Genomic DNA, 144179 nt, shown 5'->3' on the forward strand with positions numbered 1-144179 from the left:
GATGAAACAACTGAAGAACGTTGTTTCCAGCTTTGTGAAAATGTTGGCTGACCCCCTGATTGTCTGACAAAAAAAGATACATGCATCGGATGAACTTAAGCAATGGACGTACGGCTATTATACCTAGGTTATATCTCTCTATGGTTCTTATTCACACAAAAGTATTTCAAAATAAACTCGCATAAAAACATGACCATAACATAGGATTTCACATGAAAAGTGCCTTTAGTACCCATGGTGTAGTTTCGTTTAGTTTAGTTTCATGCCGTATCACATATTCGCTTATCACAAACTTTAAAATGATGCTTAGTTGTAACAAGGTGAAAACTATAAAAAAATGGAACACAAGCATACGAAGAAAAAAACATGTTTCATTACATAGTACATAATATTATTATATCATAGTTAATTCTAGTTCAAAGGCTATACTTATTATTTTGAATACTCGTTTTAGGTAGCTGCTCTTGAATTAATGTTTTAGTATTAAACGAGTAGTAAACGAGGGGATTTTGGCTCACCCCCCTGGAGTTCCGAAATACAGGGTCACCTAGTTTAGGCCCCAGTTCACACAAAGATTTGCTTAATAAGTATAATATTTCATGTACCTAATGTCTTGTATGTTCCTGTTGTGTGAAGAATAAAAACATTTTTTTTATTATTAGAAAAGATTACAACCCCAAAATATATTATTGTCATCGTTTTCCGCCACATTTTTTCATAGCTATTTTGTATTTACTGACGTTGTTTGTTTATAGAAAAAATCTTTATAGTATCCTATTCTATTTGTAATAAAAGTATTCTATTATTTTCTATTCTATAGCTGTAAGCAATTAAAATTTCACTGTCAAGTTTAACTCCGATTGGTTAGAGTTAAAACACGCTGTTAGCTGTTACATAAGCGCGACGGCTAGGTCGTCTCATCGCCGAGGTCACTGGTTCAAATTCCTGAGGCATTTATGGAATTTGTGTTGACCTACGATTGTTGACATCAATATCTTGTTTCACTGTTTTACAAATCCATTTATAAGGATATCGTGTTCGGTTTTTGAATATAAATTTGTAACAATGCAGATTAAATTATGATTGACATTGTAACATGTGACCCCCATATAACTAACGATTGAATCCCAGCTTACGTTACAGTATGTGACTATTGTTTCTAAAGTGGGTTTTCTAACGTATCAGGCAAGACCGTAACATGCAACTCCGCAAGTATGGAGTGGATATTTTTATTAACCATTTTTTGCCTGCAACTGATTTTAAAAGTGCGATTCAGATTTTGATATTTGGCAAATATTATGCAAAAAAGTTCTTTGAAAGGTATTTTTTTAATAAAATAAGGGGGAAAATGAGCAAGCGGGTCACCTGATGGAAAGCAACTTCCGTCGCCCATGGACACAGGAGCGTCGCCGGCCTTTAAAGAGGGAATAGGGTAATAGGGGAGGGTAGGGAAGGGAATAGGGGAGGGTTGGGAAGGAAATAGGGGCGGGTAGGGAAGGGGATTGCGCCTCCGGTAAACTTACTCACTCGGCGAAACACAGCGCAAGTGCTGTTTCACGCCGGTATTCTGTGAGTAGGTAAATAGTAAAGGTACAGACTTTTAGGACCGGAAAATGTCCTCGTGGAAAGCATGTCCCGCGTAGAGTTGGAATTCAGAGAAAAGTACAATCTAAGAGATTTACTGTCAGATGTCAGACCTACATAATTTGGTAGGATTATATCAAGCCCCAGACGTCCAATCGCGTCACTGATTTGACGTATCACGTATCCCCATTAAATAACATATTACGTTCTCTATCTGCGTTTGATAGCACGTTGAAATTAGTCTTTTCCGCTACGGGCAATAGAAAAACACATTTCTTTCATAATCTTATAATATATAAAATTCTCGTGTCACTCACACTTAGGCCGCGTACTCCTCCGAAATGGCTTTACTGATTTTAACCAATTTTATATGCATATTCAGTGGGTCTGAGAATCGGCCACTGGGTACTTTATATATTGATAAGTGCATTTGTTCAATAAATAATAGTAAATTATTACAGACTGACGGCGACCATTGCTTGTGCCACAGGATAGCGATGAACGTTGCCATGGTGACATACTTATTTAGTCTCTTCAATAAAATAATACGGGTGAAATACTTTATATGGCAAAGATACGTTTGCCGGGTCAGCTAGAATAATTTTATAATATAAATATTATTGTTAAAGCCTGGCCTTAACATAACCACGAGAACCAGCAGCGAGTGATTGCTATTTTCTTCTGTAAGGCGCTTCAATTAAATGGTCGGCGGGCCCCACCTCTTCACGTCATCAGCTACGTCATCGAAGACTGAGGATGGGGCTCGACCTGTCTAGAAGTCCTCTATTCGCCCTACAATCGCCCGAAGCCGCATATCGTATCATTTTTTATCCACTAAAATCTTAGCAATCTGTAATCGACCCCTGTTTGTAATAGTACAGAATAAATTGTATTTTATACGAAGTTGTTTTGAATAAGCAATTTCCAAGTCTTTTCTTGTATTTAACAAGAAAATCTAGCGACCGTGACAGGACACTTAATTGGTTTGCCTTTGTTCTCGGGACATCATCGCCGCCGGTGAGAGATCTTCGCCGCAGCAGGGCAGCCCGAGGAATCTCCAGCAGCATTATCAGCCGTCGTGAGGTCTGCAGCAATCGCAGACGACTCATCTATTCCCAGCGGCAGGTGGCACAGCTTCTGGAACCACGCCGGTCAGCTCTTTGCACCGCAACGTCAGCCAACCAGCTAAGTGTCCCTATTCCTTTTCTCATTTATTCATAAAATCCCGTTCTTCTAGTAGTTTCATACCTGTGTGGATAGCGGTAGTGCAAAGAACGTGGATCTTATCGATCAATATAGATCTATCTCTTTCTCTCCTCACGACTTCCAATCTCTCTCTCCAGGGCATTTTCTGGTTGGTCGGCCGCTGACATCGTTGCCGGATCCAGCCCACGACGACGGCAGCTCCAGATACTAGCGCTACGCCCGGCTCGAGCAAGCTCGAAGACATCTTTGGAGTCGATCGCAGCGGGAGTACGTTAATGAGCTTCAACAACGTCTCAAGTGGCGAGACAACAAAGGCAACCTCAGCGTAGGAGACCTCGTCCTTCTCCACGAAGACAACAGCCCTCCACTACACTGGCGCCTGGGTCGTGTTCGCGAGCTTCACCCCGGTGTCGACGGAGTCATCAGAGTGGCTGATGTCGCCACTCAGAGAGGAGTCGTGCGGAGAACCCTAACACAATTGTGCCCCCTGCTAGCAGCTGATCAAGGGACTGAAATGACCGCAGGGATTTCAGGGTGGGAGCTATGTTAAAGCCTGGCCTTAACATAACCATGAGAACCAGCAGCGAGCGATTGTTATTTTCTTCTGTAAGGCGCTTCAATTAAATGGTCGGCGGGCCCCACCTCTTCACATCATCAGCTACGTCATCGAGGACTGAGGATGGGGCTCGACCTGTCTAGAAGTCCTCTATTCGCCCTACAATCGCCCGTAGCCGCATATCGTATCATTTGTTATCCACTAAAATCTTAGCAATCTATAATCGATCCCTGTTTGTAATAGTACAGAATAAATTGTATTTTGTACGAAGTTGTTTTGAATAAGCAATTTTATGTGAATGGTGAAGTATTTAACAATATAAATGCGAAAGTGTGTCTGTCTGTTACCCCTTCACGCCAAAATTGCTGAACCGATTTTGCTGAAATTTGTTATGGAGGATGGAGTCCCGAGAAAGGACATAGGATTTTAGCGCAGCGGAGTTGCTGGCGTCATCTAATGGTACATTAAGTATGGTCACGTATTTTACCCAAAAGAATGTCAATATTGTGAAAGGTCAGCGTCAGACTTCATTAGAATAATGACAAATACTAAATACAGAGTAGGCTTTATTTCGCCACATTTGCAAATGAGTTTATTCAAATTCCGCTCTTATTAATTAGCGATAGCCTTCACCTATGGCGACAATGCTATGGCAGCGACCTAGAACATAAGAATAGGATTCGTGACATCCTAAATCGCTGAAATTATTGTTACAATACTTTTGATCTAGTTTAGAAATTGCTATCTTAAAAGATTATTTTAAAAGTATTGTGGCTTACAACTTAACAGTATTACCAACCTAACATAGCTGTAGCCTGTAGGTTAAACAACATAAATAATAATAAACAACATACGTGCGGAAAAACATTTCATCTAAAATTTTTGATTCAAAGACTTCTATGCGATACATAAACTAAGGGTCAATCACATTGCATCGTTTTTTTTTTATGAAATAAAGGGGCAAACGAGCAAACGGATCACCTGATGGAAAGCAACTACCATCGCCCATGGACACTCGCAACATTAGAAGAGCTGCAGGTGCGTTGCTGGCCTTTTAAGAGGGAATACGCTCTCTTCTTGAAGGTTTGCAGGTCGTATAGGTTCGGAAATACTGCTGGTGACAGTTCGTTCCACAGTTTTACAGTGCGTGGCAGAAAATTATGCGAAAAATACAGTGGAAGACTACTTCTCATCAAGGTGATGAGGATGGTATATTTTTCGCGTGGGGCGATGGCGAAAAGTTGCAGGAGGTATGATTCCGAACAATTCCTCAGAGCACTCCCCGTGATACAACCGATAGAGGATGCAGAGTGAAGCTACACCTTGGCGTAATTCCAAGGGTCCAATCTGTTTGAAACACTATGGCAGTCAACAATTCGAACAGCCCTTCGTTGGATACGATCCAGAGGGAGCATTTGATATTTTGGCGCTCCTGCCCAGAGACGAGAACAATATTCCATATTATATATATTATATATTCGATATATGATCGTAACGTGGCAATGCCATGCCATGCAATGCATTATTAAATGCAAAGTCGTGTCAGTCACCATGCAATGTAAACTGACCATTAAATGTATGTGTCACGTGTTGAAGTCTTTTTCACTGAAATTTTGAAAAAAATATTTTTTAATATTTTTTATTTGTACTACATCAGCTGTCGCAAATATGATAGAGCAAGATGCAAAAATGCTATATATATAATATTTTGCGTGGTGTAGTGGTATAGAGCGCGGCTCTTGACTCGGAGATCGTGGGTTCGATTCCCGCGTTGGAAACATGTTATTTCCAAGTTTGGTTAGGACAATGCAGGCTGATCACCTGATTGTCTGACAAGTAAGATGATCCATGCGTCGGATGGGCATGTAAAAAGTCGGTCCTGCGCCTGATCTCGCGCCAGTTGTGTCGGTCTTCCGACCCACTGGGTTATGAGTAAAGGAATAGAGAGTGCTCTTGTGTACTGCGCACACGCTTGGGCACTATAAAATTACTCCTGCGTCGCTGGCCTGGTTTCAATGAAACCGGCCACCGTCACTGAAACCGGTGTGGGAGTCATTATAATAATATTATATCCCTTATAGTTTGTACCTTCTATCTTAAAACAATATAATTATTGTTAATTAATATGTATTGTAAATTAATTATTATTAAGCAGCACGCGGCCGCCAGAAGCTATATATGATGGTGAGTCGCGCGCGCTCCGCAGACGTACCTGCGCGCGCGCAAGACAGTGTCGTATGTGATTATGCAGTGAACTTACAGCCTCCGGAGGAAACATGGTGAGCTTTAGATTAAGCTTAAAGCTCTCTATAAAGTTTTAAAGAAGATGTGCTCCAAAGTGATGAGTTGTGATTAAAAGTTTTGGTATTATGGGAGAAATTGTTAAGGTATATTTAAAAAAGGGGTGAAATTATTATTGGTAATATTAACGAAATATTTTAATAACTAATAAACATAAATTATGTGATAGATAATTACAGGATTTTTAAAAAACGCAACAAAAAAATATTGTGCATTTTGAAACCTTCATATTCCATTACTTTTAATTATGACACATTTATATAATTAATAGGTTTTTATTCCTTGACCCTAGCTTGTAGGAGCATAATAGTATTTCAGCAATTCTGCATTCATAGTGAGCGATCAAGGACTCGTTCTTACATAAGTGACCTATGACCTCTCGCGGTTTTCTTTTGATGTTCATTTCGCAGTTCTGACCTATTGTAAGAAAATTACTTAATGTGAATGAATATACAAAAATTGTGAAATATATATTATTTTGTGTCTGAAAAAAACTAATTTGTAGTTAGATTGAAAGTAGCTTAAAAATTAAAATATAGATAATTTTGGTGTAGGGTCAGTAGTTTTGTTAAGTGAAATTAAAAGAAATATAATATGTATCGATTCTAGCTTTGACATTGTTAATCATGATCATCATCACGCCTCCAGTATTAAGGAGATTCTCAATAACTAGTTGATACAAGATCGACACAATGTTACTAAAATAAGTACCCTATACTACTAGTCTTACAATTGAGCTAGTACGTGATAATCTATGCAAATGTCTCTTAGATAACTTGATACTTATTTGTAACTTATAACTTGAAGATTACCTTATAGTTAATAAACAAACACAAGTTAACCAGCATTAGGATGAGTGTTTATATAAGCTACTGGACTTTACCGATGTTAGTGAAGGTCGTGTCTAGTAAACACAAGCATAGGTCACTGGTTCGTATGTATGTTAGCACTTTTGTTTATTTTGATGATTCTTTTTTTTTATAAATATCTATGTACGCTTCACCCACGTCAGTCTGGCCCCGTAGAAAGTACCTGAAGGACTCGTGTTACGGGTAACAGACAACGGAAATATATTTAATACTCTTATACTACCTATAAATGTATTTAAGATTTTTATTATATGATACACATATTTAATACACATCCATGACCCAGGAACTTTTGAAAACTTTTTGTTTCGTCGGCGGGATTCGAACCCACGATCCCCGGCTTGAGCTACCACCAGCCCACCAACTGAGCCGCAGAGGTCGTCAATTCTGGGTAGTATTTCTGGTTTCATAGAAATATATTAAGAGGATTCCACACCGCCATTTTTTCCATACAAACGTTGTCCCCTGTTTCCTCCCTGGATAATGCTAGTAGAGTTATAATTTTTTTCCTGAATATCTACGGTCACTAATACAATGTCCCTATGTTTTCTTTTTTTTCATAATTTAATTATTAAATAAGATATGAACGTTCAAAAACCCAAAAAAATGGCCAGATTTTCCACTGTGTTCAAACGTCCAGAAAACAGATTTGGATAGATTATACAAAAAAAGCAAAACATAGGAACACAGCTCAAGCCTTTTTTTAATCTTTAATGAAAAAAGTACTTAAATCGGTTAAGTTTTGGAGAAGGAATCAGGGGACAACAAATCGTTGATTTTCTGGATTTTCTGCAGTTGTCTCTATCGCGTTCTGTGGTATAGGCTTGAGGTAAGGGAGACAGCTATAGATATTACACGTACTTTTTTTTAATTTCTCTAGCCGCTGTGGTATCCTCTTAAAAGCTGTATTCACGTGATAATATTATCAAAATTATCCAAAAATTTTCAATAGTAACCAGATTATTTAAAAAACATCATTAAAATTTATTTTGCCAGTCGCTTTCGTTGCAAGATATTTAAATTGTTATCCATTTTTATAAATACTAGAATTATATTATTTCTCTTTATTTCATATACGCTAAAGTAACCATAAATATTTTCTGGCGCTTAACATATTTCTCACGGTCGATATCTGTGCCTATCAAAAATTACCAAAATTAATCGATTGTATCAAAATTAATTTAATTTAAATTAATCATAAAATTATACATTTGTAAAATTCATTTATCAAATAGTAATTCGTTTATTTATTTAAAACCTTGTTTCAAGGTCGTAAAGCTCCGTAATACCTTTACTGTAAAAGCTCGTAAGCTGCGCTGGAAAGTTCGGACGGCGCGTAACCTTTGTCGACCTTGTTGCGTCACTATGTCAATGGGACATCTTTTCCTTTGCGTTGTAGTGACCGAAACATCGGAAAATTTTGTGCGATGAAATACTAAATTTTGTGTTTTTGTTTGACTTAACCATATAAACATCAAGGAGGAGATTACCATAATTTTCGTTCAATCACTTAATTTTCTTTCTAACATGCAGCAAGTCCTCGTTGACTACGGAGCCCTAACCAGTTGATTTTTTGTATAATAATGGGTTAGTAGTTATATAATTTAACACTGTTACTGTAAATGTCCTACAAATAGAACAATCCATATCTGAAAAACAATCAAATCGAAATATTTAATCCTTTCTAAGTCTGTTAGCTACCAGAGAATTTCGAGAATTTTCGCAGAAGAAATGTTGTTCGTCTTATTAAATGAAGCTACTCACGAAAAGTTAGCTTGATAGTAATCAAGTCTAAAGATGTTCTAGGGAACCTATGCTATGTATGATATTCGTTGTTTAGTTTGAAAAAAAAAAACAATTATTATAAAGGTCGCATAACATAAATATAAAAGACTCGATGTCAAACAATAAATAATACTTTATAGCGCGACGATTCAGAAAATTTGAATATATTATGCAATGAATCATCAATATGTTTCCTTAAATGGCTCAAAACCTAGGTCGTACGTCGTAGTTACAGTCGGTTCTTCCAACGATTGTGTTCGTCAAGAACTGATTTCTATTGACACAATAACATTTGCGAACCAAAGACGGATGCAATAAACAACTCTGCTAGCAACCATAAAGTAGTATTTTAAACAGTAAATAACAATAATAAGCTTAACGATTTTATTTGTACTAGCTTTCCCAGTGAACTTCGTGTTACTTTAAAATCTTCCCTGGACTTCTACGAATATTTTAAGACTAAAATCAGCCCAATCCGTTCAGCCGTTTTCAAGTTTTAGCGCGACTAACACATTTGAAAATCTATTTTTATATATAAGAAGAAGATAGATTTAATATATTTATCAAAGAAGGCTCTAACAAGAATAATAATAAAGTAGAGACAAACGTGTAAAAAGATTGGCTGCCAGAAACTTGTCCAAGATACAGCCACAACAGAGGTGTCGTACATGCGTTTTAAAAGATGAATAATATTATGCTATTTATTCTACACTCACTTATGAATCCGTAATTTTAATAAAAAAAACAACTTCCAAAGTTCAGATAATTTTATTTTATAACGCTACAAGTAATTCAATTCTAGTCTTTTAGTTGTTGTTGTTGAATGGTTATTGTAGGTGATTATGCGCTAAAATTCAATATACTTTAATACTTGATGATGAAAATTACAAAAACCACTTAGAAGAGACTGATCGCTGACAAAACATTAATTAAAATTTAACTGAGTTATTAATATTTTTGTGGTAAACTACGAAAAGGTTAATATAGTTTTCATGAGGTCGATCACTGCAAGGCCCCGCATTACCATACATTATTGATCATTAGCATCGATCATTGATCATGTTACATCCAAAATGAGCGGCCTCGCTATGACAGATTACAAAATCGCAGACCAAACTGATGGGGAATCCGTGGAATTTTAAACACTGTAGAAAGTGAACAAACTGTCTATCAGTTGGTCTCTCTTCGATATAGACAAGAGTAAATTATCTTCCTAAATATCATTAACATTATTATAAATATTTTTTTGAAATTTTTCTCAAATATGCAGACAACAGGAAAATACTGTATTGAATTGCGAACAAGTTTTTAAAGAAATATCAAGATTTTTGTCACAAAGTCGTGAGCAATATTGTTATGTACTACATTAAAAGTACAAAATTACTCTACTATTAATTCAACGAATGCTTTTAAGTTATACTTATAAAGTTATACCATGCAATGTTACCATGTATAATTAAGTATTCTCCAAAACAAAAATTCGCGACCAGGTGATTATAAGAAAGTAGCGAATTATTTAATGTTGTAATCATGTTGTCATGAAAATCAAATTATATGTAATTATTTTAGGCGTTCATCATGAGCCGGTCATACTTTAATTGACAAGTAAAATGAGGAGTAATTTATGACTTATCACTTATGTATACAATTTATGGAAAATACGGGAACACTTGCGAAGTTTTATAATTTTACATGTAAGGTTAATTTGAATGTTGCTCGTGAATTTTGCTACGCTACAGTGAAACCGTACTTTTTTTTGCAATAAATCAGTTTATACAGGGTACAACGAAACATATGTGTGTTCCTTATATTATAGAGTTCACTGTGGAAGTAGCAGCTCTGAAAGAGCATTTTTTACTTTTGTAAGTAACTCATGACACTGTCACGCTTGCCCATAAAAATCACAAAAAAATACTTTTTCAGCGCTGCTACTTTCACAGAGAACTCAATATAAGGAACACATACACACCCTTAAAGTATTATCACTTTGTTTTGTTACACCCTGTATGATACTGCTCGCCCGTACTCGATTCAATGTGTGTATGAAATTTCATTAAAATAAATTAGATTCAGACCCTGTTTAATGCAAGCAATAGAAATATTATAGAAGAACCTTATGAAAAATATGAAATAAGAACATTTTTTTAAGTAACAACTTTTGTACGCTGTTCTCAAAGGTTGTGTTTCGCACTGGAAACAATGATGATGAATATGGAGATCTCAGTACCCGGCATTGAGAACGCCACAGTAAGTCGACCCCATCTGTCGCCGTCGCGCGTCGCCAGCACGGCCGGCCGTCAATACATTGTTCTGTCGTCGATCACTGATAATATTGTTCGCCAGAACAAAACTATTAGCGGCGACATTGTAAACGTTTAGTTTTGCGCCTAGCTCGACTAAATTTAACATATTACCTGTTAATTTTAGTTGGTTCAAGTCTTGCACAAGAGACGAGAATTTTAAATTGTGTCATATAATATATTGATATAACAACGCCTCCGTAGTCCAATGGTTCAGAGCTCGGCTCTTGACTTGGAGGTCGTGGGTTCGATTCCCGCGTTGGAAACATGTTATTTCCAAGTTTGGTTAGGATAATGCAGGCTGATCACCTGATTGTCTGACAAGTAAGATAATCCATGCGTCGGATGGGCATGTAAAAAGTCGGTCCTGCGCCTGATCTCCCGCCAGTCGTGTCTGCCGTCCCAGTGGGTTATGAGAGCAAAGGAATAGAGAGTGCTCTTGTGTACTGCGCACACACTTGGGCACTGTAAATTACTCCTGCGTAGCTGGCCTGGTTTCAATGAAACTGGCCACTAGCTAGCTAGGGAGCTATTACTGATATAACAAAGTTCAATATTACGAATCAGTAACCCTTAGATTGATCATTACTCAGTAGTCTTCGCGCGCGGCGCTACCACGCGTCGTAGCGCCGCTAATAAGACACTATTATAATATTATAAATCTAAACGAACAAATAAATCTATATATATATATATATATATATATATATATATATATATATATATATATATATATATATATATATATATATATATATATATATATATATATATATAAAACTCAAAGGTGACTGACTGATTGACATAGTGATCTATCAACGCACAGCCCAAACCACTGGACGGATCGGGCTGAAATTTGGCATGCAGGTAGATGTTATGACGTAGGCATCCGCTAAGAAAGGATTTTGATAAATTCCAACCCCAAGGGGTTCAAACAGGGGATGAAAGTTTGTATATAATAATACTTTTTAACGCGAGCGAAGCCGCGGGCAAAAGCTCGTAAAATTATAATAGTATTATAACAATCACCATTAATAAAATATTATGATAATAAATATTAATATTATAAACATAGCGTAAACGGTCTGTGCGTTGATGTCTTTTGTATGGCCAAAAGAAACTCGTTAGGGAATCGTTTTTGTGGCCAACTCGTTACTGTATTATTTACTGTAAGTCTGTATATCATTAAGCAAGCATAGTTTATATTAATTAATACTGCAATTATTACCCATCTGTTGACCCAGTGGCTTAAGAATATTTAACATAGTCCAGTATTAACATACTGTAAAACAAAAAAAAGTACCAAAAATAAAATTTAAATAATTTACAACATTAATAATGTAAACATACACGTTACATAATATATTATGAAAAGCCTTTTCAATTCATTAAATAAGTTATGGAAAAATTTCATAATGTTGTATTTTGACCTGAATGGGGGACAACTTTTTTTTATGAGATAAGGGGGAAAACGGGCAAACGGGTCACCTGATGGAAAGCAACTTCCGTCGCCCATGGACACTCGCAGCATCAGAAGAGCTGCAGGTGCGTTGTCGGCCTTTTAAGAGGGAATAGGGAAGGGTAGGGATGGGAAGGGAAGGGAAGGGAATAAGGGAATAGGGGAGGGTAGGGAATAGGGTAGGGGATTGGGCCTTCGGTAAACTCACTCACTCGGCGAAACACAGCGCAAGCGCCGTTTCACGCCGGTTTTCTGTGAGAACGTGGTATTTCTCCGGTCGAGCCGGCCCATCCGTGCCGAAGCATGGCTCTCCGACGTATAAAAATATATTCAATTCTCCGTCCTCATTGAAGGACAAGCGGTCATCATTGATCACGTAGACAGCATCACGTAGTAGTTACGGCTAATTAACGTAAAACATCGCTGACGAAAACGTTCGAGAGATGACCAATGAGTTGTTTCGAAACATTCTTGTTAAAATGTGAGTCACACTTAAAAAAAAAACTTAAAAATTTATATTTAGATTCAAGACAAACATTGTCATGTGGACAGGAAGCATAACTATATTAATTATTTTTTTCTCCCTCATAATTCTTTTTGTACACGTACTAAGTTTCCTTAATCGGAACCAAAAACAGTAAAATTAAATAAAGATAAATGAATTCATACTATTGAATGCAAAAATATGATATTTTTTCATGTTTAGGACATCGAGCCACACCGCGCCGTGCCAATTTGGTTAGCTATGAAGATGCTCAGAGACCTAGGATATAGGCTAGTTCTTATCCGGTTTTTTTAATTCTCGCGCGATAACTAACGTATTGTTGCACAACATTGACGTGGGAGAGCCATGATTCGGCACGAATGGGTCGGCTCGACCGGAAAAATACCACGGGCTCACAGAAAACCGGCGTGAAACAGCGCTTCCGCTGTGTTTGCGCTCTTCTGATGCTGCGACTGTCCATGGGCGACGGAAGTTGTTTTCCATCAGATGACTCGTTTGCTCGTTTGCCCCCTTATTTCATAAAAAAAACAACAACAAAAGTTGCGGGCTACATACAACATTGTATAAAATTCAAAGATTAAATAGATTAAACATCCATTTATAAATTCCTAACATAATATGAGGAAGTGACATAAATAACGTGTTATATTGTTAAAGTATTCCGTTAATTAAATTATAAATTCAGTTAACGTCTTCCACATGTTAATTTAACAATCGAAACTTTATCTTTTAACATTTACATAATCTAAACAAACAGAATTGAGTCAATGTCACTCAAATCCATTGCTGAATAATTTTAAACGATTAAACACCTTACAGCCTTCTTAATAGAGTTCATCATCGAATCGATATTGTACGAGCTTTTGAGGAAGTCGAAAAGTTGGTTCCGTATGTGTTAAACAATGTACGAAGATGGGAGATAGGCTGCTTTTTGTAGAGCTTCCTTCTTAAGAGGCTGTCAAGTTGATTATCATAACTTAACTTTTAATCAACTACCTACCGACATAGTACTCGTATTATACTTAGTATCTTTTTAATTGATTTCCGATATGATATTTAAATCTTTTATAGGAGGAAAATATTGTTTACTTAGAGTTTGTCGAAATATGATTATGAAATAAAGTTAAGTATTTTAGTAGGAATATGAGCTACTTTTTATCTCGTATATTTTTATATATTTTATTATTACTTAATTACAAAAAAAACATCAACAAACATAGAACATCTTTCAGATTAGTTAATATCCAATCGGCAGCTGTAAAAAACAATGCTTTCAAGTAACAGTGGTTAATTAAAATGAATTTAGTAATATAATTTAAATTGTAACAAAGTAACTTGTGAAATATTATAATTTGTCTATGGAGCTTTTATGTTTTGTTGACGGCTGTTTTGTAATATTAATAATTAATATGTTTCCCGTGAGAATTTAATTAATTTATTTAATATTTCGTGTAAAGATAAAAAAATATTTTGTTAAAATTCATAATTAATGATTTTTGTAACTTATTCGTATTCAGATATTAATCTTTAGGCTTATGATGTTTTGTGTTGATAAACTTTATTCTAGTTGATATGAGTAATTAATCCAACAAAATATTTGTTTTGATATAATATTATGTATTATTAACCTTACTCTTGAATCACTCCATCTATTAAAATATGTATATTCAAAGTTGATTCTTCCTAGCAGATGGCGGACCTACACAATTTGGTCGGCTGCATCAAACCTATCCGTCAGATCACTACTAGTATTAAATTGACATAACCCAACCAAATGACGTAGGTCCGTCAACTGTCTAGGAATCAATTTCCTCGATAGTACAAAGGTGCAACAGCTACTGACAAAAATTGTGTAATTTTCAATATCTTACAAACAATTAACTGTAATTTTTTGTCACTCAAGAATTTATAAGGTTAAATTATGATAGACCGCTCTATTATTATAACACATCATGTTGACAAGTTTATTGTACACAATGCACACACGTCATATTTAGGCCTTGCAACATCCTTGCTGTAAGATTCATTAGGCTTTTATACTTGTAACACTACAATAAATACTACTATTATAAATGCGAAAATGTGTCTATCAGTCTGTTATCTCTTCACGCCCAAACCGCCGAACCGGATTTATGTTCTTTGAGTATGGATACTTTGAGTTCTGGGACAGGACATAGGATACTTTTTATCCCGGAAAAAAATAACGTTCCATAAATTATGCTCTTTACGCGCTGCTACTTTTACAGCAAGCTCTATACAAATAATACAGCGGACCCATACACGTACGTAATTTTGTTACACCCCGTAGTGGAGTTTTTATTATTTAAGAGAACTTATGTTCTGAAATAGAGTTCGGCGGTCTTTTGTAATATGATAAGTTTCATCAGGTGGTCAGCACAACGCAACATCGCATAAAATTTCAATACCAATCGAAATTATACGATAAATATTAATCACTTGACCTCCGGCTTTCATAATGATTGGCCTTTTCATCATCAGGTAGGCAGGATCTATATTTGGAGGTTACTTTAGGTTCAGTGACCTTTTGTGAGAAAATTGAGAATAGTACTCTAAGGCCCACCTGGACAGGTCTGGGATTAAGTTAATCCTGGGTTACATATATCTTTTCTAGCTAAGGTAGCAAGATATTTAACCCCGGGTTAAATTTCCCGCAGATCTGGGCATATTGGTCGAAATACTTGAAACAGTATTATTTCGCAACATCATAATATTAATATTGTATACATTTTTCGCTATGAGCAGAAAATAGTTTGGAAATATAAATAAAGACTTTGAATATTGTATATTATGAGTTTAAGCTGTATTTTAAATTCAGTCTCAAACCGACTTAAAAAGAAGGAGTTTCCTATGATAGGCTTAATTTATTAGCTATATAATATAAGATTTAGTAGCTATATAATATAATTTGGCTTAAATATGAGATAAACATTCACTAGAATCTAATGCCCTTATAATAGCGATGAAGCTGATTGCGAAACCTAAAGGGCGCCTGTCGCTGGTCACCGAATATGACATATTGTTGACCAGTTCCTTCCTACGGAATTTTAACTATCATAAAATGCCAGGCTAGATTATTAATACACAATTACAGTTTAAAATCGTAAGCTTCTAAACAGTCAAATGTAAAAAATATCAGTATTCGTTGACAGTTGTAAGCAGTGCGTTATAAGTATCAATATCTTAGATATTAATACTTTTAACCTACAGCGAAATTCGTGTGAACGGACTTAACAAAGCCAAAAGCGAATCACTATACGACTACGATAGAGGAAAGGTGTTTTTTCAAGCGTACGTGCGTATGTTCCATCATATTAGGAAACTGATTCGTAGGCAAATCGTGGACCTATGCTATTTATGAATCTATTTCTCTGATAGTTTATCGTTATCATTTATACGTGGGAGAGCCAAGCTTCGGCACGAATGGGCTGGCTCAACCGGAAAAATACCACGTTCTCACAGAAAACCGGCGTGAAACAGCGCTTGCGCTGTGTTTCGCCGAGTGAGTGAGTTTACCGGAGGCCCAATCACCTACCCTAATTCCACCCCTACCCTTCACTACCCTCCCCTATTACCCTATTTCCTCTTAAAAGGCCGGCAACGCACTTGCAGCTCTTCTGATGCTGCGAGTGTCCATGGGCGACGGATGTTACTTTCCATCAGGTGACCCGTTTGCTCGTTTGCCCCCTTATTTCATAAAAAAAAAATCTGACAATTCGTTTCCTTGACAAATGAGAATTTTGCTTCAGCAATTCTACTGTGCTGATGATGTTAATTATAACTAAGTTGCGATGGCTGTTGACACACTAAAGCATTAGCAATATCGCTCTGGCACAACTCATACATAGAATGGGGATTGTCCATTTTTTTTTAATTTTGCTCATTACAAAAACATTTCGAGGAATAAGGTCAGTGATCGTTTTTCTGTATATAAACGAAAAAATACCCATTAGTTACTTATATTTTTGAACAGATATGTTTAACCTTTGTTTGACCTTCAATGGCGTTAAATTAGCAATAAATTCGACCAACATTCGTTTCGAACTTTTAGTAAGCTTCTCGTATCAGCTTTCACATAATGAGAACTTGCATTTGACGAACCAGCCATTATAAATAAGAAAGGAAATTTAAAACATATTGCAGAGGTCAATAATTGGCCGCCGATGATGACGTCAGAGCGAAACTTTAAAAATTTATTGAGAAAAAACTAGCCAATGAATTTAATAATTAGGTATTTAATTTATAGTCTTAAAATACCCTATTTTAACGAAAAGAATATAAAAAATACATGTGATTTATTTTGGACAATGCCCATTGCAAGGCAATAATACGATTTTTTTGCCGTAAAACACACTGAAGGAAAAGAGGAGTAAAATTTTCGAAGGCCGTGAATTTCTCAAATTTGACAGTAAAAACATAACCCCCCCTCTGTAGTCGGGTCAATACAATTAGTCAGCTAAAGCAAGGCTGTATGGTCAATATAGCACGAAATCCTCACGAGTCAGATGACACACAAACTGAAGGACCCGCATTACTTTGTGACGCGACTGTACCTGTGATTTATATAGGTGAGATATATTGGGTGACGTCATAATTGGTACAGTCGATATTAAAAGTGATATTAGAATTGTTTTTTTTTCTTGGTTGAGAGAAAATATGAAAGCAAAATGTTTTGTTAACCCTGTAATATCTTCTTTTGCATCTCACATACATCCATACTGATCCATACTTCCTTATTAATATTATAAATTCGAAAGTGTCTTTCCGTATGCCTGTCTGTCTGTTACCTCTTCACGCTCAAACCGCTGAACCGATTTTGCTGTTTGACATGGATATACTTTGAGTCCCGGAAAAGGACCTATTATGATACTTTTTGTCCCGGAAAATGTACGGTTCCCGCGTGATAAACGAATTTTTGCGCAACGGAATTGCGGGTATTATCTAGTACTTCATAAACGCTAGTAACTAGTAAATTGGGAGATACTATAGAAAACGACGGTTGCTACTTGCTGAGCACCATTAGGAAAATAGCTTTACAACACAAATAAACACCATTCTATGTTGCATTCGCATGGTTCGTTGCCTGTTTTTAAAGAGCGATCACGTCTCTTGTTACTGTCATTATATGCATATAAGGTAACTATATTTAAAGAGAATGATTGATTCAAAACGCCGTCGGGAGCGACTTGCGTAAGTAATTCGCTTACAAATTGATGCTCTATGACATTATAATATGATGTTCAAGTCAAGTATAACCCAAAATATGTGGCAATCCAAAGAATCTAAGACATGGGAGGACGGAGGAGTAATGCGTGCAATAAAGTTTATACGTGAGAGAGCCATGCTTCGGTACGAATGGGCCGGCTCGACCGGAGAAATACCGCGTTCTCACAGAAAACCGGCGTGAAACAGCGCTTGCGCTGTGTTTCGCCGAGTGAGACAGTTTAACGGAGGCCCAATCCCCTACCCTATTCCCTTCCCTACCCTCCCCTATTATACTATTCCCTCTTAAAAGGCCGGCAACGCACCTGCAGCTCTTCTGATGCTACGAGTGTCCATGGGCGACGGAAGTTCCTTCCATCAGGTGACCCGTTTGCTCGTTTGCCTCGTTAATTTTAATAAAAAAAATGCGTCGCTACACTAAGATAATAAACTTTTTACTGCCGTATTCAGAGACGCAGATTAAACGAATTTCCATCTTTTTAGTAAAAGATGGCCCCGTGCGAGTTTCTTACGCCGATTCTTCTCGCCGAGTTAGTTCCCGAGCCGGTGGTAGGCACCTTAGTAAAGACGTTCGGAAATATTTAAAAAAAAAATACTCTGCTTAAAAAATATTTTGATTTGATTTGATAACGTATTTCCTTTATATAGTTCTGAAAGTTAGTCACTGTCCTAAACGTTTCGTCCCAGTAATCTGACCCTAAAACTCACTTTAAACGTTTAATTTATTTAATGTTACAATTCCTTAACTTAAGTTCAGTTAAGGTTAAGTGTGGGAGGTTGCTCCCGAAACTAATAAACTTATAAATTCCTTTACCATATAAGTTAGACCTTCAGACTGGTCGCTTGACTGTTAAGTGATTGAAGTGAATCTTTTTTGTCAATAATTCAATTCTGCTATAAATCAACCCGTCGATCGTGGAAAAATGAGACACAATAGAATTTCTATTGTGTCTCGGTCACCGGTGACCGTATGGGGCTTGATGAATTAATTCAACATTAATACAGCTTCGATGCACTCTAGATCTTTGGGCTAACATGATAAGTAAACGGGACTAATAGTCTCTTATTTTCAAGGAGAATTTGCATCGAAAGATTATACAGTATAGAACGACAACTACATATATCACTCATTTGATCGCTTAAATAACATGACTTCAGTTACTCACATAAATTACACAATATGTAACTAAGGAGACGAAAATTGTATAACCGACTCAAGTTAGACGGCCAACTGAAAATACAAAAGTTATATAGAATAGTATTCTATCGTGTGCTTACCGTGGACACATTTTTAGTCAGTTACTTTTCCTATGTTTTATTATTCGTAGAGAATAAGTGTCTATAATCTTAACCTTATACGTCTGATATGTATAATTAATGCACTTCTTTGTATCAAACATAATATCTGTTAATTAAATTATTACGACGTCTCAAAAATTTATAACCCACCGTAAAAATTTACGACTGCTGTCACATTAAACCTGCCCCGACTGACCTGATACGGGTCATAAATTCTGACCCGCGTCGTAAGTGTCACCTTCTGACATGTGTCATAATGTGTCCCGCACAATTAAGTGCTTGTGAAGGCGACTGTACTGTAAGTACAATGTAGGATCGATAACTTTGGTCGTAAAACACTGTTGAACATATCGTTTTGCACTTTTATTCGCGTCTGTACACAGTGATGTATTTTCTTAATCTTCATTTTAAAGCAATTGTCAACTTGATGAATTTATTCCTCTGCTACGAAAGGTAAAGTCAGTTTTTAAGACGGAGGTTTTGTGCCTTCGTTAAAGACGAACACCCAAAAAAGCCCAAGCTCCGGCACAAAAGTAAGGTATCTCAGTTTTTTGTATATTTTATTAGTAAAATAAAGGTATATGTGTAATTGCCGCAAAAAGTGGCTTAAGTAAAAAAAAAATGCTATTTTATTATTTTCAGGCGTACCTACCTAACAATTTTAGTGTTAATTTTATGAAATGTTTTAATCACTAAACATACAAAAACACTTACTTTTTCCTTTCAAGAATAAAGATATGTACTGCAAATTCTGTCTGCTAAAAGTAATTTACAATTAAATTAGAAATAATACTTACCTAGTTGTAACATTAGCATTTTCAGGAATCAATATCAGAGTCATTTAAAGCGTCATTCAAAAAAAATATCAAATCAAAAAAACTTTATTTTACATTTTACAATTTAAACTTAATTAAAAGTCATTGTACACACCCTAAAATATTATCTCTTATTTTTGCTACACCCTGTGGCCTGTATACTTATTTTCACTAAATCTTGTCATTCTGTTTATTTTCCCTATGTACTTATATAAAAGAGATCGGTTAGTAATAAAACACAAGTAATCTTTTGCTTAATGGGGATGCCTCATATTGTATTTGATTTTATTGAAAAATAATGATTTATTATTATTTTAGAAACATAATTCATTACTATTTTATAACATTTTGGAGTCGATAATATGTTCAACGTAATGTAATTTTCAATTAGCGCCTGAAAAAATATAAAAGCATTTTTTTTCTATCTTAGCCACATCCTGCGGCAAACACGCCTATCAAAAAATGTTACACATAAAATATACAAATAACTGAGATACATCTTTTCTGCGCCGGGCCTTGGGTCATTTTATGAGGAGTTTGGGTGTTCTCCTTTGCATTGCTCCTGATCTTTTCGACAATCCTTTTTTGTTTCACACAATAATATATTGGAACGGAGTGTATACTAGGTAGCTAGAATTCAGAAATCTGTCATTCTGTCCTTTAAATCTGACAATGTTTTTATCGCTTTTACTGAGGCCCTAATCCTGATTATGAAATATTTCTATGGAAGCCGGTGGGGTTTGCTGTTGAGGTCACAACAAGTCGCCAATTATTCGGCAGATTTGATTGAATAATCACATCAATTATAGCAATTCTGTTTCCGTTTCTTGCTCACGATTCGACAATTCAAATGATTTGGATAAAATAAGATAAATTTTAAGTTATTTCTTGAAATATTATGACAGGTTTTTATTATATTATTATTCGAAATATTTAATGTTGCTTTTTAAATCGTATGGAAATGGATTTAAAATTTTGTTAGTCTCGCCAAAAGTTCAAAATGACTGAACAGATTCAGGTAATTTTGTGAAAGTCCAGGGAAGGCTTATATCAGGATGGAAGTGAAACGATGTTCATCGGATATCATCTCGTGGTAAATAATTTAAAAAATGTCAATCTCCAGTACTTCGAAACCCTTCAAAATGTTTAATTCTTCATTCTGAAATGTTTGTACCTTGTCTTGTGGTTTGGACCACAAACTTGCGTATGTTAATCCATATTACTAAATGTTTACCCCGGCCGTTAGGTTTAACTATTGCGAGTATTTGTAGTTTGTGACCTTGGGCGTTGACCGATGACAGCTTTCCTTTAAAAAAATATAGATTTTCCTTGTAGAGTAATGTTTGAATATGAGACTTTCGTCAGAGGCTTTGCAATATGATAAGAAGTAAACTAAAATCATTTTTTTTTATTTTCGTACAGAAAATACTTAACGCAGAAGACTGCCAGTGACTTTTTTAATGCAAAATTAATATTATTTAACTTGTATGTATAATAATAGCTAACCTACAAACATTCTTTCAGAAAAAACATACGGTCCGTCTTCTGTCAGTACTTACTTTACTTTTGTAATGGAAATTAATAGCTAACCTACAAAATTATTATGATTTTCGCACATTCCTATGGAAAATGAAAGGAACTCTCCTATATAAGGTAATAATGATTTATACCTAAAGTGATCAACTCAGGTCAAAGATCGACTGGTTACCTTTCATTTATCAACGACAAAATAAGATTCAGATTAAAGACAAGAGTCGAAGTGGGTAACTATCAATTTGAAAACTAACGTTTTGTTGTACAAATGGATGATTTAGGACCGGCAGAATGATTTGAAATAGAAAAAGGAATATGTTATTATGTAAAGCTAGACATATTTGCAAGTAGGTAAGTTACAATTCTTGTTCAAATTTTAAGGGGGAAAATGAGTTATTGGTCTTATGTTGTAAAATGTTATTTACGCGCTTCATCCACTGACGTCTTTGATTGTAATGAGATAAGATCGGACATGCGACATTATATATTATCTTATTATCGCTATGATTGCCTATCAGCAACATCTTGCGACAGAAATGCCCTTTGATCGTAAATCTTAGTCATTTTCATGATATTGTTGAATTTCCATAATCTGAGCAAATAAATAAATTATGAATTATATGAAAACTTGAAGGTTTGAGAAATATAATGTAAATAAAAGGTCCTTGCTATGATGTCGTAAACTGTAAAATTACATGATTTTTTTACTTATTATTTGTTTACAAAATTATAAGGATTAAGAAAAAGTGTACTCTAAGAAAAAAAACTATATTATTCTAAGACATAATAAAGTTTTTTATAAGTTGTTGGAAAGACTCTAGCGTACTCTTTCGTAAAAAAAGTTTATTTTATTAAAATTATAATATTATGCTATTACCTGGGTGTTGGTATTAATGAGAGAGAAAACATGATAATTTACAAGACTAATGATAGTGACTCAGACGTATCGCATAATCCAGTCACTAAAGAAAAAATCTTTCTCTCAACTTTTTTCAAATTCAACATCTACTAATCGCAATATCAATAGTCATAAACATCGCCACAAAACATCTCTCCCCTATTTAAGGGTAAATTATACCTCCGCGGAATGTAATGGAAGCGCCAATTTCGCCTCACGACGCGGGAATCGGCACAGGCGAATTCACGAGAAATCCGCGGAAGACGCGCGTCCAAGTTTTGGTTTGTATTTAATTTATGTGTTTATACTGTAGATGTAATGTTCATTAGGATGTGTACTATCAGAGAAGTTGATACCTAGGCAGATGGCGGGCCTAAGTAATTTGGACGCGTTAAGTTAAACCCATCAGACCGATCACAGCTAATATTGAATTGACATAAGCCGACCAACTAACGTAGGTCCGGTCAATTTCCCCGTTGGCACATTGTACAGTTTCGTTGCAAAAAGTCGCTTCCATTCCGGTGGTGTAAATTGAGCCATAGAGCTTTCTTGCCAAACATTGTCAAGTGGAAACGTCTGTTGCCAAGTGTCTATGAAGGCAGACACACTTTCCCATTTAAATATTAGTATGAATACACACTACAGAATAGCTGATAGCGATGTTGAATCGAACAACGTACACTACACAATGACACAGAACATTGTTATGCAAATATTACTTCAACGCATCTTTTATTGATGCTCTCTGGCATTTGTGACGTCACACCAGTCATCTGCAGCCCAGTTTTGTAAACAGCCAATCACGAGTTTATACTATAATCAAAATGACGAGGCACTGAATTTCATACGAATTATGATATTTAGTATGAAGTTTTTTGCCTCGATTCGCCGTTTGGACTTAGGCGAGATTTCGTCTTTTACTACCTTTATATTGGAAGCTCTCAGAAATCTGTTATATGAGTATAGTATGTCATAAGCCATAACTCATAACATTAGGTTATATATAATGGATCATAATATTATGTTATGTCGGCACACAGGGAGATTTGATTATAATTTAACTTCATAAAGTATTAAGACTTTTGACGTAAACTATATTCATTTTCTGACAAAATATTCATAAAATTAAAGTTAATGTATCATTAACTGTTGTATTTAACTGTGAAACATCAAAATTCAAATATCTGACCTCTATAATATTTGCGGTTTATAGGTTGCTTGTAGATTGTATACATAAGTTTATTTTAAGTAAAACTTTTATTTTCATTCATAAACAGAATGGAACTGCTTCCTGATTCATATTAATGGTATTACGCTAGTAAGAGTCGAGTTCATTGGTCGTTAATTCTTATTGTCATTGTCATCGCTATCACACATAGAGTACACAATATACATCATTAATTTAGCATAGCTCAAGAATCGTTAATACTCTTTGTCTCAAAACCCGCGACTAGGACGCTTATGAAAATTAAACATACGTTTGTTAACAATAGAACGTGAACAACGAAATTTACGTAAGTAGCAATTATTGACAGTCCCATCGCTACTCGTCAATAGTACCTACCAGGTCCGTGTGGGCACACCTCACACCGTTATTGTCAGCCCTAACATGGTGACTTAATTACCAAACCCGCCCCGCTCGCCTTGAGCTTCTTCGGTGTCACAACGCCCAGCGTATACTCCATTTGGACAGTTATATGTTTCGCTTCCGAAATATTCCGTATAAATAGTATTTGGGTCAAGGTGAGAGTGATATAACGCGGGTTTTCCGTGGGCTTTTATTGGTTTTGTATCGGATTCCAACAATGGTAGATTGTAATAATATGCTGGACGCTCAAATAAAGTATCTGAAATCGTATGCTGAATTTATTTATTTATTTTATTTAAGGACCAAATACAGTTTTGTATCACTAAATGCATAAATTCATGATTAATAAAAAATTACAGCAAGATACAATAACTAGTTACAAATTCTGTCATATCAATTGATTCAATAAACAGATGGTGAATTAACGTAATTTGGTCGAGTTATAAGCCCAACTGGATTTATATGATCCGACCAAAAAGCGTAGGTCAAATCAAATGATGTAGATCCATAATTTGCCCATAAAACATTTATTCTGATTGTATATATTTATGATATAATTCATTACTCTGACTCAATAGTTACCTATTTGAGATCCTTAACAAATTGTATAATAATAATAATATAATAATATCTATAGAAGCTTCACACCACGTCAGTCTGGCCCCGTGCTAAGTAGGTACTTGTAGTGTAGTCGTGTAGGACTTGTGTTACGGGTACCAGACAACGGAAATATTATATTTAATACTTTTAAACTATACATATATATTAAAGATTTTTATTAAATTATACACATCCATGACCCAGGAACTTTGAAAAACTTTTTGTTCCGTCGGCGGGATTCGAACCCATGACCCCCGCTTGAGCTACCTATAGCCCACCAACTGAGCCACAGAGGTGTATTCAAACAAAATGACAATAAAGGTACGATGGTAAAACAATAATGTTGTATTACAATAAAATCGATAAAAAATTGCAAAATGATTTTTATTACGCTAGTCTTAACTTAATACTTTACTCAACAATATAGCTGTAGGCTAACCTTTATCTAAGTCGAGAGACTCTGAAAGAGCTGTCAACTTGAGGATGATTGTCAGTCAGTCAGATCTGCCATCAGTCAATATAGTTGAGGTCAAGTGAGGTCTCAAGTGTTACAAAATATAATGCTTGAGTTGAGGTAAAATATTCAAAAACCACTAAACACACAACAAAGAATCATAATTTATTTTGCCTGTCCACTTGTATAATAGATCTGGGTTAAATGTCAGATTGTTAATTTTCATAAATATATAAACTAGGTTTAGCATAAAATATAAATAAAATCTGTACGAGTGGGCCTTAGTCTCTTTCAATAAAAAAAATATTATATATTCACAAACTATTATTCTTTTATGAGCTCTAAAGTATTTATGAAATTAACTGGATAGTAATTATATTATTTAAAGGTAAACAAATAGGTCAATACTACCTACTCCATAAAATAATAATTTGCTAATAAATAATTATTATAATTGCTGATGAGCGGTAAATAACTTTAAATGATGTCCAAACTTAATTACCGAAAGTCGAGTCATGACCGTTTGATGAATCCATCTCGTATTACGAGCACTTTAAACGCTTCAAGTAAGCCTACTTCAACATTATATTTTCTATGAAAGATTATATTACATGAAGAATGTATATTATATTGCAATTACATAATATTTGATATTACGTAAAATTACAAGTATTCATAGTTGAATTAGTTTGGAAACAATTAATAAAATCACGTTGCAATATAAACCGTCCCTAGATTAATAAAATTATATCAATAAAAAATTAAATAAAATAATTTTTATTTTTTTAATTCCAGAGGCTCACACTGCTAGCGGTGGCGCTGCTGGCAGCATGCGCGTGCGCCGAGCGGCCCGCGCGTGCCATCGCCACCAACCCGGGACAAAACTACGCGGTGCTCGGCGACCCAATATCCGCCGTGTTGAACGAAGATGGGTACTACTACCCGAAACCAAAGATACCCTTCCCGCCGCCGACCTACTTGCCGCCGACTACACGGCCGCCACCGCCCCCAACTACTAGGCCGACGACGACAACAACCACAACCACAACAACAACACCGGCGCCAACAACAACAACCACAACGACGACAACACCGGCGCCAACGACGACAACACAATCGACAACGACCACAGAAGCTTACTCTACCTACTCAACTATACTGCCGGTCACTCGGACTACTACTGACCTAACAACAGGTTACGAATACACGACACCGAGGATCCCGTTCACTTACCCGACGAGACCACCGACCACCACAACCACACCTCGACCGACCCCTCCTCCTACGCCGCGTACCAGACCTCCGTCGACCTATTTGCCACCGTTGACAACACGGCGACCGCCCCCACCACTCCCACCTACAAGGCCACCGCCGCCACCTCCACCGCCCCCGACTAGGCCGCCACCGCCTCCTACCCTAAGAACAACGCCACCACCTCCCCCGCTGCCTCCAACCACTAGGCCACCCCCACCACCCCCTACTCGTCCCCCGCCGCCACCACCGCCACCTCCGACGAGGCCACCACCATCAACATATTTACCACCACCGCCACCAACCACAAGAAGACCTCCACCTCCACCACCGCCCCCTACGCGACCCCCACCACCACCACCCCCACCACCTACGCGACCTCCACCTCCTCCACCACCGCCCCCTACTCGGCCTCCACCACCACCGACCACGCGAAGACCCTTCACGTTCCCTACACAGCGCACCACATACGATTACCCAACTCCCAAAGTAGTCTTCACATTACCAACAAGGCCAACATATCTTCCTCCAACACCAAGACCGACACCGCCACCAACTATTAGAACTAGGCCTCCTCCTCCTCCGACAACTCGGCCACCTCCTCCTCCTCCGCCTCCAACGACTAGGCCACCACCCCCACCTCCACCTCCAACCACTAGACCACCACCACCACCACCACCTCCAACAACGAGACTTCCGCCCACTACAAGGAATCCACCAACGTACTCAACTTTACTACCAGTTACTCTAACTACGGGTTATGAATATAATACACCTAGGATCCCCTTCACTTATCCTACGCTTAGGCCAACTCCACCACCAACCACAAGACCGCCACCTCCCCCACCACCTCCGCCTACTAGACCACCCCCACCGCCTCCTCCACCGCCAACTAGACCTCCCCCACCGCCCCCTCCACCACCAACTAGACCGCCACCACCACCAACTTTTAGAACAACTCGACCACCGCCACCTCCTACGACAAGACCGCCACCACCTCCCCCACCGCCAACGACCAGACCGCCGCCCCCGCCCCCACCACCACCGACCAGGCCACCACCAACAAGACCACCACCAACTTACTCCACAACATTATACGCAACAAGAACAACTGGGTATGAATATACGACTCCTAGAATTCCCTTCACCTATCCTACGCCTAGACCAACTTCACCACCTACGAGACTACCACCGCCTCCTCCTCCACCAACGAGGCCACCTCCACCACCCCCTCCACCACCAACCAGACCACCCCCACCACCCCCTCCACCACCAACTAGACCTCCACCACCACCAACTCTAAGAACTACGCCACCACCGCCACCTACTACTAGGCCACCTCCTCCTCCACCACCACCGCCAACTAGACCGCCACCGCCTCCAACTACAAGGCGACCGCCACCATCTACTTCAACCACACAGCTCCCAACCTTTATGACAACTGGCTACGACTACCCTACACCAAGGCAACCATTTACATTGCCAACTAGACCACCATCCCCGCCTTATACAAACCCTTCCACTTATTTTCCACCGAGTACAACCGAGAGAGAAACTCGACCCCCTCCACCTCCACCCACCAGGCCATCGCCACCACCACCACCACCGCCACCGATTAGGCCGGCTCCACCTCCTTTACCACCGAGCAGACCATTCCAACCTAGGCCATTCCCACCCCTACCGCCTCCGAGTAGGCCATTCCAACCCTTCCCACCTCCGAGTAGGCCATTCCAACCCCAACAACCTCCAAGTAGGCCTTTCCAACCTCCGTCGCAGCCGTTCTTCCCGCCACCCACAGGAAGATTCCCCTACCCACCACCGCAACAACCGAGCCGGCCGTTCCCTCCTAGACCTAGCTTACCTACCCTACCCCCAACTAGCCCATCTCCTCCCCCAACTCCGCCCCCGACGCGGCCTCCGCCTCCACCAACGCCCCCACCTACGAGACCTCCTCCCCCAACACAACCACCAACACAACCCCCCACAACTGGCTACGATTATCCCAAGCCAACAACAACGACTCCAAGACCTACACCTCCTCCCACAACCAGGCCTCCTCCTCCCCAGACCACCAGAGTAGTCTATGTTCCTCCCCCCACCACCCGAGCCCCCCCGCCGGTGTACGTTCCTCCTTCAACAACCCCCGCCCCGACGACGAGACCCCCCTTCATCCCCGACCAGGGTTACTTCTACGACAGACCGAGGGTAGCCTTCGTGTACTAGATGCCATAACTTAAAAACGTGATACCAAAATAAGTGCTTAGTTACCATAAGTAGATTATTTTTTGTGATGTCCCCGGTTTTTTGAGTTTGGACTTGAAAGCGTTGACTAGATTGGCTTCATCAGGTCTCTACTAATTTTAGAATTATATATTCAGTTCGCGACAGTTTGTGATCTGTACCAAAACGTCAATGGAGTCCTATTTTGAGCTACGGATACTGCCACAGAGGTTTAATTAAACATTATATTAATTGTTATTATTCACGCTAAGTCATTTCATAGTTAACACGGTAGATGTGATAACGAATAATACTCAGAAACAACTTGAATGAAATTGACACTGCCTAATTTAGTTTATAAGTTGTAAAATATATTTTTAAATAAAAAATGTCAATAATAAACGCTTGTTTTATTACCCGACTGTACTCGGAGAGATTTATTTTGAATGTCCTTTAATTTAAACCTGTTTTACATCAAAATTATTATTCCGTTAGTTTGTATATTAAAACAGAAGTACCAGAACTAGTGATACGCTACGTTTTGCATAGTCAAGGTTATGTACAAAACATGGCCTTAAATCTAAAGATTTTCACACCTCACAATAGCCACTTAACACCGTGAAAATTACTCTAGGTCCTACAATAGGTACTTAATAAAAATAGATTTGGCAAACAGGTAAGTAAACTACATGAAGTATGCCTAATGATACTTAAAAAGTATGAGCTTAGAAAATTATTATGGGATTGTTTAAGACTCACTTGCACTATCTGCCCTAAAGTTATCCTGGGATAAATATCATATGACCTTTCTCATTCTTCTTATTTATGAAATAATGTTATTTCACACAAGGTTAACTTTAACCCAGGATCATGTAAGATATTTTGATTTCGTTCGTGAAAAAAAGTTACCATGGGCTATGCAGGAACCGTTCAATTGTTTACTGATATGAAAACTCAAAAGTTTTAAGGGCCTGTTTCACCACTTTCTGATAAAGTGCCGAATAGGCTATTCACAACTTTTTTGACGGATTCTCCATACTTCATCTGCTAAGTTAAGTGGTGGATAGCCTATTCGGCACTTATCAGGAAGTGGTGAAACAGGCCCTTAGTAATTTAAATGAAGGGTCCATAAAAGGTCCTATCACTTTTAGAAGAATTTTAACAATTAACGTTAATTTAAAATAATAGCATGTCCAATTAACTTGTTCGTAAAAAGTGAATTAAATTATGTAGTTTATAATGAGACGGACGAGTATATTGGTGTAGTTATGTAAAGTGTTTACACTAAACACATTAGTGCGCGACAGTGAACGAAACATTTTCACTCGAGATGGAGGGAGCGTGCGGAGTCGCGGCACGGTCTAGTGCGCTGCGCCGAGCCACAGTCGATAAAAACCATCGATATGTCGATAAAATGGTTATGTACGGAATGTGTACACTATGATCCTTACAAAGTGAATTTAAATAAAGTAGGTAAAACTGAAACTACGAAAAACGAAAACTGTACAAAAACTACATCATGCAATTTTGACAGGAAAACTAAATTTCTATTAGCCAGGAGTCGCACCAACTGCCTTTAAAAGATTAAGAAATTAAACAATATCGTATATATTAATGATTCAACAAATTACATTTTATAGGTCACTAAAAGTTAATTTAAACTTTTATAATATTTCGTGAAGATTTAAAATATTACATATTTTATGGTTAATACTAAATAAAGATGAGTCAATGATTTCGTTTTACTTTTACAGACATCATAATATAAATGTACGTCAAAACCTATATTATTATGGAAACCAAAGAGAGTTCATGCGCAACAAGACAGACTTAAGACTTAAAAGAGTTATAAATTATAATATAATTAATAAACACAAAGGTTTGATAACCTCATAAAGCAGCAAATTTTATCGATATCAATGTGAAAGCAAGCGGCACACCCCTAAATTTAATTCAGCAGCGATCTCAAAGGAAAACACTATTGTGCGAGGAATTCGCCGCAGAGCGCGCACGCCGCTAGTGATGTGACAATGTCGAGCTCGGGGTCCGTGAGCAGCCGGCTGCGGCAGCTAGGGCTGTACCGCAGCATCGACGCCAGGACTGAGGAGTTCCTCAGGTTGTCCAGGAGACGCCAGATCAAGCAGGGCTGCGTCTGCGCAGCCGTGTCCACTGCGGTCACTGTTACAGTTGTAATTGTAAGTATTCGAAATTTTGAATGCTCTGTGGTGTTAATTTTCTAATCAGAAAGTGAGTACGGTAACAAGATATTAGTTAAATAGAATAAATACTTAACCCTCGGTTGGTCGTGCTTTTAAAGTAACGCCGCAAATCACCTTTGTGGTGTTGATTTACTAATAAAAAGTGATTAACGAGATTTAGTTAGATACTTAAAACATTAATTAAAATCTCTAATTTAACTCTATGTTTGTGTTGTTATGATTTAAGGTCAAGTGACACTAGACATAAAAATATAGTAATTTAAATTCTGAAAAAAAAGTATATGTGTTAGTTAAGGATCTAACACAGTTCAATTTATATTCCATTACACATAATTTGGACATAGTATGGCAATTTCGTTAAAAGAAGAGGTAACTTTGGGATTTTTTTTCTATCGAGTGAAGTTCATGATATTATTGTGTAATGGAATATAAATTCCACTGTGTTAGATCCTTAACTAACACATATTATTTTTTCAGAATTTAAATTACTATATTTTTATGTCTTCTGTCACTTTTTTAAATCTTGAAAATCGTCCATTTCTGGGAATACAGGTCCTTAAGTAAAAACTCCAACAACAAAAGTATTAGTATTGTCATTAAATGTCATGTCATAAAATTTTGCTGTTCGAATAGCAGGATTATGCTCATACATTTATTTATTGATACATTATTTCCTTTAAACAAAAATGTTTTTATAAAAATAAAAAAAACCGGCCAAGTGCGAGTCGGACTCGCGCATCGAGGGTTCCGACAGCTTAAAGGTATTATACACCTGAGTATTTGGTATGAATTTCAATTTAATACCTCTACGCGTTTATGAGGAAATGGGTAGTAAGTTTAAAATTATTAAAAAAAAATATATTATGTGATGTAACTAAAAATTTATGGTTTTCGTAATTTTTCCTTTATCTATGCTATAAGACGTTGCTTCGTACCAAATTTCAAGATTCTGAGTTCACGGGAAGCACCCTGTAGGTTTTGATTCCCTTGCAAGTGTCGAAAATTTGCGGCATAAACGGCTGTATCTTTTGATTGCGTTGGCTTAGAAGTTTGATTTTTTCACAGCTTCAAGGGACAGTAGACCTGAGTAATTGATATAAATTTCAGCTTCATACTTCCACGCGTTCCTGAGAAAAAGGGTCTTGACAGACGGACAGACGGACAACAAAGTGATCCTATAAGGGTTCCGTTTTTTCCTTTTGAGGTACGGAACCCTAAAAATAAACAACTACTTAATATCCTGGCGATATTATTCTCTAGGGATGTCCTCACTGTCCATTATCAGTCCCTTGGGACATTCTTCACTGTCTAGTCTTTATTTTTTCCAAGTATTAAGAATTATAACCGTGGTATATTTAAATTGCAGTATAAGGACGTGTAATGAACGAAGTATTTTTTAATTATTGTGACGTAAGTGTATTGGATCTTTTTTTTCACAGCGGTAAAGCATTTTTTTCTGAGTGTTGAAGAATTTGAAAATTAGGACACAGGAATATTAAACATATAATTGTGCCTCACTCAACATAGATAGGTATAGTGTGTCGCGGACTTTTTTGTAGATATTTAAAAGATCTATAATTACTTAGAACATTTTATGCCTCTATCTTTTATAGTTTAGGCAGCGTACGCAAAATAAGTAACTTTTCTGGTTGATTTTTTAAACCTTGCGTCCGAAAATCCCAAATATCTTACGGAACCTTATATTTTTCCAAAATAAAAATTAGCCTATGTTCAGCAGAAATAATGCAGGATTCCAATGGTAAAAGAATTTTTCAAATCGGTCCAGTAGTTTCGGAGCCTATTCGACTCAAACAAACAAACAAACAAACAAACAAAAAATCAAATCTTTCCTCTTTATAATAGTAGTGTAGATTAAACTTTTTTTTCGTTTTTTATCTATACCTAGTCTTTTCTGTCATCTTTTCTGTCAGATTTCTCTCGAATATTAATTTCCTACTCGAACGTTAACGTATTTTGTTTTCTACTTAAGAACAATATTGTAACTTTTATACAAAAAAACATATAAATGGTACGCAAATTTTAAGCGGCGACGAGCTGACGATGATGAGGAATATCTGTAATGCGAGGAGAAACTTGTACAAAAACGTGGTTGTTAGTAAACAGGGAAGTGATGCGACACGTCACATTAGGGCGGGCGCATACTAATGATAGCAATTAGTTGGCAAAAAATATTGTCTATGAATATACTTTACATATCACATTGCACTTTATTAGCTATAAACTGAATTATTGGTATACACTATCATAAAGAGATAAGATTGTTATTTGTTCCTTTTAATAGGTTTTAAATCACTGGACCGATTATAATAAAATTATGGAGTAGACTATTGAAAATATTGTAGGCTTGCGTTAAATAAGTTAGCTTCTTAACGTGTTTATAAACAAAAATCTTTACCTTATGACTTAAGTGCGGATACAAAAAAACCTGTTATGCAAAAACTAAATAACGTGTATATTTGTACAATAAATTAACCAGGTAGCAAGAGTGTCACTAAACGCAGTAATTACATATCACAAAAATGTCGACAATCACATCCATCAGATTTGTGACAGTTTGCGTGCTATAAACACTTTGTTATGTTTGTTGATAATAATTTTCAATAAAACATTTACTCCGCTATTATTTTTTACATCATACCATCACTTTTTACTTTGAAAAGATTTTTTTCTTTGACCAACGCCTGAAATTGTTTAATATAAATTATCTCAATCATGGTTTCTCTTTCTTTTATACGAATAACGAAAAAAGCAGATATTTAATTAAGGATGTACACAAAATTGGTTTGTTTTATTTTTAATACTGTCGAATATTAGTCATATTGTTATCGAACATAATATTAATTGGATGAAAAAAATATGTAAATCAAACACTTATTTAGGAAACACATGAAAATTCGGTTCAAAGCAACGACGTCACAGCCACATAGTTCAAAGTTTTATTATATTTATTACCCCGCAGTTTTTATTTATAGTATGAGCCTGACCTAGCACTTATAATTACACGCGCCGTAATCACTCTCGTATGCATCTCATTTGACATAATTGTACCGTCACGACTCACGACCACTGACCACATGAAAGTTCACAAACCCATTAAACAACAAAAGAAGGAGAGAACAGACGGACAGAATCAATTATTATTGTTCTTATAAAAGGTTTCGTGAAGAAAGAATAGTGCAACAGAGTCAATTTGTAAGTCTGTTGTTACAACATAATATCTGGGTTAGTTTGCTCTGGGTTAAATTTATTTTGTGAGATGTTAAATATTATTTTAACATCTCACATCATAAAATAGGTTAAAAACCAGAGACTCAACCTAATATTAATAATCTAGAGTTAACTCACAATAAATTTAATAATTACTTTATATTTTTATCTAAAACGTGTCGCGCGTTGAAGTCTTTTACTCTGAATTAAATGCTTTAAAATTTTTCGTAATTAAACACTTTTTAAAATCATCAGAAATGGTTGTAAATTGCAAGTAGCATATTTTCTTTCGTTAGAAATAACGATAGGTTAACCCTTTAAACCCTGATTCGTCTTATTAGCATACAAATGAAAACTGCCTAATATTTTAAAATAGCAATCACAAAAAATGTTATTTGCTAACTATTTGAAGTTTACTATACACATAATTATTATTATTTAAGAGCCGATTTATTGAGTATTATCAACGATAAAATCAGGAAGAGGCGTGTAGTAAATCACAAAATCATCGTTTATCCGTTTGTGTCACGCAACAGCGCGTCTAGAAAACGCGTGCAGAAGAAAGCAGTGATGAGCTATTGCTATTAGTGATATATTGTACCGCTCGACCGGTTTCGATTTCGGCCATTTATTATATTCGGTCGTGATCAGGAAAAACAAAAGTTACTTTATTTGTATAGTCACGATTATCAAAGGCCTAATTTAACCGAATTGAAGAAGCTAAATAAAAATAATTGTATTGTTACTTTTCAACGTGACTCTGTTACTGTTTCATTATTTGTGACTAATAAATTTCAGGTGAGTTTGATCTAATCTTACTAAGAGATAATTTTGTTTGTATAACCTACAAGTGATAATTACTGTCATAATCAATAACAGTAATTCTTATTCAATATTCTGATACAAATATTTACAGAATAGTTGAATGCTAAAGAAGTAACTTGTCCCCATAAAATATAGGTGATTAGCATTTGCATTAAAATCAGAATATGAATTATTGAGTTCAACATTTTTTTTTATAAAATAAAATTTACTGATAGTCTAAAGAAAACCAATATGTATTTTATTTTAGCTTTTATTGCAAGAAATTAATTTCTTATAATGATAACGTAAAGAAAAGCCAAGGCATAGAATTATTTTGAAAAAAAAAAACTTTTATGAAGTTGAGATAAAAAGGATATTTGCAATACTAATTTACCTGTTTTCTGTTCCAGTGTGTGATCCTTGTGTACGAGTATATCATCATAAGCGAAAGGTCAAGGCAAGTGCAGAGCTGGCGCAACCTCATGAACTCCAGCGCTGGCACACTGCCATTTCGTGCAGAATTAAATGACATCATAAATATAGACCTGGCTGCACCAAAATTGCTTCCAAGACTTATAAAAACGTTGAGCCAAAATCGATTCATTAACGAAATAATCGGCGATACTCCCAATGATATTGAGTATAGAAAAAAAATATTTCTTGATGTTAGAAACTGGGTAAAGGCTCCTGCGAAACCTGATAGAGCAAAGCTATTTGAAACGTCTCTTTATATGCTGTTTAAAAGTCAAACAAGGAATATCGATGCTTTAGTGAAAACCAAAGAAATAAAGAGCTATGAGAAAATCATTGAATACATGGATGAAATAGGACGCAAAATACCTCATGAGGAGAAAACGATATTCACCAATAATGAAAATGAAAATAATAACAATAATTCAATACAACAAAGTAAAGTGAAATTAAATTTTGAACTATCAATATTAGGAAACAAAGAGTCACAAAGAAGCAGTTCTGAGAAAATACAACCTTGTGAGTGTAAAAACCATATCAGCGTGATTTTTAGAAAAAATGCTTCAAGTTTAGAAAAATCCAGAATTAATTAATTATTGTAATTAATATTATTACACAAAAACCAAAATTAATGACAATTATATCATGTGAATATTAAAATAATCCAGCGATAAATTAATTACTTAATATTTATTCTGTTATGTCCTATGTACTCATGTAATAATAATAAGTATGTATTATAATATTATTTAATATTATGTAAACACTACATAATAATTGGAATTAAAATGGTTTTAAACTTTTGTTTTTGTTTTTTTTTTATGATGATTTTCAATAATTATCCCATGACATTTTATAGTAAACTAGAGGACGCCCGCAACTCCGTTGCGCCGAAATTTGTTTATCGCACCGGAACCATACATTTTTCCGGGATAAAAACTATCATATGTCCTTTCCCGGGACTCAAGGTATCTCCATGCCAAATTTCAGCAAAATCGGTTCAGCGCTTTAAGCGTGAAGAGGTAACAGACAGACAGACAGACGGACAGACAGACAGACATACTTTCGCATTTATAATATTAGTATGGAAGTATGGATAAGCCATATTAATATTATACATTATATTATGACCTTTTTTATATCTATTTAGTAATCTGCGCTAAGCCTATATTAAAGGATTAGCGCAGATTACAAAGTTGTACTGCCTTCCTTAGAATTTGTTTTACCGTTTCTGTTTTAATTTTTACAATTGTTATATTCAAATAATCAAACAAACTTACTTGTTAAATTAATTACCTTTAAATGATAACAAACAGAAACAATGCTTTTGTTCATGAAAGTAAAAATACTTTTTTTTTTTTTATGAAAGAAGGGGGCAAACGAGCAAACGGGTCACCTGATGGAAAGCAACTTTCGTCGCCCATGGACACTCGCAGCATCAGAAGAGCTGCAGGTGCGTTGCCGGCCTTTTAAGAGGGAATAGGGTAATAGGGGAGGGTAGGGATGGGAAGGGAAAGGAATAGGGGAGGATAGGAAAGGGAATTGGGCCTCCGGTAAACTCACTCACTCAGCGAAACACAGCGCAAGCGCTGGTTCACGCCGGTTTTCTGTGAGAACGTGGTATTTCTCCGGTCGAGCCGGCCCATTCGTGCCGAAGCATGGCTCTCCCACGTATAAATACTGTTCTGAAGTCATTAAATTGAAAATATACTTACAACTATTTCATACGTCTCGCTTTAATTAGCACATTTGATGTTTGTATAATGAAATTAATGAAACACGACGAGTCGCTACGTTAATTCATTTTAATACAAACAGCAATTAATGTTTCAGGTTCAAACCTACAACAATAATAACTGTAATAAGAATATAAAAATGCATTGATTAGTTTATCACAAACAACTCTCTACAATAAGAAAATTAGTTTTACTAACTTTTAAACATACTGTTAAATACTGTTAAACATTTACTAAATAACTAATAAACCTTTTAAGGTTTATTAGTTATTTAGTAATAGTTCGCGTTAAAATTGTTTTATATTTTAATATAAAACAATTTTAACGCGAACTATTATTTTTAACTATAAGAATTCTTTTATATTTCGATAAAGCTGTAAATTTAAACTTCGTCCCGTAGATTTTTAAACACCTATCTCTTTCTGTTACAGATAGTTCTACTGATCTGCGAATACATGATTGTAGTAGAAACGAATACAGTACAAAATATGAAGAAAGTAAACGTGGGCAAAAGAACACATGATTCACCAGTTGCTGATAAACTCGACCGAAGTGATTTCGGTTTCGATCAAGATTATTTTGAAAGAATGCCTCTCCTTTTAAATGCATTACAAGATAATAGCTACATTGATCCGACGGCAGAAATGCCAGCGATAACAAGAAAAGGGCCACATTTAAGACATCACAACTATCGAGCCACCGCTTACCCACCTAGAAAGACGATTCGAAAATCAAGCCCACAACCCTTCCTATTTGAATATAGAAGCCCTTATCCTAGACCGTTCCGAAAAGAAGCTACTAGTACTTCGAACAGTTGGTCAGAAAGCTATCATAATGCGCAGAGATTGAAAAACTTAAACGATGTTGTCAAATACCTCGAAAAGACACTAAACGCAAAATTTGGTGAGCTGTACATTCCATCTGAAAGTCAAGTGGCTTTTTCTAATTTATTCGTGGCCCCAACAAACGGTCAAAGACATAATAATCCTAAGCATCAAGAAAAAGGTAATAAATTTGAAGAATATTGGAATCACCACATTGATCCATTGTTTTCATTTAAACCTGAGAATCCCAGTGATGTCAACTTTTTAGTAGATGATACAAAGCTATACTTTATTTCTCGCAAGAAAAGTTTACCGAGACTGAGATACTCAGCAAAAAAATGTTTGCGACGAAATTGTGAGACTTATGAGCCAAATCAAAGAGACAGCCAAGTTTTTAATTTTGAAGGAATCCAAAATCACAGGCATGAGAACACAGATAGTCTTAAAGGGTATGAAAACTTAGATAATCAAAAAAATATCGACCCTAATAAGATAACCATTACAACGAATCGACCTTTATTCCAATTTAGACGAAAAACTTACAAGCCAAAAGGCAGACACACGTTTTCAGATAATAGACAAACTAAAGAGGGACAAGAAAGCCAAATAAACATACAAAAAGAGCGACCTGGTATACCACAGCTTATATTACGTTTAAACCTTTATTCACTTAAAGATACTGATTCCAGTAAATTAACATCAACAACACCCCAACCTGTTTATAGTTCTGAACCAATAACTACACCTCTCATAAAACATTACGTGACAGATAACGTAAATCAATTTGAACTTGACGCTACCAGTGTTGAAGACTTTCACATAGGGAGCTCTGGGGTTATACCGATTACACAACCAACGTCACCATCTACTTATCCTATAACAACTCCTATAGTTCCACATATAATTCCAGACTTGAATATAGGCGAACAAATAACCACAGTTCCGACCACAAGCCCCCCAGAAATATTTAAATTTAACCCTGAAGATGCAAAAGTACCAGATCAATATTTAAATCTTAGAACAACAGAGCAACCCTTTATGTATACAACTGATTTCAGATATTTATACGAAGACAGGAATCAAAAAGATAATATAAATTCATATCAGCATAACAACAACATAAGAAAATCAGACGTAACTATAACCACATACAATTATGATAACGGAAAAGAATCTAAAGAAGATGAAGATAAAAACGAAGATGATAACCTTGAAACTCTTATAGTTAAACTGAAAAATTCTATTTCTTCAACAACTCAGGAATACAAGGATGAAGATGATCCAGAAAATGTTACCGAAACCTATGTTCCTCAATTGAATGGTCATTACAGAAACATAAAATATAAAAATCTAAGTACTTTACTAAAAGAAAGTTCAGAAAGATATAGAAAAAGATTGGCAAACTTGACTATTATGAAAAGGCCGTATGTGCCTATGCTGAGAGATGGCAAAAATAATGCTACTGACCTCTTTAGAATATAGACTATAATAATAAGACTAACACTATAGTTCTAAAATAAATTATTAAAAATATTTTCTTTTATTTTATACCCAAATCTAATTTTTACTTTACTTTTAACTGAATTTACTATAAAATTTGTAACTAACTAGAAATAATTATTAGTTTTAAGCAATGTCTATAATATGGTACATTGCAAATACCGTATTTTAAACGTAAAATAATTAAATATTTTATAGCATTTTGAAAAAGAATAATAATATTATAATACCTAGATTTTGTCCAATTTAAATAGTAACTAACAGCTACATACATATTATATTATATCAACGTTTTATAAAAAACATATAATACGTGGTTAAGTTTAGAGAAATGAGAAATATAAAAATAGTTCTCATTTCTCAGATGACCTTATTAGTAAATATTTTTATGGCCCTTTTCTATGACCTAAGACATTGCGTCTCACTCTAGCACCAGTGACCTCTTATCGTGCCTCTCACCTCACGCATCTCAAGAAAACCCCCGTTACTTTTACCAGTGCAAAAAGGCGCTATCTGCGTCGTGGGAGCGAAGGTACGGTAACATACTTTTCTCTTTCTCTCACATACTATGTTGAAACGTGCGCAAGAGACGGAATCAAACCGCCAGTCTCCCACGGACCGGTAGTGCAAGTTTTTGACAGTACGTTCTAAGCTCGACGGAGGAGTGTTGTGGAAAATTATGTTTTACAATATAAAATAAATATACAGTTTTCTATTGAAATGTGTGAAGTGTCCCATTTGTTTTCAGTGGATCGGATTATTTGAAGAAAGGTGTGGTATTTATATAAGTTTACATACGGAACTTTCTTAGCTTAGTCATCAAGGTCAACGTGATATTTACGAATTTTAAATTACTAATAGCATGGCTAAGGTTGTTGTTATTACTAACATTATAATTATAATTTATTATAATAATAACCAGGCTGTAACAACAGCTGTCATCCGAGTACTGGACACGCGAAACCACGAAGACAAAAATTTAGAAGGGCGCGAAATGGGAGCACATGACTTTTACGATACATAATATTTTATACGCACACAAAGCTTTGTTTCGCAAGTTTCTCAGAAAAAATATATTGACACTAGTCACATATAGAGGGTGAGTGATGTTTCAAAAATATGATATACCTATATTCGTGTTATCTTCGAACTTTAGATTGATGTCACTCAAAAGCTTTTTATGTTACACTTAAATTTAATATTGCCAGGAATTAAGATGTACAATATCTTTCCCAACATTATAAAGGGCAAGGCCAAATCCAAACTAGAGCCTGTGATATAAATTCACCCATAGTTGTATTAATATTATAATTAGATAATATTTATTTGCTTTCCATCTATTTTTTCACCCATCAACTTTATCTTAGTTTCCTTCGTACGAATTTTCGCGTATTAATAATAATAGATATAGTATTTAATAAAACAATAATAGATTCAATTTTGAAATAGAAATATAGGATCTAGATTTAAAGCTGTTATAAATTAGTGAAATAGAAGGTAAACAATTTCTCTGAACAGATAAGGATGTTTGCAGAGCTGTAGAATTTCGCTCTGAGTTTGTTGACTAAATACGGGTCGTTACTCAATAACATGCCGGTAGCACACATAGCTCAATATATTTATGGTCCAAACCAAGAGACGAGTCATAAAATTGTATACCAATGTATAATACTAAGTTTTGTGACCCATGGTTTGTAAAGAAGTGTAACAAAATATAACAATCACATACACATTACTTTTGCCACTATCTACTGCGAGGTCAAAACTTCTTATTAGTTGGGTTGTGACACCAATGATATTATAGTTGAAACATTTCTCAAATTTGTTGATTGAAAGGGCCATAGTTTTGATCTACGAACTACGAATAATAAAGTTCCTTAGTTTTTATTATTCGTATTTCATTGATCAAAACTATAATTCCGGCTATAGACAGGGTTACTAGACGTCGATTTTTTTAATTTGCCGCCTTTTTCTATCTTTTGAATGATCATAAAATTATTGTCGAAAACTCTCTATGGTTCACTTTATGTGAGTTAGCCAGGTGTAAAAATATCATGCCATTTTTCAGGCAAACGAGGAACAAAAGAAGTAACATAATATTAAAGCCCCGGTTGATAAGGACATAAAGCTAAAAATATAAAGTTCCCTTCGCAAAATTTTATAGAACTAAATGTATGGGCAACTTCTATTCACTTGACCTTAAACTTGTATAGTTTGACATTTAAATGTTATTAAATGTTTACGTACGAGATACATACAAAAGTTACCTACGCAAATGTATTAAAATTTTACGCTTCATGGAAAAACGTTACCTCTTTGTTATCATACTAAAGTCAGGAGGGAATATATAATTAGTTTTTTTTTATTATCTGTCTTACAAATAATTCTGCAGAGTAAATTAAAATTGCATATGAGCGGAATGTTTGCTGGCAGCATTGAAAGTTGAAATTGTCTTTTATTATCTTTTAAATTTAGTAAAACTTTTACTTTCACTTAAACAATCTAAATATTCTATGTAATGTGCATATAATTTTTGTTTGTCTTGACTACTCGTAATTGCTATTACATATTATACAAGTCTTAATTTTATATAATAATCTCATAATAATATTTTTGCATACGAATCGGTAGGTTTGATTTGATATGAGTTTTTATAACAATACAGTATCATTTTATGGTTTCAATGTACTCTTTAAAAACGACAAAAAACGTGAAGCGTTCTGAATCAGTTCCGCTAGTGTTTGGTTAAAATTCTGAAATTCATTTTATGATATCTAGACAATATCTCATATCTTTAAACGAGCAATTCTTGTATATAAATATATAATTGGAATCTCGGAATCGGCTCCAACGATTTTCATGAAATTTAGTATATAGGGTTTCTGGGGCGATAAATCGATCTAGCTAGGAACCATTATTAGAAAATGTCATTTTATTCGTGTTTTATAGAATACCGAGCAAAGCTCGGTCAAATAGCTATAAAAATAATGTGTTACATAATCAAATTGAAATCTTAAGCTAATTAATAAGAAAATGAATAATCTGGTGTATTGATGGTATATTGCAACACCATGATGAAAGAAATACGTCAGGAAGGAACTGGTAAGTCTTAAGTACACAACAACGGTAAACTGTGAGCATACGTGTGGTCTAAAAACTCCGAAACAATGGCGGTTACATGGACTAATTTCCCATGGCTGGTTCAACGACTTGATGCAACACTTCAAACTCATTTATTATCACGTCGATTTTACGTTGCTCGTTTGTCTTGAGGTATTGTAGGCCTAAAACTCTTTTGAAATAAGAAGAAGCTTGTGACTGTCTCGAGTACAAAATTCTACTAAGCCTTTCATCAAAATCAGTTCAGTCATTTTTACGTAAAAGACCACCGACTATTTATCCATCCTGCGAAATATATAAATTTATAAATAATGCGAATAGTTGGAGATCAATTTTTTCACTAAGGGTTAGAAGGGGGTGGGAATCAGAAGTTCGTTTACAAATTCCCTTAAAAAAGAATTAAACGCGAACGAAGCTCTTTATTCCTATCATAAATTAATTAATTGATACTAGACCCGGTTAACTTCAGTCGTAATATTTTAAACCTTCCTTGGATTTTCACGGTTTTATAACTAAAATTAAGTAAGTAATATAGTACAACTGGACGCTTCTAAACTAGAGCCTACTGGAGAGAGAGTTTTCAAGTGCACATTGTAATTAAAGCAAACAGTGATACGTGCTATTTGGAACTACTAATCGCTAATCAGGTATTGCAATATTGCTAATCTGAAATACGAAGTAATGCGTATACAAGAACTATCGGCGCGCGTTCTCACGTACGTGGGAGTTCCACAGGGGTCGTTCTTGGACCAGATTTTATTTATGCCTTTGTTTGTAACGACATTTAGCTATTGGTAATAATAATTATTAAAGTAAGAGTTAAAGTGCTAGAAATAATGCTTATTCTTGACAGGAAACCTAATGCATAAATAGCATAAATAACGCTAGTATAGGGTGTCTAAATACACACCGAATGCTTAAAATAATAATTACTTGATTAGGTACTTACGACTTAATTAAATATCTACTTTATAAAATTACATTAAAAACTTTACATAATGATATTATACTATACCTAAACAATTAGAAAATTAATTAATATCCGTCGGAAAGGATAGCATACTGCATAGCCCAACTGTGACCAACAGACATTTTATGTAAATTCCTCGCGAGATATTTCTCAAGTGTAACAGAATCTGCGTTCGTTTCGCAATCGCGTCCGTTACAATATCCTGCGTCGATATATTATTGCAGAATTATTTTTAATAAGATGATTCACCTAATATTTTTAAATTATGTATCTGGTAAGCTATGACGATTTTGAGATCAAAGTAAATTCTAAAATTGTTTTTGGGTGTTTGCTAATTAGGGGCTAACTCAAACGTATTGTCTGAGTTAGGTTGGATTTCTTTGACATTTTTCTAGAAGAACAGATTTTATAATAATTTTTATACACAGTAGGCTAAGAGAACAGAACAGGAACAAACATCTCCCACCGCTCCACTTTCACTGAAAATATTTTGGTAGGCCACTTTCTTATCTGTTGTTGTGAGTCATAAGTCATAACGAGTCAAAGGTTAATTGGTAAGCAAATATAACCAGAGCACAAAAATATGTGATTGTGTGTGCAGTGTGACACTCAGCGTTGCCAGACGTCCCGATTTTGGCAGGACCTCCCGATTTTTAAATCAAAATTAAATTACTTACTTATACTGTTACTTATAGCAGAATGTTAGTACCATACAATATTGTAAGAACTTTTGTAACCTACATTCAAGGCAAATAAATGATTATGAAAGCCGAGCTTTGTGAGGGCTCGCGTCGTCACACCTTGACTGACTGATGATAACACATCTACATATAAATATAAATTACTATAATGTTAAAGCACAAATCAATTATAGGCGCAATTATAGTTTATGCGTAATGGGTAAGTACCACAAAATGTAAAGTTTGTTGCATATACTAGGGCTCGCTTCGTTCGCTCTGCCGCCCGCCGCCGCATGCAGCTCTGCTGCCGCTTTTCAATATGTGCGCACCTTAATAATGCAATTTGATACCGTTTAACCACCCAGTTGCGTAACCATGACAACCGATCTCGGATCAGTTTCGATCACCGCACCGGCCGCAGTGTGTTACAATAATAATTGTGTAATTGTTTCTGATCGTCAATCGACATAAACTGTAACACAGTAATACTGAATGAATATTATTTGTCATACATAATGTATTAAAAAAACTTAAAGATAAGGAAAATTACTTTTCCCTTAACGGACATAATTTAGGTTTAAGGGTTAATTCACATGCGTTGATGCATTTCTAAATTTTTAACCATTTGACAGATTTGCATGACGTACCTACTCTCACGCTCACAAAGGATAATATGAGCGACCCGCCCATGATAGATGACCCTAATTATTGTAATAAAAATATCTAACTTGTCGTAATTCCAGATGGCAGAAATAATATTCCAAAGGCGGATAGCGACCGCGATCCCTACGGATCCTCTCATAATACTCCTCCTGATGGGTCTGCTGCAGCAATGTGGGGGCCAGTTCATCAACAGAGCCCCCCACTTCGTGCCCCAGACGGGGGACATGTCGCAGTTTGTGCTACCAGAAGACACCAAAGTGGGGACGCCGGTTTACCAGCTCAAAGGTATGGTTCTGGAAGAAAAAAGGTATTTTTAAGAGATGGCAAACAAACTGAAAGATTGCATGGTGCAAGCGATTATTATTGTTCAGAGTTTTTCTTCGACTAAATGGTCGTAGTCTTTATGTCTTCGTTGCATCAACAAGTACAGTTATTTAAAATTGGACGACGGATAAGCTTGTCATTGCCGGATAATAAGATAAAAAAAAAACCTTTTCGTCAGATTGGCAAAATTATAGAATCCTACATAATATTCTGATCTCTCGCTCAGGATGTGGACATTTAAGAATTGATTAATAATTATTATCTTACCGTATTGTTTAAATTGAATTAAGACATCTTTTTCACAATCACTCTCAAGTAACTTAAATGCTAATTGCTACCTTAGACTGGTCATAGACGGACCGCAAGTTACCGTCGTCGGGACCGACTGCTCTAGAGCGGTCGCATTGAAATTTGCACCGACCGCTCAAGAACTGCTCGAGCGGTCCATGTATTGCGGAAAAATGCAGATCGCAACCGCATTTTTCAGTCGTTTTCGACTGCAAGATGTAGTCCTTCTATACTTAAATAATGTTCAAAGTGCCTTAAACGAGTCTTATAAATCCCCAGGCATTGACCCAGAGAACGGTCAGCTGACGTACTCCATATCGGGCCAGTACTTCACCGTGGACTCGCTCACTGGCGTCGTGACGCTGGCCAAGGCGCTGGACAGGGAGGAGCAGGCGACGCTGGAGGTCATTATTAGTCTTACAGGTTGGTTGATATAGTTTAAGTTTATTTTTGTAAGTAACTTAATAAAGAAGGAACCAACATCTAATCTACAGGTTGTAACAAAACTAAGTGTCAATACTTTAAGATGTGCATGCGTTCCTTATTCCTTACTTATATTAAGTTCACTATGAAAGTAGCAGTGCTGAAAGACCAATTTTTTTTTTGTGATTTGTATGGGCAAGCGCCCCAGCGACGAGTTTTCCCATAAAAAAGTGAAAAAAATGCTACTTTCACAGTGAACTCCATATGGTCCGGGTGACCCTACACCCTAAAGCATTCTCACTTAGTTTGTTATCAACCTGTAATCTTATATCTTTAAACGAGCAATTCTTGTATAATATATGTATTCGATCTAGCTAGGAATCATTTTTAGAAAATGACATTTTATTCGTGTTTTATCGAATACCGAGCAAAGCTCGGTCAAACAGCTAGTCTATATATTATCCGGTATCACTGTCATGACGCCTTCCTCTATTTCGACAAGAGGATAAGAATAAGATTATATCTGGCGAGGCTCTGAAGTTTTATGGTACCCATTTTGACTCACCGTCCTATTATTATGATTTATGACGTCAGAATAATATTATGTAATACGTAGTTCTATTATTTTTGCCCTATTTTTCTAATAACTTGACATACTTATTTCTGTGGTTACAAATAAACAAAACAGTAATTTTCTGTTTACGCCAGTACAGCTGCATGGTAATAGTTCTCGTGGTCAGCAAATTAAGTTTAGACCGCAATTTCGAAATATATACACGCTGACTTTCTTGTTCATTCTTGTAAGAAGTAAACATTCTCTAAGTAGAAAGTGAAATTTTAGTCAAATCTAACCTTATTTACAGGCAAAAACAAATAATCTGAACTATTAGGAATATATTAATACCTCATTCACATCAAAATTTTACGATTTTATTCTGATGTGAATAAGGTGGGGTGCTTAGTTTGATTTCGCCATAGCCAGGTAAAAGTCGTTCACAACTCAAAAGTGATTTAAACGTTACACGTTCCAGATGAGCCCACAGAAGACACGGAGCCGAACACGATATCGTTACGACGCGTGATCCCCGTACGAGACGTCAACGATAACGCGCCGATCTTCCACAACAGACCTTACATCGTCAACATCAGCGAAGCGACACCGGTCGGCAGCGAGATTGAGGTATGTTCTACACACTCTACGATACGATATAATATTGTATCTTTATTTAGTTCTTAATCCATACTAATATTATAAATGCGAAAGTGAGTATGTATGTGGTTGTTACCTCTTAAAACTTAAACGATCCGATTTTCATGAAATATCGTATGCACTATGCAGATACAATGAAACCCGGAAAAGGAATTAAGCTAGATTAGCAATTATTACGGTTCGCGCGCCACGAATTTTTACGCAACGGTTTGCGGGCGTCATATTCTAGCCCTCTTTATTTTACTTGTACTTACATAATATTTTACAGGTCAACCCAAACATAGTTGTGACGGATCGTGACGAAGGCGTGAACGCGAAGGTGGAGGTTGTGTGTTCCAATAGGGAGAGAGGTGGAGACGCCGAAGCCTGCGCCACTTTTAGACTGGTCACGGAACAGGTAATCATCATATATCATGTCTAAGAAAAAAAAAACTATTGCGACGTACCCACATGTGGCGTGTTACGATCAAAACGAATCTACTTTTAAAATTTAAAGTTCAAATCTGTCAAGCCATCTGGAGCGTGTACAGCAAAACTCAAGAGTGTGTTGTAATATAATTTCATAAAATATTATCTAATCCCAACAATTTTTCTTAAACATTTTACTTCCCATAGGTAACTCCCAACGAGTACCGCGTGCGGATCTTCCTCTCTAAGCCGCTGGATTACGAGAGCCGCACCGCCTTTGTGATCAGCATAGAGGCAGTTGACGGCGGGACTCCTCCACTGCGGGCGAGTGCCAGCGTGGCGGTAGCTGTGCGGGACGAGCAGGACCAACCGCCCGTGTTCCTCACCGCGCCGTATTCGGCCGCGGTGGTGGAGAATACGCCACCGGTGAGTAAGATAATAATATTCTCAGGGTAAGTTGGTCGTGCCCTTGAAGTCAAAATGGCTTAAAACAAAGACATGTTAAAAGCGCGTACTACGTGTGCGTGCGTTGGTGCTTTAAGATTTTTTACAAACGTTTTCTGCTCAGTAAATTCATTTTAAATAGTAATAAATATTTATATCTTCCAGAACACCAGTATAATGGAGATATCAGCTGTCGATGGAGACACAGAGAATCCACGCTCCGTACTACTCACACTGGAGGGCGATAGTGCTAAATACTTTAGGCTGGCACCAGACAGACCTCTGGGCAGTGCCACGCTGCTAACTACTGATGTGCCGATAGATAGAGAAAGCGATATCGTGGTGCAGAATGGAGGAGTGTACAGTTTTTATGTAAAGGTATGTAATTAATATACAGCTGATAGACTGAATATTGCCAATAATAAATAATAATTATAAAAAAAATGTAATTAATACCAGTTTAAACAACTTTCATAATAACACAAAGAACTAACATTGTCTGTTTTCTTTTTCAGGCAACAGAACTTATAAATAATGAACTGCCATCAGACTTCACGGTAATGCCGGTTACCATAATTGTAACAGATGATAATGATCACATACCAGAATTCAATAAAAAAGACTTTGACATATCGATTCCTGAAAATATCGAAAATGGTAGTCCCATACCTGGCCTCTCAGTTTACGTCGACGATAATGATATAGGACAGAACAGTAGATATAATCTATCACTACGAGATGTGCACAATTCAGAAGGTGTATTTTATATAAGTACAGATCACGGAGAAGGAAGAACACCAATAAATATTAAAGTTAAAGATACCACCAAACTTGATTATGACGTTGACGATGAAGATAAACGTCATTTCAGTTTCGATATGATAGCTTCAGTTAACGGAGAGGAATTATCATCAGCTAGAGTAAATATCAAATTACTAGATGTTAACGATAACGCTCCAGTATTTGAACAGCCTAATTATAAATTCTATGTTCTTGAAAGTGAACCAGTTGGTTTCAAAATTGCTGACGTAAGTGCTACTGATAAAGATTACGGAATATATGGTGACATAGAATATACGTTGATGGGTTTCGGTTCTAATCTATTTAAAGTAGACAGAAATAAGGGAGGATTATATGTGGGTCGTACTTTGGACTATGAATCACAGACTAGTTACAGTCTGACTTTGATTGCTAAAGACGGCGGTGGCAAAAGCGCAACAACTAGTATTTTCATAGATGTTCTAGATGCAAATGATAATGCACCTGTTTTTGATTCCCCTGAATACACTAGGACAATTCGAGATGGCGCCACTAGTTTTGAGCCGCAGTTGGTCGTTCGTGTGAGTAAATTCACTTTTTTTGTCAACTTTTGTGCACAATCTTAATCCAGACTAAAAAATGTTACATCTTCAATAGTTGCAGAAATAATCATAAATTTAACGTGCAACAAAGATGCTACTAATCGCTAATATGAATGTGCTAAATTACTTTTTGAATATTCTCTATAGATAATATGAGACGATTATTATTAACATTTTGCTAATTTATTTCAGGCCACCGATATCGACGGACCCGCACAAGGTGGTGGGCGTATCCGTTACACGCTACAGTCTGACAACAGCATCGCCCACCCCGGCCAAGTATTCGCTGTACACCCGGAGCAAGGAGAAATCACCGTACTCCGACCAGCTCAAAGTATGGACACGCCAAGAGGGTTGTACGAGCTGGTGATTAGAGCTACTGATTTTGGTAAATATTTGAAACTCTTTCATATTAAATAATATAATGTGATGTAACCATATTCTAAGTATAGTATTCAGCAAAAACTCCTATTCAAAACGACAAAATATGTTTCAGGTAACCCACCTCTCTTCAATGAAACACGCGTACTTGTACGAGTAGGAGTGCCTGGAAATCAACGACCGACATTCAAAGGCAACTATCATCATCTTACATACACTCTAGCTCCGCGCGGACCCGCAACAACAAATTCTGATTATGCACTAGAGCTTGGGCCGGTTAACTATAAAGCTTCAGTCAGAGAGGACGCTCAGCCTGGTCAACACGTGCAAACCGTACAAGCCACTGATCCCGATGGCCTTGATAATCTCCTACGGTACCATATAGTCAACGGAGCCAAAGATAATTTTGTGATTGATGAAGTGTGAGTATCATATTTTAAACTAGACGATAATCTTTTGAAAATAACATTTAAACGGGGTGCTATTTTGTATTGAATTTCTAGTTAAAATCTAATTGATTGTAAGTAGGTTTATTATTTAGCCGTTATTGATTCATTTAATGTTGGTCTGTTTTATTTACAGAACTGGTGAAATTACAGTATCAAATGACGCCCATCTCGACAGAGATAACAATCCGGACCGATATGAAATTACTGTATCGGCAGTCGATAGCGGTACACCGATCCCAGAAACTGCAACCACTACAGTATTTGTAAATGTACTGGACGTTAACGATAAGCCCCCGAAATTTAATATTACGGATACAACAACTTACATCTCAGAGAAGACAAAAATTGATAGTGTAGTAACTAAAATGACAGCAGAAGATACCGACTTGAATGCGCAACTAAAGTTTAGCATTATTGAGCCTATAAAAGCATTCTCCAAAGCAGGAGTCCTATTGAAGCCCAGCTCTCCATTCGATTATAGAAACATGTTCAAAATCAATGAAGATTCTGGAGAAATCATCGTAAATGGATCTTTGGATTATAGTCAAATGTCAAGTATAATACTAACTATTAAAGTTACTGACATAAACGCGGAAACAAATAAGGAGCAGCAATTTGATACAAAAGAGTATACGATATACATTCAACCCTACGCTGATAAGAATCCACAGTTTACTAATCCTGGTTGGACAACACTACATCCAGTTATTTATCATCAAATTAATGAGGAACAACCAATTGGCAGTACTGTTTTAGTTTTGATGGCAGAAGACCCCGTTTCAGGGCATGTAGTAACTAATTTTAAAGTAATTAACTCTGAAACAGGGTTGTTGCAAGTAGATCCTCTAAGTGGCCAAGTTGTACTTACTAAGCATTTAGATTACGAAGAATTAACGTCACCAAATCTCACTATGACAGTTCATGCTACAAGCAACGATGGTACTAAACACAGCACAGCGAAGGTTGTTATTGAAGTGCTTAATATCAATGATCATGCGCCCATATTTGAAAACGAGGTAAATAAAAAATCTGTTATTGTTACTATAGCACTTATTTGTTTAAAGTATACAAGATATTGTAACGTAACTATAACATTTTATTTATGATTTACATAATCCTCTAAATTTTTATAGCTATTCAAAGTAAGCGTGCTAGAATCAATTCAATATCCAGAGCGAATTCTCACTGTACAAGCAAAAGATGCAGACGCAGTACTGAGTGATCTGGACAAGAAGATCGGATATGCTGACGTGAGATACGCTTTGAGAGGAGACAATGCTGAGTTGTTTGTCATTGATAACGTCACTGGTGTTATTCAGGTAAACGTGAAAAATATTATTTTTATTAGGTTTATATTAATTCTTTACAAACAACTGAAACTTATCGCTGTGCTTAAATGTCATACCTCATAATACTATTTAATTTTAATATTATATTGTAGTATTTTTTTAAGTAACGACTATTTTCCAGGTAGCTCCAAACAAAACTCTAGATCGTGAACGTCAATCCGTGTTGCGTCTAGAAGTAGAAGCATATGATACACCAAATGGTGGCGCAGACCGTTTGAAGGCGACAACCACTGTATTGGTCGATGTTCTTGATGTTAACGACAATGATCCTAAGTTTGATAAAGATTTGTATATAGGTAAGATAATGAGTTGTTATTAATTTTTTTATTTTTTGATGTTATGTCAACACTTACTCAGTAGGCGTCATTTAATGAGATTGTTTTCTTTACTTTTTTCGAAATATTTGCTATAATATTTTCGGTATTCTTCAGTTTCTCTTAATTGTGACATAATTGCTAATTAAAAATAACGTTAAACTGTTTCAGCTGTGGTACCAGAGAATGCTCAAATCGGCATGAGTATACTGAAGATGACAGCCATGGATCCTGACGAGGGACTCGGGGGAGAAATTAAATATGAACTTGTTGATGAAGGAGACGCTAATGGTTGGTACAGTATGGTTACAAAATATACACAGAAAATGTTTGTATTAATGTTGGTTTTATCAATATTTTGCTTGATCCAGGTTTTTTTTTATTACAACACTTTGATTAGTGAAAATCTACACATTCAACCGAAGTCAAGAAAAGTTAAATTCCATTTTCATAATGTAATAATAACCAGGTCTCTTCACTCTCGACGCGACTACGGGCGAGGTACGCGTGCGCAGCTTGCTCACGGGGCGCGGACGGACCGGCGCGTACCGGCTACTCGGCGCGGCTGCAGACGGCGGCGGTCGAACTGCGCATGCGCAGCTCGCATTGTATATCGGAGATTTAAGTGCTAATGATGGCGTGCCGAGAGTTCTAAGGCCGGAGATGAAGGAGATACTGTCTGTGCCTGAGGTTAGTATAGACACAGGTTCTTAGTACTTAGGTAGGTCTTATGGTTCTATGGTTGCTTTTAATGACCTTAAACATAGTACTACACCAAATCCCCAACTGCTATGAGAGAATGAGTTGATTTGAATCGGGACTCATTCCTATCAATATTATTTTCTATTTTTAGAACGCGACGCTTGGCTCAATGGTATACCAGGTGGTAGCTAGTGACCCTGACGACCCCGCGACCCCGGCTGGTCAACTGACGTACTCTATACAACGAACTAATGCTGATGCTGACGTCTTTGATATTGGTGAGGATTCAGATACTATATACAGCTCGATAACTGCTTTGTTTGCTAATTTATGCTTTGTTTCAGATAATTTGAATCTGAAACAAAGCATAAATATGTATTTCCATACAATTCCACGTGTTTGGACATTACAGATTCTCAAACTGGAGTCCTAACCCTCCGCCGGCCGCTAGACAGGGAGACGCGAGCTACTTACACCGTGGTGTTAGTGGTGGAGGACCGAGGGTCGCCTCCACAACGCACCGCCCGTGTGCTGACAGTGTCGGTAGCTGATGTTGATGATCACGCGCCACACTTCGCTAGGAGCCTGGTGAGAATCCTGAGTTTGGTAAAAATATCTCGCTAGTGACCTTTGATTGTAATATTTTGTAGCTAGTAGATTGAGAATCGCGGATTACTTACATAAAATATAAGTATGTATTACGATAGACATAGGTTTGTAAATGTCACTCGGGTGGTATCAAAACCAATACGAATCTTGATACTCAAAATGAAAATCAAAACATCCAAAAACTGTGTCTGGTGAATTATGACCTTACCTTCAGCTATTATATTATAGTATAAGTAAACATAACATGACAATCTGAATTAATCAGGATGATCCGCCAATTTTGATTGCAACCAAAGAAGAAGTTCCTGTTGGAACAATCATAGGAGAACTGCAGGCAGTTGATGAAGATATAGATGAAAATGCTGCAATTGATTACATGATCACAGGTTTGTAACCAAATCTCTTAATTATTTGTGTTATGTCATGTACGTGTTTTATCATACTTAAAATAATTATTACACCAAAACCTTGTTCTTATTAATTGTATTTTTTATTGCAGCTGGAAATAATTTCGGCCTACTTAAACTGGAACGCACAAACGCCAGCAAGGCTCTAATCATAGCAGCTGCAAGATTAGATCGAGAAGAGGTCTCTAAGCTGGTGATAACTGTCAAATGCTTCAAGCTGGGTACCACACCACGTTACAGCAAGTCTTACAATAGATTGGTAAATTTTAAAGATCCCTATTCGTCATTGTTTCTCAAGTACTTCAAATGCTTATTAGGCATTATATTCTTATTTTCATTGGATTACATCAAATCATAATTGTAAACACTTCTACTTTAAAACAATTAAGTATGAGATAATTTTATCGTCGGTGTGTATGTTTAATGATTATATTATTTACAGGATCTAACAGAAATCCAAGTTGTAATTAAGGTACTGGATATTGATGACCATCTCCCGGAGTTCGAGAGCGCAAATATGACTGTAGGTGTGCGTTTGAATGTGCCAGTTGACTCGATCATAGCAAGAGTTAAAGCGGTCGACAGAGACGCAGACGCTAAACCTATCCGATATGAGATAGTAAATATAAGCTTCGAATCACCAATCAAATCACGATCCGTAGAAAATGTAACCGATGTGATTGGTGTTAACAATGTGACAGGAGATTTGAAGATAATGAAGAATCTGATACACTATGCCGATGGATTGTTTAGGTAGAAAATCAAACTAATTTTGATGTTTCATTATTAACATAAAACGTGGACCTTATGAAATATTTTTTTTAATGATTCCAGGCTAACAGTCCGGGCAAACAACTCAAACGAGACTGACCGCTTCAGCGATATACGAGTTGAAGTAAGTTTTATTTCTCATCTTCGTTAATATCATTTTAAATGTTTTTGACATATACATAAGAAATACTTCGTTCCATTCGGGTGTTCCTTGACAACTCTCAAGTTTTTTCTTGTAATAATAATATGATTATTTTATGTCTGTATCATTTATAAAACCTTGGCTCGAACATCGATTCAATTATTATCGAAATCTTATAATATGAAGAAATTAAATAAAGCCTTGGCAATGTTGAAACATTTTCAGATATAAGCTATGTGAGGCATTTCTCGAATTTTTTTCGCTGAGTATACTTTAGTAAAAATGTTTAATTATTATTTGTTTTAATACATATTTTTGTTGTGCCATCGTGGGTGTTGGCGCGACGCCAGGGCCCAGAGGTTCCCGAGTCACGACGCGGACAAACATACTACACACATACATACAACATACAACCCTTAGGCCTTATTATATTATGTTTAATGTTTATATATAAAAGAGGTTTTAAACCACAGATCTATAAATAGTTACAACGTAAACGTCCTTAAATATTCTAATTTTTTAAACGGTATATTATTGTTAAAAAAAATTGTTTGGTAATTGATGATGAGCTAGAAGAAATACATCAAAAGTATTATAATAAGTGTTGTAGTTAAGACAACAAAACCCATGCACACAACTCAAGTTTTTAAAATCATATTATAAAGATATTATGCCGTACGGCTGAGTAGTAAAATTACTTTTTTATTTTTGACGTGACAACGTCTGATAAAGCATAGAGGGATATGTCATATTGCTATACTGTGGCATAGAGGAAAATAATACACGTGTGATAAAGATACCGTCATTGTTGCGTTCCGCAAGCGACAGCGCGGCACAAACGAGACTTTGTTTTCGTTACTATTCTAAATTCGTTTACTCGTCAACCTGCACAGGTGGTGGTAGTCAGAGAGCGCGACCTGCTGCGACTGGTGGGCGTGGGCGGACGCGCGCTGGCCGGCCTGCGGGAGCGCGTCGCTGCAGCACTGCGGCCGATGCAGCTGCGGTTACAGCTACATGATACAGCACACGCTTCCGGGTATGTGCATATTATGTTATAGATTCAGTGATAACCATTTGTTTAAGAAAAAACTTTACTGATTTATTATAAAATACTCCGTGTCACTCTCACGACTCAGGAGAATCTAATACCTTTGAAACTCCATTGTCAGGCTGATTAGCTCAAACGCATGTTGTTTAGAAATAAAACTTGCTATTTTGATGCTAACTGTACAAAAATATTGGTGTACATCTGTCCTCAAGCTTTTATGAATCCCGTCAATACATTGATACGTTTTTTTATTTTTTTATTCGCAGGCCATGTTTTCAAATTCGCAAAGACAGCGGCGAGGCGTTGAGCCCGAGCGCCGCACGTGCAGCACTACGAACGGCGACCGGTGCGTCGGCCGCGTTGGGCGCTGCGGGCGCGCACGTCGCAGCGTGCAGCACGCCACGCGGGGCGCACTCGGTAGCGGCGCGGGCGCTACTTGCGTTGGCGGGTGTGCTGCCGCTTGCCGCGCTGATAGCTGCGCTAGCGTTGTGCTGCATGCATTCGGCAGGTCAGTTGTTATTGTAACTACTGTGCCCTCTGTACTGTGTGTTGGCTACTGTAGTGGCTGTATAGCTAGTTAATTACAATGGTGACAAACCATAAAGTGATGATAATAATTGGTCTAGATGCTTGAAGGATACAAAAAAATCAGTCTTGGGATCCTCAACAAAATTTTATTACAAGGGTGTTGTCAGTTGTTAGAAATAATTTGTTTTTGGTACTGATACTTTTATTAAAGTGATGATAATATTATTATGGTGTCTGAGATGCTTTATATTTTGGATATTATGAAATAATCAGTCTTGGGACCCTCAACAAAATTTGATTACATGGATGTTGTCAGTAATTAGATATAATTTGTTTTTGGTAGTTATACTTTCATCTGTAAAAAATGGTATTTTGGAATTCAAATATACCTAATGGGTTGGGTTTTTTTGTAATATTTAGAGGTTTTTTTTTTTCAGCAAAACGACGAATGCGAGCTGCTCTCGTGCCTCGTGAGACGCCGCGTCTGTACGCCGAGCCGCTCTACTCTACGTGATATTTTTTTGGTGGTTGATCTAAAGGAAGCAAATATTCATATAGGTACCTGACGAAAAAGTCAGCTAAGTCGAACTTAATCCACTGAAGTCTGCTTTGTTCTGATTGTGCCTCGATGAGGTTAAGAAATAGAATTTGCGTGAAATACAAAAATTATTTGAAATAAAATAAGTTACTTTCGTTGTAAAATTAAGAATCCCTTGCCAATAAAATTAATGCGCCATGACTTGCTTACAAGACAAAAGTATAAGTACGTGGTGGAAACAAATGTGCAGTCCGATAGTTTATAAGAATAAATACAAAAAACTGTTAAATTTTTATGCAATGACTTCATTCCTTTAGCGCATAATATAAGCTATCTACGAACCAGTGTCCATAAACCCTAGTGTGATATTATGAAATAAATTAATCTAAGTCACAAAATATGTTTATACGTATAATGTTATAAATATTTATTATTGTAAATACTTAGGTGGAAATAAATATTTTAGTAGCTTTTAGTTTTTTTTTTTCATTATAATTAAGTACTTTGAAAACCATTTCATGATACAGTTCTAATAACTAACCATTACTCTGTAAGAGGCTTTAAGTTTGGTCAGGGATACATAATAATATCACACGAAAATTCTTTAAATTTATTTATTTATTTATTATTTATTAAAGTTAATTAAAACGGGTTACCCCAATTACAATAATTAACTACAATCTTGACTTAAAATTAAAACTTAAAATTAATTATGACATTGTTACAATACATAAACAAATTAGATTAAATAGTAATAGAAGAAACCCTTTCGTACTTACTTTCACAAAATCCTACACATGCTCTCTTCACATCCAACCACTTATCAACAAACACATCACATTCAGGATTAGCCGACAGAAGGGCGTTGAGCAAGTTTAGTGCTCGGTACAGCGGGGACTCAGCTCTCGCGACAGTCCGTGATGTCGGCAGTGCGAATAATTTTGGCCGACGGCTAGGACGGTGCTTTAGATAGTTGTCAGGCACAAACAAGCGGCACATTAAGGCATGGAGTTCAGGGCAATCGATTATATTGCGAAGGATTTTTAAGGCAACCAATAGTAGGTCAACGCCTCGTCGGACCTCTAGAGATTGGTAACCTAAGGTACCCAAGAGATAGCCAGTTGGGTACATGTAAGGGTAGTATACGTACACTTTCTTAAATAAAAATCTGAGAAACGCCTTTTGGATTTTTTCCAGCATCAGAATTGATGTAGCTGTGTAGGGAGCCCAGACACACGCATTTGTTTCTAGCTTGCTGCGTACTAGTGCGTTGTATAGCAATTTTATAACGGCGGGATTTTTAAAGTCCTTAACGTTGCGGAGTACAAAACCTAGACGTTTGAAACTGTCCTGAGCCGTCGCATATATGTGGTCCCTAAACGTAAGAGTTTTGTCAAAGTACACCCCTAAGTCCTTGATACTATGGACACGGGAAATAATATGACCATCCATAGAATAATTAAAGATGATCGGGTGTAGCTTCCGCCCATAAGTCATTACGCTACACTTATTCATATTAAACAAAAGGTTGTTGGAAATACTCCAGTATTGTACAGCATCCAAGTCTTTTTGCAGCAGAAGACAGTCATAAAGAGATTTTATGATCATAATAATCTTGAGGTCGTCGGCATACAGTAAACACTTAGCAAACTTAAGAATGGTTGTAAGATCGTTAATAAATATAAGAAATAAGAGTGGGCCCAACACTGACCCTTGGCTAACACCAGAGCGTGTATGATAAGGGGCACTCTCAAAACATCCATACCTCACAAATTGTTTCCGATCACGAAGATAATCTGCGAAAAAGCGAACAAGACTAGGAGAGAACCCAAGAGCGCTCAACTTTTTGAGGAGGACATCATTATCGACTCTATCAAAGGCTTTGCAGAAATCAAAGTATAGAACGTCCACTTGATAGCCTGCGTCAAGAGCCTTAGAAATTATGTCAACGTGAGCTAGAAGATTCGTACTGACAGAGCGACCAGGACGGAAACCATGCTGGTTGTCAGAAAGAATTCCACGGATCTGTTTCATTAATATATTATGAAGTACAAGCTCAAAAACTTTGGCAACAGAAGGCAATACAGCTATAGGTCTGTGGTTTTCTACAGACAGTCGATCGCTCGTTTTGGGAATAGGTATGACCCTCGATAATTTCCATTGTTCAGGATATATTCCGGCTTTGAGTGATGTGTTGAACAGGTGACATAACGGAACGGTAAATATGTCTTTGCACGCTTTTAGGACATATGGGGGTACACTATCAGTGCCTATCGAGCTGTGTGCTTTTAGCTTGTCGATAGCCTTTTCTACGTCACCATAGATTAAAGACGGAAGAATTATATTAGTTCCCACTGTATTTACAGACTCCAAATTGGGATCTAGTTTAGGTACATCAGGGAGAAAAACGCTAGAGAAGTATCGAGCAAATGCTTCTGCACTTTTAGTTCCAGAATAGAAAGAACCGTTAAATGATACAGTTGTTTCAAACCCACCCTTAGATTTTAAATTGGAAATGTGCTGCCAAAATTGCTTTGGATATTTGAACAATCTGCTTTCGATGGCAGAGCAATGGGAGCTATACTCGGCCTTTACTTTCATTTTCAGTTCCGAACGCAGGTTCTTAAATTGAGTGTAGATTAGCTCAGAACGAGTACGTTTCCATTTATTATGCAGTCGTTTCTTTTGTTTTAGACCACTAAGTATATCTGCAGTGAACCAGACAGGATACCGCCTGTTGCCCGAGGATTGTCTTTTTTTCATGGGAACAGAAGTGTCGAAAGCGTTATACAAGATGTTATAAAATGTATCGGTAGCAGAATGGGTATCAGTATTATCTAGAACATTGTGCCAAGGGGCAGTTTTCAGAGTATGGTATAATTGCACAAAATCAGCTCTGGTAAAATTATAATCATGCCGCTTGTTGACGTTACTAGGTTCCATAGCCTCAGTGGGCTTACACGACACGATGAAGACAGTAACGTCAAGAGGAGGATGATATAGGTCAATCGGGACCAGTTCCATTCCCGGTACATAGTCACAACTAGCGACAGCGCCCTTCCGCGTCAAAACAACATCCAACTTACTCCCATGCATATTCATCACATCATTTACATCATACATATTACAATAACTTAAGAAATAACAATAATAATTTTTTATGGTAACAGATGCACTATTCATATTAAGGTCTCCCAAAATTATGAAATGTCCCTTCAAGTTAGAAATTATTTCTTCGACCTTGTAGAACCATGACATATACTCATCATCTGCTGCAGTTGGCTTGAGGTAAACAACGCAGACGTAAATTAAGGAGCCCAGATAGGAGAAAGAGGCCCATAAATCCTCCCCATGATCAGTTTCGAGTTGACGACATCGGTTCAATGATATGCCTGGGCGAGATGCAAGCAAAACTCCGCCTCCAAAAGATAATCTATCTCTGCGTAATATGCTCCAGTTGCCTGCAGAGATTTCATTATCATCAATCGAAGTGTCTAAGAACGATTCGGTCACTGCTATAAGGTCATGTTCAGTAATCATCATATTAGATCGCCACGTAGAAAGTTTTGTTTTGATACCTCTTACATTTTGGTACAGGATATGAACGTTTGTATTTCGGACTTTGGGAGTGGGCGTGATGGTAGGTATTTTGAATTCGGGGTGAGCTACTGGGCCTTTGTGTGTAAAAAATTTCTGCGCCAGTACTTAATACAAATATTTTCTGTCCAATTTTGGGGTGCCATAACTTTATCCACTAATCTAGTTGGTACCCCCAACTTGAAAGAAGCGTAATTGCCACGAGAATTGAGAGCATCTACAGTGCATGTGTTCTTTTCACCAATGATATTGTCAAGGTGTGCACGTATCTCTTCATCCGACGTCCCTTTTCTGACATAGTAGAGATGCAAATATTTCCATTTCTCACTAGCTCGCAGGTTGGTTGTTCCAGGCGCTGCCGTCCCTCGTAAGATGGAACTGGACGATGACCGAGTTCGCCTACCTTGAACTTCTGTCCAGCCAGTTTCTTCCAAGGAGGTAGTGTTTTGGGCAGTTGCTGGGGGCAGAGAGGAAGTGTCTTGCCAAGCGGATGGTATATCGTTTCTTTTGTCATCAATAGTATTGCCGGACAGAGTGACTGGCTGCGTTGCATGGGTGCTAGGCTGCAAAGTGACAGCATTTCGCTTAGAGGGATATGCATCTGGTCTTGGTCGGGCATTTTTAGACGATTTAGCTCGAGATGTTATGGTATCGGAATCAGCTTGGCCTTTCTTTGCAGCTTTGGGGCATGTAGACGGTTGGGTTTCTGAGAGCTTCTTCGCGGAGGTCTCCATAGCTCTTGCACTGGAGGATGGAGTACAGTTAGCTTTATACCCTGACGACTGCAGTTGTTTTTGGAGACTATCTATTTTTTGATTTAATACATTCACTGTCTGTATAAATTTAGTATTAAAAGGCTCAAGAACACGAGTGATAATTTCGGGCACCTTTTGTTCGAAAATTTTCACTAGCTCTTCGTTAATGATTTCTCGCATTATGTTATGGTCGTTAGGGACATTTACAGCTTCAACATGAGCTCGACGAGATCCACGAACAGTTGTAACATTTTCAATAGACATTGGCGAAGAAAAAATACCTGGAGTCCCAATGGAAGGCTCGATATGATGGGTAGTGCGAGAACGTATTGGGGTTTCAGAGTTATCCCCTCTAGGAATTTTGCACCGGCATTCCTGGCACGTCCAGTTCGAGATGAACTCAGGGGTCAGTGTCGCCTCGCCTGAGATGTCTGCGCACACGGTGTCGTAGAAACGTCGGCACTTTGAGCATTTGATTTTCCCTTCGGTTATGTAGTTATTACATCCTGAGCAGTGAAAAGATAACTGTTGTGACATTCTGCACAACTTGGATTTCTTGTGGCAAAAAAGCCTGTTTATAAGAAGAAGAAGAAGTATGGCTGGCAACACCGCTGCAATATAGTCTATGTGAGGTGACAGTACTCAAGGTGCGTTGTCACCTGTCAGACGTCAATCAGTTCAAATAATTCAGGCGGTATAAACAAAGTATGACAGCTGTTTTTACAAATTTAATAACGAAAAAATAGTTTATTTCGTTAAAATCTTTGCTGATTGGATAATTTTCAAAACGTCTTCTATGTGTGAGTAAGCCGATCAAGTACAAAACTGAAAATCTGTACCTTTTCAGCCAAAAAAAGTGTCTTGAAGATTGTGTTTCAGCTTCACCTGCACGCTACTTTAGGTCTTCAGGGTGTTGTTTAGGATATCCATTGAAGTATTAGTGTATACGGCAGCCGAGGACTAGGAATTCTTTAAAAAACTCGAGGAGCAAATCAGACACAGTGTTTACTTTTAGGCTCACACACACACAAAAAAAGATATTTTTTATTAAAAATATAACATACAAAACTTAACACTCATTTTATACATGCAAAATTGTGAAAGATTAGAGCTTCCGCAGACTGCAGCTTTTTAGTCGGCCGATAGTTTGACTGAAAGCTTAATCAGTAAGAAGACGTATGAAGGTGCGCACGCCGCACACTAAACGATTTGTATCGGCCAATAGGCGATAGTAATGTACCGCGACCCCAATTTGGTCAAACTATCGGCCGACAAAAAGTCTGTAGTCTGCGGGGGCTCTAAGGGTAATACAAAATTAAGGCCTGCTCTCTTTCATTATAGATAAATAAGTATAAAACAACTTCATTGCTACAATCAAAACTACACTTATCATTATTTATCAAAACATACATATTATTTTATTTAAATAACCTCAAACCCAATCAAAATATCTTATACTTATAAATAACTTACTGTATTTATCACCTTACAAGTAAATGATCACATTGATACGACATTATCATTAAAGTACTCTGTTGACTATTATAAAGGTATATATTATTGTATGGGCCTATGTAGCCTGATATAAATAAATAAATACAGTACTCTAGAAATTGTACAACCACAAATGAAATATCGCAGACAATGCTATTTTCCAACGCAAGTGTAAATTAAACTACATTTACATTTTAACGAGCGGGTTTAAATTGTCGATTTTGTTTGATAAAGTCAGTTTCATAGCAGCATTTACTACAAGATTCATAGAAATTGCTAAACAGACTTTAGAAGTACACATAACAGAAACTTTTTTCAAGATTCAAGGCACGACGTTCTATGTCAGTTCTATGAAATCAGGCACCATGTTATTTTCTACGTTAATATACTAAATCTGCACATAACTAAGTATATCACTTCAAGTTGACTTGTGCTATGATAAGTTGATAACTATTATTTAGCTGTATTTACTATTTAGTGGAACGCTATTGCATTATCTCGCGTCAGAGTATTATTTTACATTCCTAGTAGGTTTAACATAAAACGTCTCCCAACTATAAATCAGCTAGATTATTTTGATATTCCACAGCACTTACAATCTCTACTACAATCCAAATGAATTTTGTGACAGTAAAATATTGTAATTAATCAATAATTTTGAAAAAAAATGCAGATAATGTAGCAAAAGCCGTCAACAAAAATAATAGGAAGTATAGAAATACTTCCTATTATTGTTTTGACTACTACTAATATCGTTACTGACTCTATAAATCACATATTACTTAATACTAATATGTACATGACTAATGAGAATAAATAGTTACTAGCACGCTTTCGCTTTGCCGTTGCTGACGGGTTTGACATCATCGTTTTTCTTCCTGTTGGCCTTGATGTAGTTGTCGACGTAGAATTTGCCGAAGAGATAGATGAAGACGCCGGCGTTGAGGGAGAGGAGGAAATTGATGCCTTTGGGATAGCTGCAGTCGCGGAACATGACAGTAAAGTTGTGGGTGAAGATCATGACGAATTGGATCTGGAAAGAGTGGAATGTATTAGTGTAGAGAAGCTTACAGATATTATAATCTCAGTATCAAACATCAAGGTAATTAAAATGTTAAAAAATATAATCTTCAATTTTAAGCTTTATTGACTTAATAAATCCAACATATTTAAACTTTAACCAAATTTGGTCATAATACTGATATTATGGTATTAAAAAAGAAAATATAGTAATAAATAGTAAAAACACTAGCAATTACTAACCAGCTGCAAAGAGGTGAGGTGCTGCTTCCACCAGAGGTATTTCTGGTACTCAGGTCCGAGTCCGGCCACTAAGTAGTAGCCGTACATAATGATGTGGATGAACGAGTTGATCACTCCGAGGAAAGTGCCGTGACCGCCTATAGATAGATACAAGATCATAATGTTAACGACTCCTTAGTTTTTATTATTCGTAGGTATAGGCCAGGAAATTTTGAGACTTCCAAAATTATACAGACCAAAATGAACTAAGTGATAAGCCTTTAGAGTGTGTATGGGTCCACTATATAGAGCTCACTGTGAAAATATCAGTACCGAAAGAGTGAATTTTTTTGTGATTTATATTTGTCATTGCTCTCTATCAGTGCTGCTACTTTTACAGCGAAGTAGCTGCAATATCTACTGCCATAATGTTGGTTATTGTTGGTCTCACGTATCCTCTGTTAAACATTGTTTTATCAGAGTATCCGTTCGTCTGAGCTTTTTTCAGAAAAGTTGATCCCTCTCCATAATATTTTTTTGTAATGTTGTGTACCATCGAAGAAATTGATTTATGGGCAATTGACGGATCTACGTCATTTGGTTGGATAATGCCAATTCAATGTAGGTCGTGATCTGTCGGCTGGGTTTGACATAGCTCGACCGAACTACGTAGGTCCGCCATCTGCGCTGAATCAACTTCTCTGATCATAGTACATCGTGTATAAGTACCTGGCAAGAATTTAGTTCCGATCCACGCGCAGATTGGCATAATCGTGTGGTGGAAGAGATGCAAGAAAGAGATCTGTCGGGTCTTCTTCCTCAACACGAAGAAAACCGTGTCCAGTAGCTCTATGAGCTTCGTCATGAAGTACCACCATACCGCTGAAGCCATCTAAAAAAATAAAAATCCATATTATCTATACTAATCTATACTATAAGTAATATTATAAAGCGGAAGAGTTTGTTAGTTTGTTTGTTTGAACGCGCTAATCTCGCGCTAATCTCGATATAATAGGAGCGAAGAAATAGAGGAAAATGTGGAAAAAACGGGAGGAAATTATTTGAAAGGGTTTATTTGAATATGCGCTAATCTCAGGAACTACTGGTCAGAGTTCAAAAATTCTTTCAGTGTTAGATAGCCAATATATCGAAGAAGGATATAGGCTATATTTTATCACGCTAAAACTAATAGGAGCGAAGAAATAGAGGGAAATGTGGAAAAAACGGGGGAAATTATTTGAAAGGGCTTAATGCTTATCTCACGAACTACTGGAGCAATTTTTCTGTTATTTGGCACAGATAAGAAGTTGACCACGAGAAGGATCATAAGCTATTTTTGGACTAATTTTTCTGTGAAATATCTAATTTACTCGGGCGAAGCCGCTTAGAACGTCTAGTCTTATATATAAAATTCTCGTGTCACAATGTTAGATAGCGTACTCCTCCGAAACGGCTTTACTGATTTTAACCAAATTTTATATTATGCAAATTCAGTGGGTCTGAGAATCGGCTTTTGGGTACTTTTTATATTGATAAGTGCACTTGTTGAATAAATAATAGTAAATTATTACAACTCGAGACTGACGGTGACCATTCTTTGTGGGACGGGATAGCGATGGACGTTGTCATGGTAACATACTTATTAATTAGTCACTTTAATAAAATAATATGGGTGAAATACTTGATTATATTATGGCAAAGCAACGTTTGCCGGAACAACTAGTCTAATATATAAAATTATCAATGCAAAAGTGTGTCTGTCTGTCCGTTACCTCTTCACGTACAAAGCGCTGAACCGATTTTGCTGAAAATTGGCATGGACATACTTTGAGTCCCAGAAAAGGACATAGGCTACTTTTTATCCCAGAAACGTGTTCCCGCGCGATAAACGAGGTTTGTTTGGCGCAACGGAGTTGCGGGCATCAATCATCTAGTAAATTATACAGTGCATACCATACGAAATTATTATTTTGAGGCTCAGAGGTCTTTTTGATAGCTACAAAAATATTAATCAGTGGACTATTGACTGACTGGACTATGATCCAGATACAAAGGCGATTAACGAAACGATTTTGTGAACCTTGAAATTTGGAACTGAATATATTGTAAAGTTCCTTTTTGTTCCTTATTGTTTAATAACTAACTAGCTGTTTGACCGAGCTTTGCTCGGTGTCCGATGAAAATGACATTTTCTAGAAATGATTCCTAGCTAGATCGATTTATCGCCTTTGTCAATTATTAACTATTTATCGTGTTGTTTGACATAACAAGATCGAGGCAGTGCGCACAACCAAACTTTTCCTTGTAAAACGAGCTACTTAATTGTACTTGACCTGAACTAGTTTAACATGTCGAAAAGTTTAATGTCCCCGAGTTTTTAAATGTTCCTTAATTTTAATTGCTTTATTATTTAAATAGCAAATCCATTACTAATCAGGTCCGTACCTAGTAATCTGCTTGATTACGCGGTAGAAATATCCTTTGCTCCTATTGGCAATGTAACTACCTAATTAATTATTTATGACTCAAGAATTTAATATCTACATCTCTTTTAAGAAGTAGAATAAAATATGAGTACTGCATATATATTTTGATAATCCAAAGATCTGCAGTTGGAAATTAAATTTTCAAGGCGTCCTGGACTAAACTTAAATTAAGATAAACTTTAAACTCACTCGCATCGCTTTAGGGTTGTCGGAGTAGTCGACAGGTTGACACGTGTAGCTGTAGTCATTGTACCACCCTGACGCCAGGCCCTGGAAGAAATAGAAGTTTATATTATAAGGACCCCCACACAAAACATCGAATTCGCATCACATCGCATCGCAATATAATTTTTAGTATGAGTTTTGTCGCAGATATTCGCGATACGAATTCGCTGTTATGTGTGGGAGCCCTAAAGGTGATCGCATATATTATTTTATCAGCACACACGCGCCGAATGCGCCGCATTTTAATATTCGTTGTATGAAATGATGCGAAACCTCACACATTCGTCCGCACCGTACGCGCCGCATTTCGTGAACGTTGCGGTGCGTTTGACGCGTACAACAAACAAAATTTGGAAACAATCCACAGACCCTTATTAGACCCCTGGTCCCTTTAAGTGGACTCAGTATTTCAAGATCAAATAATATGCATACTCACCATGGACATCATGGTACCCCTATGAATAATAAAAACTAAGGAATCGTAACTCCCATACTATTACCGTTTTAAATTTGGTTCCTTTTGATCTGTCATGTAACGTCAGCCTAGTACCGCTCAACTCTCAAGGTAACCTAAATATTGCAAATGTATTGAAATGTGTACCGGTACACCTTTTTTGACAAGTATTGTGGAGCATGTTTTTTGACGGAGTTACTTTTCCTTAGTTTTTATTATTCGTAGTGGTACCCACTATTAAATCTTAGTACCTACAAAGGCCCACATGTGTTTTCGCTTAAATCCAGCTAAGCTCCAAACAGGTTATACAGAATGAAGGTCTATTATCCAGAAACAAGGTAATTTACCATCTTAATAGATACTAAATTTCAAAATTAGTATAAAATTTAGTTACAGTTTGTGTTTTTAGTGGTCCAAAATAACGAGCCTACGTTATTATGGACCATTATTTTGTGAAACGACTTCCTACTCACAAAAAAGTTTTGAATAATTAATTGTTGTTATTTAAATAGTGGCTTACTCAGAATTCTCCTAAAATTCAGTGGTCTATCTACTCAATCTTTACTCCATTGAAGGAACTTAAATTTGATTGTTCTATTAAGGATTTTAGCCAGTTCAGAATTCAAAAAGCGGCGGTAAGCATACCTCATAAACCAGGAACGCGCTCATCAGTATCTGCGAGAAATTGTACACGAGCATGGTGTGTTTGAGCTCGAAGGGCTTTCTGTCGCGCATGAACCGGGGCCCGACTGAGGTGCAGAAGTAGAGGTAGGTGCTGAGCAACGTCACCAGCGGACCCAGGCCGGACACGAAGAACCAGTCCGCCGTGCGGGGGTCTGGGGAACAAGGCTTTCGGTTATATCTGTACCTATGAGGCTGAATCAAACCATGCCAAGTGCTGTCAGCAGGCTTACCATAACAACCTATCGAATAATAAAAACTAAAACGTAACTCCCATACTTACTTCAAACGTTTTAAATTTTTTTTTATATTTTTTATTTTTTATTTATTATTTAATGATAATTGTCACTTCTATAATAATTACACAAAAGTCTTGCATGTATTCGGGTCTCTTTTTGCATAAAGTATGTATGTAATTAGTTCAGATTTTGTAGAATCGGAACAAAAAGAACACTAGAACCGAGAAAAAATGGACATACTGACATAATATTTAGTTATTAAATGGTGGATGATTGTCTATCTGTCACTTTGTCTATTCTTCCGTAGAAAGAAACCGTCTCTATGGTGACTATGCTAAGCCTGCTGCTGGTGGCAAAGTGGTTGTCTTAGAAATATAGGTATATATATTTTTTAAATAAATATTTTTAGTCCATCAAATCACATACATTAAATAATAAACAAGGGTTGACCCTCCCTATTAAGTGCTAGAGCCTAGAGCACCTGTGTCAGGAAAGGCCACTCTTCCTTAGCACACTCTTGTATAATATAATAATTATAGACTGATGAAATACAATAAATCTATACATATAAAACTCAAAGGTGACTGACTGACATGGTGATCTATCAACATTCAACGCACAGCCCAAACCACTGGACCGATCGGGCTGAAATTTGGCATGCAGGTAGATGATATGACGTAGGTGTCCGCTAAGAAAGGATTTTGATCAATTCTACCTCCAAGGGGTTAAAATAGGGGATGAAAGTTTGTATACTTTTTAACGCGAGCGAAGCCGCGGTCAAAAGCTCGTTATAATATATAAGTAACTAAAACTAAAACAGCCTATGATATTTCATTGCTGGTCGCCAAAATTATTTTTTTTTCCCAAATCATCTTGTCCGGGCTCATTTCAGTTTAATTCATTCATTTTTGTACAATTTTACATAAATATTTTTATTTGTTTTTGAACAAAGATAAGTATCATAGTCAAAGGTACAAGAATAATGTTCTATCATAAATTACGATCCACAGTGTTTATAACAATCTCAGAAATAAAACTATACGCGTTTTAATTATTCGTACTGAATGAAACGTATATAATGAAACGTATAACGTATACGTGGGAGAGCCATGCTTCGACACGAATGGGCCGGCTCGACCGGAGAAATGCCACGTTCTCACAGAAAACCAGCGTGAAACAGCGCTTGCGCTGTGTTTCGCCGAGTGAGTGAGTTTACCGAATGCCCAATCCCCTACCCTTTCCTACCCTCCCCTATTCCCTTCCCTTCCCATCCCTACCCTCCCCTATTATCCTATTCCCTCTTAAAAAGCCGGCAACGCACCTGCAGCTCTTCTGATCCTGCGAGTGTCCATGGGCGACGGAAGTTGCTTTAAATCAGGTGACCCATTTGCTCGTTTGCCCCCTTATTTCATAAAAAAAGCAACGAGGCGCAAGCTGACGATGCATAAGAAAAAAACTAGAACAATATTATGTCAAAATCACTTCAACACTAATATCACACTAATATTACATTAAGCGAAAATGTGTCTTTCTGTCTGTCCGTTACCTCTTCACAGCCAAACCACTGGACCGATTTTGATGAAATTTGGTAGCTAAGGAGATAGTTTAAATCCCGGGAAAGGACTTTGGACGCTTTTTATCCGGGAAAAATCTACGGTTTCCATGCGATAAACAAATTTCTGCTCAACGGGGTTGTGGGCGCGGCGCCATCAGTTCTAATAATCCACGAGTTCGATCTTGCATAATAATATAGTTGGAGGCTGCAGCAAACAATTACTTCAATGCCGAATTTATATTTTGTATAAGTATAGGCTACTTTAATTTTGCCACCCCTATGTACGAACTCTGCCGCCATCCTATAATACTGCCGTCCCCCCATAGGACGCTGCCGCTCATAAGCCATGGGCGGCATCGGCTGCCTATACACAAATCCAGAACTGTTATATAATACTTACCGCTGTTTTTCTCCATGAAGGTGTAGTAGGAGTCAAACATTGAAGAGTTGTTCATTGTGCTGCCGCCTGAAATTAAGGAGGATAACGTTAAACACAACTACAGATATTTATAGCCAATATTACATCACACTTTTCAGAGCCAGGCAGTTAGGGAAGGTGTGGCCCTCGCAAGGTGCTATCGAGGAAATCGATTCCTAGGCAGTTGACAGACCAACGGCATTTGGACGGATCATGTAAATTCAATGTTAATAGTTGTGAATTGTGATCTGTTGGATGACTTAAGGCTTCGTCCACATTTGTATCATTTGCGCGATCAGATCTCCGATCAGATCTCCGTCGCGTATCATCGAAGCGTATCAAAATGATACGCGTATCATGATACGCCCCGATCGCTATTAACCGCGTATCTGATACGTGTCGTATCAAATACGCGCATGATCGGCAGAATGATCTAATAGGCGTCCACACTATGATACGCATACTTGCTACGGCGCGATGATCGCGACGGAGATCTTGATCGGAGATCTGATCGCGCAAATGATACAAATGTGGACGCACCTTAAGGTGACCAAATTACTTAGGTCCGCCATCTGTCTAGGAATCAACTTCTCTGATACTCTTGCCTTAGCCCGGCCGCAATTTGTCCGAAATTTCTGATCAGAAACAGTTGAACGTCCGCACTGTCTCTTACATTTTGTACTGAGCCGAGTGAGCTCGAACTCACCGGAAGGATATTTCGGATAGTGTGCGGGGTGGCGGTCCGGCGAAATTCAACTGTTTCTGATCAGAATTCGGACAATGTGCGGCCGGGCTTACTCCGTAAATCCGATCCGAAAACCTTCAAGAAAAGAGCGTATTCCCTCTTAAAATACCGGCAACGCACCTGCAGCTCTTCTAATGTTGCGAGTGTCCATGTGCGACGGTAGTTGCTTTCCATCAAGTGACCCGTTTGCTCGTTTGTCCCCTTATTTTATTTTTAAAAATCCTATTTTAAAATGATAATAGAGAAATAGTGTGAATACAGTGTGGTGTAATACTAAGTACTCACATACGGTTTTGCTCGATCGAGCAATAACGTCGAGCAAAACCCGCGGCTCGGGCTTTCGTCCACACATTCAGCATTGCTCAGTAGTTTTATTCTAAATCGTTATATTTAATTCCATCGAGCCGGCTCGATGCGAGCCTTCGAGCTGTCAGTTTTGCGGTCCACACAGTAATTATTACTCGATTTGGAGTTAAACTATCGAGCAAAACCGCATTTGAGTACTTACGATAATACTAGCTTTAGAGACGTCGTATTTTGTACAGAATAAATCTTTATACAGAAAGTAAACCATGATTATAATTAAGAGGTGTCAACCGAACACATAAAAGATTATAATATAAAAATGGCTATAAAAGACAGGAACGATAAAGTCCTAAGCCACATGGCGGGTAGATTCGACACAGAACGATATCTTTTTAACAACCTAGAAACTCCACCCAGCTTGAGTGACCCCTCTCCACCAAGCCAATGTCACAACATCTAAAGGCAAAGGGTGGAGCAGCATAAAAACTAAGGAAATCGGAAAATGTCGGATCTACTGGCCGCCACACCGACTGGGACCTCACCGTTCAAAACATTAATATTATTATTATGCAATTTATAAAACAATAAATATATATATTTATTTATTATATGTATAACATATTATACTCCATTCTATTAAATATATATACACATATATATTAAAAAATAAAATAAAAAAAAAGTGTCCATGGCGTGATGGACCACAATTAATTAAAATTCATAATATTATTTCAATTATCCTTGGTGCGAAAAATCTAAATAATAAAATAACAAAAAAAGGATATGGACGAACAGTCCATAGACGGCCCCAATTTTATAATAAAAAAAAAAAAAACCATGATTAACATCAATATAATGGCTCAAATGTCAATATTATGGCGATTATAGCGATGGTCAAACAAACCCACGCTGCGTAACGACATTTCTATTGCTAGGTGCTTGTTACTATTCCGAATCTTACCAGACTAAACTTATCTTTTTTCTAACTTATAGGTATAGTTTTAACAAATCTTCCCAGATTAGCATTTGTCTAATCTATGCTATCATAATGAACTGCAGTGAACATAATATTCTGTAAATTACAGAATTGATCTATTTCAGCTCCCACACCGATTTCGGTGACGGTGGCCGGTTTCATTGAAACCATGCCAATTACGCAGGAGTAATTTTATAGTGCTCAAGTGTGTGCGTAATACACAAGAGCACTCTCTATTCCCGTACTCTCATTACCCAGTGGGATGGAAAACCGACACGACCGGCGAGAGATCAGGCGCAGGACTGAATTTTTACATTTACATAATATTCCCTCTTAAAAGGCCGGCAACGCACCTGCAGTTCTTCTGATGTTGCGAGTGTCCATGGGCGACGGTAGTTGCTTTCCATCAGGTGACCCGTTTGCTCGTTTGCCCCCTTATTTCATAAAAAAATATTACCCTCCGACGCTTGTCTAGATTATCTTACTTGTCATACAATCTGGTGACCAGCCTGCATTGTCCTAACCAAACTTGGAATTAATAACATGTTTCCAACGCGGGAATCTAACCCACAACCTTCGGGTCAGGACTTAAGAGCCGCGCTCTAAACCACTGGACCACGGAGGCAAATTGATCCATTAGATAAAAAAATAGAGAATGAGAAAGCTTTTTCTCATTAGCTGATATCAGACAATATAATTTAGTAAGTTAGCTCTGAATATTAATTATCATTACCCATATATAATAACAATTTGAGACTTTAAAATATTATAACGAAAACGGTGGACAAAAACATCATAAAATTAATATCATAATACATAGAGTCCTAAACAATTAACTGTTTTTGAATTCGCATGTAAAAGACGTAATGTAAATAGTTTTCCGCAGATCAATGTTGCCAAAGACATTGTAATTAAGTTTTTCTGTGACTTATGATTACAAAAAAAATCTGACATGCTCACTTCCTGCCCATTCACAACTTAGGCAATATTTCATTACTCATAACCTAAACTTTAGCCTAGAACTAGTTTTTATTACTAAAAATAAAAGATGAAATAGTAAAAACCTTCATATTTTTAAATACTTATTGAATATAAAATAAAATAATTACTTAATAATTATTCTACTAACTAGGATACAATTTATTACCTACTGTAATTAGTAATTACACATACCTTCAAAATTCTAATGTGGTTGCAGAAATACCTCGTAATTTAAATATAAATAAATAATTTATATTAATTAAACAATGTTAGACGATTTATTTCGTTTAATTGAATATTTTATTTTAAAAATGATTGCTTTACTAGATGTTGCAAAAAGTGTTGCGATGAATTTTCTTAATAATATTGTGAAAAGTGAAAAGCCATTATTTTCCTATGTCCTTTGCCAGGACTCAAAGTACATAATAATACCATTCTTTATTTTCCGCTACAAAAAGTAGCTTGATATGTCTTCCCAATGCGACGTACGCCTCTTAGAACTGTACATCGCGTCGGTATTTTTAGGGTTCCGTACCTCAAAAGGAAAAAACGGAACCCTTATAGGATCACTTTGTTGTCCGTCTGTCCGTCTGTCAAGACCCTTTTTCTCGGGAACGCGTGGAGGTATGAAGCTGAAATTTATATCAATTACTCAAGTCTACTGTCCCTTGAAGCTGTGAAAAAATCAAACTTCTAAGCCAACGCAATCAAAAGATACAGCCGTTTATGCCGCAAATTTTCGACACTTGCAAGGGAATCAAAACCTACAGGGTGCTTCCCGTGAACTCAGAATCTTGAAATTTGGTACGAAGCAACGTCTTATAGCATAGATAAAGGAAAAATTACGAAAACCATAAATTTTTAGTTACATCACATAATATATATTTTTTTAATAATTTTAAACTTACTACCCATTTCCTCATAAACGCGTAGAGGTATTTGCAATAAAAATACCATAGTTATGACTCGATTGTCGTAATGAACGAACTTTGTAAACCTTGCAGGTTTGTACGGAACCCTCGGTGCGCGAGTCCGACTCGCACTTGGCCGGTTTTTTTTTGTCTAGCGAGTTTCACTCGCTCACGAAGGGTTCCGTACCATTATAGAGCAATATTATAGGTAAAAAATGTGTTTTTTTGTATGGGAGCCCCCCTTAATTATTTTATTAAAGTTTTATTATTTATTTTTAAAGTAAAAATATAATTAAGAATATTGTGAGTATTTCAAGTGCCTAATTGCTACCATTATTGATTACGAGCAAAAAAGGCCAAAAAAATCACGTTTGTTATATGGGGGCCCCACTTAATTATTTATTTCATTTTGTTTTTAGTATTTGTTGTTATAGTGGCAACAGATATACACAATCTGTGTAATTTTCAGATGTCTAGCTATAGCAGTTCTTGAGATACAGCCTGGAGACAGACAGACGGACAGAGAGACATCGAAGTCTTAGTATTAGGGTCCCGTTTTTACCCTTTGGGTACGGAACCCTAAAAATGGTGAACGAATAAAGTTATTTTCGTATTATTGATTCTCTGGAAAAGTTTAAAAGATGTCGAGGCCGCTCCAGTAGAGCATTGTTCGAACAAAACACGTTGAATTAATAAGTACTTATATCTACATTGTGCACTTGTGATTAAATTATAATTCGAAGGTAGACAAATTACATGGCTGTCTGTTTGTCAAGACGAACAGTATAATAGACTGAAGGAGGAATAATACTATAATACATAACTACACAACACACTCAGAAAACTGATTAGTAATGAATAGCCTAGTCACTAGTGTCGGCCTTTAAAGAAACGCTACGGTCGTCGGTCGCCAAGCTGGATAAATTAATCAGCTGTTATAGCGATCTTATATCTCAACCGCTAGTATAAATTAGTTTAAATTTTCTGTAAAATTAGATGCAAATTCGTTTAGTAGAACCACAGTAGAACCTGTGGTGGAAATATGTAAATGTCTCGGTAAACTTCGTATCAATTTCCCCCTTATATAAACCTTCCCTATAGAGTAAGAGCCTGCGACGGCCAAACTTTCCTCGTTTTATAAAAGCTGAAAGTTTACCTATTTGTGACCTTTACAGACGTAAAAACGACCAGCAACTATGGAGTTTCGGTCACAGTTTAGGAGGAATCCAGTTCTGAAGGGCTACCTGACCTTGGAGAAAGAGTAAAGTGCAATTTCATAGCTTATATTTTTCGCAGTGAGTGGAGGAATCCCGTCTGCCAGTGCCGGACATTTTTGACTATTGATTCCCACTGCCAGACACCCTTAAGGAGTGAGCACACTGAGACGGGCCGTGCCGGGGCTCAGCGTGCCGGGGCTCATCGCAAAAATCCGCCTCCATACAATTTATATGGAAGCGGAAATCCGCTGCGCCCCGACACAATGTGCGATACGAGCATCCGCTTCCATACAAATTGTATGGAGGCGGATTTTTGCGATGAGCCCCGGCACGCTGAGCCCCGGCACGGCCCGTCTCAGTGTGCTCACACCTTAAAATTTTCTTATAGTATTAGACTTTGAGGGTGTCTGGTAAGCAACTGTCAGAAATGTCCGGCACTAGAAGACGAGACTTCCAAAAAGGAGGAGGTTTTTTATACAATTTTTACCCAGTTACACAATGAGTTTACCCTTCTAATTATTACATTACATTTATGGAAGTACTAAAATATTATGCTTTTGTCTTATTAGGAAGTGCAAAAATTTCAAAAAAATTATGCTAGTGTTATATGAATGTGATCATTTGGAAAATACTATGAGTTATGTTTAGATTGGCCATGTTTGTTACATATTGACTTTACATTTACGTGGGTTACATGACACATCCTGTTAGCATAATATGATTTGTTAAATGCTTCGTGATAATTATTTTTCAAATACGAATGAACAATTTTACAGAAAGACAGAAAAAAAGAAAGAGGTTATTTGTTAGACGATTGTATAATATATGTATATTTATTATTTTCTATATAAAAATGGGGGCAAACGAGCTAACGGGTCACCTGATGGAAAGCAAATACCGTCGCCCATGGACACTCGCAACGTCAGAAGAGCTGCACGTGCGTTGCCGGTATTTACTTTTTTTAACAGTAAGTATTTAGTTGATAACATATAAAATGTTTCACAAACTCTCAATTAAAAAAAATCTATCTGAGCAATTACAGACGGGGGCGCATTTTGACGACCTCCGTGGCTCAGTGGTTGGCCGTGTTGGCAACGCTCTTCCCGGTGGTCGCGGGTTCGAATCCCGCCGACAGATCAAAAAGTTTTCACTGTTACTGGGTCATAGATGTGTATTAAATATGGATATCTTATAATAGAAATATTAAATATATATTTTGTATAGTATAAAATTATTAAATATAATATGTATTTCCGTTGTCTGGTTCCTGTAACACAATAAGTCCTTAAGGTACTTAATAGCACGGGGCCAGACTGACGTGGTGTGAAGCGTCCATAGATAATAATAATAATATCTATGGACGCTTCACACCACGTCAGTCTGGCCCCGTGCTAAGTACCTGAAGGACTTGTGTTACAGGTACCAGACAACGGAAAAATATTTTGATACTTTTATATACTATACTGTATATATTTAAGATTTTTATTATTTCATACACAATATATTATTATTATTTTATTATTTAGGTCACTAACACACTTTATCACTAGGCTCTTCCACTTTCGATTCTCAAGTTAATGGTTAAGGTCTAACAAACCCTTTTTCTTTATTTTTATTAAGGTGTTGTACCAAAAATAATAGGTGGTTTTGTTACAACTGTACATATAAATAGTAACATTATTGATTTCTCAGTCCAATTCTTTCCCTAGACTACAATAGATAGTTAATAACCTTCTAAGAACATACAGTAGGTCACCGGTTGGCATTGCCTAATAGAATTTATTGTGATCTGATTTTTTACATACTAATATTGTAAATACGAAAGTGTGTCTGTCAATTACTTCTTCACGTAAAACACACATCTAAATTAGATGGAATTTGTTAGGAAGATATTCCGAGTTTCGGATTTATTTTCAATTTCCGCATAAAGAAAATTACGGACAACATCTTTAGTAGTTGAAGAGCTCTATAACTTTTGACTTATAATCTAGTGTCTATACTTTTCTGTGATCAAACTTAATCAATATAATATTTGGAATTATTTTTATGTTTAAACTAGCTGTCCCGGCAAACCTTTCTTTGCCATAAAAAGTATTTCGCCCACAATATTTTATTGGAGTGACTAAAATATAAGTATGATAATGTCACCATGGCAACATCCATCGCTAATCGCTATCCTGTCGCACAAACAATAGACGCCATCAGTCTTGAGTTGCAATAATTTACTATTATTTATTCAACAAATGCACTTATCAATATAAAAAGTACCCAGTAGCACAGAATATATATTAGTAGTAGGTACCAACCAGTAGCCGATTCTCAGACCTGCTGAATATGCAATAGCCAATATGCATAATATAAAATTTGGTAAAAATCAGTAAAGCCATTTCGGAGGAGTAAATACGGTAACTAACATTGTGACACGAGAATTGTATATATAAGATGTAATTAATACATATTATATGTGCTCAATTATGGACATTTGAGCAATAAAAACAATAAAAAAACCCTTATCCGTATCATAGATGTTTACTCATTATTCTTATTTTTATAATTATTACTAATATTAATCATTAATATTATCTCATTACAACAAGGTAAAAATACCTCAAAATTCCTGTTTTTCCTCTTATGTCTTTCATTACAATCGCATTAACATTTTTGTTGGTCATTTATTGAAATTATTGCTTCTTGCGTTCACCAAATTGTATTTTAATTAAATCAACCAATGGAAAAATAATGATGCGTACAGTCGGCGAAACTTAGCAGGTACCTACTTAGCAGTCTCGTCTTTATAACTTGATGTATGCCATGGCGATATAATTAATTTTAAAACTGCAAACTGTCAACTGCCAATGAATCATTTTCCTCGATGGTACATGAGAAAAAAAAGAAAAAAAAAACACTAGTTATCCTTTTAATTAAAAGAATTTATAGTAAAAAATATTTATTATCCTCATGGTGCAGAGGGGCTAAAATGGTCACATTTTGCAATTCCTCTCAATCAATTCAGCAAATTAACTGTCAAAACTGTCAAACTGACAAATGTCAAATTAGTACAAATTACTAAACATGAATTGCAAGCAGAATTGCATTTTGCGATTTAAATAAAATGAATCATTTTATGATTCATAATATGACTCTCCCAAGCGGCCATTTTAGCCCCGCTGGTGTAAAGAGACAAAGACTGCACTGCTCAACGTTTAATTTTCTCAACCGTACCGTATTTCGCAACGCATTGAACTTAATAATATAATTGTAATCGATTGTTTAAAAACAATTGACAATTGACATTGATGATTTTGGTTCAAGTTTACTGGCATATGTAAATGGGGGTCAAACGAGCATCAGTTCACCTGATGTAAGTTTTAATTAATTACTTTACTAATCACTATAATCAAGTTCATTGTAAGACCAATATATGGTTATTATGATCAATAAAAACATAGTTTATAAGTTTATTATTAATCTTCTAGTATTCATATTTCTATCTAGTACATCTACCTATCCGTTTAGGTTCGTTCAAATTATAAGTGAAGAAATGAGTATTTGTCCTTAATAATAAATATAAAATGTTAGTGAGCCAGTTCATTCTTTACATCTTCAATAATAATTATCATCGGATAACACTCCAGTATTTTAATCATTCCTCGGAGCTCGCGCAAGTTGTAGCAGAAATATTAGATAGTTAGATAATCAAATCTTACTCTTGCACTCAGAAATTGTATGATTACTTAATTTTAGTCGAATGAAGATTTTGTCCATGATCTGCGAACAATTTCTGACAAACAGAAAATCAAAAGCCTCTGATTGCGACCGTAAGAGAGACATCAAGACTCTCAAGTCTCAACCCTCAAGGCATTAAACTTTTTATATTGAACTATTCAAGCATACGCATTTACGCAACTTTATAGGCCAAATTGTATTGTGTCTTACTATCTGTCGGAGAAATCGTAGAATCACTAATAATATCAATTCTCATGGTTGTTGACGCACGAGTACACTTTTTTGTCAGCATTTAGTAACGAGGCAGCAATAGGCAAATTCTGTCGTAAGGAATACCACTTAGCAGAGAGAGTGTACTGCGAAAATAACATTTCATATCAATAAAAGAACACCCTTCTCGTATTTTGGAAGCCAGGTAAAGCAGTAAGCTTGGCCACTCGGGGTTCTGTACAATATAGTGGAAACACTATTTAAAACGATGCTGATACTATATAAATAGTTTAGGAGGATACAATAATCATGAAGTTTGGTATAATATTAGTCCTATTAAATCTGAGTAACCGAATATTTTTCCATAACAAAAAATATAGCATACTTTTCCGACACGCAAATGATTAAACTTGTGTCTCAGAAAAGAATATATTAGTCGTCATAACGTCAAAAACTCCCATAAAAATCAGTTCAGCCGAAAACGACAAAAATCGCGAAGAGGTAACAGACAGTAATAAAAAAAGCATTTTTAACATTAGCGTTGCCTAGTATGGATTTTACTATTAAATGTATTGCTTCCCAATATCCATAAAAATCAAGAGACACGTCTTGTTTATGTAGATCTTAGGCATAAATATGATCAATGGTCATACCGTATCTAGAATTTAAATATAATTGTTAAATATAGTAGAAATTAGTTAAATATAGTAGAATTTAAATAATATTGTTAAGTACCTATAGTTTCAGCTATCGTGTTTTTATTATCCGGTATGGATGTTTCTAGCACGTTACTTGGACCACAGAATAGATAATAGTACAAGTCTTGGACTATAAAATAAAATCTATGAAATCATTAACAGCTGGTGTGTATTTTATTTACTGAGGTAATAATAGTATTATATAACTTCTTACAATATTAGTGTTAATATTGTAACATAGGTACAAGAATTTATATATAATTTTGCAATAGTGCCTAGAATTTGGTTTAAGTTATACATAGATATTTTGAAGAAATGACAAAGTAGAACAAACTTATCGTTAAACTTGAACAGTTATTTAGCACGATGATTATTTTTTTATTGTAGAGACTAGAATTTTATTTAGGCAATGTATTTATAGTGCTATAACGTTATTTATGAATGTACGACGTGGGAGAGCCATGCTTCGGCACGAATGGGCCGGCGCGACCGAAGAAATACCACGGGCTCACAGAATACCGGCGTGAAACAGCGCTTGCGCTGTGTTTCGTCGAGTGAGTGAGTTTACCGGAGGCCCAATCCCCTACCCTCTCCTATTTCCTTCCCTACCCTCCCCTATTCCCTTCCCTACCCTCCCCCATTACCCTATTCTCCGTACCCTATAGGCCGGCAACGCACCTGCAGCTCTTCTGATGCTGCGAGTGCCCATGGGCGACGGAAGTTGCTTTCCATCAAGTTTGCTCATTTTCCCCTCTTATTTCATAAAAAATAAACTTTTCATATACATATAATTAATCTACTTGTTTCATGCAAATAACAAATTATTTTTAAATTTATTATTTTCTTCTCTTTTATCACAATACGAGTAGACATAACGACCAGTAGTTCGACTGCAAAGAGACGGACAGGTTTCAATATCTGTCAAATTCGTCGGGTTTCACTAGGATTATGAACGGAATGTGCCTCGCGCTGGCTGATATAATTTATTTTTAAATATTTAAAATAAAGATTTCAAAATTGGATTCTGACAATTTTAATCGCATGTGCCAAAACACAAACAACAATACGACCAAAGAGGAACACGTCCAGCGAATATGTCATAGTTTTAAATTCGTAGGTAACAATTTAACAACCCTAGCGACGATTTTCGTCATAATACGTCAAATTTAAAAATTTCAACATCAGTTCTAAGTCGGTATACTCTATCATTCTGTCTACTCTGCTTTTATGTTGGTAAAGATCGATCCTCTTACCAATATAATAAAATATTGCAACTATTCAAATCATGTTACTTTTCCAAGACAAAATAGGTCCGTTATTAGCTATGTATAATTTTTGCTATTACGGGGTAATACTACAGAATCTTACGACCAATACGACCTGCAAACCTTCAAGAAAAGAGCGAGAGCTCTTCTAATGTTGCGAGTGCGAAGGTACTTGCTTTCCATCAGGTTGCCCGTTTGCTCGTTTGCCCGCTTATTTTATTTTATAATAATCTCGATCAATGATTTTTTCAGCATGGTTTTAATGGTTTCAATATCGTCCCTTGTTAACTTGTAACTTAAAATGATTATAACTAATATTATTATTGAATATAACATTTTGGTGACAGGTTTAACAAGGTTAACTCGTGTGGGAAAAATCGGAAAATATTTGTGTCTAATGTGGATCGTCCAGTTGTTAATATGGTTCAGTTGTAATAACCGAGTATTATGTTGTTGACGATCAACTACGAGACCTTGGTGCGTGAAGGCTGTATTGTCAGAGAATAAAAAGATACAGAAGCTAATCTTTATTGCAGGACAGTCCCAGTCTAGTGCAGACGTAATTTAATTAAAAAGTCTGTAACACAAACAAGCATACTATTGTATTGTACTTGTTAACTGTTAAAATAATATACACGCAAACAAAAACTAATAAAAGATGCGCAGAGCGCACTCTACTGAATGCACTATTAAAATGTTTTGATCTCTGAAAAACTGCGTACTTACTTTTTTTTCTTATGAAAGAAGGGGGCAAACGAGCAATCGGGTCACGTGATGGAAAGCAACTTCCGTCGCCCATGGACACTCGCAGCATCAGAAGAGCTGCAGGTGCGTTGCCGGCCTTTTAAGAGGGAATAGGGTAATACGCGAAGGTAGGGATGGGAAGGGAAGGGGAGGATAGGGAAGGGGATTGGGCCACCGATAAATTCACTCACAAGGCGAAACACAGCGCAAGCGCTGTTTCACGCCGGTTTTCTGTGAGAGCGTGGTATTTCTCCGGTCGAGCCGGCCCATTCGTGCCAAAGCATGGCTCTCCCACGTATTACTGCGTGATAATATTTATATGCGAGTATTCATAGTGAAGTAAATAAATAAATTCTCTATTTCTGAAACTATACTAAAACAATACTTATGTAACATACTAAAACTATACATAACATATTTTAACAATTAATAAACAACAATAACAATAAAAAAACAATATTTTAACAATTAAACCATACATAATAATATATTTTTACATACATAACTTTTTGTTTACACACTGGTATCAGAATAAGTTGTATTTAATACAGTTTTTGTTTTAGTTATGCAAGCCATGCACATTGCAATGGACCGCAAACCAGGCTAAGCCTGTATCTTGGTGGTACTTGGTCATTCCAGCTAGCTTCTTTATATATAACTTTCTTACGCCGGTTCTTCTCGCCGGGTTAGTTCCCGAACCGGTGGTAGGCACCAGTGTAGACCCGACGTTCAGAGAATATTTGAAAAAAATATTCTGAATAATTTTGAGTTTGAGTTTGAGCTGAAATACAGAAAGCACCAAATAGCTGTTCAAAAATTTTTAGGTGTACATTTGCATAACAGCATAATAATAATTATTATCCATATCCATACTAATATTATAAATGCGAAAGTGTGTCTGTCTGTCTGTCTGTTACCTCTACATTTTTCCGGGATGAAAAGTATCCTATGTCCTTTCCCGGGTCTCAAAGTATCTCCATGCCAAATTTCAGCAAAATCGGTTCAGCGGTTTGAGCGTGAAGAGGTAACAGACAGACAGACAGACAGACACACTTTCGCATTTATAATATTAGTATGGATATGGATTACAAGTTATAGCTGAGTTAACCTGAGCATGTAAATAGTTAATAATTACTAATTTGGCAGTACGCATATTGTGTAATCTGCACCGGATAATATTTTTATTTCATGCTATGCATCGTTTCAAATAGATTCATAATATTATATTTTACTATTTATTTAAAGGCTAACATCTTAAGACTAAGTCAGCCATGGTTATATTAAACATGCCGGTAAACATGTGCAACAAAGCACATCTTCTGTGTCTATTTATTCTGTGATACTATAGTTGTTACGGTATCACACCTCATCACCACGTGGCGACGTCATCCATGTAAACAATGCATCTTGCACCTGTATTGTAACATTGTTAATTAATTGTTAGATATAAGATCAATCTGGAAAATAATTTAAATTACTCTAATGTTATATCAGTGAATCATCTGATAGAGTTAGTTTTTATGGAACTAGACTAGTCTACCTTAGTGAGTCGAGACTCGATGAGAGGGTATGATCAAATGGTTGCTGTTGAGCATGTGTGTACTAGCCCACAAACAGCTCAGTGATCTAAAGCAGGGGTTGGCAAGTTATTTTGGGTGGTGTCCGGATAGTGTGGGAAAATTTTAACGAAGTCCAGAAAAAAATAAACTTATCCTATCTTATATATATCTTTAGGGCGGATTCGACCAAGCTGGAGTAAAATTTTACTCGAGTATAACTGTCTCCTAATCTAAGAGTAAGCTGGTTTTGCGTTTTTCCAACTTCTAATCCAAGAATGAGGTAATTACACGGGAGTAAATATTTACACGCCCGGCTATTTTGGTGGAGTAAATATTAAACTGAGAATAGTTGCACAACAGGGTTCAACTGTCACGGTCGGTGTCATTGTGAACTATAATTGACATTTTATTTCATACTCTTTGAGTAACTTGGTAAAATGCAAACGATAATACCCTAGAGTAAATTAAAGGAGTAAAATTATTCTCATGATAGTTATACTCGTGTAACTTCAAGTTTGGTCGAATCGGGCCTTAAACGAGCAATTCTTGTATATATATAATTGGAATCTTGGAATCGGCTCCAACGATTTTCACGAAATTTTGTATATAGGGGGTTTCGGGGGCGATAAATCGATCTAGCTAGGAATCATTTTTAGAAAATGTCATTTTATTCGTGTTTTATCGAATACCGAGCAAAGCTCGGTCAAATAGCTAGTGTAGCTTAAAATCTTAATAAGTGTTTATTTGTAGGATGATACGCTAATTATATTGTTAAACATATTTGTTTTATTTTTGTGGAGTCTGATAAGGGTTAATGCAGACCGGAACGCGACGCGTAAATGTATTTCTAAAGTATGTATTTGACAGATTTGCAAGACGCTCACGCACACAAAATCTGTCAGTTCAGTACAAATTTAGAAATGCATATCTGCTCGTGGCGTTGCGGTCTGAATTGACTCTATGGGTGCACTCAAATATTATATTATTTTATTACATAACGGCGTTTTAAAGTAACGGTTTTGAAATTAAAGTCCTTACTTAGGTACATGTTTTGTCAAACTTTATATTATAGAATAACTGATTAGTTAATAAGTAAGTGCAACAAAAAGAAAAGGTTTTAAAAATTCTGCTACAGAGAATATTATAAATATATAAAAATGTAAGTGTTTAAGTATATGTAAATATATTGCTAAGTTTATGATATTAAAGGTCACGGAAGTATCATATAGGATATTATAATATTGTATCACTTCCCACACAATATGTTGTGATCATACATTGTGTTATATGTATGAGGTGCTATATTACTAAATAATAAATATTAAATAGGATATACTATAATTATGCATGTATTCGGTACACTATTTTGGGAATTTAATATTTAAACAAGTGATAATTATTGTCTACAGCTTTATTTCTTAAATGTGAACGGAAGACCACGTTGCTATTGCCATACTTTAGTGTGCGAAAAGGAACCAAATTCAAAACGGTTGAAATATGGGAATTACCTTTCCTTATTTTTTATTAGTAGCCTATTAATAATAAATTATGTAGTTTTTTTTTTAAGTTTTATTCTAATTTCTAAAGATTTTTAGGACGTGGATCAGGGACCAAGTCTGATGGGAAACAATAATCTATTACATCTATTATATTTATTACATCTATTACATATAAATAAAATTGGAGTGTCTGTTTGTAATATTAAAATAACCGTTTTTTAATACATGCATTTTAGTAAAGTATTTAGAAAGTACTTACACCAAAATAACAATTTTTAGAATTTTTGTCTGTCTGTATGTCTGTCTGTTTGTTCCGGCTAATCTATGAAATGGCTAGTCCGATTTTGACGGGACTTTTATTAGCAGATAGCACATATAATAAGGAGTAACTTAGGCTACTTTTTAACCGACTTCCAAAAAGGAGGAGGATATTTTTTTACTTTTTTATTTTTTACCTATGTATTTTACATTTGGTTGACACGGACGAAGTCGCGGGTAACAGCTAGTAATTAATAATTATTTGAAGATTCTTCTCCTATACCTTATTTTTACATAATTAGAAAAATTAAAAAGTACGTTGATTCGTTACAAAATTATCGTACTTTTTAAAGACCTTTTTGACATGGGAGAGCCATGCTTTGGCACAAATTGGCCGGCTCGACCGGATAAATACCACGGGCTCACAGAAAACCGGCGTGAAACAGCGTTTGCGCTGTATTTCGCCGAGTGAGTTAGTTTACCGGAGGCCCAATCCCCTACACTTTTCCCTTCCCTACCCTCTCCTATTTCCTTTCCTACCCTCCCCTATTCCCTTCCCTACCCTCCCCTATTCCCTTCCCTACCCTCCCCTATTCCCTTCCCTACCCTCCCCTATTACCCTATTCCCTCTTAAAAGACCGGCAACGCACCTGCAGCTCTTCTGATGCTGCTAGTGTACACGGGCGACGGAAGTTGCTTTCCATCAGGTGACCCGTTTGCTCGTTTGCCCCCTTATTTCATTTTAAAAAATCTGTTTTCCTGATGACAGTTGCGGTAAACTCTGACATATTGTATGTTTATTATGACTTTTTTGAAGAAAATGGAAAATTTCTAAGAAACCTGTTATTTATTGATGTCGTTATATCTTCCAGCTTGATACGTGAGTAATTTCCGCATTACGAGATATTATATATTTGACAATACGATATAACAATGTAAGATAAATATATTATGCTCATTTTCTGAAGTTTTTTTTTACACTTTCTCTATTTATTACCACCAACGTCAAACACGTTAACCAATCAACAACCGGTCAATGCACCATCGAAGATATTGATTCATAGGCAGTTGACGGACCTACGCGACGTCATTTGGTCGGATTATATCAATTTTATACGTGGGAGAGCCATGCTTCGGCACGAATGGGCCGGCTCGACCGGAGAAAGACCACGTTCTCACAGAAAACCGGCGTGAAACAGCGCTTGCGCTGTGTTTCGCCGAGTGAGTGAGTTTACCGGAGGCCCAATCCCCTACCCTAATCCCTTCCTTACCCTCCCCTATTACCCTATTCCCTCTTAAAAGGCCGGCAACGCACCTGCAGCTCTTCTGATGCTGCGAGTGTCCATGGGCGGCGGAGGTTGCTTTCCATCAGGTGACCCGGTGGTCGGCTGGGTTTGACATAACTCAACCTAACTACGTAGGTATGTATCAACTTCTCTGATAGTAGTACATTAATGTCATTTGCTGAGCGAAAATGTTTTTTAAGCTCCCTAAAAGGTTCTGCAGTATACTAAAGCTGTGAAACCTGAACTTCAGCTTAGTTAGGATGTAAATAAATAAATAGAAATAAATAAATAATGTTTTATTTGTGAGTCAATTTGAAACAAATATTTTCATGGTCTACGTGTTGACCTATCTCCGATGTAATACGAAACCGTTGCTCATCGATTTGAAATTTTGAACCCCGTTAAATACGTAGTTTTATGTAGAAAAGAGATCAAAGATCAATTAAGTAATTCAATAAATTCAATAAAGGAAAACAGGTAAGGTATGAATGAGATTATAATTATGTAAATCGTCAGTGAGCAATTAACTAAATACGAATATACTAGAACAAAAACAAGATTCCTTAAACAGAGTAAACAATCTCTGCTGGATAAATACCACGAGAGGAACTTACCGAGGAAATTTTCTTTTTAACCCGGTTTAACTTTATTAAAACTATATTAAGCTGACATAAACAAAGCATAGCTGCGGCTGTAAATGGATATAAAACTAAGGATACTTTTTTATACCAACAAAAATATTGGAGGTTTTTTATCTACAGGGTGTAACAAAAATAAGTGATAATACTTTAGGGTGTGTATGTGTTCCTTATAGAGAGTTCACTGTGAAAGTAGCAACGCTGAAGGACCAAATTTTTTTTTCACTTTTGTATGGGCAAGCGCCCGAACGTCACGAGTTTCCCCATACAAAAGTGAAAAAAAAAAATTGGTCTTTCAGCGCTGCTACTTTCACAGTGAACTCTCTATAAGGAACACATACCCACCCTAAAGTATTATCACTTATTTTTATTACACCTTGTATAAGTACAAATTAAAGCAATTCAAGCGAAGTAACAACTCTACAATATACTGAAGTAGCACGTCATGTTATTTTAAAATCACTCCTGGTTACTGAAGTTAAGCGTAATATAAAATCCTCCTATCCTACTATCCTATAGTCCATACATCCATACATCCACACATCCTATGGATGTGTGGATGTATGGATGTATTAATGTATGGATGTTTGTTACTCTTTCACGCAAAAACTACTGAACGGATTTTAATGAAACTTTACACCCTTCTTCCTACTAATCCTACTAATATTATAAAGGCGAAAGTTTGTTTGGATGTATGGATGTGTGGATGTATGTATGTATGGATGTTTGTTACTCTTTCACGCAAAACTACTGAACGGATTTTAATGAAACTTTACAATAATATAGCTTATACATCAGAACTAGCTGACCCGGCAAATGTGGTTTTGCCATATAAATAATTTTTAATAATGTGAACAGCCCTCATTACTTAGGGGTATGAAAAATAGATGTTGGCCGATTCTCAGACCTACTCAACATGCTCACAAAAATTCATGAGAATCGGTCAAGCCGTTTCGGAGGAGTATGGCAACGAAAACTGTGACACGATAATTTTATATATTAGATAATATGTAGTATCTTCGGTTTCGTAGGAAGTATTCTAAGCATATGCTACCAACAAGTAAGATTTTGCACCGAGATATACCTGGTATACCGTGGTTCGGAAGGTGCTGAGAGAACTCCTGATTCTTTATAGATACAAGTTTGGGAGTTTCGACGTTGTTTTAAGGGCGGAAAGCATACTATGCAAATTACCTTCATCTTAATCATCATCACTACCATAAACCGTTATAGAACCATGTGTCGTCCCGTTTTGCACCTATTATTGGTACTTTTCATAGTATTTTATGATATATCACTTAAACCGCGGGTAACAGCGCGGGGTACAGCTAGTATAATATATACATATACATAATTCTATTAAATATATTATAGAAACGAAATAATAAGAATTTTGACAAGTTCAAATTTCAACTCATGCAGGCTTACATCAATAATTTATTGAACACACAAATCTCGGTCAATATTGGCGGTCAAATATTGCTCAGAGTTCATTCGGAGTGGGCAATATTTGTGGATGTTTAAAATATTATACAACAGGATATAGGTACTACCAGATTAGAATGACTTCTACTAAAATAAAATAAAAAAGTAAGCCATTGATCTACCTTGATAGGTTATTGCTCTCGAATAAATTATTTTGCTCAGGCATAATAAAAAGTAATAGTTGGGGAGGGGAAGAGGGGATTTCGGGAAGAGCTCGAGCGTGTCAGATTAAGCTTGAATAGGCTTCCGACGTGTGTCTAGTTATCATGGTATAGAAATCAGATTTCTCAGGTGGTGGGTAAAAAAAAATTTTTTTAATATTGAAATGTCGTCGGATCTGTCAGATTAAGATATGGGATGTTTAGTATACCAAAGAAGCTTCCATAAGCACTGACGATTCAAAGGTTAGGTAAGCCTGTAGGGATATTTAAAAAATAAAAAAATAAAGCTTAATATTTTCTTAACTAAGCTACGCAGATATTTTATTTTGCTCTAAACTAAACGATTTAGTCCTCATTGTCTAAAATATATATTTATAATTTACCTAAATAAGTAATTTTCTGAATATATTTTCGTTTTCAAAACTTTAAAATGGCTGCAGTTTCTGAACCTACCGCTAAAATGAAAAAACGCTCTTATTATTTTTTTATCAGCTTTACCTCATGTACAAAACCTACTAGGTCTCCATAACGCTCGAGTGACCACACAAATAGCACCCTCCCCTCCTCTACTATAAGGGAGACAGAATTCTATGAACAACAAGGTTCTCTTACTACCTTGCAGCAGCCCGGTGGAGTACCTTCTAAAGTCTAAACTCTTTCATTTCTTAGGGCCTGTTTCACCACTTACTGATAAGTGCCGGATAGGCTAGCCACACCTTTTCTAACGGATGAAGTATCATGGAGCATCTGTCAAATAAGTTGTGGATACCCATCCGGAACTTATCAGTAAGTGGTGACTGGTGAAACATCCCCTAAATGTAACTTGTTTGCTGATAGGATAAATGCGAAAGGGTATGCATAAAATACTTTTTTAACGTTGTTAGTGGCGGCCGAAAAGGAAGATCTTCCGACCGAGCGAGATAGCATGCTCGGTCAGGCCGAAGCCCACTAACGTCATTTCAGACGTTGTATATATCTTGCCGTTCTCCGAAACTTTGATAGCACGATGCAGGAATGTTAGGCGAATTGTGGGTACCGCCACATCACTCCCCTCCCGAAGACCTGTGGTATTCTTCGATGCGCTTGTGTTGTCAGGTGTGGGCCGAAGCTACGCGTGCAATGACCAGGAGAGGGACCCCGTGCTCTGCTTGCTGACCGGTAGTTGTAGCCTATGGCTGCCCCGTTCAAGCCAGACGCGGGTTAGACCGGCGCGGACCTCCAACGCGGCTTATGGTCGAGGCGACCCGGTTATGCTTGATGTCTGCTGACGTGGTGCGGAGGGGCGGGGAGTGTTGATGATGATTGATGTCCAGAAGGATGCGTGTTCTTGTCGGTGGTCACCAATTTAACGTTGTTAGTGGCGGCCGAAAAGGAAGATCTTCCGACCGAGCGAGATAGCATGCTCGGTCAGGCCGAAGCCCACTGACGTCATTTCAGACGTTGTATATATCTTGCCGTTCTCCGAAACTTCGATAGCGCGATGCAGGAATGTTAGGCGAATTGTGGGTACCGCCACACTTTGAAAGACGAGTTTTGTGATGATAATATTATTGAACCATCGAAGAAATCGATTCATAGGCAGTTGACAGACCAACGTCATTTGGTCGAATTATGTCAATTTAAAGTAATTCGTGATATTAATGATAACTAGGTTTGACAAAACCCGACCAATTTATGTAGGTCCACCAGAATTAACTTCTCTGATACTACGAGTACATTATAATAATATGGTAAATGATATTTGTATGTTAACTGTTTGTGTAAATTTAATGTTATACAATTTACTTAGTTCAAATTGTTGTAAGTATGTTAGCTGTTGCAATTAGCTAATAGTAATTTATTTAGTCACTCTGAGTAAACCATATAAATTATGGGATTTAAATATGGATAATCTAAATTGTGTTTCGAATTTGGACGCTAACACACCTATTCTAAAAATTTGCTTATGCGTGAAATTATCTTATCAATTGCTATCGTGTTTAATTTTTTTTATTATTAAATAAGGGGGCAAACGAGCAAACGGATCGTCTGATGGTAAGCAACTACCGTCGCCCATGGACACTCGCAACATCAGAAGAGCTGCAGGTGCGTTGCCGGCCTTTTAAGAGGGAATACGCTCTTTTCTTGAAGGTTTGCAGGTCGTATAGGTCCGGAAATACTGCCGGTGACATTTCGTTCCAGGGTTTTACAGTGCGCGGCAGAAAGTTACGCGAAAAACGCACTGTGGAAGACTGCCACTCATCAAGGTGATGAGGATGGTATGTTTTTCGCGTGGGACGATAGCGAAAAGTTGCAGGTGGTATGATTCCGAACAATTCCTCAGAGCACTAATAAAACAATATTTGCGTGCACTTTTTCCACTATATTAAGAAATTATTAACAAATTACACGACCGGTTTCGAAATTAATCATCTTCAGGTGTACTTAGTGTAGGTAATTGTAGTGGGGGTAATTCCTCAGAGCACTCCCCGTGATACAACCGATAGAGGATGCAGAGTGAAGCTACATCTCGGCGTAATTCCAAGGGGTCCAAGCTGTTGTATGCACTATGGCACTGACACTATGGCAGTCAACAATTCGAGCGGCCCTTCGTTGGATACGATCCAGAGGGAGCAGTTGGAATTTTGGCACCCCTGTCCAGAGATGAGAACAATATTCCATATGAGGCCGAACCTGCGCCTTGTAGAGTTGTAGGCGTTGGTCCGAACTGAAGTACTGTCTCGCTGTCTGCCATATTATTTAATAGTCTATGACATTTTACATAAATTTAGTATTTATTGCATAAAATTATTTTAATTTAATATTTCTGCATACAGACAGACGACAGTCAAGTCAAATTCGAACTCAAGACCAGCTTTATTTACTATTATAATTATTAGCATATAAATTTAAGTATTTTACTATTTTTTTATTATCTTGTCTTGTTGTTCCTGTTTTTCTTCATTTACTGGTCGGAAATTTCGATGTATTTAAATTCAATATCATAATTTATCTCTTAAAAGAGAACACCTTTAATTAACCGTTTTAAATGATTTTATTTTATATTAATTATAGGTTTGAATCATAGTCGTTCATTCAGAAGCTCTCGACATTGTGATTGAATAATTTCTATCAGACATATTATGCACTTGTCTCGCCTTGTTCATACCTGTTATGCACGTGCGTCAGATGCACAGGTATTATGCAATTACATAATATTTATATTACCACCTTCATCGACATCATCATCACCAATATCCATAACGTAATTAAAAGCTCCTAAAGCTTACTTCTGAAATCGAAAGGCTCTTGTCAAGTGCGTTCAACTCGACAGTACTTAGAATACTAAAATGTCAGCTACAGTGCCTAAATCGTCTATTCATTTTAACTTCATTAGAATAATTTTAAGCTCAATGACAGCTCTTGGTATGTTCCTCGGGCACGCTTCATAAATGGTTTTAAAATTAATACAATTTTATAATAAATATTATTTTTCAACAGCTTCTTGAGTCTGTAATCAATGTTATTGTATACAGGTTTATTGTTAGTCTTTTGGTATTTTATTATCTTTAAACTTAATTGTCTTTAATGCTTGCAGTATACCGTGTAAATTTAAGTAATCATTTAAATAACTTTTAATACAAGCATCTTTGTTCCACCTTTATTTACTTCCTAGTTTATTATAATCATCGTATAATATGTCGTTTGGTACGCGAGTTTTGCTATTGCTCTTAGTATTAAAGAATAGATATATTTTAGTATATTATAACACTGCCCTACCACCAATAATGCTAGAGCTAGCTAGATATCAGAAACATTAGGATTTTCGAGCATTAACAGAAAAAAACACGCCGTTTAGCTGTTAATGCTCGAATATTTTTATTCGTAGCTGTTTTACTAATTAATGCCCTCAGCTCCCTTCCCGCATCCTTTCCGCTTTCCGCATATCGCAACGCATACCTTCATAATATAAGGCAATACATTTGAAAAACTATAAAATGATAAACAATTTGCTGCTAGACTAGAACACAGTGCCACTGTTACAATGAATCTTCTTCTTAAGGGCCTTCCTACGGAGATTCCGTAATTTACCGTATTTAAAGCCTTATAAACTCAGAATTTGAAAGCTACAAAGTTATAACAAAAATACAGCAATAATCTTCAGTATATCAACATTCCTTTCCCCGTTTTAAATTTTCTAATTTTGTTTATTATACTCATGATATCAGCTTCCAAAGTAAAACTAATTTATCAAAATTCAAGCATACATTCAGCATCTCCTTAGGATTTACAAATTACTTTTATTTGGAACACACGCCAATAGATCGACAATATCATAATAAATACTACATATTCCCCGTTTAAATTTTTTTAGGACAATTTTGAACTAAGTTAAGTAAAAAAACCTAATATAACAAAACAAACATTTTGAAAATCGGTTCACAAACGGCGGAGTAGTAGTCGAACATACAAGAAAAAAAATATCCACTTCCGAATATATAACCTTCTCGTTTTTTGAAAGTCGATTAAAAATAGGGTTTTGGTGCGATCTCGGCAACGCGGCAAATGTATGGCCAAAGTCGTTTGCTCGGGGGACGGCTTTAAGCCTAAACGTGATAAATTGAGGCACTACCTGCTATATCCTTACTTGCTCGCGCTCTGGACTCTAGCTAGAATCTAGCCTAGAGCGCGAGCGAATAGAAGAGAGTCTAAAAATAGACATAATAGATATTATGTATGGCCACCAATTTGGACATTTACCTTTCTTTTTGTTACTGTAACTATATGATACTAATTAATCAGTATCTATGATGGTACAAAATCTGGTTTTTTATTGAGAGCTACTCAGTCCCTTCATAAGCTAATTAATCGTCAAAGCCTTGATATATTAACAACTCTTACTATTAAATATCGAGACATTTCACTTCCTTCACTCATTTCCGTTTTAAAAGGTTTTTCATTAAAAAAGGTCAAACCAGAAGTATTTATATCCAAAATAACTATAAACGATTTTATAAAATAATAAGTAATTATCATTTACATCTTTGGTACGATAAAAGGTTTTAAATGTGAATTTTATTTGTTATTAATAAAACTTACAAGTTAACTTTTTGAGCATTGCGGGTACAAACTTTTTAAATACTAGATCACGATAGCATAAGTTGCCCTTCTAGTGGGTCTTCGGCGTAATGCAGTAGATTGTGGACCTTCGATCGTGTTCAGGGACTGAAAAAGGAATAAAGTCCTATACAACAATACAAGGTCTGTTGTAGTTCATGCTACAAATAAAAGAGCAATTCAACCAATTATGATCGAATAGGAAACTCTTTAATTGCACACGCAATAACAACAAATAACTACATATAGCTACTAAGCTGATGAATAATTATTAGTGTTTATAAATAATGTTGCTGCTTACTACTAATAAAAATGTCCTAAAGAAACTACTAACTGGGACAACAAAACTAGGACATAATTATGTATTAGTAGTAACTAATACAAAATATATTTCATGTCCTAAAGAAACTATTGTAAGCAACAAACTAGAATAAAGAAAATTAAAAAAAACTAAACTATCAACGCCATCTGCCCCTAACATGCAGGTGCTAAAAAAAAGTGTCTAGGTCAAATCAACGTCAAATGTTGTTCTGTCTAGATCCCTTTACGCCAAACTCGCGATAAGGAACTACGTTCCAAAAAAAGAAATTTCAAGTTCTAGATTTTTGGTACAACAAAGTTCAACATTTGATATTGCCAAAGTACTAGCCAAAATGTCTGTTTTGACTGAATAACATCATCACCCATCACTTATAGCTATCCATGACTTTAATGTACATACTCAAACATTTTGAAATACAGGTCTATAATTATTGTACTCTGTGGTGATAAATTGTTAGAGAAATACAAGTTCAAAGTTTGTAAAGCATATAATAATTGATATAAAAATATAACAACAGCTCGTTAGAAAATATATTAAGCATTTAACACTGCAGTGAAAAATTTGAATACATCCCAGTGGCAATATTTTTAATGATGTGGTGAGTATTAACATGTAAACGATGAAACAAAACAAAATATTATATATTTAGACAATATGAGCTTGATTTATGACTAGATGACTCCCGCAAGTCCTTTGAACCAAAACTCGTTTATCGAGCTTGAACCATAAAAAATTCCGGGATAAAAAGTATCCTATATCCTTTCCCTGGACTCGAAGTATCTCCACATCAAGTTTCAGCTAAATCAATTCAGCGGTTTGGGAGTGAAGAGGTAAGAGACAGACAGACGCACTTTCGCATGTGTAATATTCATTTATACGTGGGAGAGCCATGCTTCGGCACGAATGGGCCGGCTCGACCGATAAATACCACGTTCTCACAGAAAACCGGCGTGAAACAGCGCTTGCGCTGTGTTTCGCCGAGTGAGTGAGTTTACCGGAGGCCCAATCCCCTACCCTATTCCCTTTCCTACCCTCCCCTATTCCCTTCCCTTCCCTACCCTCCCCTATTACCCTATTCCCTCTTAAAAGGCCGGCAACGCACATGCAGCTCTTCTGATGCTGCGAGTGTCCATGGGCAACGGAAGTTGCTTTCCATCAGGTGACCCGTTTGCTCGTTTGCCCCCTTATTTCATAAAAAAAATATTCATAATATGAACATAGCTATATATAGCTTCTTACGGTATGATTTAAGATTATATAATGTTTAAAAATATTATTTTTAGTATTTGAAAAGTTTTGGTCAGGCGGCTTTATTAATTATAATTATTATTTCAGACTGTTCATGTCAGTAAATATAGTCTTTGAATACACTAGAATAATTTTTGAATTTGTGTTGAGTAAAATATGTCATAAAGAATAAAATAACTAAAAAATTAATGGTCTAACTAGCTGGCCCATTGAACTTTGTGTCACTTTAAAACCTTCCCTGGACTTCTACGAATATTTTAAGACTAAAATCAGTGTTGTCTCTTCTGTTCAGCCGTTTTCGAGTTTTAGCGCGACTAACACATTTGAAAATCCATTTTTATATATTAGATATTAAACGGTATTCAACGGTAACTATAGCTGATGCTAAAAAAATGCCTATTTAATGAGTATCTTTAGAGTCGGTATAAATGACGCTTCACACTCTAGGAGTCGTAGTAGGTTTATGATGTTATACACTGTAGTCTACGTACAAATAAGAAGGTGCATAATTACATTGCAACATAAAATCACTTAATAATCGTGGCCCCAATAGTCGACCTTGGAGTACACGAGGCGTTGATTGTACTCTTTCTTTGACATTTCTGTTCATGATTGTATGTTTTGTTTTTTACGACGAGTTGATATTTTTATGAAAAGTTGATAACATGATGCAAAATAATTAATAATATATTTCAGCTATCTTATCAATTAAATCATGTGCAATGAAGTCAAAAGCTTTATGTTGTTACTATGTGTGCTTAACTTTAAAAACTCACTATGTTAATAATGCACCAAGTTAATCGTCAATGTAATATCATAGTCTTCTTTTTCTTTGTCGATTCTTAAAAGAAATATTTTTACAATTGGTTTCCTATAAGATGAAAAGTCATAGAGATAAAACGCTTAAATCCTCCCCCTGAGCAACTCAACACCTTAAGCTCAAGCTTGGTCTGCCTAGTAATAAAAATAATAATTAAACATTAATATTTATGATATAACTGTCATGTTATAAATGTTATGCACAGATATTTATCTATTAAAATATATAGATATACGTTGTCCGAAAACGTTGCGCAGAAATTCGCTTTTAGCGCGGGAATCCTAAGACAGACTTAATAATATACACTCTGAGGTTTACAGTATCCTCTATATTATAAAATTCTCGAGTCACAATGTTAGGCCCCGTACTCCTCCGAAAGGGCTTTACCAAATTTTATATGCATATTCAGTGGGTCTGAGAATCGGCTACTGGGTACTTTTTATATTGATAAGTGCATTTGTTGAATAAATAATAGTAAATTAATTAATTAATTAGACGTGGGAGAGCCATGCTTCGGCACGAATGGGCCGGCTCGACCGGATAAATACCACGTTCTCACAGAAAACCGGCGTGAAACAGCGCTTGCGCTGTGTTTCGCCGAGTGAGTGAGTTTACCGGAGGCCCAATCCCCTAACCCCTACCCTATTCCCTTCCCTACCCTCAACTATTCCCTTCCCTTCCCTTCCCTACTCTCCCTATTCCCTCTTAAAAGGCCGGCAACGCACTTGCAGCTCTTATGATGCTGCGAGTGTCCATGGGCGACGGAAGTTGCTTTCCATCAGGTGACCCGTTTGCTCGTTTGCCCCCTTATTTCATAAAAAAAAAAAATATATTACAACTCGAGACTGACGGCGACCATTTTTTGTGGGACGGGATAGCGATGGGCGTTGTCATGGTAACATTTAGTATGTTTACATTACATGGTAACATTAGTATTTTAGACACTTCAATAAAATAATATGGGTGAAATACTTGATTTATATTATGGCAAAGCAACGTTTGATGGAACAGCTAGTTATATATTATACTTACTTACCTTTACAGTATTATATAATAATTTAATACTGTAAAGGTAAGTAAGTAAGTAATAAGTGTGCTACAATTAACACCTCGGATCATTTACCTCATCAAAATGTGCATTAAACCCTATAAAAATGAATAATGATTATTATGGGAACCTGAGTTTTACGTCAATAAGATTTGAATACAATTGATGAGTATTATCAAAATAATATCAAAAAATATATTATTTTATTTTACTACAATAATATTACCTTTTAATAAGTATATTAAAATAATCATTTATAGCTATAATATTAAAATATTATAGCTATTAATAATTATAGCTATAATATTTTAGGAGTTTTGATGAACTACGCCGTAAGGAATAGCTTTCTTTTTAATTTTCCCATATCGTGTCGACTTTCACTGATCTTAACAAAATTACAAAAAAAATAATTTTATTTGATCTTACTATTTTATTTTTTTATCATATTATAATAAATAAATATAATATTGTACTATAAGTACTCACCCTTCATATTGAATAATTGCACTCAAGTACCACACTAACACTTTTATCTCGAATAAAAAAGTTAAGTGTGTTTTTTAAACTGAAACAGCCAGTGTCACAACTTTTTTTTAAATCTCTTTGCTGGCTGTCAAAAATTTTTAAATATTCTTTAAAAAATCCCAGCTGTCAAATTTTTTAAAATATTCTAAAAAAAAACAATCGAAGACCCAGCCTCTTCGGGGAGACAGGCTGTGCCGCGCGCGCGAACATACAAAATGCGCTGCTATCAGTCGCCGCGCGTATATAAGTGTAGGAAAGCTGTATTCTTACGTATCAACGATTGTAATTAGCATCGATATGATGAACAATGGACCAAAATTACGCATTAATTTCCGATTAGCTTAATTGTTTCGAGTCGGAATAACTTACACCAAGTACAGGTTAATTTCATGGTTCAGTATCAAAATATTGTGTTCTTTAACCTGCCGGTCGCGGTTGCGTGGACATACGAGCCCAATTATTATGTTGTAATAAATATCCATATAATATTACTGGAGTTATACAACTTACGGTCTAAGTGATGTAGCGTGTGGCCCAAAGCCGGGGGTTGCGGGTTCGAATCCCGATTCCCGAGACGGAGCAACAAGTTTTCGATGTGCCTGGCTCATAGACGTGTATTAATTTATATGACGTGTATTAGACCGGGAGATGGTGACACAAAATTGTTGGTTATTTAGCGTATAGCAACACAAACGCGTGGGCGTTAATCGAACGCGTCGGATAAAATAAAGAGTGTCGAACGATTTGTTCCACAAAAATGCTTGTATTTTCAGATAGTCGAAAAAAATAAGTAGGTTAGGTTAGTAATAGTTAGTACCGTTTGTACCAGGCAAATTTTTAGGCGAGAGGTCAGGCGCAGGACCGACTTTTTACATGCCCATCCGACGCATGGATCATCTTACTTATCAGACTATCAGGCGATCAGCCGGCAGTGTCCTAACCAAACTTGGAAATAACATGTTTCCAACGCGGGAATCGAACCCACGACCTCCGAGTCAAGAGCCGCGCTCTATACCACTAGACCACGGAGGCGTTGTTAGTGAAAATTGTGAGACCAATATTATATATAACACTTTTATGAGCTAGTGCGAATTTATTGTAATTTAGGTACAAGTCCCAGAGGAATATCTAGCGACCGAGCGATGGGCTATTATGTTATGCTCGGTGAGACCGAAACCGGAAACTTACTGTATTCATAACAGTGTATGTAGGTACTGTAAGAAACTTCGGAAGCGCGATTCAAAATCATGCACGGCTTGTTCCGCTACAGGATCATAAAAAAACAATTGAAAATTCGGCCGCTACGCTGTTTTCCGCCGTAAGGTACCGTAAGGGTCAATTCAGACCGCAACGCGGTGCATATATATGCATTCTAAATTATAGATTGTGCGTTTTAAGATGATATGGGTGACACAAAATAATTGACAATAGTAGGGAACCTAAAAAAATTAATCGATTATTTAAAAATATCGAATCACTTCGTAAAGGAATTGCAATCGAAATTATCAATTTCGTACTGACGTTTCAGAGTGGCGCCGGCGATTAAAAATCGCCCTTTTTAACCCCCGACAAAAAGAGGGGTGTTATAAGTTTGACGTGTCTGTCTGTCGGTCTGTCTGTCTGTCGGTCTGTCTGTCTGTCTGTCTGTCTGTCTGTGGCATCGTAGCATCCAAACGGGTGGACCGATTTTGATCTAGTTTTTTTTTGTTTGAAAGCTTACTTAATTGAGAGTGTTTTTAGCTATAGTTAATCATCATCAGCCTGCTCCGTGCTGAAAAATCGCGGTCCATCTGGTTCGTGAAGGGCCGATTAGCAACTTGCAGTCGTTTGGTGCGCTTTATTGCATTCTAGTTCATAAATGTCACGCATTTATGAATATTTACACATTAATGGAAAGTTGACCTGGTGCTGCAGCATCACCTGGTAATCAATAGGATACCCAGCTCCTCACCAACTAAGAGCAACGGTTTCGTGTTTGGGCTCATTTGAATTGCGACAACTAGTAAGACGTAGATAATCAATAACTTTTTCATGCTGCTGCTGCAGCATTACCTGGAATCTATAGGAGCCGAGCTCCATATGAACCAAAAGTGGAGGTTTCATGTTTGGACTCATATAATTGACGGCCTCATCCAAAAGGACATTCCTAGATGGTATTCATTGGGGTATAATATTATGATCCTGTTCTATCAACAGAACAGAATTATTCTGCACTATAACCAACACAAGTTTAAAAAGCATGAAATAAAATTAAATTAAGAAATTTAACAAAACCCCCGCCAAACAACTTTAAAAAGTAATGAAATAATATATTTTACTGACTTTAAGTTTAAATAATTCCTATGTGTAAAGTGATATTTTAGTCCATAATTATTGTTGTCAAGGTGTATCGGGGGACCGCTAATGTAGATAGTTTAAGGGTCAGTTCACAGCGAACCAAATCGAGGCAATCAGTGACATGGCGATACAAAATGCAAAAGACATTGTTGGCGGTCCCCCGACACACCGTGACAGCAATAATTATGGACTAAAATATCACTTTACACTTAGGAATTATTTAAACTTAAAGTCAGTAAAATATATTATTTCATTACTTTTTAAAGTTGTTTGGCGGGGGTTTTTTTAAATTTCTTAATTTAATTTTTTATCGATTTGATTTCGATTAAACAGTGTATTGGCATAAGTTCCGTTTCATGCATATGACATTTTTCAAATATTTTCGTAACAATAATTTTTACTACTATTTTCACAGTTAATATTTATTATTTATAATTTTATGTTAATAAGTTAGCATTTAGCAACTTTTCATTTTTATTCATTTACATTTATAGGAAACATTTGTTTTTGTAGATGGTATGGTATATAATTTATTACATTTTGATTTTTTTGTTTTCTTGTTAAAAAAACCCGTAGCAAGGAATATGAGAACTGTCACCCATATCATCTTAAAACGCAGTAAACTATAGTACTGAATTGACAGATTTCAATTATTGCGTGAGACGTCTTACAAATCTGTCAAATCCATACAAATTTAGAAATGCATATTATTCATAGACTTAATATATACTATGATATTATCTACGCGTCGCATTGCGATCTCAATTGACCCTAACGTTACACTAAGGGTCAATTCAAATCGCAACGCGACACGTGGATGCATTTCTAAATTTGTACTGAATTGAGAGATCTTGTGAGAGTGAGACGTCTTACAAATCTGTCAAATCCATACAAATTTAGAAATGCATATCTATGCGTCACAGTTCGGACTGAATTGACCCTTACGAGTATTTTTATACTCGATTTACACTCGCGCGCGAGCCACGAGGCTAGCCGTAGGGGCTGCGTCAAGTCGTTGGATAAGCCGACGCCGTTGGAAGAGCTCAGAGCCCAAATTAAACGCGAAATAGCAGAAACGTGTGGCAAAATCATACAAAATTGGGTTCAAAGGACGCTGCAAACGGGCCTGCGGTGGCCATATGAGCGAAGTCGAGTTCCATTAAAAAATATTTTATTGTACTTCAATTCAATACTAAATTATTGTTGAAATATCTCAAATAGTTTTAATTTTATTTTGAAAAAAAGTTGTCTATCCCTTGTAAATATTATAATTATTGTCGTATTCTGTGAGGACTGTGACGTCATAGCTGACCGGAATTTAAAACCAGATTGCGCAAATGTATTGTCCTCGTGAGAGAATATTTACGATACAATTATAAAGACTACTGAAAATACTACCATTTTCGATATAGGTATTTAGGTTAGGGTTAAAAAAGGGTAAGTACAAGGTTCGAAAAACATGAACGTAAATCGTTCAAATATTATATTGTTGGTGTTCCTGCTCAAATATTATTTAAATTATCAAGACAAAAAAAAAATAGTAATCCACATAACCATACTCATATTAAAAATCCGAAAGTGTCTCTTTGTCTGTCTGTCTGTCACTTCTTCACGCTGAACCAATTTTACTGTTTAGTTTGGAGATACTTTGGTCCCGGGAAAGGAGGTACATTGGATACTTTTTGGCCCAAAAAATCTAGGGTTTCCGCGCGATATATGAATTTCGGTACAATAAAGTTACGGACATCATATGGTATTAATTTATAAGAAAGATCGTGGTTCAATTTAATAATTGCAAAAAACGGAACTCGACCTGACCCTTTTTCCCTTGACCGTATATTATTTTAACATCAAATTAGGGAAAACCATTTTTTCGTAAAAAAAACAACCCACCAATCGTCCTTTATGTAACCTTTGGAAGAACAATCTTATGCAGTTACCAATCAGATGGCGAGTCCAAATAACCCGCCTAGGCCGGTCATCGAACTCGAATCGACCCGGAAAATATTGTAAATCATGGATGTTTTATATTTTATTATGTATAATTTATAATAACAATAATTTCTGTTATCTAAATATTCATAAAAAGCTGGAATAAAAAGGTGCAATTTAACCTTCCGGCCACATTCCGATATATTGATCCTTGTTACAAATCACGTATTTTTTCTTTTATAATCACTCAGTACATAAATATTGAGAAATAGCTTCCGAAAGTTTTCCTAATAAACGCCCCACCCCCCGCGTCACCCCCGCTCTACCCATCGCCGCGAAGTGACCGTTCTGCAACGATTTTAAGTGAGATAAAATATGTTATTGAAAAAAAATTTACATCCTATATTTTTGGTTAAATGGACTCTCCTAATGATACCGAAGCCCTAAGGAAAATTTGGCCGGTAGGTTTAATTGCATCCTGTATATCAAGCTTTTACATAATATTAAGGCAAAAAAATATTCTAATGGTGTAGGTCATTTATGAATCATAGTATAAAGGTCAACATTATCTGTGTAGTTATCGAACTGGAATCACATAGCTTAGGGTGTTGTTACATATATTTCCATAAATTGGGTATACAGACAAAAGATGTACCACTATTCGACCAGTGTCGTATTATTGCCGCGTCTCTACATCTTAACAATTCAAACTAAAACTTAGTCAGATGGGCATGTAAAAAGTTGATCTTACGGCCATCTCCCGCCAATTCTGTCGGTCATCCCACCCATAATTGCATTATGATTTATGAGAGTACAGCAGGGCTAAAATGGTCGCTTTGAAGAATCATGATATGAATCATAATAATTATGATTCATTTTTCTAAAATCGCAAAATGCAACTCTGCTTGCAATTCATTTCTATATTTTTGTACTGATTTGACATTTGTCAGCTTGACAGTTTTGGCAATTCATTTGCTGAATTGATTGAGAGGAATTGCTAAATGTGACCATTTCAGCCCCGCAGGAGTCTTCCTGTACTCCCATAATTTAATATTGCGTAATACACGACAACATTCTCCCTGAATGGTGTTGTGTATTGTGCACACACTTGTTCACTATAAAATCACTCCATATTAGCTATGCCAGCTGGTTTTCTTTTGATAAAACCAACAACAGTGTCACCACCGTTGTAGGTTTTATAGATTCGTAATATCTGAATCTACAAAATCCGCCATAAGGGGCATTTATAATATTAAAGTAAAAATAGAGTTTTTTAAGAGAAGTCTCTACACATCTTCAGAAACTTGGCTTTCTATAAGTTTTGATAATTTTTTAATATTGCCAGTCGGCCAGTAATCTCCTATGTTTTTTATAGCTTTCCCCCGCGGTCCACACCTAAGAAAGTATTTTTTTTTTCCCGCGCTAAAAAATAATAATATGCTCTTTAATATAAGGCAGATCTCGAGGAATGACATATTTTTAGCACAGATAATATTATTTGTGCTAAAATAAAAAAAAATATCCAGTAGTTTTAGGGCCTATTAATACAAACTATTAATAACAACAACAAACAAATTACATTAATACTTCCTCAGGATAATATTTGTTATTTATAAAAGACATTTTGCTAAAGTCCAATGTCACTTAAAATACACGTGTATTAAATAAAGTACAACTTTAAACCCAAAATGTTAAAAATGCCGCGCCGTCTCGTGTCGCGGTGTTCACCGACCCTTATTGTAACTTATGTAAAGTTACAATAAGGGTCATCAAGGTTAGGTTATTTAATCGGGCTTTGGCCCACCACGCCTGTGTCGCCAGGATCGACAGCGGTATCCAACCACGAAAACCCTTTGATATGATCTCAGGGAGCCCGAGGGACATGCTAAAGCTGTGTTGGGACCCGCAACGAAATTACTCAGAAGAAAATAGAAGGAGTAGGAAGAATTCCAATTTCCCTCCCCATACAAAGCGGGAGACAGCACAATGTTGCAATGACCGAAAGTCGGAGAACTTAAGGGGGAGCACCACCACGGAATTCAAATTCAAATTCAAATTCATTTATTGAATATGGAATATGGAAATAAGACTAATAATAATTAGGTAAATAAAATAAAGGTTAGGTTAGGTATTTAGTATATTAATTATTGTCTCGTAGGAACCGTAAATTGTATGTCCTTTAACGGTACTTATCTATCCATTCAGTTATTGAACTTTTTTTTTCAAATTTAGATAAAATTTTCTAATTTTTGCCATTTTGCGTAGTTTTGCTCACTAGCATGACACCTTTTTACGTTGTTTGCAAGTCCCACGTGAGTTTTTTAACTATATGTTTTTCCTATTTTGCACATAATAAAAGCAAACACTGAGCAAATATTGGTCTCTCTATTTATAAAGTTGGAAAGAAAGGTTTAAGTACAATTATTATTATTATTAAGATTTTTGTAAATTTACGAAGAAAAAGGTTAAAAATAAGGAAGCCGTTATTGTTTATAATGATGATTATTTAATTTTTTGTCTCAAATACAACGTACGATCTATTTTAATGTTAATTATTTATACTTATTACAATTGTAATAAAAAAAATATACTAAGTATCAGAATAAAAATATTAAATATTAAAATTGTGATATCATAATATTATTTTATTTTGAATGAGAATAAGAAATATTTCCCAGGATATAACTTTTTGTGTTAACAATGTCATAAGGAAAAATTTTCCTGTAGGTACTAGTTTTTGGCCGGTTTGTTATTGATTATTTTGCTATCAATTGCCCGTTTGATACGATATTATAACCCTCTGGTGATGTCATAGGATACTAAAAGACACAGTATTAAAATATTTATAATTATTAACCGACTTCCAAAAAGGAGGAGGTTACCTATAATTATGTTCGTCTGTATATATATTTTTTTGTATGTTCAACCATAACTTCGCCGTTTGTGGACCGATTTTCATGATTTTTTTGTTGTTGTACAGGGTTGAATCCGAATTTGGTACCATGTTTATAAAAGTGGTGATCTGATGATGGGATCCATGAGGAATCGAAGGGACTCCTTGAAATTTGTATGGAAACATATAGTGATTTTAATTTTCCCTGAAGCATTCGAGGTAAATGCTACCAAAAAGTAAGACTTCGCACCAGGTTATACTCTGGATCCGAAGGTACCGAACAGAACTTTTGAATCCTTATAGATACAGGTTCGGGGATTTCGGCGTTGTTTAAACAACTGAAATCATAAGCCAATACATAAATTTGATTGATCATCATCTACACAATCATAATTATGCCATGGGTCATCACAGAAAGACCCAATTGTTGGTACTTTTCATGATATTTACATCGGAACATATGTTTTTGATGATTATTTCGCTGTTTGTGGACCGATTTTCAAAATTCTCGTATTGTTGTATAGGATATAATCTTAATTTTGTACGACAATTACGAAAATGGTGAGCTGATGATGGGATCTAGGAGCAATCGAGGGAAATCCTTGAAATTTATCAAAACACTCATAGTGGTTAAAATGTTGTTTCTAGTAACTTAAACATATGTTACAAATAAGAGAAATTTCATACGAAGGACCATCGCTTAGATAACTCCAAGCATTTACCACAATTTTGCTTACAGTAATATAATATGGATAATTGGATAGCTAATATTCGTAGTGGTTATCTACGCATAAAGCATTGTCTGCTCAGCGGTGGGAAAATCATAAAATAGGGTATCCAGGGCTGAAAAGCAAAATTAAGTTCTTACATTATTAACCAGCATCATACATGATTTTGAAAATTATTTTGTTCTTTTAAAGTATATAATTATACCACTTTGGTACTACGGTTACTAAGTTGGCAATTTGATAATGATATCCATGTGATAAATAGGGAGCTCCTCAACATTTATAAGGAAACATAATATGTATTATAGTGATTTCGATTTAGTTAGAAGTATTCTAAGCATACGCTACCAAGTAAGATTTTGCGACGGGTATACCATGGTTCCGAAAGTGCTTAGAGAACTTCTGACTCTTTGGTTTCATTGTTGTTTTAAGAACTGAAAGCATAATAATAAGCTACTATCATCTACTATGTAAATTTTATTCAACGTTATTCTAGTTTAAGTAGGTACTTACAGTTAATAGATGTGAAAGTTTCATACCTAAATCATATCTATCTACAACTGACGCTTATGTATTTACCATTACATAAATAACTAAAAAGAGTCAAATTATTATTTTTTAACAAAAAATTAAAACTGACTTCCAAGGTAAAAACAATGAGAATATCAACTAAAAAGTATTAAATAATTCTTTCTCTAATAGTGCCTTTTCCAGAATTCGTCAAAATCCCAACTATTTCTGTACATATTATAGTCTTCACTACTTTGAAGTCGGTACCAGTCCCAAATATTTCAGATATTCTGACATTGACTGAAGTCATGGTTTAATTAGCTGGTACCGACTTCAAAGTAGTGAAGACTATAATATGTACAGAAATAGTTGGGATTTTGACGAATTCTGGAAAAGGCACTATTAGAGAAAGAATTATTTAATACTTTTTAGTTAATATTCTCATTGTTTTTACCTTGGAAGTCGGTTTTAATTTTTTGTTAAAAAATAATAATTTACCAATATATTCCAATAAACGAATCTATACATCGAGTATCGAGACCAACGTCCTAATCCTTATGACATAAGTCTTTAAAAACGGGTGTTATGTAATTGGTAAGCTAAAATTGATAGATGGATAGCAACTTGTGTTTAGCAAATATTTATAAATCAGTCTGCAATATATATCATTCTGAACAGCAATAATTCCTTTTTTACTGGCTGAGTATTTATCAAAGCTGCAATGAGTGGCCTATACTTAATTAAATTTTGGTAAGAACTCAGAGAATAAGCAAAAAAATCATTTTAGTGCCGCTAAAATTGGATTGTATTTGTTTTTGTTTTGGCGGGGGGCTGCAGCGCCCCCCGAGCCCCCCTTTTATTTTATGACGGTCGCCGGCTGCTGCCGCAGCACGCTCGCTACGGTCGCTCGGCTAGTTGTTATAATATTATGACTTTAAACAAAAACAAACACAATCCAGAAAGTCCAAAAGTATGTTAGGTTAGGTTAGAACTTAGACCACAACACCCCTCTGTGTTGTGGTCTAAGTTCTAACCTAACCTAACATACTCTTGGACTTTCTGGATTGTGTTTGTTTTTGTTTAAAGTCATACTATTATAACAAACTAGCTGTTGCCCGCGACTTCGTCCACGTGGACTTCAGTTTATAGCGTGCGATGTCAACAAAATTGGTGTCAAAAGCTTTTATAAAAAACCCTGGTACCCCTTAAATCAAAACAGCTGTGCAGTGTGCACATAATATTTAATTTTTTTTTATTAAACTTTATATTTTATGCCCAATTTTAAAGCTTAATTGGCCTCCCAATTACACAACTTTACCCATAAACTATTTATCATTGATAGGTTTAAGGTTACATCACTGCATAGATAAAGTACTGAGTTATTTAATTACGTAAAAAAAATCGAAACCTGAATGTAGGATGATACCACCTCTTATAGAAAGACTTTTGAGCAAGCGTCAGCGCGAAGTAGGAGACGCACGGCGCCGTCTCTTATGAATTTTTGGAACTAACTTAATTTGAACAAATTTGCGCATTTTTACCCCCTTACAACCTTTTTTCCAGTAAAAAAGTAGCCTATGTCCTTTCTCAGGCTTTAGACTATCTGTATACAAAATTTCATTACGATCGGTTCGGTAGTTTTGCCGTGAAAGCGAGACAGACAGAGATACTTTCGCATTTATAACATTAGTATAGATTAGTATAGATTAAGGCTTATTTTATTAAGGGATATTTTAGGCCCATAAAACAAAGTAAGGATGTAATACCTAGCAACTACAGTTAAGGGTTAAACCTACAATTTAGTATTCGCGAACAATTTCTGCACAGTTTCCTCCTAAAAGTGACATTCCTTTAATTCTAAAATGTTACCAAAATAAGGAACTTGATAGAATTCATTGCAATGTGGTAATTGGCCATTAAATTTTCCTAAAAACTCTAGACATTTAGACAAAACAACCACTAGAATACACATATTTATGGACTAATTATTACACACTAAGTATTTATTGGTTGGTATTAAATTTATGTAATAATTTATGCAAATTCTTTTACTTTCTGTGTTCTCACACAATTTGTATACTTACTAGTCCTGCAACAAGATAGTCCTAAAATTAATTTAACGGGAAAGAAAAGCAGAAAACCTATTGATCCTATAACTTTTATATTTTCATCAACCGTGATTTTAAGTTTTTTAACCACATTTACATAATAATATAATTATTATTTTAACCACATTTACAGAATAATAATATAATAATTACTTACCTACGACAAACACAAGTCCGGTCAGTCAGTCTGTGATCCGACCGGATCTATCAGCCTCCGCGTATCAAAAGGGGTGACAGACGTGCGAGTAAGGACGCGGACTTATGGCTCGATGATCTTAATCGCCTGTGTGTCAGCAAAGAGCCGCGAGCCGCGAGCCTGGGAACATGGTAATCCAGTGTGAGCGATTCTCGATAGATAATACAGTAAACTGGATTCTCGTGTGTCACCACTCACCGACGCAAGCCGAGTAAATTCGTGAACTTAAAACCCGCGTGCTTTAAGTTCGTACGTCTATCAGGCCTTTAAGGGCCTATATAGCATTTACAGGGTATAACAAAATAGGATGATATTAATTTAGGGTGTGTATGTATCCCTTATACAATTAGTATAGATAATAATAATATAGAGTTCACTTTCAAAATATTTCTTCTCGCCGGCTTAGTTCCCGAACCGGTCGCGGTGGTAGGCATAAGGCACTATTGTTTCGACGTTCAGATTTTTTTTATAAAAAATTAACTTTGGTCTCTGAATCAAAATTTTTGATTTGATTTGAAATAATAGCGCTAAAAAGGTTTGTCCACACTGTGCATTTATTTGTTCATCAAGGGCATGCGTTATAGCGCAGTCAACATCGCACGTGAGGCATGCGCGCGATGCTATGACCTTTTATTTCCAACGCGGGTGGATTTTGACGCATTCAATTATGGAATATGCCAAACGAAAGTTGAATGAAAAGATGATGACGAAAATTGAAGATGAAATTGCATAGTGTGGACATAGCTAATGAGTACCTTTTTTTAATTTAACATTATTGCATGGTACAATTCATTCAACAAAAGTAACTACAATCATAAGTAGACTAAGAAATGTAACTAGAGATTGGTACTACTAAAATATATTCTGTGCCAGAGATATTACTAAAAAAAAAATTAATTAATATCAAAAAACTTTTTGAAAAAAAGCTTTTATGTAAGCTGTCTTTGATTTTTATGATTATATGGCAAAACAACGTTTGCTGGGTCAACTAGTTAATAGTTTATTTAATAAGTTCACAATTCAATAAAACTGTGCGTAGTACGACTGTTTAGATCTTTTTGGTGCGGAACCCTAAGAACTAGTAGTTGCAACAGGGCAAGACAAAGTAAAGTACAGCCTTAAACACACATTCATCTCTAATGTCCAGTAAATAATTGCCGTGATGTATTATAAACATAGATATAGTACTTACCACGGTACTTTTTTGCCGTCTCTGTTGAAAACTGTGATGAATATGATACCTTCTAATGAAAAGTTATAAAATACTTACCTACGAGTAGTAATAAGTAATTACTAATTATTATACCATTTACATTTACTAACGCTGCGCTTGTGGTTTTAAACCAAAATATTATGACCATTGACGTGTTTTTATTACAATTAGGTGTATAGGATTTAACGTAGCTAGTAGTTATGATCTTACTTAATAAATTATTTTCACTTTACATAATTAATTGTTAAAATAAATCATGAAATTGAAATTATTGAGCACCTAGGTCCTAGCAATAACGCGGCACGCGCTATCGCTTACAATAATTTAGATGTTATCACATCGATGGCACAAAATGACCTTAGCACGAATAGGTATTTAATTCGTGATTGGAATGAAAAATAAAAATAGGTATTGTTCAAAAATTATCGTTATTAAAACGATTTGCTCAACCCTTGCGCGATCATTACTGGCAGTTTCGGCTATGTAGAAAAGCTGTATTTTTACCTAATTTAGCTTGGCCTTTCTTGATTCATCTGTTGTGGCAAATTCTTTTGATGGGGTCCTGTCAATATGAAATATTTCTGAGCTCGTGGGACGCGGCCTCTTCAGTCGGGGGCCGGGGTGCGAATTTATAAAGGCTATATTAGAGTGAAAGCGCGAACTGAACTGGCTTAGCTTTTGTTAAACAAAAACTTGACAAAACTCTAATCTATTACAGTACAGAAAATGATCGAAATCGCCTAGGCTTTGTTAGCTAAATTCTTTCTAACATTACAGCTACAAATGCTATTCAATTTGATACCGATATGGTAAATAAGGTCATCGTTAGCTTTAAAAATATGTAGGTGGATAGTTACATGGAAATTGTTATTATTTTATTGTTAAATTACACGTTTCTATTCTGTATTTAAGTGACAAAAAATACTATAAACAAACGAACTTTTAATAGGTAAGAAACAGGTACACACTACATAGTCTAAGCGATAAGTTGAGAATGGCGAAATATAGAGATAAGGGTCATAAAAATACGTGCGATAGCTCATTAGATTCGGGAAGACGTCTAGAAAAATGTATCGGAAGCGTGTATTAGCACACAAAAAGTTGCAAAAGTTATAAGCAAATTAGGTTGCAAAAAAAAAAGGTATTATGTTTTTTGTTAAAAACCCCGAAACTATTAACATTTAAGAAATTTTAAAAAAAGATTCTTAAAGAAGAGGAAATTTCCATACAAAAATCCCAACTCCCGGAATTCTATCTCTATTATTTATAATTTTAATTTAACGCTGAAAGTAAGCCTCCGCGCGGCATTTTTAGGTAGCGCGCGTGGCTTCAAAACCGAGCACGTCACACTGATTATTTTTTTAAAGGTATTAAATATTAATTTAAAATTTTCAAAAACTTATGGTGTATTCCGAACACTTCAAAGAATTTACTTCCGTTGGGAATTTAACTTAAAGTTAATTTTTCAACAAATTAGACAAATGTTAACTAACGAAATTTTTTCGAACTTCCGTCCTCATTGTACTTTAAAGAAAACGTTTAAATAATTTTCGTAAAATTTTTCACTTCGTGGAGCCCTTGATATAAACATACTTAACAAGATCACGCCATAAAAGTTAAAAAAAAATTAATACTTTGTTTATAATCATTTTTTAACTTGAACAAAAAACTAGAAATCCACGTTATATTGTCAAAAAAAAAGTTGTTTCATTTATTATCACGTAATTGATTTGATATCAATGAAGGACATGTATTAACTAATAAAAAAAAAATTTTTCCGCCATTTGCTAATAAAAAATTTATAAACCAATGGACTATTTCCATGCTTTTAAAATTTTTTTTCTTACCTTTATTCTCTTGAAAATATTATGATTTTTAGAAACAAAAATTTTTCTTAATAACAATTTTTTATTGTTTATAATCGTCTTTTAAATATTTCTATTGTTTAAATTATTATTTTAGAAAAAAATTTCCTCTTAGAAATCATGATTGATTGTTCTCAATATGGTTACAAAAACAATTTTTTTTTATCAACAATTTCATTGTTGATAAAAAAAACTTAAAATCACTTACATCACACAAACTAAAAATCAACTTAAAAATTTGTAAAAAAAAAATCTGAACTTTTTTATATTCTTTTTCTGAAACTCTTAAAAAATACAAAAACAACGATGTACAACAAAGTGCAGAAAAATTTTTTTTTGAAACGATGCAATAAAAAATCGAAAAAAAAATAAACAATGAAATTGTTGATAAAAAAATTTTTGTTTTTGTAACCATATGGAAGACGATCAATCATGATTTTTAAGAGGAATTTTTTTTTCTAAAATAATAATTTAAACAATAGAAATATTACTTCAAAGCAATGAAGTCTGTAGTATGTACAGAAATAGTTGAGATTTAGACGAATTCTGAAAAAGGCACTATTATAGAGTAAGAGTTACTTCATACTTTTTATTTCATATTGTTATTGTTTTTACCTTGGAAGTCGGTTTTAATTTTTTGTTAAAAATAATAATTTCACTCTTTTTAGTTATCTACAAAATAAGGCTTTATGCGTAAATAACCACTACGAATGTTAACTATTCACATTATGTTACTGTAAGCGAAATTGTGCTAAATGCTTGCAGTTATCTAAGCGATGCTGCAATTTAAAAACTTTTATCTTTAAAGGTTCAGGAGTTCTGTTCAGTGCCTTTGGACCAAGAGACACCTTCGTATGAACTTTCTCTTATTCGTAACATTCTAGTAACTTAAATATATTATGTTTAAGTTACTAGAAACAACGTTTTAACCACTATGAGTCTTTTGATAAATTTCAAGGATTTCCCTCGATTGCTCATAGATCCCATCATCAGCTCACCACTTTCGTAATTATTATACAAAATCTAGGTTATATCCTATACAACAACACAAGAATTTTGAAAATCGGTCCACAAATAGCGAAATAATCATCAAAAACATCTGCTTCGATGCAAAATATCACGAAAAGCATCAATAATTGGGTCATAATGTGATGACCCATGGCATAATTATGATTTTGATGACAATGATCAAATAAATTGATGTGTTGGCTTATGCTTTCAGTTCTTTAAACAACGCCGAAATCCCCGAACCCGTATCTATAAGGATTCAAAAGTTCTGTTGGGTACCTTCGGATCCAGGGTATAACCTGATGCAAAATCTTACTTTTTAGTAGCATTTACCTTGAATACTTCAGAAAAAATTGAAACCACTATATGTTTCTATACAAATTTCAAGGAGTCCCCTCGATTCCTCCAGGATTCCATCATCAGATCACCACTTTTGTGAAAATTATACCAAATTCGAGTTAAACCCTATACAGCACAAAAAGAATTTTGAAAATCGGATCACAAACGGCTGAGTTATCGTTGAACATACAAAAAAAAAAAAGATACATACAGCCGAACGTATAACCTCCTCCTTTTTGGAAGTCGGTAAAAATTTGGTCCTCCAGCGCTGCTATTTTCACAGTGAACTCTCTACAAGGAACACGTACACACCCCAAAGTATTCTCACTTATTTTTGTTACACCCTGTATAATCATTTTGGTAAAGGTTCGAAAACCTACCCCAAGATTGATGGAGAGCGGAGGTGAGGGGAGGAGGGGTAAACACCACCCCCCCCCCCCCCCCCCCCGTACCAAATCCACACTGAGAAACCCCTCAGTTTTGGAGCTTTGAAATTTTTGGAATTCTGAGGCGGGTTTTGTGACGGTCGCCGGCTTCTACCGCAGCACAGTCACAGTTCTAACCTAACCTAGTTTTGGACTTTCTGGATTGTGTTTGTTTTAGTTTTGACGGGGGGCTGCGCCTCCCGAGCCCCCCTTTTATTTGATGACGGTCGCCGGGTGCTGCCGCAGCACCCTCGCTGCGCTCGCTCGGCTCCCTCAGTGTTGTGGTCTAAGTTCTAACCTAACCTAACCAACTTTTGGACTTTCTGAATTGTGTTTGTTTTAGTTTTGGCGGGGGGCTGCGCCGCCCGAGCTCCCCTTTTATTTGATGACGGTCGCCGGCTGCTGCCGCAGCACGCTCGCTGCGCTCGCTCGGCTCCCTCTGTGTAAGTTGTGGTCTAAATTCTAACCTTTACCTAACCTAAAAAACTTTTGGACTTTCTGGATTGTGTTTGTTTTTGTTTTGGCGGGGGACTGTGCCCCCCGAACCCCCCTTTCGGTTCGTAGGTACGGAGGCGCTCCCTAGTAAGTAAGTTACACATAAATACCAGAAAACAGATGACCTTATCGAACAAGATTACGAAAATTTCAAATGTAAATTTCTCCTAAATCTACACATCAAGCGGGGATGTTCTTTTTTTCCCGCCCACCCCATCGTGTGGGGTGTCGTTGGATAATTTTTTTAAAAATAAATATTATGAGTAGGGATCCATTTGTGAAATATTAAGTTTTAAAGTGCAAAAAATCGTTAGAGTCCAATGTCCCTCCCTTCTACCAGCTAAGCGGTTACTTCTGGAAATGTGAAAAAATTCACGGGAGTAGGAAATATGCTGTTTATAACAGGAAAACTATCACGGCTAAGAAGACTTCATAAGTTATTGAGTAATAGTCGATCAACTAAAAAAAATGTATTCGGCGAAGTATATAGGAACTTTTCGTCGTGATAGTAACTGAGATGATGTTGTTAACGTAACCGAAACTAAAACTAGCGGTACTACAGAACCTTATATAGCGCGTGGCACGACACGCACTTGGCCGGTTTTCATTTTGCTTTTCTCATAGTCGTATGGGAGCCCCTCCCATACAATTTTTTCCCCCTATTTTTGCTCTTACGTGGTGTTAAGGGTACGGAACCGTTCGTGCGCGAGTCCGACTCGCACTTGGTCGATTTTTCAAATAGGCCAAGTAAAGGTAAGCTTGGGGTGTTAATGAAACCTAAAACCTATTTTAACGAAAGTATAATATTTTCACTAACAATATCATCTAACTTAATGCAATGCTCTTTGTTACGTAATGAACATTAGGTACCTACACTACTTTGCGACATTGTCTTGTGGGCTCTATAATTACTGAACAATGAGGTGACGAATAATCTAGGTATGGAGTGACCGCAAGTTGCGAAATTATGCCGTTTGTTTACCTACCAAAAATAAAAATTCTTAAGGCCATATTATGACTGACAGAGTTAGCGCATCACAGACGGTGAAGATAATAGTATCTAAGGGCGCAAAAAGGCTATTTACGGCACTGAATATTATAGAATATTCAGTGCCGTAAATAGCCTTTTTGCGCCCTGTGTGAGCTTCATAACTACGCCCTAGTTTTTTTTAAATTAGGTATTATAATTTATAATTTTTCATCAAAATTTTTTACATATACGCTAGTGCTTGAATCATCGATATTATGCTTATCGATATTTTACAATAACATAAAACTAAAATAAAAATCATTTACCTTTATATTTATCACCTTAAGCCTGGCCGCACATTATCCGAAATTTCTGATCAGAAAAATTCGGACGCCCGGCGGAACGCACTCTGTTCATACATTTTGTTGTAGACCCATCATACTAAAAGAATTTCTGACGTGTCAAAATGTATGAGCGGGGCGGGGCGTCCGAAATTTTGTGATCAGAAATTCGGATAATGTGCGGCCGGACTAAAAAGGACATATTATCTTATTTTAACTAATATAATATAGTATAATATAGCTAATATAATATAATATAACTACTATAATATAGAGTGACTCCAAAACTAGAGGAATCTTTATATTTATATATCATAATCATTTGTTTTACAGATTCCCTCAAGATCCTCTAATAAGAGGAAAATGGCTGAAATTAATTGGGCGTGTTGGTTGGAATCCCAAAAAAAATTCAACAATATGTAGCAAACATTTAATTGACAATTTTTAAAGAAAAAGTAGAATAAATACTATTTTGGTTAAAGGAGCTATCCCAACTTTATTTGTACCAGTAAGTTTGACATACTGTTGCACTTGTTACTGAAGCAATTATTAAAAATAAGCAATTATAAGCAACTAGCTGTTGCCCGCGACTTCGTCAGCGTGGACTTCAGTTTATAGCGCGCGGTGTCAATAAAATTGGTGTCAAAAGCTCTTTAAAACCCTGGTACCCCTTAAATCAGAATACCCAAAACAGCCGTGTAGTGTGCACATAATATGATTTTTTTTTAAATAAACTTTTTTATACCTTTTAAAGCTTATTTAGCGTTACACAACTTAACTGCATAATGCATTACACAACTTTAGCTTTGCCCAATAGCCAATACCCATAGTCCATAAACTATTTAGTATTTATTATAGGTACGTGAGTTTTTTAATAACATGTATAACAATCGAAAGAATCGAAATATTAACTCTTTTTTTTTTTTTTTCGAATGGGTCTATGCTACCGGCCCTGTGTGGGAGGGCCGTTTCAGCTTCATCGGTAGGGAGACTGCCGTTTAGCAGCCTTGAGGTTTAGTTCGAAAGGGGTCAGGAGACCCCCCGTCGCCCCCTAGTGGGCGACGTAATCCGGATATTGGGGAATAACGGATAATATTAACTCAACATGGTACCACCTCTTATAGAAATACATATGAGCAAGCGATAGCGCGATCTAGGCGACTCTTGGCGCCATCTGTTCCAGTTTTTGGAACTAACTTAATTTGAACAAATTTACGCATAAACACCCCCTTACAACCCCTTTTTCCAGTAAGAAGTAGCCTATGTCCTTTCTCAGGCTTTAGACTATCTGTGTACAAAATTTCATTACAATCGGTTCAGTAGTTTTGGCGCTGTTGTTTTTGAATTTGATATCTAATCTAAGTTGGTAGGTGAGTTCTTAGTTAATACTTAATAACGTGTATAACAATCGAAAGAATCGAAAACCCTAATTTAACATGGTACCACCTCTTACAGAAATACGCATGAGCAAGCAATAGCGCGATCTAGGGGACTCTTGGCGCCATCTATTTTGAGTTTTTGGAACTAACTTAATTTGACCAAATTTACGCATTTTCACCCCCTTACAACCCCCTTTTCCAGTTAAAAAGTAGCCTATGTCCTTTCTCAGGCTTTCTGTGTACAAAAGTTCATTACAATCGGTTCAGTAGTTTTGGCGTGAAAGCGAGACAGACAGACAAACAGACAGACAGAGATACTTTCGCATTTATAATATTATATAGTACTATATATATATATATATATATATATATATATATATATATATATATAGTATTATAGTATAGAGAGCCTATGTCCTTTCTCAAGCTTTAGACTATCTGTGTACAAAATTTCATTACAATCGGTGAAGGCGCCGTTTGTTATATTTCTATGAATTGTTGCCGCATATAATTTATAACGCCATCTGTTGTTGTGTTTGTGCACTGTTATGACATTGGACGAGGTCTTATCGATCCTGTCCTAATAATCCTCTCTTTCCCTCGATATCCGCTACGCGAGTTTGGCGCCACTTGCGCCAATAGTGAAGTTCGTCGCAAATCGTGGCCGTAGGACTGAAAGAGTGAAGTTGTTCTGTTCCGCTTGAGCCGCGCTCCGCGCACCGCACCGCGCTACGCTAAAAGCCGCGAATTTTCTATAACCGCTAAAAAGGGGGCCCCCCTATACATGTGACGCTGGAAATCCGCTGTTCCCATCCAAGGTAAGATCTCTAATTTGTTATATTGGTGTATTCATGCAGCAGCAGATGTTAACTTGTGGTGTGGTAACGATTCATAGTTTATAAATTTTTAAACCTAATACAGTCCACTAAATTCGCATACAAACCAATTGGTCCTTCGAGCCGGATAATATTCTTAATTTGTGCGTTATTTACCACGTTTTTTAGTTAAATTTATCCGCAAACTCGCTTTTTCTCGTATAATTTGTGTAAAACAAAATGGCGACGACACGAAGCCATGAGCACGCTGACGCTTCAGCAAAAATGGCAGGCGAACGGAACTTAAAACTCGCTGAAATTAAAGCCGCTGCGTATTTTCAACGTATGCAATCTGTTTTTGATTCGATTCCAATATCGACCGCGCCCACTAGAAGTTCGCAAGATTTTTTAACCAATTGCGTAACTATAGATAGTATCCGCGCCGAATTTATTTCCGCAATTAATAATAAAAATGAGTTAACTTTAATTCTTGATCCTAACGCATCGCCTGATTTTCAGCAAATTTTCGCATTTGATGACTTGTATAATCGTGTCAAAATTGAAGTAGCCAACCGCTCCACCATAGAATCAAAAGAAAGCGTTGTAAAATCGAATTGTAATCATGATAACGACAATAATTCTAAAATTAGATTGCCGCGATTAGAATTACCTTCTTTTAACGGGGACATTCAAAATTGGTCTATTTTTTATGAAAATTTCCACAACATAATACATAGTAATGATACTTTATCCAACTCAGAGAAAATGCAATATTTGCTTGGTAGATTAACGGGGCACGCGCTCGACTTAAGTAAAGGAATTTTACCTACGGGCGACAATTATTCATTATTATGGTCCGCACTTTGTGACAAATATAACGATAAACGTTCACTTGCAGTGTCTTATTTTAACCAACTTCTTAAATTACCAGTAATAAATACCGCAACTCCGGCCGCTTTGGAGGGTTTTGTAGATAAATACTCGACGCTTGTGTCCGCTTTAAAACAAATCGATATAACAAATTTAGCTGAGTTCATGTTTGTTCACTTAGGATTGAGATCGTTAGATTTAGAAACTGTTAAGTGTTTTGAAATGCATATTAGAGAAAACAAAGAATTCCCAACATCATCTGAATTAATTAAATTTATCAGAGACCAGTATCGCGTTCTAAGTCGCACCAATGTTAATAATATTGTAAAGTTTTCGAGCTCACAAAACAATAATAATACTAATTCTTACAAAACTCGCGCCGCGACACAGAATAAAACGTTTAAAACATTTGTCAACATTCAAAGTAGGTATGATTCACCGTCTCCATACGCATTTAATGAAACTAAATCATTAAAATGTAATTGTTGCAATGTTGATAAACACCAGTTGTATCAATGTCCTAAATTTACATCATTAAATCCCTTTGAACGTTATACGTACGCGAAAATTAATAAATTATGTTTTAATTGCCTTAGCCACCGTCATTCAATAGTAGATTGTAATTCTATTAAACGTTGTCGTTTTTGTTCGCGTAATCATCACTCGCTTATACATTTTTCGGATTCTACAAAACAAGCTTTCGCTAATACAGTGACTCACGCTGAAGGTCATAACAATAATTTAAATACTCCCGCAAAACCTAATCATAACCGCAATGATAAACATATCGCATTGTTTTCCCGCTCGCCCGCAGCTGCAGCTCGCTATAATATTTCGCTTCCGCGCGCCAGCGCTGGTGCCTACTCGCACGCTCCCCGAATAGAAGCACGCAACGCTCCCTCTTATTCTCCCGCATATGAGAATTCCGCTCCCCGCATAAATACATGCAACAACGCTCCCTCTTATTCTCCCGCATATGAGAATTCCGCTCCCCGCATAAATACATGCAACAACGCTCCCTCTTATTCTCCCGCATATGAGAATTCCGCTCCCCGCATAAATACATGCAACAACGCTCCCTCTTATTTTCCCGCATATGAGAATTCCGCTCCCCGCATAAATACATGCAACAACGCTCCCTCTTATTCTCCCGCATATGAGAATTCCCCTCCCCGCGTAAGTACACGCAGCAACTCTCTCTCTTTAGGGCTTCGTCCTCCCGCATACCCTCCCGCTCCCGCTTCTTATGAAGAACACGCTCCCCACGCATACGCACAAACCGCGCATGTTGCAGACGCACCCGCGCATTTCCCGCCCGCACGCACTTCTAAGTCAGAGGATGTGCAACAAATTAATTTCGCTTCCGCACGAGACAATCAAAATATTTCGCTTTGTGTTACGAATACGCACTCGGAGGTCATTGACCCTTCGCGTAACATTTACAATAATTGTCAAACTGTACTTTTAGGTACAGCGGTATGCTACGCCCAACAGTTTGATACGGAAAAATTAATACCTATTCGTGTTTTAATAGATTCTGGTTCTATGAAAGATATAATTACGCGTGAATGTTGTGATCGCTTAAATTTACCGCTATTTTCCGCTCAAAACGCTCAAGTTTCTGGTTTAGGTGATGTTGTGAATAACCCCTGCGGGTTAACAAATTTAAAATTTCTCGCTTAAATGATAAGGTTCGGTTTGATATACAGCCTTACGTGGTTGATAGAATTACTAGTGAATTGCCCTCATGTAAAGTTGACATTTCTTCGCTATCTTATTTAAAGGATTTGCCGCTCGCAGATAATTATTATTACCAGCCCGGTACGATTGATATGATACTCGGTTGTGAAGTATTCGCTCGCATATTGTTACAACGTAAGTTTTCTCGCGGTTCAAACGAACCTATCGCTATAGAAACTACACTCGGTTTTTTGATTCTAGGCAAAGCTCAGACCGCGTCAACTGACGATCGCGCTCAAACTTTCTTTTGTAATTTTAATTGTACGTTTGAAAATTGTATTTCCCGTTTCTTTGATACGGAAGAATTACCTAGTGATAATTATTTAACTCCCGCTGAACAAGAATGTGAAAATATTTTCGAACAGACTACGCCGCGAGATAGTAATGGTAGGTACTCGGTCGCGCTACCATTTAAGGCTGACCCCGCGTCGCTAGGAGAGTCTAGGCATATCGCCGAGCGCCGCTTTTTATCTCTCGAACGCCGTTTGTCAGTAAATCCGCTAGTTAAACGTGAGTACGATAAAATAATAAATGAGTATATAGAAAAGGGTTATATTACAATTGTAAATAACAACACGCTTAATTCGAATCAATATTATGTAATTCCGCATCACGCTGTAGTCAGAGGAGATAAATTAACAACAAAAGTTCGAATGGTTTTAAATGCTAGTATGAAAACATCTTCAGGTATTTCGTTAAATGATATTTTACACACGGGAAGAAATTTACAATCGGATTTGTTTCGAATTATTTTAAATTTCCGACTGTTTCCGGTCGCGGTAAGCGCTGATATTCGACAAATGTTTTTACAAGTGACAGTTAAAGAGTCCTTTCGACAATATCAAAGAATTTTGTATAGATTTAACTCGAATGAGCCTATTCAATTGTATCAGTTTAATAGAGTAACTTTTGGTATGACATGTAGTCCGTACTTAGCCATGCGCGTAATACGTCAACTTATGAACGATGAACATTCACGATTTCCTATTGCGGTTGCAGCCTTAGAAAAGGACGCAATATATACAGATGATGTTGCCCTGAGTTTTAGAAATACCGCTGAAGCTATAACCGCGTCAAAACAGCTGATTGATTTGTTCGCCGCCGGCGGATTTGACTTAGTCAAGTTCGCTAGTAATTCATCAAATTTTCTTGGTGCTATGCCTTCTGAGGCTAGAGTGACCGATTTAATTGATATAGGTTCAGACGGAAACCTTAAAATATTAGGCCTACAGTGGTCGCCCGCTTCAGATAATTTCTGTTTTCGCGTTACAGAGGATGACCGTAAGTGTACTAAACGTAACATCCTTTCATTTGTGGCTAGGATTTGGGATTTGATGGGATTCGTAGCTCCTGTCACGCTTTTAGCAAAATTAATTATTAAATCGCTATGGGAAAGTCATATAGAATGGGATGACCCACCGCCCGCAAATATAATTTCTTTATGGAACACTTTCGTAAATGAGTTGCCTTGTTTACAGCAAATTATAATTCCGCGATTTGTAGGTATTCAACCGCATGTAACTCTCACCATTTTCGGTTGCGCCGACGCAAGCGAGCGCGCATACGGTGGAGTAGTTTATCTTCATGTTTATTGTAAAGAAACTCGCCGGTCTATGGTTAGCTTACTGTGTGCTAAGTCACGAGTAGCGCCGTCTAAAACAAAAATCACGCTCGCTAGATTAGAATTAAATGCCGCTTTAATGTTATCTAAATTAATAAGTACTGTTCAAGATACATATCGCAGTCGTTGTAACGTACACAATACATTCGCTTTTTCTGATAGTATGGTCACGTTAGCATGGATTAATTCAACTCCCGCACGCTGGCAAACTAATGTAGTTGAACGTGTATACCCGCCTTTATATGAGTTGGCTAGACGCGTTTCCTCATGGCCAAAACTTCTTCGCATAGTCATTCTAGTTTTTCGCTTTATAAAGAAGCTTCCTCGTAAATTTGAAATTCAACATTTAAATTATGCAGAATTAGCAGTTTTACGCGATGTACAAAGTGTTCATTTTTCCGAAGAATTTAAACTTAATTTGTCAAATAGTAATTTGCCTAAATCTTTCGCTAAGTTAAACGCATATGTTGACGAAGGCCTGTTTCGTGTAGGCGGAAGGCTTGCGAACACAAATCTCGATTACGATAGCAAACATCCAATATTATTGCCAGGAAAGGATCATGTTGTTGATCTAATTATCGATTACGAACATAAGCGCAATCTACATACCGGACCTGGTCTTTTACTTTCAATAATGAGACAGAAATACTGGATTTTTGGTGCTCGCAACGTTATAAGAAGGCGACTTAGTAAATGTAACCTATGTTTTAAATCTAATCCGCGACCACAATTTCCGCTAATGGGCGATTTGCCTGCTTGTCGTGTTCGCGAATCTAAACCATATTCCCATTGTGGCACGGACTTTGCGGGACCTATTCAAATTATCCCTTATCGCAAGCGTGGAATACGCTCCTGTAAGGCATATATCTGTTTGTTTATATGCTTAGTAACGCGCGCTATTCACATTGAACTTGTTTTTTTTTTATTTTTTTTTTTTTATTTTTTTTTTATTCAGAGTAATTTTTTTACAAAAATATTTCTGAACGTCGATACTAAGGTGCCTACCACCGGTTCGGGAACTAACCCGGCGAGAAGAACCGGCGTAAGAAACTCGCACGGGGCCATCTTTTACTAAAAAATCCGATTTATCAACGGCAACGTTTTTAAACGCTTTAAAACGGTTTTTGTCCCGCCGAGGACCAGTCAGTGTTATCTATTCTGACTGTGGTACTAACTTTATCGGTGCTAGATCTCATCTTAACGCTCTATATAATTTAATTAACTCACCGGAATACAATAAGGAATATTCCACAGTTTTAGTTGAAAACCGTATAAATTGGAAATTTAACCCGCCGCAATCGCCGCATCACGGTGGTATTTGGGAAAGTAATATAAAATGTATCAAATCACACTTAAATAAAATTATAGGTAATCAATTATTAACTTATGAAGAGATGTCAACCGTACTTACTCAGATTGAAGCTTTACTCAATTCGCGTCCGCTTTCATTACTCAGTTCGGATCCAAATGATCCGCAACCCTTAACTCCCGCTCATTTTTTAACTTTAACGCCGCTTAAATCATTGCAACATACTGATTATAATAATGACCGCGAACACTTGCTACAAAAGTATCAGCTGATAGATAAAATTGTTCAATCCTTCTGGAATAGATGGCGAGTAGAATACCTAAACACGTTACAGAGTAGACAAAAGTGGATACAGAAATCCAAGTCAATATGTACTGGTACAATTGTCTTGATTAATACAAATAATATTCCGCCATTACAGTGGCCAATCGGTATTATCGTCAAGACTTATCCCGGCGCTGACGGAGTTGTACGTGTGGTAGATGTTAAAACAAAAACCGGTGTTTTTCGTCGCTCCGTTACTAAGCTTTGTCCATTACCTACCCAGTAAATGTAACATTTTCTCTATTCGTAGTCTATAAGTATTATTTAAGTTATTTTGTTAACTATTTCACTCGGGTGAACTCGCGTTAATTTAATTTGTTTCTCGTATAATAACCGCTTAATTATAACGCATTTAAACATTAGCTAATTTATATTTTGAAAGTGGATAAGACTATCCCTTTCAAGGGGGGGAGGATGAAGGCGCCGTTTGTTATATTTCTATGAATTGTTGCCGCATATAATTTATAACGCCATCTGTTGTTGTGTTTGTGCACTGTTATGACATTGGACGAGGTCTTATCGATCCTGTCCTAATAATCCTCTCTTTCCCTCGATATCCGCTACGCGAGTTTGGCGCCACTTGCGCCAATAGTGAAGTTCGTCGCAAATCGTGGCCGTAGGACTGAAAGAGTGAAGTTGTTCTGTTCCGCTTGAGCCGCGCTCCGCGCACCGCACCGCGCTACGCTAAAAGCCGCGAATTTTCTATAACCGCTAAAAAGGGGGCCCCCCTATACATGTGACGCTGGAAATCCGCTGTTCCCATCCAAGGTAAGATCTCTAATTTGTTATATTGGTGTATTCATGCAGCAGCAGATGTTAACTTGTGGTGTGGTAACGATTCATAGTTTATAAATTTTTAAACCTAATACAGTCCACTAAATTCGCATACAAACCAATCGGTTCAGTAGTTTTGACTTTTGGCGTGAAAGCGAGACAGACAGACAGACAGACAGAGATACTTTCGCATTTATAATATTAGTATAGATATAGAACGTGTATAACAATCGAAAGAATCGAAAGACGGAACTTAACATGGTACCACCTCTTATAGAAATACGCATGAGCAAGCAATAGCGCGATCTAGGGGACTCTTGGCGCCATCTATTTTGAGTTTTTGGAACTAACTTAATTTGACCAAATTTACGCATTTTCACCCCCTTACAACCCCCTTTTCCAGTTAAAAAGTAGCCTATGTCCTTTCTCAGGCTTTAGACTATATGTGTACAAAATTTCATTACAATCGGTTCAGTAGTTTTGGCGTGAAAGCGAGACAGACAGACAGACAGACAGAGATACTTTCGCATTTATAATATTAGTATATAGATTATAGTATAGAGAGCCTATGTCCTTTCTCAGGCTTTAGACTATCTGTGTACAAAATTTCATTACAATCGGTTCAGTAGTTTTGACTTTTGGCGTGAAAGCGAGACAGACAGACAGACAGACAGAGATACTTTCGCATTTATAATATTAGTATAGATATAGAACGTGTATAACAATCGAAAGAATCGAAAACCCTAATTTAACATGGTACCACCTCTTATAGAAATACGCATGAGCAAGCAATAGCGCGATCTAGGGGACTCTTGGCGCCATCTATTTTGAGTTTTTGGAACTAACTTAATTTGACCAAATTTACGCATTTTCACCCCCTTACAACCCCCTTTTCCAGTTAAAAAGTAGCCTATGCCTTTCTCAGGCTTTAGACTATATGTGTACAAAATTTCATTACAATCGGTTCAGTAGTTTTGGCGTGAAAGCGAGACAGACAGACAGACAGAGATACTTTCGCATTTATAATATTAGTATAGATTATTGCTTTTTAGTTCATTTAAGATTATACTTAAATGAACTAAAAAGTATTAAATAATCCTTATTCTGTACTCAATCTTCATAATTTTGAAGTCGGTAGTGTCGGTACCAGTCCTAAGTATATAAGTTGCAGTTATACCTATTCTGTCAGAGAACTGGCGATTAGGTTAGCTGGTAGGTACCGATTTCAAAATAATGAAGATTGAGAACAGAATTAATACTGAGTACAGAATAAGAATTATTTAATACTTTTTAGTTCATTTAAGTATAATATTACAATTGTCATTACCTTGGAAGTCGGTTTTAATTTTTTGTTTAAAAATAATAATTTTACTCTTTTTAGCTGTCCTTAGGGTTTTCTATACTTACAGTTGGTTTTAAAAAATCAAAATCAAAATTGCTTTATTTCTGAACAAATCTAAAATAAAATATATTTTCAGAATACATGGTGCCTACCACCGGTTCGGGAACTAACCGACGAGAAGAATCGGCGTAAGAAACTCGCACGGGGCCCACTTTTTACCAAAAAAAGTGAGAAAAAAAATAATCTTTTAAAATAAAATTTACAATGCTGTTACTAAAAATTATACAATGTAAACATAGATAGATACATAATAATTGTAAGTCATGTAGAAGTAGCCTTGCAAGCAGTCATTCAGCATTCTACTCCCAAGATGTGCCATCGTTTATGAAATCATTTTGGCTTTGGCACAAAACGTTCTTTAACTACTTTTTTAAATTTATTAATCGAAAGATTTTGAACGTTTTCTGGGACCATATGTTCCCATTTGAATATCAAGGAGTCACCTCGATTTCTCATGGTTTCCATCACCAGACCACCACTTTTGTGAACATGATACCTACTCGGAAGTCGGAACAATACAATGTACCTACAACAAAAGAAAAAATTTGAAAATCGGTTCATAAACGGCGGAGTAATCGTTGAACATACATAAAAAATATATCCAAAGCTGAACGTCTAGACTCCTCCTGTTTGGAAGTCGGTTAAAAATAATTGTAATAAAAAATATTATGATATTTTATGATATGTATTTAATTTAAGAATAAAATATAATATACTATGTGTGTTGTTTACTTTTAACGTTTACTTTCAATGTAAGGGCTGATTTACCAGATAGATTTTACCTGAGTAATAAATAAGTAGGTAACTTTATAATGTGTTATGTGTATATTATTTACCCCTATAAGAACCTCATGTCATAACATATCCGAGACGATTGAAAAATCATTCCAAAAGAAAATGTGTATCTACTTTTCAATCGTCACCTTCTTTTGCCAATTAAAATTTATGATACCTAATTTGAAATACAAATCTGTCAAAGTTGCATATTATTTATTTCTTATAGAAACTCAGGTAAAATAACTCGAACGGACTATACTATCGATAGCAAAATACTATACTATCGATAGTAAAATATACATCACTAGCACACGCACACATTGACAGATCGAAAATGGTCACGCATTTTCGGGTTGTCAGGTGGTCTATACGACAGTATATATTAAGTCTATGCTTCAAATAGTAACGGCAAGCGGTAGTAGCAATTTTCGGACACCAACCAGGCTTTTCAATTTTTTCCAACCATAATTCTAGTCTTCCTTCGTCAAACGGAAACCTGTCAATTATTTTAAGAGCATAATATGTATTGATAATAAAAATCGGTTATCGGAGATTTCAATACAATTATTATAGATATCGATAAGTTTTATCGACAGAAAACTCCAGCACTATTGAATTTTATTGTTTATCAAAAATCGGTAAAACAAGCGTAAATATGTGGTGAATACGGTATAATAAGATTAGTGCCACATTTTTAAGTGCCTATATTATCAATAAAAGTTTAATATCGTAGAAATGAGCTGTTAAAATCACTAAAAATACACTTGTGAAATGTAACCCCACATCCTTTTTTGTACCGTGTTTTACATAACATACACCCTTTCATAGTTTAACTATGAACTACCACCACTTATTTATATACCTATTGCTTAATCGCGTAAAACCTTTTAAAACACTTTAAAAACACGAAAACAATTCGAACGATTAAGCCATAGAGAATTAAAATACATACATACAATGGTTACGTCAAATTTAGTTCTCTACCCTAATAATGGGGGCGCTGATTCCGCTTCAAATGGCACAAAAAAAAGTGGGTATCATAGATCCAGCGTACTTGTATAATGGAGATCAGTGCGCAATAGTAATACTTTCCCTCTTAACTAACTTGTTTCAGGGTGGCTCACATCTTCAGGAATGACATTTTTTTCGTTCAAATTTTCTTGAAGCCAGGCTTCCAGAATAGAATCTGCTCCGTCTTCTCTTAGATACATGTTTTTTGGAGCCATTTTACAATTGTAAAGCATACATAATTTAAATTATAATAACGGTGAAAAATCAACATTTGAAAACTTTAACTTATAAAAATATTCATAACGTAATTCACTAGTATGAGTCCCTGGGAGTGATGGGACTCACTCGGCCTCATAACTCACCAAATATGGTATAATGTACGCACTCATCCTCTCGGCACCATGTCGCCCGCGTCACTACTATGAAGGTACTGAGACGTGGGGGAAACTAGCTGCTAAGACTTTTGAATTAAGGCCGTTTAAAATTATTTTGATGTGAGTCCCTGGGACTCAGGAAGTGAATTAAGGGTTAAAGTTGACACAGCTGCTTCAGCTGCATAAATAAATAAATAATATTAATATAAGTAATAAAAATTTATTTAAATATTTCTGAATAACTTTGAACCAAATGTTCTCAGAACATGGTTTCGGTTCTTCTAGCCGGGGTTAGTTCCGGTTCGGGAACTAACCCCGGCTAGAAGAACCGGCGTAAGAAACTCGCACGGGGTGCAGTTGCTGCAGTAGGTAATAATATTATAATCTTATATCTTTAAACGAGCAATTCTTGTATATATATATAAATCGGACCAGTAGTTCTTGAGATTAGCGCGTTCAAACAAACAAACAAACTCATATATATATATATATATATATATATATATATATATATAGTCCGATTTGAAATTCTTTCAGTTTTAGATAGTTCAGTTATCGAGAAAGGCAATAGGCTACATTTGATCACGCTAAAACTAATAGGAGCGAAGAAATAGAGGAAAATATGGAAAAAACGGGGGAAATTATTTGAAAGGGCTTATTTGAACGCGCTAATCTCAGGAGCTACTGGTCCGATTTGAAAAATTATTTCAATATTAGATAGCCCATTTATTGAGAAAGGCTATAGGCTATATTTTATCACGCTAAGACTAATAGGAGCGAAGAAATAGAGGAAAGTATAAAAAAACGGGGGAAATTATTTGAAAGGGCTTATATGAACGCGCTAATCTCAGGAAGTACTGGTCCGATTTGAAAAAATTTTCAGTCTTAGATAGCCCATTTATCGAGAAAGGCTATAGGCTATATTTGATCATGCTAAGATTAATAGTGGCGAAGAAATAGAGGAAAATGTGGAAAAAACGAGGGAAATTATTTGAAAGGGCTCATCTCACGAACTACTGGAGCAATTTTTCTGTTATTTTTCACAGACTTATCTGTAAGTAAGTAAGTAGACCACGACCATCGTGAAGGATCATAGGCTATTTTTTGTGGACTAATTTGTCTGTGAAATATCTAATTTACGCGGGCGAAGCCGCGCGGTCACGACATCACGCGTGAATGGCTGGACCCATTTTGCTGAAATTTGGTATAAAATATATACTTTGGGTCCCGAAAAAGAACATAAGATACATTTTGTCCCGGAAAAATGTACGGTTACTGCACAATATACTTTTATGATTTGCGCGTAAACTATTCAATCTATTTTGATGGAATTTGGTATGGAGATACTTTGAGTCTCGGGAAAGGACAAGGAATACTAATTTTGTCCCGGAAAATGGACGGTTCCCGCACAATAAACTTTTATGATTATCGCCGAAGCTATTTAATCTATTTTGATGAAATTTGGCATGGAGATTGGAGATACTAATTTGAATCTGGGACAAGGAATGTTTTTTGTCTCGGGAAAATGTGCAGTTCCCACACAATATACTTTTCTGATTTGCGCGTAAACGATTCAATCGATGTACGGGAACAACTATTAAAACTAAAGTCCACGCGGACGAAGTCGCGGGCAACAGCTAGTACCTGAAAAGTTTTGAAAAAGAATAGGTACTGAGCTATTAGGTACCTATCTAAAATAATAAAATTTTACTGCCTTTTTAAATTGACACTAAGCACTCTTTTTATTCGTTTACAAAAAAACAACTGAGTTTTTGCTGGGAATACGAAAAAGTGACGTTTAGTCACTTTAGTATTATTTTCCTAAAATTGTGTTATTTCGGTTTTTAATGTGTAATGTTGGTAGAATATTAATCATTTATTAATATTCGATGTCGTGCAAAAGTGTGGGCAAGTGATACAACTTCAAGAAACGTGCCATTTTGTGTTCCCTCCAAAACTACATCGAAAGTTTTAGTAAAGGGTCTACCACTTATATGCTTATATTATGCTTTATATGTGTAAATCGTATGTACTATGTTGTTTATTTTATATAATATAATATAATACTACAAATAATAAAAACATTACTTTTAGATGTTCTATCTTTTATGTAAAAAAACTTAGTTTTAAGAAACTTTGTTTGTCATACTTAATCCTTTTATTTGTTTTTTAAATATCCTTTTTTATGGTTGTCTGGAAGAGACCGCTTAATGCGGTAAGACCGCCAATTTGCGCTCTTCCTAAAAATTGTTTCTCTTTCGCATTTTGCATTTTATTATATTGTGCAAATAAAGAGTTCATCATTATTATTATTACCACTTTACTAAAACAACTGACTTGACTCGTTGACTTTACTGACTATTTTTTTAGACTTTCGACTTGACGATCATCTGGAAAAACGACTTTAAATTTTATAAACTTTTCACGAAAAAAATTTTTTTCCCGCCATATATTTTTACTTGCAATGATATTGTACTTATACTGATATGTTACGTCCATACTATTTTCTGGCTTAAATCTCTTCCGAACAATTTTCAAATTCAAAATTGCAGACACTGACAAATTTGACAGATGAGTGAAACAAAAGATACGAAAAACCATTTACGTAAAAGAGACAGTTCTATTTTTAAAAGTCGAATCGTATCGCTGTCTCTTTCTTCGCCTGAGCTATGACGAAAATTCGATTTTTTCCAGATTGTTCGAAAAAATAATTGAAAATGTAAATAATCGAGGTATTTATTGCAATCAAGACATGTGGTAAGAGATTCCATGTGTTTTGTTTACTTTCGAGTCATACTTGGTACATTTTCGATACACGCACGACGTCATTTTCAATTTATTTAGGTAGGACAAGACGCGGCACATTCGTGACTGCGCTCGATACAGACTAAACAACAGACGGCCCAATTGGGCCGTATTTGAAGCTTCACAAGTTCACAACGCGCGCGGTAGTAACATATCTGGTTTGAGTATTTCATCCAATGATGAAAAACTTAAAGCAGATATGTTACTACCGCGCGCGTTGTGAAGATTCAAATACGGCCCAATTGGGCCGTCTGTTGTTTAGTCTGCTTCGAGCGCAGTCACGAACGTACCACGTCTTGTCTTACCTAAATAAATTAAAAAAGGCGTCTTGCGTGTATCGAAAATGTACCAATTATGACTCGAAAGTAAACAAAACACTTGGAATCTCTTACCACATGTCTTGATTGCATTAAATACCTCGATTATTTACATTTTCAATTATTTTTATGAACAATCTGGAAAAAATCGAATTTTCGTCATAGCTCAGGCGAAGAAAGAGACAGCGATACGATTCGACGTTTAAAAATAGAACTGTCTCTTTTATGTAAATAGTTTTTCGTATCTTTTGTTTCACTTATCTGTCAAATTTGTCAATGTTTGCAATTTTGAATTTGAAAATTGTTCGGAAGAGATTTAAGCCGGAAAATAGTATGGACGTAACATATCTGTATAAGTAGAATATCATTGATTTCATCATTGTTTACTTGACACTGGCCATGGTTAAAAAGCCGAGCGCCATATTATATAAAAAAAAACAACTGACAGTGACACTTGACAGCTGACACTGGCAATCGTTACCCGTTTGTTTTGAAATTCAATTATTCAAAATACGTTCAAAATTCTTTGTTTTATTTTGTACTGGCCTGTTATTTTAAACATTTTCTTGTTAAATTCACTGAGTAAAATGGATTATTCAACGATCAGTAACAAAACGAATATCACAGAAGCCGAAGAGGAGCTGTCCGCGAGTGAGTTGAGCGAGAAGTATTATTCCTTACGAAAACAATACGACAACCTGTCTCAAAACTACGAGAGCATAAAACAGGAGCTCCACGATACAAGACGATGCTACCAGACCGCTTTGGATGTCCAGAGCCACCTCAGTTCCGAGCTAGAAGCGTATCAGGCCGACGAAAACCGACGTAAGAACGACTTCAATAGTCGCATAACGACCTTACAAGAGGAGATTTCTGCTCTTCGGAAAGAGAAATCGGACCTTCTAGAACGTCACGCGACCGAGATGAAGAACTTGGAGGTGGAAAATCGGCGTATAAGGGAGGAACAAGTGATTGCGCCCCGTCAGTCTCCGGAGCGTGATAATTCTGAGCTCGAAGAGATGAGATCAGCCTTGTCTGCTGTGACATCTGAGCTGGAGGTGACAAAAGGAACAATGGAAGCCGCCAGAAGTGAGCTAACATCTTGGAGAATGAAGGTACAAACAATCTTTGTCAAATTTTAACTATGATCTCAACTGATTTAATGCTGTGACAAAATAAAACCTAGGTTTAAAATAAACTTGCTTTTATACTCAACACTGGTACCTATTTGTATAATACTTAACAGAATTTAACCTATCAATCCCCAAGCGCCAGCAATCTATTGTGACTGCGATACCGACGATGGACGGATAAATACCTCGATCGTGGGAGTAGCAGACACAATAGATTTTCAATTGTTATGCAGCAGCCGTTTGGGGATTGATGGGTTAATATTGCAACTTAGTTTCAGGTGTACAATAATGTATTATTTGAAATGTTACTTCTATTTCCATTTAAAAATAAAGAAAACATTACTACAGGTGGAAGAGTTAGTGACAGAGGTAGGGGAACTTCGGGCTGCAGCTGAGATACGGAAAGAGGAGATGAATGCAATAGCGGAGAGAGAGGCGGCTGCGCTGGCTGACCTCACCGAGATGAGGGCTATGCTCCACCAGGTAGACTCGCAGGAGCAGCAACCACATGGTATATAATTTTCTAATTGAACATAATTTAAATCTGAATAAGAAATCAGTTTAATGCAGCCTTTCGTAAAGTGGGCGATAATGCCCCTTTGGGGGCGCTGAAGGTTTAAAGAGAGTGTGGAACCCAGAAAAAAATGGGGGCGTTGTGTATAGGCTTGGGGGTTGATTTATTTCATCTGAATACATTTTAAATTGGAACAATGGGGGCACTAAAACATAATTTGTTCTCAAGGTTAAGTAGATAAAAGAAGTTTTGGAAACCTTAATGGATAGTATAATGTTACCAAGAGTTAAAATGTCCTAATTTTACAAGTAATCATGTTCATATTATTTAGAGGACATGGTATGGTATAAAGCAAAGGTAACTAAAGCTATAACAATTTAAATGATATAGATCAGTTAAATAATAATATAATATTATGTTTCTAACCCTATTAGTAGGCACTAGGCAAGCACCATGTCTCATTTCTTCTTTCAAAGTCCCTATTAAAGTAATATTTTGTGATTAACATTGCAAACTTTAGAAGACTTTGCATATTCCATATTAGGCGATTATTATGGAAGGTTTCAATTTATTTGTTTGTAATTTATTTTAATTGCACAGAAAGCAGTAAATAAGATGATTTCTTAAACGTTTTGATGATTTAAATCTTATATATCTCACATGTTATTAAAATGAACATATTCATTGTTTATATTAATAAGATAAATGTTAATCGCTTGCATAATTTAACCTGCAGCTGCCAAGGGAAACTCAATCTTCGCTGAAGTAGAGGATAAGAGACAAGAAATGGCAAAAAGCCTTATTCAAATGAAACAAACAAATTCAAGGGTGAGACACAAACCTTATTATCTTATGTGGTTAAAAAAGTGTAGTGTGCGTGGTATGTAAAGGAAGTGTATTTAATAATAATGAATAATGATTGACAACCTCTGTGGCTCAGTTGGTCGGCTGTTGGTAGCTCAAGCCGGGGCTCGCGGGTTCGAATCCCGCCGACGGAACAAAAAGTTTTCAAAGTTCCTGGGTCATGGATGTGTATTAAATATATTATATGTATAGTATAAAAGTATTAAATATATTTCCATTGTCTGGTACACCCAAGTGGAAGGACTTGTGGGTACCATCAGGTACTTAGCAAGTGGCCAGACTGACGTGGTGTGAAGCGTCCATAGATATTATTATATTATTTAAGAAAACAAGTAAAATATAAAATAAAATATGTTTGTTATCATTTAGAACACTTCCTTTGTTACCACCTACTATAAAAACGTTTTAATAAACAAATACTTTACATGTACTTTTAATTTGATCGCATAATTGCTTCCAAATAATTCATACTAACATTATCAATGCAAAAGTGTGTCTGTGCCTCCTTAATAGTTAAACCACTGAACCGATTTTGATAAAATTTGGTATGAAAATGCTTTTTGAGTTTGACAAAGGACATAGGATACTTTTTATCCCTGTTCCCATGTGACATACGAATTTCTGTGCATCAACTACCTTAGGGCTACCACACAAAATCTGCAACAAAACTATACTAAATAGTAAAGATGACATTGCAGCGTTGCGATGCGAATTCGCAGGTTTGTGTGGGAGCCCTTTACTAATAGAAAAGATATAAAATTGTTTATTATGTGTTTCAGTTGCGGAGAGATCTGGCAAACAAACAAGCAGAGCTGGACACATTGATACATGAGAAACAAACTATATGGGAACAACAGGCTGGTGCTACAGCACATTATGACAGGGAATTGATAGGTAAAATAAATGGATACAAAACTCTGCACCAACATAATAAAGTACTATCAGAGAAGCTGATTCCTAGGCAGATGGCGAACCTAAGTAATTTGGTCACATGAGTCAAACCCAGCCGATAGATCACAGCTAACATTGAATTGACATAATCCGACTACATGACGTAGGTCCGTCAACTGCCTAGGAATCAATTTGCTTGATGGTACCATGGACGAATTATGGTACTAAACTACATTGACTTTACAAATAAATGGTTTAACAGCTTTGACAACATTTTATGGCAATTTATAGTATTAAACCTTACAAGGGCGTCGCCAGACGATGGCGCAAGGGGGGGGCAAGTTGACTTTACCTACTACATAGTTCATACTTTTCTCATTCTCTATGCCAGATTATAATATTAGTGGTCGTTGTTTGCATTATATTTGGCAACTTTTTTAGAATCTCTAGGGGGGGGGGGGGCAGCTGCCCCTCCCTGCCCCCCCTTGGCGACGCCCTTGAAACCTTACATAGCTCTGGAAGACCAAGTAAAAGGAAATATTGGTTTCCCAAGGAAAATACCCACATAGGTTTCGTCCGTCAAATGCAAGTGCACTTTTTAGCTAACCAAATAATAACATTACAGCAGATCTGAATTTATGTATAGGCAGTAATAGGCCATGCCTATGGGTGGCAGCATCCTAAGGCGTCCTAGGGGGGCAGCGTCGTACAATGGTGGCAGAGTTCGTACACAGGGGTGGCAAAATTAAAGTGACCTATAACTATAACTAACCTATACTCATAAAAAATATTAAGCCGGCCCTTCATTACAGAGAACTATGAGGAGCGCATCACACAGCTAGAGGGGGCGTGCGAGAAGCAGCGGAGGGAGCTGTGCCGCTGGTTCAGCAAGCTGCAGGAGCCGTCGCCGGGGTGGCTGCCAGCGGTGCTGCAACACCTCATGTTAGTTCCTTTTATCTAACACTAGATGATGCCCGCAACTCCGTTGCGCCAAAACTTATTTATCGCGTGGGAACCGTAATTCTTTCCGGAATAAAAAGTATCCTATGTCCTTTCCCGGGACTCAAAGTATCTCCATAAAAAATTTCAGCAAAATCGGTTCAGCGGTTGAGGCGTGAAGAGGTAACAGATAGACAGCCAGACACACTTTCGCATTTATAATTATGGATTTATGTATTTGTATTATGTATGTACATATTATGTATTTCGCATTCATTAGTATGGATTCTGAGCAAAGTAACCACTTTCCAAATGTACCATCGAAGAAATTTATGCATAGGCAGTTGACAGACCTACGTTCTTCTTCTTCTTCTTCTTTTGGCGTAAGCCTCCCCATTTAGGAGTTGCCAGCGTCAGAGTTGAGGCGAAAAATGTGAACAGTTATAACTTATAACGTAAACTGATTGCCATGCAGCGGGCACGGGTGATGACTTCATGCGACCATGCAAATACAAGATAAAATAATGAAACAGAAAAAACCAGAACAAGCAAATAAGTACAGCAAAATACGACCTACGTTATTTGGTCACGTTATGTCGATTTGATGTTAGTTGTGAGCTGTCAGCTGGGTTTGACATAATGTTACCGAATTAAGCAGGTCTGTCAACTGTCTATGAATCAATTTCTTTGATGGTACTATTGGCCAGGCTATTTTTATGATTGCCCGTATTTCAGTAACCAAGCAAAACTCGGTCATGTGTGGACTTTCTTACGATGTTTTTCTTCTGTCAATATTATAGGTACTTAAGGCTTGAAATCATCAAATTAGTTCACAAATCACCAGGGACCTAATCTGCATCTTGAGTGAGAATCAATGATCTACATACTAAGCCAGGAACACCCATTGAATACTACCACCCATTGAATACTACCACCCATATAATATTATGTTCAAAATATTTTGTTTGGTAGAAGATATGTTTTTGTACAATCTTTGCAATATTTTATCGTCGTTGCGCTTGCCAAATCCTGTATGGACTTATCAATAAGTTAAAAATGCAGTATGGTGGGGTGGCAAGTCTTATCTATAGATGCTGGCGGGAAAGATTCCGAATTATTCCCGTCGAATACTTCGGAAGTATTCCGAAATATTCCGAAACTTTGGGAATATTTCAACTGTCAAAAAAAACGAGGAAAATTGCGCTTGGAAGTTGTAAACTATTTATCTTTAGTTGTGTATCTAAGAATATGTGATGCCGGTTACTAACTTTATTAGCCAAGCGGCGAGAAACGGCTTTTTTGGCTTATTATCATTACTAGCGATAAATAGCGGCTGGTAACGGCTTGTTACTTTTCTTTGATAATACCTAATCATATGAGTTCGTTTATTTTTTATGGTTTTTATTCTGATTTACTTACAATAGGATATATTAGTATGGATAGTATGGATATAAGTAAGTAATAAGTAGGTAAGTATAGATTAATAAATCCCATTGGCCATTACTAATTTATAATAAAACTAGATGACGCCCGCAACTCCGTTGCGCCAAAATTCGTTTATCGCGCCGGAACTGTACATTTTTCCGGGATAAAAACTATCCTATGTCCTTTCTCGGAACTCAAAGTATTTCCATGTAAATTTTCAGCAAAATCGGTTCAGCGGTTCGAACGTGAAGAGGTAACAGACAGACAGGCAAACAGACGCACTTTCATATTTATAATATTAAACCTAGAAGTAGGTATAGATAAAAAATTTATATTTTACTTAAGTACGTAATGTGCCACTGAACAAATAATTCACTCAACCACCACAAACCACAAACAAACACGTATATTTCCATTGAATTATTCCGGCGAAATATTCGACGGAAACATTCGATTGCGGGGTACGAATCTTTCCGCGGGGTGAGGGAAAACTTCTCCGGGGAGCATCTCCCTTCCGCGCCGCCGTCGCCCGCTCGCACGACTCGCTCGCCTGTACGAGCGGGCGACGGCGGTGCGGAAGGGAGATGCTCCCCGGAGAAGTTTTCCCTCACCCCGCGGAAAGATTCGTACCCCGCAATCGAATGTTTCCGTCGAATATTTCGCCGTGGCAGTCGGCGCGTGCGAAGCGGTGATAGCGGCCGGCGGGCGACGCTCTATGCGCGGCGGCGATCGATGATTGATGCAAAATACGATTTTTCAGCAAAAATATAAATTCATATTATTTTTTTTATTAAATTCATTTTGAATAATTCAAATTTAAAGAAACTTTCCCAGAAGTATTCCGGAATTATTCGGAATTTTTCAGAAGTTTTGCAACTATAGTCTTATCATGTATGAACTAAGACCTTTAGCCCCAATTTCACCAACGACTGTTAAAGTTAACGCCGGAATTAATATGACGTTACCTCTTTCGATTTTCATATGAATGAAAGAGAAGACATTACATTTTAACAAGCTGTTAACACTAACAGACGTTGGTGAAATTGGGGCTTCATTTATTGATAAATCCATCAATCATTCAATAAAATAGTTTTATATCTACCCCTGAAAATTTTACTAAAAACACATAGGTACAGGATTTGACAGGCGTTATGCCAAATTAAATTTAATACCAATTTGTTCTACTCTATCCAACGGCCAACCCTAACATTCTTACAAATAAATTTCAGGAGTGAATGTCAAACGCTGCGTGCGGAAGTGTTATCTCGAGGTGCAGCACAGCTGGCCAGCGCAGTCCAAGTCAGAGAGCTACGGAGAAAACTGGCCCAAGTGTCAGCCACAACCAAACAGTCCCCCGTACACACCTCACCGGCCATTGAAGAAGTGACCGTACCCAAATATGTGCCAATCAAGAAAGATATTGACGATGTTAGAAAGAAAGTGTCGTTTAATTGAGATATTCTGTATGTAGGTTAAGTGCAAGCTTTACAATATATTGATTATGATAGAAGTTTGTGTTTTGTTTGGATACAGAAGCAGTTCCAATTTATTTTATCAATAATACACTAGCTGTTTGACCGAGCTTTGCTCGGTATCCAATGAAAATGACATTTTCTGTAAATTATTCCTATCTAGATCGATTTATCGCCCCCGAAACCCCCTATATACTAAATTTCATGAAAATCGTTGGTGCCGATGCCGATTCCGAATAAAATAAAATGCTACAAAAATATCGTTTAAAAATAATTCTAAAAGTCATTTCTGGTTTCTGTCGCGATGTACCGATAACCAGTAGGCTGGAAACGAGTTCTCCGGACACCCGGCACACACACCGAGAATTTCGTTCCTAGACCATCGCACGCGGGCCCAGAATTCCGCAACTCGTGCCCTAACAACGGCGAAGTAATCGGGAACTCTGGCGTCGGCAAACATGCCCGAAGCACTGCAGTATCTAGGCAGTCTCATAAGAATGCGGTATGCGTTATTATACTGCACCCTGATGCTACTCCTTACAGATTTAGAGCAGTTGCTCCAAAGCTGACACGTATACAGGCATTGACAGTATGCCCTGAACAGTGTCAGCCTTGCCTCAGCGCTGCAACGTGCAAAACGGCGCGCGAGCATGTTACACCGAACGGCCATCGCCCGTCTCTCACGAACAATGTCTTCATTGTCAGACAGATTCTCGGTCAAAATGTGTCCCAGGTATCGGAAACGCTCGACTCGCTGCACTACTTCTCCATCTAAATAAATCGGTGGGACCCTCTCCGGACCCTTGTCAGCCCTAAACACCATCATCTGCGTCTTAGCAACATTGTATTTGAGGCCATGGCTTCTAGCATAGGTCTCACAAATGCCGAGAAGACGTCTTAAGCCTCTGATTGAGGGGCTCAGAAGCACCATATCGTCAGCATAGCTCAAATTATTAATGCATGTCGTACCTATGTGGCAACCCACACGGGTGCCTCTGAGCTCCTCAATCAGACCATTGACGTACAGGCTAAACAGGTCCGGCGAGGTTAACCCTCCTTGGCGCACCCCACACTCTAATCTAAAATCATTAGAGGTTGCGTCGCCCCATTTTACGAAATTCGTTTGATTTTCGTACCAGTACCTCAACAGATTCACTGTTTGGTCGGGTATACTACATTGTAGGAGCTTTTGCCAAAGTAAATTGCAATTTACCAGGTCAAACCCTAATAGCACATTTACATTGGTCCATGGTTGGGCCTCGGTTATTGGCTCGGTTGGCCAACAGTTAGATTTGGCACACCTGATTGCAAAGCAGCCAACGATGGCGGCCAACGATGGCCTAATGGTTGGCCCATCATTGTTTTCTTTTGTTGGGCCTACGTAGCATTTTATGAAGGTAGTTTGTTGGGCCTGCCGCATGGTTGGCCAACAGTTAGATTTGGCACACCTGATTGCAAAGCAGCCAACGATGCTGGCCAACAATGGGCCAACATAAAGGCCGTCAAAAGGCCTACGGTTGGTATATTTCATGCTTACTTGTGTAGGACCAACATTGTTAGGTTAACGTAGGGCCTACTGGATAGTCCCACGTAGGGCCTACTAGATAATATGGTTCGTTGGGCCTACTAGATATGGTTCTACGTTGGGCCTACTGGACAGTCCCACGTAGGGCCTACTATATATGGTTCTACGTTGGGCCTACTGGATAGTCCCACGTAGGGCCTACTAGATATGGTTCTACGTTGGGCCTACTAGATATGGTTCTACGTTGGGCCTACTAGATATGGTTCTACGTTGGGCCTACTGGACAGTCCCAAATAGGGCCTACTAGATATGGTTCTACGTTGGGCCTACTGGATAGTCCCACGTAGGGCCTACTAGATATGGTTCTACGTTGGGCCTACTGGATAGTCCCACGTAGGGCCTACTAGATATGGTTCCACGTTGGGCCTACTGGATAGTCCCACGTAGGGCCTACTAGATATGGTTCCACGTTGGGCTTACTCTGCATAGTCCCACGTAGGGCCTACTAGATATGGTTTAACGAAGGGCCAACTGAAAATTAATATGTGTAAGGCCAACATTGTTCATTGACGTAGGGCCTATCGAAGAAATTGTATGTAGGGCTAACGTAATGCTCATAATGTGGGGCCAACTTTATGTTCAGAACCATATTCCCACTGCAGGTTAAGGGTTGGATCATAATACCGGACATTGCTGTCATCCCATACAAAATGCTGTGGTCCGGTATTGTGCTCTGTATTGTAACCCAACCTTTAACCTGCAGTGAGGCTATGGTTCTGAAAATAAAGTTGGCCCCACATTATAAGCATTACGTTAGTCCTACATACAATTAAAGAGAAAGTAAATAAATTGACAAAATGCTTCATTACGAATTAAATTAATAGTCGATTGACAATACAACTTGGCCTCACACATAAACAAATGTATTTAAAAAAAAAAAAACAAAAAATATAATGGTTACAGTAATTTATTTGAATTATTATGCCTAAGTATAAAAACTTCGAAGTCATAAACTACAATTAAACCAAGTAGACATACTAAACAAATAGTGGCCAAAGGAATAATTTCCTCTGACGCCTAGAGATATAAAGGCACTGAAGATAGGACAGGCATAAACAAAATATTATCTCTTATTTGCAACTGGTCAATGAAAGTGACCCTAGCATAATACCTTTTTAGCCAGACAGGAGACAAATGAACAAACTGATACAGCAGAAAGTAAGCAAGAGATTGTAATGTTGATGCATTACAATCTCTTGCTGCATGGTGTTGCACCACTAACCGTATTGTTAGTGGTGCAACACCATGCTAACGAAAGGGAAACAGATGAATTGTTCGTCATTATTGAAACTGGGCAGTAGTAAACATTTTCTACTTATATCAGAAGGACTAAGATTCACGCTTTGTACGCAATTACTGACCATATATATACCCAACTTGCTGCTATGAATGGGTTCTTTGTAAAAGTCAGTTTTGTTTACAAAGCAGTTGCACCTCAAAGTATAGGAACTTACATCAGTTTCCACAATAGATTTAACAATAACAATATCACCATTTGAAGTAACAAAACAGGAATCTCTTTGTGAGGTACCAATAACGTAATCATTGTAATGTATTTTTCTTATCTGTCCATTTTGTTCTTTAATAGGTTTTCTTTTAGTAATATTCTTTTTTTCAGAGTTACAATTCTCACCCATTCTTTTAGCAACCTGCTCTAATGGCATGTTATGACCACGAACCATGTTCTTTATTTTAGACATAAAATTCTCAAAGGGAAATGCCGAAAAGTTATCAAGATGGCCAAAGTTATATGCGTCATCTGCCAAATGGAGCAGATTGTGGACGTTATATACAAGAAATTCGTTGCTGTACAAATCTGACATGTATAGAACAAAACAATGTAGCAAGTCGCCGGCGTACTGTCGCCATTCATCATGTTTACAAATATTTGCAGTGCATAATATGTAAATTGCACAGTGCAATAAAAGAAAATGCGCGTACAGTGTTTTGCTTAACACACCACGTAAAACAACAGGGCCTAAATACAAAATGAAAGCTCTGAACTCCGTAGCTTTCCAATATTTGAACATATTGATAGGTCTAGGACGTCTGGAAAATTCAGTGGGATATTTATCCCGTATCACCCGTAAACGTGTGACCTGGCGAAATATCAGAATATTTCGCCTATTTTCGAAGCAGGCATTCTGCATTTTTTTGGTCCATTTTCTAACCAACACCTTATCAGTTTTTTTACAACCCCCAGACACACCAAGTGCATGTAATCTAAAGGTACTTGGGTTATTAACCCTACATCAAGTTCAGATAGTATACTTTTTGATTGCTGGTGCTCGTCGCCATACAATTGATTTGAAAATCCAGCATCAGTTCTAAGGCGCATATCTGATGTGTATAACCAAACAGTCCTCCCCAGATATGTACCTTCTTGCTCGCATTTCTCACACCCATACAGTGAATTGAATGACTTAATACTTTTCAAAAAAGATCGCGCTGGTGCATCTGCTATTATGCAACTCACTCGGAAGTTATAATGTTGTCCATTAACAACCAACCCATGCTTTTCTAAATGGAGACATTCATCGACAAAAGGTCTAAGATAATCATTGGCATCGTTAGGTTTTGAAGAGCCATAATAAATTCCTACAATAATTGGTTCTTTATCAATGGACTGATCTAAAATGCTTAAAATAGGCCAAAATGAATTGCTGCTACTGGAATGCACTGGTAAACCATCAACATTAAGAGTTATAGTTATGTAAAAAGTACTTCCAAATTGTGACAGTTTTCTTTGCATCAGAGGATAGTAATTTGAACATAAACCAGCAGAAGCTCTTTTTTTTAACTGATTTTCAAGCCCAAAATACACATACGAGCCTCCTGCACATTGGACAACATTAATACTCCTTGGTGTCTGTAACAAAACGCGAGCATCTTTTGGCAAACTTGGATGGTATACTTGCAATCCGTCCAGTAGATGATTGAGTGCGGAGTGTGAAATATTGTACCGTTTAGACCAAGAAACTAGAAATGATTTTAAAACACTGTCATTTGTGTCAAACAGAAGGGGACTGTTTGGCAAATTAACATTGATAGTGACGTCATCGTCACTGTCACCGAGCATATTATTTGTATAGTTTGATTCACGAGTAAAATTACTGTTACCGACATCTACAGTATATGGTTGATTAGGTGGACTAGTTTCCCCACTGAGCCCGTTTAACTCTACAGATATTTCTTGTATCTTTAAGGCTAAATGTCTTTTCTTATTTCTAGTTGACAGCCCTGTGTAACGTTGATTATTGCTGGATAGAAGTTGGCTCAATTATCCTGCGTCTGCTTTCTCGACCTCCATCTCTATCTTTGGAGAAGCGGAACCAGTTGCTAACCACGGTCTTTATCTCGTTTTCTGTAGCCGTTTCGGCGACTTTGTGCCGACGGAGAGCTTCTAAAATAACAAATTTATCGATTTTAGACGCGCTTTTATCCTACTATACCCTATTTTATTTAACATTAGAGAGTTACAAACTTAAATAATTAACTGTAAAAACAAGTTAGCTCTACAACCTTGCTTTTTGCAAATACTGTCGACGTCACCGCGATTGAATACCTCTTTTAAGGAAAGCAAATAAAGTTTGTATAACTTTTCTAATGTTAAAAAAAAACGAAGTTTAGATAACATTACAAAATGTGACTTTAGTCGCATTTGGTCCACTACAAAAAAAATTTGGTCCACTTCTCATTTGGTTAACTTTTGTTTAATATTTTTTATAAGACCTGTCATGGCATTCAAGGATGCAAAGAAAAGAAATTGAAATTAAAGACAAACGGTATTGCGGGTTGTACAGATGTGGACTCACAGGTGCAAATACAAGAAATTTATATTAGAGAAATTACACGGTTACATACACAACAGACCAACCGCAACCAGATAAGTCACAGGAGAATTTTCATTAAAACAAATATTTTTATTTGTGATTATCATAATCATAGTTAGAATTAAAATATTTTTGTAGTTATACATATAAATAGAATAACTAAAAAATATACTTATTTTTAGCTGTTACTCTTTCACAGATTGTCATGAGTCATTTACAAATCAACCAAAACCAAATGTCCTTCAAATAAAAAAATTATACATACAATATTTAACCAAAAAATTAATACATATATGTTAGCAGAGTTAGAAAGGTAACCTGTTATTTAAACTTTATATAGGTAGTTATATTACTTACGTTTTTAGAAGAGGCTTACTTACCAGTAACAACTTTAATTAAAAGGTGATCTTGTAGCTTATGTTTTCCATTTTTGCCTGACCAATTACAGATTTCCGCAAGTTTGTTTGAAAACAGTTTTTCAAGAATCCTCCTTAATATTGCTGATGTTTTGTTACCGCCTACATAGCTCAAGTGGTTAACCTACAACAAAATATTTTGCACATAGTGCTTGCACATACATACATTCCAGACAGCCAAAAGATAAATAGCGTAATAGGTACTGCCTAGTGTAGTCAGTCATAAAAATAATTAAAAAGCTTACAAGTAGCATGTAATTTTCGTCCACTGTTAGCCAGACATCAATCTTTTTAATCTCTTCGATCTGGGTGCATGGTAAATTGACTCCTTCTGGCAGGGACAGGGCTTGATAACCAACAGCTACAGCCGTCGCAGTTGCTCCAGAGCGTAGTCTTTCCAATATTTCTTTTTGGTTTAATTGCAGTTCCTTGATGCCTTCCTCGAGTTTGGCAAGGTGTCGAGCAATCACAGCTAAAATTGTGAAAAATATCGATTAACATTACCTACTGATAAAGCTTATATCTATCTATCTATGTGACTATTTGTAACTACACAATATGCCAACGAGTTAATGGCGGTTAGGGATTAAGGTAGGGTTAGATGTTTTATAAAATTATTAATACCATATTTTAGAGCTCCTGGTCTCTCTAAAATAAGGCGCTTTCCCTACTAATATTATAAATAAAATTATTATATATAAATAAATAAAGTAGGGAAAGCGAACAGCTGAACCAATTTTGATGAAATTTGGTATCGAGATAGTTTGGCACTCAGGGATAAAAAGAGGCTATTTTTACTGGTGTCCATGGTGTTAATGTAAAAGGGCTGTAAAAGGAATTGAGAAAATGTTAATGTAAAAGGAATTAAGTTCGGCTTCTTTACATTTCTTTCTAGCACTGAGAAGGTCATCTAAAATCATACGAATAAAACATATTTTATTTCATGGAAAATCTATAATAGAAATGGAAGCAGAGCTAGGTAC

At 36.4% G+C, this 144179-nt stretch overlaps 6 protein-coding genes and 2 long non-coding RNA genes across 11 annotated transcripts in view; 4 read left to right on the plus strand and 4 right to left on the minus strand.

The window, feature by feature from the left end:
* Positions 1-5560: 5560 nt before the first annotated feature.
* LOC121731324 (basic proline-rich protein-like) lies at positions 5561-28818 on the plus strand. 2 transcript variants are annotated; one of them, XM_042120718.1, is made up of 4 exons: positions 5561-5625; positions 25789-28132; positions 28232-28326; positions 28366-28818. In XM_042120718.1, the coding sequence occupies exons 1-4, from the start codon at positions 5623-5625 to the stop codon at positions 28465-28467; spliced, it is 2544 nt and encodes an 847-aa protein (XP_041976652.1). In that variant the 5' UTR covers positions 5561-5622; the 3' UTR covers positions 28468-28818. The 2 variants fall into 2 exon arrangements, with proteins under 2 accessions (XP_041976652.1, XP_041976651.1); XM_042120717.1 differs by having other exon boundaries at positions 25789-28326.
* Positions 28819-29878: 1060 nt separating this feature from the next.
* Positions 29879-39228, plus strand: LOC121731242. The gene is made up of 4 exons (XM_042120598.1): positions 29879-29886; positions 30425-30659; positions 35126-35392; positions 37354-39228. The coding sequence occupies exons 1-4, from the start codon at positions 29879-29881 to the stop codon at positions 39226-39228; spliced, it is 2385 nt and encodes a 794-aa protein (XP_041976532.1).
* A 654-nt stretch (positions 39229-39882) lies between these two features.
* On the plus strand, positions 39883-56495 carry LOC121731038 (cadherin-23). 3 transcript variants are annotated; one of them, XM_042120354.1, is made up of 24 exons: positions 39883-40022; positions 44760-44964; positions 45571-45714; positions 46746-46894; positions 47193-47321; positions 47540-47758; positions 47942-48154; positions 48292-49116; positions 49330-49525; positions 49634-49940; positions 50101-50983; positions 51101-51286; positions 51438-51612; positions 51802-51921; positions 52100-52320; positions 52484-52610; positions 52745-52920; positions 53207-53327; positions 53441-53607; positions 53791-54101; positions 54183-54243; positions 55155-55297; positions 55576-55817; positions 56275-56495. In XM_042120354.1, the coding sequence occupies exons 2-24, from the start codon at positions 44760-44762 to the stop codon at positions 56349-56351; spliced, it is 5397 nt and encodes a 1798-aa protein (XP_041976288.1). In that variant the 5' UTR covers positions 39883-40022; the 3' UTR covers positions 56352-56495. The 3 variants fall into 3 exon arrangements, with proteins under 3 accessions (XP_041976288.1, XP_041976287.1, XP_041976289.1); XM_042120353.1 differs by having other exon boundaries at positions 39883-40017; XM_042120355.1 differs by lacking the exon at positions 39883-40022 and adding an exon at positions 44481-44498.
* A 5265-nt stretch (positions 56496-61760) lies between these two features.
* Positions 61761-97340, minus strand: LOC121731257 (elongation of very long chain fatty acids protein AAEL008004). Its single transcript, XM_042120620.1, has 7 exons — positions 97208-97340; positions 69504-69569; positions 67274-67464; positions 66139-66219; positions 64193-64355; positions 63485-63621; positions 61761-63254 (listed from the first exon to the last, which is right to left on the minus strand). Exons 1-7 carry the CDS (start codon positions 97212-97214, stop codon positions 63045-63047), a joined length of 855 nt encoding a protein of 284 aa, XP_041976554.1. The 5' UTR covers positions 97215-97340; the 3' UTR covers positions 61761-63044.
* Positions 97341-130617: 33277 nt separating this feature from the next.
* Positions 130618-137400, plus strand: LOC121731307 (protein Spindly). Its single transcript, XM_042120687.1, has 6 exons — positions 130618-131239; positions 131606-131768; positions 132508-132599; positions 133415-133529; positions 134339-134468; positions 137120-137400. Exons 1-6 carry the CDS (start codon positions 130712-130714, stop codon positions 137343-137345), a joined length of 1254 nt encoding a protein of 417 aa, XP_041976621.1. The 5' UTR covers positions 130618-130711; the 3' UTR covers positions 137346-137400.
* Positions 137401-139838: 2438 nt separating this feature from the next.
* Positions 139839-141860, minus strand: LOC121731295. The gene is made up of 2 exons (XM_042120664.1): positions 141064-141860; positions 139839-141010 (listed from the first exon to the last, which is right to left on the minus strand). Exons 1-2 carry the CDS (start codon positions 141697-141699, stop codon positions 140177-140179), a joined length of 1470 nt encoding a protein of 489 aa, XP_041976598.1. The 5' UTR covers positions 141700-141860; the 3' UTR covers positions 139839-140176.
* A 354-nt stretch (positions 141861-142214) lies between these two features.
* LOC121731296 lies at positions 142215-143851 on the minus strand. Its single transcript, XR_006036206.1, has 3 exons — positions 143442-143851; positions 143161-143320; positions 142215-142350 (listed from the first exon to the last, which is right to left on the minus strand). It is a non-coding gene; the product is annotated as an uncharacterized LOC121731296 (long non-coding RNA).
* A 205-nt stretch (positions 143852-144056) lies between these two features.
* The window catches only part of LOC121731146, a 1539-nt gene continuing 1416 nt past the window's right edge, over positions 144057-144179 (minus strand). The window contains exon 3 of the long non-coding RNA XR_006036200.1: positions 144057-144106. This is a non-coding gene — a long non-coding RNA (uncharacterized LOC121731146). The remainder of the gene's footprint in view (positions 144107-144179) is intronic.

Source organism: Aricia agestis, chromosome 10, assembly GCF_905147365.1.
Source record: "Aricia agestis chromosome 10, ilAriAges1.1, whole genome shotgun sequence".
Classification (NCBI taxonomy): domain Eukaryota; kingdom Metazoa; phylum Arthropoda; class Insecta; order Lepidoptera; family Lycaenidae; genus Aricia; species Aricia agestis.

Excerpts from the sequence above, each read along its gene's own strand:
- LOC121731324 (XM_042120717.1), top strand. Across the intron at positions 28,327-28,365 it reads CCCAGACCACCAGAGTAGTC|TACGTTCCTCCTTCAACAAC; the intron begins TATGTTCCTCCC and ends CCCCCGCCGGTG.
- LOC121731242 (XM_042120598.1), top strand. Across the intron at positions 30,660-35,125 it reads TCACTGTTACAGTTGTAATT|TGTGTGATCCTTGTGTACGA; the intron begins GTAAGTATTCGA and ends TTTCTGTTCCAG. Across the intron at positions 35,393-37,353 it reads TTCTTGATGTTAGAAACTGG|ATAGTTCTACTGATCTGCGA; the intron begins GTAAAGGCTCCT and ends TTTCTGTTACAG.
- LOC121731038 (XM_042120354.1), top strand. The coding sequence starts at position 44,760 with ATGGCAGAAATAATATTCCAAAGGCGGATAGCGACCGCGATCCCTACG. Across the intron at positions 49,941-50,100 it reads AATTTTGTGATTGATGAAGT|AACTGGTGAAATTACAGTAT; the intron begins GTGAGTATCATA and ends TTTTATTTACAG. Across the intron at positions 52,321-52,483 it reads AGATACTGTCTGTGCCTGAG|AACGCGACGCTTGGCTCAAT; the intron begins GTTAGTATAGAC and ends TTCTATTTTTAG.
- LOC121731257 (XM_042120620.1), bottom strand. Across the intron at positions 66,220-67,273 it reads GCGCGTTCCTGGTTTATGAG|GGCCTGGCGTCAGGGTGGTA; the intron begins GTATGCTTACCG and ends TATTTCTTCCAG. Across the intron at positions 63,255-63,484 it reads ACCTCACCTCTTTGCAGCTG|ATCCAATTCGTCATGATCTT; the intron begins GTTAGTAATTGC and ends CACTCTTTCCAG.
- LOC121731307 (XM_042120687.1), top strand. The coding sequence starts at position 130,712 with ATGGATTATTCAACGATCAGTAACAAAACGAATATCACAGAAGCCGAA. Across the intron at positions 131,240-131,605 it reads TAACATCTTGGAGAATGAAG|GTGGAAGAGTTAGTGACAGA; the intron begins GTACAAACAATC and ends ACATTACTACAG. Across the intron at positions 132,600-133,414 it reads TGAAACAAACAAATTCAAGG|TTGCGGAGAGATCTGGCAAA; the intron begins GTGAGACACAAA and ends TATGTGTTTCAG.
- LOC121731295 (XM_042120664.1), bottom strand. The coding sequence starts at position 141,699 with ATGCAAAGAAAACTGTCACAATTTGGAAGTACTTTTTACATAACTATA. Across the intron at positions 141,011-141,063 it reads CTTCGAAAATAGGCGAAATA|ACTGAATTTTCCAGACGTCC; the intron begins TTCTGATATTTC and ends GATAAATATCCC.